Source organism: Rhinolophus hipposideros, assembly GCF_964194185.1.
Source record: "Rhinolophus hipposideros genome assembly, chromosome: 8".
Taxonomy (NCBI): Eukaryota; Metazoa; Chordata; class Mammalia; order Chiroptera; family Rhinolophidae; genus Rhinolophus; species Rhinolophus hipposideros.
Genome location: NC_138054.1, coordinates 67,242,979 through 67,384,821, shown reverse-complemented (window position 1 = coordinate 67,384,821; position 141,843 = coordinate 67,242,979). Strand labels below are relative to the sequence as shown.

Here is a 141,843-nt window from a genome sequence, read left to right as displayed (position 1 = left end):
CTTTCGCCAAAAAAGTGCTTTTGGGAGGGGGCAGTGTAGTTGCTGACATAGGAGTCAAACCTGGGAAAGAATTCTGTCTCTGTAGTGCATTTATCCTCTGCAAGCTGGGGGTCAGATTCTTAACCCCAGCTTTAGTTTCTTCCTGTCTAAAAGTGGTAATAATACCTGTCTTATACAATCATTATGAAAAATGAATACAATAGCACATAGTAGGTGCCTGGTATGAAGTGGACCTTTCTTTTTAGAACAGCATAAAATCTGTCCGCTTAGCCAGTTAGTTTCCCGATGAGGAGGCCTTCTGTAATTATCTGCTCTGTTGGGGACAGTAAGATTTCTACACAGGGGGAGCCACCACTTGACATGACAGAAATAAGCTAATTTAGTTGTGCTGTTGCGGTTAGGAGTTTGTTTAGGATGAGGTTGTCTCCTGATCACCTCTGTGAAGCCCCAGGTTGAGTAGTAATGATTCTGATGTGATGAAGACTTTTTCCTGTTTGCCAAATAGCAGTGATTATTGAAATCAGAACAACCAGTTTTATCCTTCTGTCCAGAAATAAATTTGCATTATAGTCATTTAAAGATGTTTCTAATTGTAGAAGTTGTCAGTTGAAGTTAGGACTGTCAGTTTGGTTTATAGTCACCTGGGTAACGTTTCCTTTGAAGTAAGTGGGAAGGCAACATTGTTGGATTGGTTCAGGGAAAACAGTTTCTCTGCCTGCAGAAGTTTTTGCCAGGGAGCACTTTTGCTGCACCCTTCCCACACTTGACCATGTTGTAGTTGCTGTACCTGAGAGCAGAGAGGCCACACACGTGCTGGGCACTGGAGTTGTAGTTTCCATTTTGGTGTACATTCTTTTTTGTTTGCAGACAGATTACTTATAAATCCAGTGTTCTTTCTTTTTATACAGTGAAAGCTTTCTAATGGATAAACTTCAGGTGCAGTTTAGAGGGAGGGACTAGTCTAACCTTTGCATTTGAACATTTCCAATTGAATAGATTTAAATTAAGGGTTCAAATCTCCATGTCCAAATTATGTAATATCCTATTTAAATGAATACCCGCCATTTAAAATCAACAGTATATCGTTTAAAGCATATTTAAGAGTTTTTAAAATTCTAATTTATTATAAAATGGGTTTACAAAATGCAAGAATTATTCTAAATACATTCATGGAGTTCATGAGCTGTAAATAGTGATCTTGAGCAGTGCTTCAATAAATGCTTCTGTGACTCGGAGGAAACACATTGGAATACAGGATATTTTGTATCATGTCATTGGTTAAAAGCCATTCGACTTACTGAAGGTTTCCACAATCCCAAATTACTGTTGACCCTGCCCTCAGGAGCTGCAAATTGTCCTGTCATCTGTATGGAGTGAGATTCTTTGCCCAGTGTTCAGAAAACCTATCCCCTCACCATTGGCATGATCTGTCCATTTAAAAGAGAAAAGAAAGTACACGCTATCTGCACAGTTGAACACCTGTCATTTTTAACTATCTTAACAATCTTAACATTTCATGCTGTACCCAGTAGGTAAGTAGCTTAGAACTTGCTCATTACCAGGTGACAAAGTTGGGGCCTTTTAAAGAAGCAAAGCGTACTTGATTGGCAATAATTTGCGAGGCAGAGGATTGCTGTTTCTGGCGATATTTAATGCCATTTTCAGTAGAACTAAATTAAAAAGGTAAATGCCATAATGTGTGTAAAACTCTAACCACTTTTGGAAGGTGGTCAGAATAGAGTTGCGTAGTCGTCTTTTCACTCCACTAACATTTGTAATTTGGCTTAGAGCATTTCTGAACTTGTTTCACTGAAAATTAGTTCTTATACAGTGCTAATAAGTGTCCTCTGGAGGTGGAAAAAGGATTCTTGACAAAATAATGGCCAAAGTGAAATGCATTTATTTACTGCAGAATTAGTATTCAGAGTTTTTGCACTCATGTGCCTTATGAGCCTTCAGAAGAAGAAAGCATACATTATGCAGGGTTTCTCAAATTTACTGGCCAGGGATCCCTGTTTGTGAGAACATCTAATAAGCATTTCATGGTTTGACTAGTGTGTAGTGGAGCCCTATTGAGCAGTTTTGGTGTAGAGAGTTTATGGATTTAAAAAACAACAACAACAACAAAAACTTTTATATAGCTTGGCCATTAGTGGACTTTTCTGGGAACATTAGGATATGTCTCCAAAGTAACATAGACTCTTGGGATGAATGTGATTTCAAAGGTCAATTGCAATTGCCAATAACAATAATAATAATAATAATAACAATAATAAAAATAATAACAATAATAATACTAGCAGCTACCATTTTTTTGGAGCACTTGCTATCTATCAGGCAGTGTTGTTATTCTACGTGCATTTATTAACCACTGGTCTTAATGACTTTTTATCTTAATATTTCCCATTCAAAGATATTCCCACTTTGCAATATCTGCACTACTACATTTTCCAATAACTATGTTATTGCAGCGTTCTGTTTTCCCTTTCTCTGTCTAGAGTGTTGCCACCCTCCCACCCTGTCCCCTTCTCTACACTGTACCCAAAAGTGATCCTTTAAAACGGTAATTCTCATTGTGCTTAAAACTCTTCAGTGGCTCAGCTCTGTCCTCAGAATCAAGTTCTAGTGTCTTCGCCTTGTCCAGCCCTGTTTACTTTTCTAACTTTACTTCTAGCCTCTTGCCTCTGGGCTGTTGCCATACTAAACTACAGCCCTTCCAGGAATGTAATACTTCCCTGTCAGCTCCAGGCCTTTGTACATGCAGTTTGCTTATCTGTCTCAGTAGGTTTTTATTCTTTTTAGGATTTTAAATCTCCCAAGAAGCCTTCTCTGACCAGCCTGAAACTGAGGCCGGGGCTTAGGTGCTCTGCTTCTGTCCTATATTATGCATTTGCCCCTATTGTAACACCCATCACTATGATTGCCTATTTTAATTTTCCTGTTTGTTACAATAGACATTAATGTTGTTGAGTACAGAGACCATGCCTTGTTTAGGATCCCCAGATCTTAGCACAATGCCTACACATTGGAGGAATGGAAGAATCCTTAATCCTTACAACCTTGCAGGATGTTTTACAGTTTAGGAAATTGGCCTCAGTGGGGTTAAGTAGTAGCCCAAGGTTACTCAGCTAAAAAGAGGTGAGGAAGGATTAGAATCTAAATCTGTCTAGCTGCAAAAACTGCTTTTATTCCCCCTCTGCTTCTCCACATGGATGCTCTTTTTCATTTTTTCTTCACATACTTTTGTCAAGCGTTCTAACAGCCTATACTAACAACCCCACCCATAGCTTCTGATGTAGCTTGTGCCATCTTTGGATAGCTCTGAGAGCCGAAATAGGTCCCTCTAGAACAGTTTTCCATCCACTGGTCTTAATTTATGCTTTGGAGAATATAATTTATTTATTTATTTATATTTTTTATATAATTTATTTTTTAAAAGCAAATAATTCAGAATTTATAATCCACTTAAGATCTCATTTAGTTTATTTTGTTTATTCATTTATTGAGCAACCATTTATTGAGCACTAGAGCTAGGTTCCTTATTCTAATGATGTTGTCATTGTTCAAAATGTTTCTGGAACTTTTTTGAGGATTATCTTCAAACTTTTGTCAGATTTCCTTTGAAAATGTGTCAACATTTTTTTTTAAATATTGAAGGTGGATTTGATTTGGGAAATGGTTAATGGTTGTTCAGGATCAAGTCAGGTGAAAAATATGTGTCAGAAGTTATAATCTGGCAGCCCTCGATTTTCTTTGATCTGCTTATAATTTTTTAAAAATTTGAGCCAAAATTGAAAATGGAAAGATTTAACATTAAGAGAATTTGGCTTCTTTTTTTCCTTTTAAACCAGACAAAAATATACTATGTATGAACCCATTTCAGTGGTTCTGAAAGAGATAATGAGGGTAGTTGTACAAGGAATGGGTATAATGGATGTTCTTTGTGATGCTATTTACGATATTTTAAAATTGAAAATACTCAAATTATTCATTAATATAGAACTGATTAAAATTTATGTCACATCCGTTCAATGGAATATAATTGTTATACATGATGTAGATCTATGTTTGATATGGAAAATTATTCACATTTTTTAAGTGAAGAAAACATTACAAAACAGTTTATATAGTAATACTATACAATGGGAGACTAACTCAGCCTCATATCTCATTTACATAAGAAAAATTTCAGCGTATATAACCTAAAATACTAATGGTGCTTGATTCTGGGTGGTTGGATTAAAGGTTTTCTTTAAAAAGTACCCCATGCTCCTAACCTATAACAACATAAATGTAAAAAAACCTGCTATATCCATCCATCTCATCAGCTTAGTGTATTATAATGCATACAACATATTTAATATTCAGATGAATATAACTTTATGTCCCCATTTCAACATATGAAAAGTTCACTTTTCTCTAGAGGTTCTCTTGTCTCATTTTCCTGGGACCCCAGGTTTACTTACTAAATCTGAAAGGGTTAGTTAAGGACACCATCAATAAAATGTTCAGATCACTGAAGAACCCAGTTTCTTTGCTGCCATTTTTGCTTCTGCTGGGATAGAGCATAATCTCTAAGATCCGGTAATCCTGGGGTACTGAGCAAGACCCTGTCCTTGACTGGAATCGTCATGGTGGTTGAGACCAACCTCTGGTCCCTCAGTCGTTCCTTAGGCTGCCAGATCAGGAGTTGTTCGAGCATCAGATTTTTGTGTCCGGGATCTATCCGGCTTTTGCTTCTTTTATTCAATCTGAAACTCTTACTTGAGTGGACCAGCATTCCTCCATGGCCCTCGTCCATTGGAGCTGAGTAGTAGCTGCCCTTTAGACGCATGCACTCGCCAGTTTTCCTCAATTCCCCACTACTCGCCATTATTTTCTTGACATGGCTTAAGGCTGGGTTTTGATTTATTTCTCTGTACTGAGCACTAGGGATTTTTGTGGATATAAATAAGACACAGTCGTTGCCTTCAAGAAGTCCTCCTCTGTTAATAGAGACATGGTAAAAAGTAATTATATGTGGTAAGTGCTAGAGTCAAATGTATATTTAGATATTAATTGAGTACCTATCACCTACCAGGTATTAATGCTGAATGCTTTAACTTATCTCATTTAAGCCTCAACACTCATGTGAGTTGGTGCTTTTTTTCCATTTTGCACATGAAGAAGTGAGCTCAGAGACAGTTAAGTAACTTGACCAAGGTCGTACAGCTAGTAAATAGTTAGCTGATTCATAATCAATTTTCTGACTAAGAGCATCGGTTCCCACCCTGCATTCTTTGAGAGCATTAAAGCTTGAACCATGGTTTTGTCTCATAGTGATCTGGGCGTTTTTTTAGGGGAAGACGATGCACTTACCTGGTATAGAGGGCTACTGAGATCCAGGACCAGGAGAGAATGTGAGTTGGAATCTCAGCGATCTCATGAAGCGCTCAGTTGACAGTAATGACAGGCTAGAGTAGGGAAAGCTATAGTACGCGAATGGGTCAGGCTGCCAATGGAAGTCCTAGGATGATTTGAGGTCTCTCCGCACTGTTCTATTAAGGTGACTTTTGATGAAAAATAGGGGTTGAAGTGGGTTTGTTGTAGTTTTGTGTGTGTGTGTGTGCAAACTGCCAAGAATTAATAAAAACTATGTCAAAGACCTTCACAGTATGGGGAGACATGTTTGGTTTAATCTGGTACATCAAAAGCAGAGTAGAAGGGTAGGTTTTTGGAACAATAAGCAGACCTCAGCCAGGATTGGTGGTGAAAGGCATGGATTTCTGACATAAAAACTGGGGAAGATTTTTAGTAGCAGCTGGTAGTCCTCCCACATTGCCCTTTATGGCTCAGGAGTTGCTTTATGCAGGGTTGCAGAGTATGCTGCAGATAAAGGAGAGACATTCCCTCATAGTAGCTTTAGGACCTTAAGGAGATAGTTCTCTCTGAACTAAGCCTGTGAAAGGAATTTGGCTTGGATGATTATTAGCACTTTCCATTTTTTTCAGTGCTTATTCAGTACAATGTACTTTACATATGTTATTAGCTCATTCAATTCTTACAGTGGCTCTGTGACATATGGGGACAGATGGGGATATCCATATATTACAGGTGAGGAAACTGAGTCTCAGGGTTAGTCCAGCGTCATACAATTTATTAATAAGTAGAGGAGTCAGAGTTTGAAACTCGCGTTGCCCAACTCCCAAGTGCTTAGTTGTGTTGCCATCGTGACACTGATTAATAGTGATGTGAAAATGTTCTTCCTAGTCCTCTGCCTCCCACTCCTCACATGAGCTTTGCTTCCTGGCAGCTGTCTTGACCCCCAGTGTTTTGGGGTTTAAAAGAGGCTCTAGGGTGGATAAGGCACACAACGGGCCTGTTGGCCTTCTGCTGTCTCTTCTCAGAATCTGTGGTCTAAATTTTCGAGAAGAGAATTTACAATACCTGCAACTCAGTGCAGCTTCAGGAATTGCCCCACGACACACCCTGTTAGCCTAACTAAACTCTTACTTAGATGCCATAGTGAAATTGCCATGCAATCCCTTAATATTTTAATGTATACTGTTTTTAATGGTTTAGTTGTTAGTTATTTCAAGTCTTTATAAATGTGATTTGCTATTGGTTAAATGTTCCTAATAGCTGAGTAATAAAATTTGTGTCAACTTACAGGCTCTGTTTTTTTCAGATACTTATCTAGGTCTCCAATCAAAAGATCATATTCAACATTAGTCACATTTCTGATTTTTAAATTAATGAAGTTGGGTGTAATGGTTTATGCTATCTGTACTATATGTGACACCTAAGAATTTCCTTGGGTGTGCGCTGAGGTGCCCCATGTTTTGGTAAGCAGTGTGGTGCAGTGGAAAGAGTTCTACCCTATGGGACCTGAGTTTGCATCCTAGACGTACTAGTGTGGCTAGGGGCTGGTTGTTGAAGGTCTTTGAACCTCACTGGTTCTCACGTGTTAAAAGGGGATAGTGAGGATTAGAGGGGTAAAGTTCTTAGCACAGAACCTAGCACTGATTGGTGTTTAGAAATTATTTTCATTTCAATGAGGGAAATGAGTGGAGTGCGTGTAGAGAAGTTAACATGGCAAAGTGATCAGACAGACCGCCTTGCTTATATTTCAGGGCTCTGCCAAATCTCTGCATTTGCCCATGATGATCTGCCATGTGAGATGAACCAAGGTATTTCTAGAAAAGAGGTCATCTACTTGGCAGAAGAGTTATGTTTAGTCTTGGGACCCTTAGCTTTGATGGGAAGAAGCAGATCTAGGAGATTGTTAAAGGCCCCAGATAATAGTGAGACATTTCTATTTGAATATTTTGTAAAAAAGAAAAGAGAAAAAGGCATGTTGACTGATTTTCACCATATTAGTAGGCTCCTCTTAAAACCTAAACAGTTAGTAGTGGTGGTGGTGGGAACCTGAACAATTGGGCCCAAAATCTGGAAGGAGATCTTCAACCAAGACTGGAGTGTCTTCAGTAACCACAATACTACAGGTTTCCCCCACTATCCGAAAGTAGCTCATTATTGTGAAACCTTTGTAAGCCGAAATGGCATAAAGTGAAGACTCAATCACCTCAGGACACATCTTGCTAACAGACGCACAAAATAAATCGAGATAAAGCACAGAGGCTCACAGATGCAGTTCAGAGCTATGGCGGGTTGATGCTGAGATGCTGAGTGTGGTTCCTGGGAAGGAGCTTGGTGGTGTCATTCTTGCTGCTCAGGTGCTCGCTGCAAAACAAACGCTGACCGCTGTTTTTGCTTTTCACATTTTTACATAAAAAGCGAAAATCCTTTTCGGATTTCTTTTGGTTATGAAAACAGGTGCTAATGTAGTAGGTCTTTTGTAAAAGCAAAGTCATAAAGCGAACTTTCGAAAAGCAGGGGATACTTGTATTTACAATATCTCAGGTTGAGATCGGCCCTGCTGCTTATTCTTGAAAATGTGGTAGAAAAATTGATCCTCTGTCGGAAGCTAGTCAGCAACATTTTGTGGCCGCCCTAAATAAATTAGTTGATCCATCAAACTAAAATGTGCTTTAAACAGTATATTCACTGAAGCTCTATCTTTGCCATTTCCACCCTCCCCCCCCCCCATCATTATATTTTCCTCTTGGGTTCCTGGTAGACTTTTTGGGAATGCCACTCTTTCTGTCACTAACTTCATACATTACCCCAGAATTTTCCCATTTAGATCAGTTTGTATTTCAAAATAGTGATTTGCCTGGTATAAATACAGACGTGCTTTTAAAATTAGCATGGACACAATGACAGATGCCTTTTTAGAAATCCTGCAAACTTTTGTGTGGCCATTGATATCACTCTTTGGTACTGTTAAAGAAGCTGCATTTTCTTCGGAGCCATTGGATCACCCCACCCCATTTTCTTTTTTTCTTAAATGTTAACGCTCGACAGAAAACTGAAGATAGAAGTCACAACTTTCCGACCTTGTGCACATTGCTTCTCTGGTTTACTGCCATAGGATACTGTAGTAATATCTTACAGACATCTTTGATGGCCAATCGGAAGCAGTTAAATTACCTTAAATTTTTTAAATGGAACTCTGACAGCCAATAAGAAATGCTTTGGGTGGGAACTGTAACAACCCTTTCGTGTGATTTTAAAAACAATTCTGGATTTGCAGTATCCTCTGTTTTGTAAACGCATGAGGCCCTAACGCATCTGCTCTGTGCATTTGCCAGGCATTTCCAAGCCTTAAGTTCCCTGTAGTTTGAAGTCTGAATCTGACCCCTGTTCTGCTTCTCAAGGTAACTTTAAAACAGGAAGTGTACAAAGGAGGTAACTGATGACGTGAACAGCCAATCGTGACTTTGTATTCTTAGCCGATAAAGCAGCTCAGCCAATGGGAGCACTCTGGAGGCAAGGTTTGGTGTCATATAGCATGTTAGATTGAATGCCTTTGACTGTTAAAGTGGAAGGAGGCTGCAGGGCTTCATTGGAGCCTCGGAGTTTTTCACTGAGGCAGGGGTCAGCTGAAAGACAAAGAAAAATGGCGAATAGTTTGCTGGGGGGTGGGGGGACAGCTGTTCGGGTTTTCACTGGAGTGGACATTCCAGACTCAGGTTTCTGCATCTCCTGCTGCCTTTTGTTTCCTCCGTCCTTTTGGGGGGGAGGGATAGGAGTGACTTAAATTCTCCCAGTCCGAGGAGATATAAATAACTACATGTAAAATTAATGCAGTTCCCGGTAAGTTTAATTCTTTGTTTTGTGTTAAAATGGTAGAAACTGTTTAGCTTCAGAGAGTGTAGACAAGTTGCACTGTTTCAGAAAATGGCCACTTTACATTCCATGCATACCTTTTGGTGCACCTAGAATACCTTGCTCTGTAGATTTTGCATGCCCTTCAACTAGGATTTCTTTTCCTAGTTGAGTATCGGCAAGATCAGGTACATGAAGAAAGGCTAATCATTTTTCAGGGACACACAGAAGCAAAGCACTTTCTCTTTGCATTGGGTAAACTTAACTGTTTTCCAAATAATTTTCCTTTGTTCAAGTGCACTGAAGCTTTCCTACAGAATAAGCTGAGTAGTTGTAAGACTTTTCCTATTTCCATGCACTTTGTTGACATCTGTGTTTTCAGAGGTAGAAGCAACACTATCGCTGTTCTAAATTTGTGTTAAAATACAATTTGCACCGATGCAGGTTCTAATGGTGAAGGCCCACATGCCAATGTGAAATTCTCCCTTAACTTTCTTGATTACCTGTCTGCTTTTATATTCTAATAAGTACCAATTAATTAAGTAACGATCTTTGTTTGAAAATGCACGTTTTATCATAGAATGCTGTTTAGAAACACACTTCTTCGCTATATTGGCAGGGACAAGAGCACATCTTTTTCCACCAATTTCACACGTTTTGTGAGGTGTTGATTTGGTTTTTTAATGTGAGCAAAACGCTTTTCATTTTCTGTATGAAATATTTAAATCCTAATTTACCTGCAATTTGTGAATAGGAAAGTTAAGAGTATAGGCACCCTACCCTATCTTTTGCCCTTGGTATTTTTTTTTCCTGTTTAGGATATGAAGCTAATGCAGGTTGCTAATCAATAACCAGCCGTTCTTGTGAATAGTGAAATCTTCCATCCCGGGCACTAAAGATCTATGATACACTTGATTTTAAAAAGCAATTCTTTGTTTTCTTTTTATTTGCAAGTATGGAATGAAGGTCATTGGAACATTTCTGCTGCAGACTCAGTGTGGAGCCCTGAGCCAGCAGCACTCAATCTCTGGGTAGGGAACAGGAGCAGGCCCTCTTACAGGAGAAGTTTGGAGGGTGTTGATTTGCCTTCACCTCGCTTCCTCTGGAGTAAAGGATTTACCTGAGAGGATCGATAGGGGTTTAGATTTTGGACTCTTAGAATGGTGGAGCAGTCAAAGTTGCTAGATGCAGGCCTCTGTCGTTGCTCGCAAAAGTGACCTTGAAAAACTGCCGAGGAGTGGAAAGATTGAAGGACAAAGTTTGTTTATACAGATTTGGACTGAAAAGCTCTATTTAAGATGAAAAGAGACTGTACTTCTGATGTCCAAATTGAGTGGTTAGTACGACTATGTTACAGACTCAAATTGGGAGTTTTCAAGCAATAAGACAATAGGGCTGTATTCATTTTCTCCCACTCTTCTCTGTACCCTCCCCCCCAGCAAAAAATTCTAAATCCTTTTGGTATGATAGTTGAGTGAACTGCCTAACAGATTCAGAATTCCTTGCATGCTACCTTGTCTTCTGTGTAATCTAGAGGGTTCTTAGTGAAGAATGGTATTTCAGGAGTTCAAAGTAGTTACGTTTTTGAAACTTCTTTTGGGAAATTGGAATGCTTATGGTAAGAAAACAGTCATTCTGGGAAGTTATGTTACAGGAGAAAGGAGTATGTATTAAGGATTACATTTAAACAGGTAATTATTTTAATTTAACTTTATTTTTACAAGTCATTGATTTATATGTTATCAGATGCTTCAGGTTTTATGTATTATTTAAAAACACTTATAGATTCTGAATGACCCTATTGGTCCCGGAGAAGGCCTGGAGAGGGGAGGCAGAGGTAAGTGGGGCACAGTTGGAGGCCTAGATAGAACGCTTTATATTAAGAACTTTGTGGATTTAGCTTCTTGGGAAGATACCTAGCCACTGTCTCTGACCTGGGTTCCTAACCTTTTTAGGGTCATGTTCTCTGAGAATCTGACCCACTACCTGGAAAATGCATATCGGCATGCCTGTGCAGAACCCCTGGTGACTAAGATATTTTACAGTATATGTAGAATGATGTTTATGTGACCTCTTCATTTATACTTTAGCCAGGTAAATGTTTGCCAGAGAAGTGAAAACTCTAAACTCTACTTCCATAAGGAGCAAAGACCTTAGACTAGAGGTGGCTGTGTGTGGGAGGGGGATGCTTAGATGGGGTCTGAAATTTGGGCATTTATTTGCTCTGAGTACAGTATTTGAAGCAGCATGGTGCAATAGCAGAAGCAGGTTATTTAAAGTCAGGAGGCTTGTGTTCAGGTCCCACATAGCTAGCACCAGCTTTGTGAGCTTGGGCAAGTCAGCCATTTAGTGTCAGCTTCCTCACATGTAAAAATGGGGCCTAAAAATAGCACCTTCCTATTTAGTAGTGTCTCAGATGAGATCATGTATGTCAAAGTGCTTTGCAAATTGTGAAGTGCAACATAAAGGTTAGTTGTTACTAATCCAAACTGTTGGGGTTGGTTAATTGATTGTGAAGATAGATGTGGCATCAAAGGAAAACAAATGCCAGTATTTTAATACATCTATAAAGGAGTTTGTCAGTGCTTCTCTTTTAAACTGGTTCCACGTGCCTTCACCTGCATATTCCTGTTTATGTTGACATGAGTCTATGTAATGCATACATGGAGACTATTGAACTTCCCTTACCAAGATTCCTATGAAAGAATTTTAACCCCACTGTCAAAAATTAGGGTCCTCTCAGAATAAGATGATATGGGAATGCCGATTTTTTTTGAAACCCTTATTAGAGTTAGGAACCTCTCCGAATAAAAATTGGAAACCTGTTCTGATTGGATACTGAGATTTGCATTATAATACAGGTAAGTTGTAATAGTTGCAAATGTTTATCAGCAGAGGTTCCATTTTTAGTTTGTATATCAAATATTTATAAAGTAAATGAGCCATTTTTTTGTTTGCTTTGTGGTCATATGATCGCCTTTCTTCAGTTTTCAAGCTTGGGAGATAGTTATAGCTTGCACAGTAGTAGCAAGCAAGTAGATGTTGGGATGAAGACTTTAAAAATTGGTCTTTCATCAAAATATAAACACTAGCATGAGTTTCACACAATTGATACCTACTGTGAGGTATATTTCCAAGATAAATGGTGGAAAACCCATGGAGATCTCATTCTCACCCATTTTACATGCCTGCTGTCATCTATTTTTAGGTCTTCCCTCCCCCCCCCAGGGGTAGATATTTTGTGATCTATTTGATTTCCTGTCCTATTAAGTCACTTCCTCTCAGGCATGGTCAGTCAGCATTGATGTCTGCCTCCTTTCTGTGCATTGAAAGAATCAGACAGAATAAGGCCTGGCAAAATTGATACTGGCCTCCAAATAAAATTCCAGTTTCAGGGATGTGTATGTTTGAAAATAGCAGTTGTGGTTACTGTGAGCTTTTTGTTCTTAAAATAAGATGAGGCCTCCTTTAAAAGAAGCTATGTACTTTGGTTGAGGCTTTGTTTACTCAAAAAACATTCTTAAAGCGAATCATTTATAGATGGTCTTCTTGAATGAAGTTGTTAAGTAACGATCCTTATCCTTAATAATCTATGCATACAGAATTTGTATACTCTTAAGTTAGGGTGATGGAAGTCACTTAGGGATACAGTCTAGTTCCCTTCCTTGTAAAATGGGGAAGTTGAGGTGCAGAGAGAGTAGGTGCCTCAGTCTGTCAGCTCTTTAATGACTGGCCTATGCAAGTTCAGAGATTCAGCTCCCACTCAGTTCATTCCATGTTTCTTTTATTCCCCTGGGTTGTTTTTACCTTTTATTTTTCATATATCTCTTCCTTTTGGTACATCTATACAGGTTTGCTATTTGAACACAGAAGGAACAGAGAGAAACTGGGCTATGGAAGAGGCTCAGAAGTCTCCGTATGGAGTCTGTTGGTTAGAAAGTCTGCTGTGGCAGCAGACTTACCATCCCTTTTGGGATCTGAAGATCTCTTGCCTCAGCCAGTTGCTTATTCAGAAAGCTGAGAATCAGCTAGGAAGCTGATGGTGCCCAGCTGGCTGAGGTGTCCCAGAGAGCTGGGTTACTTTTGTACATTACAAGGAACTAAGCTAAGTTACACAAGTGCAACACCTGCATGCCAGTTAGTTGGGGTTTTTTTGTTTTGTTTTTGTTAACACGCCTCAAGAACAAGCTAATTCCTAAACAAGTTTGGACCTGGTTCTTTGAGTGTATAAGCCAACCCGTATTTAATAAACAAAGATCCCAGGATCATTTAAAGCATTTGACAAGTCTGAAATAGAAATCATTGTCTGTATACTCCCAAAATAATATTTTGACCATGCTGACTTTAATCTTTACTACCAGCAAAGTGGCATTATGTTTCTGCATGTGTGTGTGTGACTGTGTAGTTGTGGATTTGTTTTTTGTTCCTATTTTGTACATTCTCTGATAGACCATAATCTACTAGAAAATTTTTACTTTTTCTCTTTCGTAGTTAGATTTTTCACCACCTTCATCTATTTGAACAAAAATTACAGTGTATTTTAAAATGAGAGCTTGAATGATGTAACTTATGTAACATTTAGTCCTAAGGTATATATTGTGACTGAAAATTATAGTAGACACAACTGAATGGTATCCACCTGTCTGCATTTCCCAGAAGTTTTGTTTTCTTTTAAATCTTTCTGCTGCCTCAGTGTTGGGTCCTGCTCTTTAGAACTTGTTCAGATCCTATCTCTTCCTTCGGCATCCCAAAGTCAGACCTTACTGTTCAATAATTTACCAAAAGTTTTTCTCTATTTAGAGTGTTTACTATAAATTAAATTAGTTTTGTACCCTGCAGTGAAAAAGGGCAGTTGAAGGATAAGAAATGAAGGTAAATTCCACTGTAAAAGCAGAACTGGAAAAAAAAAATCTAGTAAATGTTTAACTCTAAAGAGGCACAACATAGCTTGTGACCTTGTGTTCTTTAGTTCAAAGGAAGAATGGAGAATAAAATAACCACAGCAAACAGCAGTGCTGATTCACCTGGTTACCTTTTTTTCTTGGAAGTACTATCATTTTGTTCTGTTTCCATAGTTTCAATTACATAGGAAACTAAAGGGAAGACCCACTTGACTGGAAATATTCAGATAAAATTATTTTTAAAAAAATATCCAAACTATGTAGTTCTTACCTTTGAGAAAGTACTCAAGTTGGATGCTTTACACTTCCTTTTGCTAATTCACCATGCATGCTTGTCTTTCATGTGAAGTTTTTATTTTTTTATAAATTTCATTGAGGAATATTGGGGAACAGCGTGTTTCTCCAGGGCCCATCAGCTCCAAGTCTTTGTCCTTCAATCTAGTTGTGCAGGGCGCAGCTCAGCTCCAAGTCCAGTCACCGTTTTCAATCTTTAGTTGCAGGGGGCGCAGCCCACCATCCCATGTGGGAATTGAACCGGCAGCCTTGTTGTTGAGAGCTTGCGCTCTAACCAACTGAGCCATCACCTATGTGGAGTTTTTACCTTTTTTTTTTTTTTTTTTTAAGTGTGTTTTTCCAGGACCTATTAGCCCCAAGTCAAGTAGTTGTTTCAGTCTAGTTGTGGAGGGCACAGCTCACAGTGGCTCATGTGGGAATTGAACCAGCAGCCTTGTTGTTAAGAGCACCGCGCTCTAACAAGCTGAGCTAACTGGCCACCCCGAAATTTTAAAAATATATACAAATAAAACTGTACTCCAGGATCTAACAATCTGGTAGTGGAGACATGTTTTATATCAAGTATATAAAACATATGGAAGGTACAAGCGCAGGACACAGAATTCAGAAGAGAGGAGACCTTTACTTCTGGTTTAGGAATGAAGGAAGGCATTTTACCTGAGTGTTGGACTCGGGTTAGGGACAAGGGCATTCGGCATGGGGAATAGGAGGAGCAAGGTCATGATTCCAACAGGGCAGTGTGGGCTGAAAAGAGCAGTAAATGGTTCACTCTGCTTAGAGCATAAGGAGATGAGTTAGGGACAGGAGGGAGGGGCAGAAGAAGTTTGGAGAAGGAAGTTGGGGCAGATGTTGGAGGGTTTTGACTGCCTGGCTGAGAAATTTGAACCGTCTCTCCTTACCATTGGTGAACTGGTGAAGATTTGGGCTAAGAGGTTGGTGTGGAAGTATCAAAGCTGTGCTTTTATAAGATCTATTAAGCATCATTATGTAGAAATGAGATTTGAGTAGAAGACACTAGAAACAGTGAGCAGTGCAATGAGTTCACATACTAGGTTCACAGCTATTATAGAATTGTTATGAGAGTTTAATGTAAAGAGCTTAGAACCCAACCTGGTGAGCAGTAAATGAGTATTAGCTGTTATCCCTTTTATGCATCATCATTTTTATCATTACATGGAGGTGATAAGGGCCTGAACAAAGTTAGTGGCAGTATGAAGAAAGGTCAGGAGATGGACACTGTTACTACAGAATTTTCGCAGTTGATTAGAATGGAAGTACAGAGTCCAGGATGATGCTGAGATTTCAAGCCTGAGTGACTAGAGGATAAGAACAGAAAAGTTAGAAGGAGCGGGTTTGGGGAAAGAGGAAGATAGGTGTGCTTTTGCATACATGGAGTTTGAGTTCTGGGTGGCTTTCCAGTTGGAGGTGTTCAGCATACAGACCTGGAGCTTTGGAGAAATATCTGAATTGGTAATGTATATTTGGAATTTAAGCTCATAGAGATTATAGCTGAACCTGGGGAATGGATGGGAGAGAATCAAGGGAGAGAATGGGCAGAAGGACCAATAAAACTTCATGTCAAAGATGGAAACACAACAAAGGTTGGACCCTGAAGTTGAGACAGCTAGACGTGAGTGTGGCAGAGCCCTCTAGGTCCGTGTTCTCTAAGCTTTTTAAATTGCTCATCCCATTACCTGAGTGTGCAGCTCACATACATGGATTAGTATTGTTTACTCTAAAAAGTCACTTGGTCATTTTTTGAATGTTAGTTAAAACCAGAGAATGTCTTTAACTTGCCTTACCCAGGCATACATTACAAAGCAAAGGTGTCACCCTTTAGTGAAGTCCACATTTTCCTCCGAATACTCAGAGCACGTGTGTGTGGTACACGGTCTTAGCACAAGTTCAACGGAGCGAGGACATTAGTATCATCATAAGTCAAATATTCGGAAAGCTAATATTAATATTTTCTCTTTGTGCCTTGATATGTAAACGATTAGAAATACTGCCCTAGAATCTGATGGACTTCCCTTGTTAGGAAACCGTACTATTTCCTTGAAATGTTATCCAGTGGTTCTTTGCAATTATACACGTACGTGTATATATGCGTGTGTATGTATCACCTTCAGCTTTCTTGTTTAAGGTTTAAGTATACATACACACACCTCCATCCGGGGCAAAGACTAGACTTGATTTTTTCCCTGAGTATTATTGGGCTTAATCTTCCTGGTGTTAGCTTTGCGAAGTGTCACAAGGTAGCATTCTGCATGAAGGCAACCATAAATACACATGGAGGAATTGGGCAACATTTGCTGAACAAGTGATTTATAGCAACACGATCATGTTAACAGTGATGAGCAGTGCACACAGTAAGTGAGCAGGAAGAGGATAGCCACATCTTAGGAGTTACCAGAAACTTTAATAAAAGGCACCTATGTTTCGTTTCTAGGCTAGGTGTGTTGTAATTACCCTCAATCCCAAGTAAAGGCAATAAAAAAACTTGTGCTAGAGAAATAGTGGTAAATTTCCAGCCACCTTACCTTGTTATTTATATCCCGAACTCCATGATTATTTCTCTCCTGGTAATTAATTGGGCAGATGCCCACGAAGCTCCCCTTGAAAGTAGTTACGCTCTGTAACAGTATGTCATGTGTATATGACACAGAACTTTATAGTTAATGCAGTGATTTTACATGTTTTACCTCACTTGGTAGGTAGGACGAGGATTACGGCCCCACCTTGTGGGCGGGAAAGGAGAGGCAGAGCACAGTGGCTTAAGCCCTGTGCTCTCTGCATTGCACTTTGTTGCTGTCTGAGAAACAAGCTGTGGCTGTATCCCCACCTGGTGGGACTACTTCCTCCTCCCACCTCCCCTTTCCTTGTGCTTGCTCTTCCCCCAAAAGGCACACATTGAAGAAAAAATGGGGAATTTTCCTAGAGTTCTCACACAACCTTACGTTATATGATTAAACAAGTTGATCATAAAAGGATCAACTATATAGTCAAATTGAATTATTTTTAAAGTTTTTGTCAAACAAGATAGATGAGGTGCTTTTCTGAACAAAGCATAGTGCAAATAGATAACTAGGAGTATTACCAGTGTATTGGGAGGTTGTCTTTCATCCATCCTAAGTTCACTGAGGCCAAATAAGTAGTTAACAGGCTTTCCAGATGGATGTGAAGTTAGAGTTGTGTTAAGTGTTCCGTGTTCTTGGCTGTGTAGATGCACACTTGGTGGGGTGTATTGGGCATCTAGATTTGGGTTCTTACCTTGAACCACAGAGACGGGTATCTTTAGATGAGTTATGGTGTTCTCAAATAATCAGTTGCTTTTTAGCTCTTAGCTGTGATTTATACTCCTTGCTTTACCCCTGGCGATGTAGGTAGAACAAAAGAATTCTGATTTCTTGGAGTGAAGGCTGATAATTAAAATAACATTGTCACCATGTTCACAAGGTACCAATAGCTATAATTCTGAAACACACACTGCAAAATTTAGCCCGATGATTCCTCCTGTATGTGTGCAGCTATGGCAACACCTCCAATAAGAGGGCTATGGCTAAGGCTTTTCCCTGAACTATAGTGAAAAGATACAGTGACTGACTTCCCATCAGCAGGCCCCCAGAGAGAGTGAACTTGGAGCTTATCTGCAGACTTTTTATCTCTGCTCTTGGTTGGTGACCAGATATTCCCCAGGTCCCAGTCCTGTGGGCAACTGCGGCTTTACCAGGCCGGAAAAACCTTAAGCTTTCCACTTTGAAATGTTTAAGAATCTGGCATCTTGGCATTTTGTAGTACTTTTTCCAGGAGAATGATAAGGAAAACTAAAGGTAAAAGGCTGGGGGGATTTATGTTCCAGGCTGAGAAGACTCATAGGTTCTGAAATTTTTGGTCCTCTACTAAGTTACCAGTTCTAAAAACGGAGAACACATGAAAGAACACAACTGAGAATCAGGGCATATGGGTTTTAGTTCCAGCTGTGGCATAGCCTTGCCCTGGGACCTATGGTAAACGTCTATCTGGATAAAGTACCTTTATCTGTCAGATGGGTATATCAGTACCTGTGCTGTGTTTGCAGTAGAAAGCAAATGAGACACTGGAAAGAAAGCTACTTTACAAAGTGTAAAGCATGTACAAATGTAAGAGATTAGCATAATCATGTCAGTTGCTTTGCACTCTTTGAAGTCGTCTTTACATTCTCAGTTCCTGACAGCTGTATACTTGGACGTGGGAGATTTAGGGTTTGGTTGGCTTGGAAGATTTGTTTTTTCTCATACTGCTGCAGCCTGCCCGCCCTCCCCCTCCTCTTTTTTTTTTTTTTTTTTTTTTCTTTCTTTCAACATTTAAATCCATGGTAAAAGACACTAAGCAGAGGGCAGAATTCAGTGTGTCTGTGAATAAGCAGAATCCATACAGACAAATCAATACAGCCAAGCTCATATTGACATTCTTTTAACACCCTCCAAGTTTTTAATTGAGAGTTTTCTGAGCAGTGATGATATGTCATCTGGCTTTTGTCTGGTGCTTGGTATTTTTCGAGACCTTCTTACACGCATTTTCCCATTTGTATGCTGCACTGCCATGTGGGGTGCTGCTGTAGGTGAGCAGAGGCTCCCAGAAATTAAGTGATTTGTCCAAGATCATAAATATACAGGTTAGTAGCCAGAGAGCAAGAACCTCCAGGTACAATACATTTTCTTGATGTGTTTACCCTGTACTTGACTGCCCCCCACTGTCTGCAGCTGAGTATTCATAGGTGCTACTGACTGACCTAGAGACGTGTAGAGGGGAAGGATAAAATAGAAAGGAAAAAAAGGGACAGAGCATGGGAAGAGAGACAACAGACTTAAGTGAGAGCTGCTTATATGATGGGAGACAGCCATTAGCATCTTCTCTTCTGTGACTGCCACAGACATGTTGGGAGCAGGGAGCAAGTGGATAAAAATAATCTTTTGGATTAACGTTTTAAGTCGGTGATCGAACTGAGACTGCTCATCTTTGAACTGTTAGAATAGACACAGACCTTAAAACCATGCGAAAAGTAAGAAGGAACAAGGTATACCACATCAAGAACAGAATTTTAGAGCTTCCGCATTTCTGACCATTTACTGTATTGTGACCTTGAACAAGTAACTTAAGATACCCAAATCTGCTTTTTTATCTGTAAAATTGGAATGATATTGATATCTTTATCACTGAACTGAGTGAAGATCAATTGAGGGTAATGTATGTGACAAGTAGTTTGTGAACTCCAAAGCTCTTAAGTTGGCATCTTTGAAACGTTCTTCAGAATCACACTTCTCACCTCTCCTGAGCATACACAGACACAGGATCCTGCCAGAAACTGGACAAGAGGTTGTTTTCAGGGTTTCTGAATCTCAAAAGGGATCCAGTAAGCAAAATGGCTCTTTGTTTTAGGATACAATTTGACTCCGGCTACAGGCACTATTTCTGTTTCCAGCTCATCAGAATTCTTTCAGGCTCAGGGCCTGAAAAACCAGTTACTCATCATTCTTTCTGCAAGAATTTATTTACTCCTGTTAGGTTGGAGGGTCAAAGAGATTAACAAATATTTCTGTGGGGCAGAGGGGTCTAGCCGCGCTTACGCTTAATGTGGCTTAACAGGTAAGGGACCCATATAACAGCTGTGTGATTTAGGGCAAGCTTCTCAACCTCTGGCACTTAGTTTCTCCATCAGTAAATGAGGGAGAACACTGCCTCTGTCATGGGAAGATTCAATGAAATAAAACACTTAACATGCTTTAGAACTGGGTTCTAAATATTATCTGACCCTTTTTTTTGTAACGGGCCTGATATATTTTCAGCTTGTGAGTCATTCGGTTTCTGTTGTAACACTTCAACTCTACTGTTGCAGAGTGAAAGCAGCCAGAGATAATATAAATGAATGAGGGTATCAGTCTCCAGTGAAACTTAATTTACAAAAAGAGGCTGCAGGCCACATTTGGCCTGTGGGCTGTACTTTGTGTACTTTGTTTTAGAATACTTCATTAAAATATTTGATCTTTTTTCTCTATCATACACAATACTGATAGTGTTTTATTGCTGTCCTATATGCAGGGATGGTTTAAGTTGAGCATTAATGAAGGAATGAGGAAGAAAGTGTATGAAGTAAGATGTTTATATACCATTTCTATTCCACAGAAACAGGTTTGAAAATGTTCCGTTTATGCCTTCCTATCAGTTTCATTGCTTACACTAGTTGCTATGCCTTCATTTTTTCCCAGTGATAACTATATTATGATCTAGCCCCGATTTAAAAGATTGTGTTGTAGTAGGCAGGAAACAGAAACATGTTTTTGTTTTTGAAGAAGTGTGTCTGCTGCCAGTTTGAAGATGTGTCCTTGTGAGCAGATCTTTAGGCAGCCTGTGGCCAGTTTCAACCCTTAGTCTTTTGGGAAACATGGTTCTTCCAGTCGTCATTCTGAAAAACAGCTTCCTACTTAGCCTCTTGGATCTAGAGACAGACACTCCCTCAAACACCGAACTTAGCATTCATCAGGAAAGGGGTCTCCAGTAAGGCTATTTGCTCTTATTTGCTCTTATAGTAGTGAGTGCCATCTGTATCCAGTTATATAAGGGTTTGGAACTTAAGTAGTAAGGTTTCTGGCACTAAGCTCAGTGCTTTCTTAAGTAGAAACCTTAGATGAGCTTAAATAAAGACTGTTGAACGCTCTTTTTGCTCTAGTCACCCTGCCTTCCCCCGTGTTCATTGATTTATTGCGTCACGTAGTGACATGCAGCCCTTCCATACAAGACCACCTCTTGGCATACGCGTTCACTGTACATTGCTCCTGGAGTGGCTTAGTAGAGTGACAAGACCACCAACTTGTGGGCAGCAGGCCAGTTCACAAACAGGTTTTTGATTTCCAGAGCAGTGTTATTTTTCCTTGTATGAAATTGTTAGTTTGAGGTTGGTTTTATTGTGGAGAGCATGTTTCCTTAAGGCTTGAAATGCTTTTTAGCCATCGTGATTGATAATGGCATATGTCCTTAGGTCCATCTATACAAACACGAGAAGCAAATTGACTGTGGTAGAATTGTTTTGTTTTGAAAATCTCAGTTCTCAAATTTAGTTTTCATTTTTCTTTCTTATTTGGAAGAATATCTAAAATAGCAAGCACAATTAGCTTAAATGCTACCTCCTTATTCATGTATTTCATATTTTTCATATTCTTTCTCTTTATCTCTCACTCACAATTTACAATATAACATCCCAACAGTTTTAGCAGATTCAAATAAAGAAACCAGGAACTAACTTCAGTAAATAACCTGAAGCAGTGCTGGAACACAAATGCATGTAATAGTGCTGCTGATTGGGCTTTAAAATAAAAATCTTGTCGTCTGTTGACAGAGGAAAACACGATCAAAATGCCAGTCAGAAGGAAGTGAAGAACACATGTGCTTTGAACATAGGCGGATCCTTGGTGTGTTTTCCGTTGGAGACACAGGAATGGTTGGGGACTCTCACAGCCGCCCCAAGGCTGCAGTTTGGATTGGGGGGCATTAAGGGGAAAGGTGGTGCCAATGTTTAGATTCGTTTTTCATTCAGAACCGGCCTAAGGAGATTTACTTGCATTTGACAACAAGGGCATTTTTTTTCAGGTGAAACGTAACTGCCTGGGATAGAGCAGCTCTAGTTCTTGAATAGAAGCAGCGTTGGTCAAGGATTGCACTTCATTTTAGGGGAGCTTCCATGGGCTTTTTTTCTTGACTAGCGATATTAGGGTTTTAAGATATTATCTTCCAAAAACATCTATTTGGTTTTAGTTCAAAGAACTGTACTTGGGTTTAGGCATTTTAGTAAGGACTTTCATAGAATGAGGTACATGCCGAGAAATAGAGAGCAAAAAGCTTAACAGTACAGAGTTTTAGAAATTGGAATATTACAATTAAACCTTACGTTTCTTTGATCATTTTATGAGGTTGATCATTTTGATACATCCTGTTCTATGTCCAGGCATATCACTAAGGGAGTATTTGGCGAGCATGGTACCTGGTGGAAAGCAAGAGCTTGAAAGATTTCCAAGAGAATCTTTAAAGAGAAGCACTCTGCTTCTGGGATGTTTGAAAACTGCTTAGGTCTCTCTTTTTTTTTTTTTTTTTTTTCTTCAAGAAGGATACAGAGTAACTGGATATTAGAGTGACAGCCATATTGGCCACCCTTGAGTGATCTGATTGAATCACCTCATTCCATGATTTTGTCTTTATCATCCTGCTAATGGATGGCCAAACCAGAGGTATTTGCCCTCTTTCTCCTCCTACTTACCAGTTGTCATTAATTTTTCAAACTCTGCCAATCTATCCCGGTCCCTTTCTGAAAAGGTTCTGACTTTCAACAAAGTTATACTGGGGAATGGTATACACCCATGTTTCTAGTCCACCTTGCAACTTTCGGGACTGTGTGTCTCTAGCCTTCCTGTCATGCGTGCCCTTTCAGCTGAAATGCACTTGAGTTGAGTCTGGCAGGTTTCTGATTGTAGTCCTTCTTATTTTAAAGGCCCAGAGAGAACCTCATTTATTCTGAGCATCCCAGAATAGTTTGTATAACCAGTTTCTTTGGTTGTTCAAGCAATCCCAGTAAGTCTATTTCAGGGCCCAGCTTTCCAAGAGGCCTCGTTTTCTCAGGAAGGCCATACCCAGTAACTCTCTTGCCCTTTCATTCAGGAGTAATTACTTATCAGACTGCGTGCTAGACACTACAAGGGATCCAGAGATGAATTATACTCCTAGCTACAAGGAGTTTGTAAACCAGAAAGGGAAATATGATAAGACATACACATAAATAATGATTACATAAGGTAATGTGGTGAGGGCAGAAAGAGGTACAGACAAATCAAGGGCTCTGAAGGGTCACAGGAAGGAGGGATCACTTCCAGATAGGGATATTTAGAGAAGACTTGTGAAGAGATGGCATTGAGTTGAATGAGGAGAAACAGCCTCTTCATTGATGGACTTTGAGTCTTCTCTTTCTAGCTTTGGAAAGCAAACTCTTTTTAAAATCAGATAAATTAATAGACATTGGGAGTTGAGATTGCTTCTAGCAACAACCATTCAATACTTCATCTGATCCTTCAGTCTTTATTAAATAGTTAATCAGGCAGTCTCATGCAAGTATTTATAAAGTAATTAATGAACATAAGTGATAAATCTAATAATAATGAATTAAGTCTGGGAAATTCTATACTGCATTTTTCATGAGAGTGATCTGCGTTTATGCGGCTTGGTCTTAAGACAGTTTGTCCTTGTCAGCTGCACATAAATAGCTTTATCCTGTGACAGAGATAGCAATTTAACATGGAATAAAAAAGGATCGTAGAATATAAATGTCTTTCTTTTAAATACATACCTTCTCTCATCATCCTAGAAGAAGAACCAAACATATTTTCCCTGGACTGTAGATGTTATAAACAGGCTACTTGTGTAGCAAAATCAATTTAGTTGCAATTCATGTATTAATTATTAAAAGAAGTGATAAGATTAAGGTTGTTTTATATTTATATTTTTAAAGATTTTATTGGGGAAGGAGAATAGGACTTTAATGGGGAACAGTGTGCACTTCCAGGACTTTTTTCCAAGTCAAGTTGTTGTCCTTTCAATCTTAGTCGTGGAGGGTGCCGTTCAGCTTCAAGTTGTTGTCCTTTCAGTCTTAGTTGTGGAGGGCGCAGCTCAGCTCCAGGTCCAGTTGCCGTTGCTAGTTGCAGGGGGCACAGCCCACCATCCCTTACGGGAGTCAAACCGGCAACCTTGTGGTTGAGAGGACGCGCTCCAACCAACTGAGCCATCCGGGAGGCAGCTCAGCTCAAGGTGCCGTGTTCAATCTTAGTTGCAGGGGGCGCTGCCCACCATCCATTGCGGGAGTCGAGGAATTGAACTGACAACCTTGTGGTTGAGAGCCCACTGGCCCATGTAGGAATCGAACCAGCAGCCTTCAGAGTTAGGAGCACGGAGCTCTAACCGCCTGAGCCACCGGCCCTGCTTTATATTTTTTAACTTGGGTGTTTGGTGAGCAGAATTTGTGTTTATGATTAGGTTTTGTTATTTTAATGTTAAGTTGTGCCTCAGTCAGAAAATACTGAAAACACCAATTTGTGTAAAATCTGTTTCTTGAGATTTGGTCTGATTTTTAAAACCCCATGTAAAGACTGGGTCTGCTTTAAGGAAAGCCTTTTGAATCAAAGTGTCACTTTTTCTAGGAATTTACAGTCACAATTTGTGTTCTTCCAAGAGGTATTAAAAGAATTAGCTACTAATCATCTCTGTGCAAAGATACTAGAAAATATGTTCCAAACCTTTGTCTGTTTTTCCTCATGAGAGGATCTTCTGTCCCTGGTGAAGACAATATCTTTGGTTATTGGTTAGAATTTATAAAAAGAGGTTTCTGAATGGAAAAATCATAAAAACTATAACTGTGAATCCAAAGCTCAAATGGAAACTTGTTTGTGAATTCAAGTTAATGTAAAGAACAGTCAGAGCTATCTAAAGATGAAAAAGAATGTCTTACTAATAAGCCAGTTTCCCAGAACTGGAGAAGGAGGAGCTCGTATTTAAGCTAAAGGACCACTCAGGATGGGATTGGGCGGAGGTTGAAGTAGAGCTGTGAGCGTCTTTTAGAGAGGTGGGCCTCTGTAGTTCTTCATGTCTTTTTTGAAATTGTAAACTTCTATGATGCAGTAAAATGTAAAGGACATTATTATTGATGTGGGTTTTTTTTTGCCATTATCCATTTGTAGTTATCTAATTCAGGTGGGCCTCTCAAGTCAAAAACTTAACCTTTAAATCTTTTTTTTTTAAATGAATTACATCTTTAATGGAAGGGAGAAGTGAAATATAGAAAAACAGTGAACTCAATTTGGAGTTCCAGAATTATTTAACTTCTGTTTTGTACTCAATCTCCATTCCAACAATGTGTGGCTGCGAGCCAGCCAGAGATTCATTCATGATCTATTGACTGCACACGTGTTTGGGAACTGATTGCGCCAACACGTCCTTAGTTGGGGCACTGCAAAATTTAAGAGCAGACTGCACACACATTTCAAAAGTACTTCTTGACTTGTTCGACTGTGTAGTGTTTGTGGGGAGAGATCGGAGGACAACCAGAAGTCGTTACCAGCATTCTAAATCTCACAGACCTTTACACTCAGACTAAACCTACACATAAGCAAGTACACAGAGATACCACTGGCAGTCGTGCGTCTTCCTCCTTTGACTGGAGCAGTTTGCAGGGCAGATTTTGCTAAGATGAGGCCTGTCCATGGATCCCTACAGTGAAGGATTAGATTCTTTAAGTTTTTTCATAAGTGTTTTCATTTCTAGAAGATTTTTCATTTGCCCCATTTTAAAAGGTTAGAGTCTCACTTTCTTCATTGTCATGAGTACCTTGGAAGAATCTATGAATACAAATGATGAAACTTCTCTAGATTACCTTGATTTCTTTGTTCTCAGTACTCGAAGAGAATAGCGTATAAAAGCTCTGCACACTGTGCTAAGGGAACATGTAATGGAAGCTAAGTTGAGGACCTCACTTGGTTTAGGACTCAGAATTTTATCTAGTCATTCCCAACTGTGATTCAACACTCTTCATTTTAATTCCCTCCGGAAACTCCAAGATCAAGTTGCTTCCCAGCACTTAGAGTTCACGTTGATGTATAGAGCTTCTTGTAGGCCTCCAGCACCGGAAATTGGCTCCAGACCGTTTCCCATTACATCATCACCCACTAATGTCATTACACCAGAGTGAAATCTGCTTTGAAGATTGTACTCTTGTTTTCTTTCCATTTCTTTCCTTTCATCACTTCCTTTATAAGGAAACAACAACAACACAAAAATCAGAGACCTCTAGGACAATCCCAGGCAAACATTTAAGAGAGAATCCAACCTCCTCACAGGGTAAACCTACATTTGCCAGCCTTCTTTCCACTGTGCTGATGGAGAGTGATCAGCCCAGCATGCAACCACGGGGAGCCTGGAAGGGAACACGTTTGGTCATGTGACACCTGTCTTGGGTGCTTTTCTTTAAGCCCTTCCGATTAGTTCTTAATGACTTACATAGCTGTCCCGCCAGCATCCTGTCACTGGCATGTGAAACTTTTTCAAATAATTTCCCAGAATAGAAATTCTTCGCACATCACTAAGTTTCTAATTCTTTGTGTTTAATTAAACTGTTTCTTGCATTTAAGTATTTGCCAGATAAGCATTTAAGCCATCTGGAGTTTTTTGCTTTCCTCCTGTAAATCTTTTAAGACGTCACAATATTACCTTCAGTGGGGATTCTTACTGATCTTCCCTCTCCATCACAAAGCAGTCGACTGAATGCAGGTTCTGACCCTCTTCTTGCCTAAATTTAATTCCCCATTTTTCAACCATCTTCAACCATCTTCAGAGCTTCCAGTTGATGGTGTGCTTTGTTTGGCCTTGTGCCTAACAAAGTAAGGTTCAGGTAAGGAGAAAACTGGGAAATGTTTCAGTTCAGAGACTTTGTGCCACCCACTCAATTATTGGCCTACGCTTTAGTGCTTTTGTGTCCTTTGAGGCAGATTAGTTTGAGATTAGAGGAATAATCATCAGTAGTCCCAAAGAAATGGGGCCACAGTGTCTAAAACAAAAGAATAAATTTGACTCATATTTTAAGACTTGGGGTTTGTATATCTGTAAAGTATGAATCACTGGGGACCCTTAGTATATCTGCTGCAGGCTGTGGCACAGAGTGTGGGAAGCCACGTAGAACTTGAGAAAACATTGGAGGGAAGGAATGACATTGAAAATGTATAGACCAGACTAGGGAAACCAAGTGCCTTTCCCCACCACGACGAGACATTAAAAGCCCTTGAATTTACATTAGGATTTCAATTTGGATTTCTAACAATTTTAGATTTGCTAGTTGGAGCTCCTGGATAATCTCTGTGGTATAAACTGGATAGAAGATAAAACTTTTCCCTCGTATGTTTTTGCTAAGATTTAAGTCTGTGTTGAAAACCTCTTCAGCACAATTATATACCTTCTCAGACTCAAAAGTTGATGAATTAGTGAAAACATCTACAAGGAAAAATATGAATAGCCTGGGCAGAAGTCTGACTATATTACTATTTCTCACTGTCCCATGTATGTGTTTGTTTCCAGTTGTCAGCATGTCTGCAGAAGGAGGATTTGGTGGCACTAGCAGCAGCGATGCTCAGCAGAGCCTGCAGTCCTTCTGGCCTCGGGTCATGGAGGAAATCCGGAATTTAACAGTGGTAAGCGACAAGGAGAAGCTTCCAAACAGTGTAAAGAGCTAGTCGATGAACGACCCAAACGTAGACTAAAACATGTTTCATCTCCAGCACATTTACAAAGGCATAATTCATTCCTGACCTTTGGGTGGGGAAATGAAAATATAATTTACCTTAGGTGAGGTAGCTACAGGGATTTTGAAAAGTATTTTAGTGGTTTTCCTTAGACATGTGAATGTGTAGTGGATGTCTTGACTTGGAGGTAGTTTAATGTGAGGCGTATATTTTAGAGAATGCAGAAAAACCGAGCTTTCCCACTTTTCGTCAGTAGCTTCAGTTCATTTCTCAGGCCTGATTTAGTGGCCCTGCCAAATTTCTAGAAGCTGATGAAAACTATTGGGCAATTTATTCAACAACAAATCTAGTGTAAGCAGTCACTTTTTCCAGGTTTTAAAAGATACACTTCGATGAGGGTTTCTCAGCCTCAGCATTGTTGACACTTCGGGTTGGATGATTCTTTATTGTGAGGGGTTGTCCTGTGCTTTGTGGGATGGTGAGCAGCAGCCCTGGCCTCTCCTCACTAGATGCCAGTGGAACTCTCCATCTCCTGCCAGCGTGACAACCCAAAATATCTCCAGACATTGGCAAATGTCTCCTGGGGCTAAAATCATCCCCTGTTGAGAACCACTTTTTTTAAAAGAATCGGATATAATCCTTGAGTTTATAATCTAGTAATTATAACTAGAGTCATTTATTCAGTAAGTATCTATTAAATACTTACCGAGTCAGGCACAGGAATGAGTCTGAAGCAGTAAAAGTCAAGTGCTGTGGGAGCACAGGGCACAGTGCTTGTTCTTCCCTGGTTGAGTTTGGGAACTTTAAGTAAAGGGGACATTTTGTTGAGTCTTAAAATGTGAATATGCTGCATTCACCAAATGAAAAGGATGGGCGAGAATATATATATTTTAATTAAATTTATTGGGGTGACGTTGGTAATAAAATTGCATAGGTTTCAAGTGTACAGTTCTATACTATTTCATGTCTATATTGCACTGTGTGGGGAGAGTATGTCTCAGGCAGAGGGAAACGCCTCATAGAGGCAGGGAGGCCTTAGGTTTAGAGGAACAGCACGAAGTTCAGAGTGGCTGGAGGTTACTGTGTGGACAGTGGCGGTGGAGGCAGGTTTAAGGAATGTAACAGTGGTAGCAAGTGAGACAGGTTAGAATTGAAATATTTGCAGAGCGTAGTGTCATGTCCTTAGGAAGAATGTTCCATTTGGTGTCATTTTAGCAAATACTGATGGAGCTCTCTGGGTTAGATGTGTCATTCCTGCCTGGAAGGTATTAGCATCCTGGCAGAGCAGACACTGGATTCCTTCCTAATGTAGAAATAATGTTGCAATTTTTTAGTTAGTGGCTTTTAACCTCTGATATACAAGGTCAGTTTATTTGCTCACTCAGCAAATACTTTTTATGCACCTACAGTGGCTATGCTAGATACTGTGGACCCAGTAAGGAACCAGGTAAGAGCATTGTACTCACAGAACATATATTCCGGTGGGGGAGACAGGCTATAAACAAGTGATGAATGAATAAAATAAACAAAAGAACTTCTCATTGTGATTAATGTCCACTGACTTCAGTGGTAAAAAACTAATTTGTATTCTGGATGTACCTGTGAGTCATGTTTTTTCTAGGGGGGATTTTTCAGCAGTTGAGCTTGGCTTGGCCTTTCTGAGAATGGGCTGTGTTCACTTGTGGATTTCCACTGAAAAGTCATTGTTTCTCTTTTGCAGTCTAAAGGTGGTAGTTATCTATACTGTCTCAGATGTAAAAGAGAAAGTAGGAAAAAATGAAATTATAAAGTCAAAAGTGAGGTCTTTTGTACATATTTTAAGGGGATAATCTCATGGTTAAGCTTATTAGGTTTAGTGCTGACGTCAGCCGGTGTAACTCGTGCCCTCCTGGGGTGTTGTGGGTCCAGGCGAGTGTATCAAGTCTGCGCTCCAGCTTGAGCACAGAAGCAGAAATCCAGCATCCAGCAAGTGGCCAAGCAAGCTCAGCACTTAGCACTTAACTCGTCTATATTTTGTTGGGCTTTGATTTTTCCTTTTTTAATTGTGGTTAAAACAAACACATAAAATTTACCATCTTAAAATTATAAAGTTCCCTAGTCTTAAATATATTCACATTGCTGTGGAATAGATTTCTAGGACTTTTTCAGCTGGCAGAACTGAAACTCTATACCCATTAATCAACAGCTACCCTCTTCCCTTCTCCCCAGCCCCTGATAACGACCATTCTACTTTCTACTTTTAAGTACCTCATATAAGTGGAATCATAACACCTATTGGTCTTTTTGTGACTGGCTTATTTCACTTAGCATATTGTTTGTCTTCAAGGCTCATTCGTGTTATAACATGTGGCTGGATTTCTTTCCTTCTTAAGGCTGAGTAATATCCCGTGTCTCTGTGTATATACCACATTTTGTTTATCCGTTCATCTGCCAGTGGGCATTTGGGTTGCTTCCACCTCTTGGCTATAGTGAATGATGCTGCAATGAGCATGGGTGTGGGCTCTGATTTTTACCCTGCTTGCTTTAATTTTGAAGCTTGATTGCCAGCAAAGCAGATTGTAGTGTTGACCTACTTTTAGTACCTGGACAGCTAGTCCTTCAGAGGTTAAAAATGGATTCTTTAAGGAATACAGTTTTAGTTCAAGTTTTGTGAAGAGAAAGAAGAGCAAGGAGGAAAGTTGTCTTGAATCATTCTTCTCTTGATGGCTGACTAAAATTTTTCTCCCACGTACCCTTGAAAAAAGATGCCTAGAATGTTACCATGTTTGGCATATAGTAGGTGCACCATAAATGCTTGAATGACCCAGACTCCTTCACTTCAGATCTAGTGTGAAGCAACATCAATGCCACGTTTGAAGAGAACACAATCCAGTCAAGTTGGAGTGATCTCTCCCTTTGTAAAACTCTTATTTTCCCCTCTCCCATGACACATGAAGGTATCTGATTCTCTGACTGCACTTCTGCCTGTGTACTGTGGCCAGGTATTTTAGCATTTAGTCTGTGCCTTTCCAGAACTCAATAACACTTATAACCAGACTTCCTCAGATATGTCAGAGCCTCTTAGATTGACATCTCAACGTGTCTAACAGATTTTTTTGAAAATCCACATGTTCAAAGTATCCAAACATGAATAAAACTTAGGAGAATATTCACAAGGTGTTGTGGTCGCTAAAGACTTGGACAAAGATTGTTCCAAAAACAAGTAATTAAAGTTTGCTAGGTGATAGATTTCATGATGTATTGGAAATACTGACCCCAGTCATTTTGGTCTGTGTTCTGGAAAAGAAATTTATCTTTCGTCTCAGCTTGGCCATCACACTCTCCTCACTCGTAAAAGCTCTGTAATTGTCCATAAATCCAGGTGGTGTTCAGCTGGAATTGAAGTTGGTTAAAAATCATACCAAAATGATTGTACAACAGGATGATTGCGTAAAATACCGTTTTCCTGCTCAGCAGAGTTCTGGGAGTGATAATTTACAGACTTTTTGGCATTGAATTTTACCCCTGTAGACCTCTTTGAAAGTGGGCAAGAAAAAGCCAAGTTTGTCTTTGGGGGGCGGGTAGGGCGGGTGGGGAGGCAACAATGCTGAATCTTGAAAAGAAAAATCTAATCCTCCCCTAACTTATTCGCTACATCCCATTCAGCCTTCAATTAGCTGTAATTTAATGCCTAGGTCACTTTCTTTTAATTGCCAGTTACATCTTTTCACTCTTCAGTGCCTCCAGATTAGATGATGGCATTTCTAACATTACAGTCAAATCAGATAACCATTTAAACAAGAAACTGGAGGTGAAGGTTGGTGGACTGACAGAGCAGGTCCTGTGTTGTTTGAGCCCTTCCTGTAGAGCAATGCTTCTCAGACTTTGTCGTCTAATGAACCACGTGAGGATCTTGTTAAAATAGAGAGTAGAGCCTGAGATTGTGCATTTGTTTTGAGTTCCCAGGCAATACCATTGCTGGTATAAGAACCTCACTTTGAGTATTAAGGCTTTGAAGCAGTGGTCCTTAACCCTCGCTGTTGATTATAGTCACCAGGGGAGTTTTCAAAAAATGTGATGCCAGGAGTTCCTGATCCAGTTAGTCTGGGATAAAGCCCAAGCACTGTTTTTCAAAAAGCTCCCCAGGTGATTCTAACATGCAGCCAAGGTTGAGAATCCCTGCTTTTGAGAGGATTAGAATCTTGACTTTGCCCGAGTGCCTGACTGGGTAGGCCTGGAAAAGATTTCTCATCATTATTTGAAACTCTGGATGTTCTGTAGTGCAGTCTGAGACCCTTTGACTTTTCTTTGGCTCCGAACTTTCAGTGAGTGAATTCAGACTTCTTGAAACTCAGCAATTTCACATGGCAGCATTTTTAATGTAGTTCTTTGGTTGTGGTCGGCAACACAGGAATGTTCTGAGAGAGAATCTGCTCTTGCACCTTGCTGATATCACTCCCAAGAGTAGAAGGAAAAAAATCAGTATGTCTCAGTTGTTCCACTTGGCTCAGCATCAGAAATTAAATGTTGCTCACATTAGTTGCATGGTTGCTGATGACAAAGGGAGCATTGAATTAAAAGCCAATTTAGTGGACCTCAAACTACTGATAGTGAAGGGGCTCCCCTCTCTAGTAAGCTTATCATACACACATGTGACTGGAAAGCTAGGGTGAGATTCTAGAAAACTGGGCTATTGTCAGCAATAAGGAACCACACACATCTGAAGATCCACTTTTCACACCCTGCCCCTTGAGATCTCAAGGTTTGGGGATCCTGAGAATGTTGCTCATAAAAGAAAAGGTTGGGGTGGGGCTTAGAGAAGAGATTTTTTGTAAATTTCTGCCTCATTTTACACCTCTCCAAGGTGGCAATGATATAATCTCTTTATCCTTTACCGTTTCTTGTTGCTTTTGATTAAAGAATAGTCTCACAGAAATTCTAAAAGTGTTATTTTACTCTTTCAAGTTGGGAAAGGAGATCTTTTTATCAGCTTTGGGCTTTGGTTAAGTAATCTTGGAACAGTCTTGTGGAAATTATACTCAGTAGCCACGCCAAGTGAGAGCACACTTGCAAGAGAGCTAAGTCTTGTGGTCATAGTCTTGTGCTGTGTGTATCATCCCAGGAGGCCTTCCAAAGGGAGCCCTGACCCCCAGCATTCTCTTTGGCATTTCTGTTTAGCATCATTGTTTTCTGTGATATACCACACAAGAAGGAAGACCACTGATTGACTTCTGTGGTTAACTTTTTGTTTTTTAAATCCCTTTAGGGTCTGGCCCCAAGCCACCCTTCCCTTTCTTGTTCCCTTCTGTCCTAAGGTCACACGTCTGAAACTTGAATGGACCATCTTTTCTGTGTCTGTGCTGCGCATGCTGTTCGCTCTGTCTGAATAACATTCTCACACTTTTCCAACGAGCACATTTGTAGCATCGCTTAGGCACAATTCAGCCCCCACTTTGCCAACTCCTCCTGCTCACTCCAACCCCCCATTGCCTGTGGTGGTTTCCTCTGTCCCTGTGGGATTTTATACCCCCATTCTAGTATAGAATAGGGGTTATTATGTTTTTATGTAGCAGTCTCCAACAATTAAACTATAAGTTGTTCAAAGGTAGGAAAGATTTGCATCTTTCACATAGCAGTACCGGTAGCTATCTTATTAGTTGAGTTGCGTGAATGAATAAATGGAAGAGGAGAAAAAAATAACAATAGAAAGAACGTATCCTGCTGTCTCCTTTTGGTGAAATTTAGTAAACTGGGCTTCTAAACCTCTGCCACTCCAGGGTTGGTTTTTGTAGAGGCTTCCTGGAAAATGTTGATAGCTGCTTTGGAAAAGGAAAAGATGAAAAATTGGTGTTGGGAGTTTGTAGAGCTGAGTGGAGACAAGCAGCTTGTTGGGTTTGCATGGGGAAATTAGATGTCTTGGGGTATATTTTATCCTAGTAGTTTCTCTTCCTTCTGTAATCATAAAATAGATTCTGGGTAGGCTCTTCTATGCTTTTCCAAAATGCCCCACTGCCTTCCTTGACATACAGTTGAGGTTTTCTGTTGGTCCTGGAAAAGAAAGTTCACTTATGTATTAATTATACCAGATCTCAAATAATAGCTGTTCTTTCCATAATGTGATGATGCAAATTCCCAGGTGAGCATATTGGGTTTGGTGAGTCACATTTCAGACCACTTATAGAATCAATCATTTGACACCTAGTCCCAGCAGGGATTTTGCTGATTTTAGCTAATCTCTGCCTTTGGACCTCTTTCTTCATTGCAGCTCTGAAACCCAGAATTGATTTTTATTTCTAGAATTGCATCCATCATCGGCCATGTGTTTAAATACCAGTGGTATCAAAATAAAACAAAAAGTTGCAAATAATCAAGTCGTGCTGGTCAAAAAGCCCTTTCCTAAATCCTGTCACTGATAAAGTGATGTGGTTTCCCCCCAGCCCAGTTTTGTTAAGGAAAAAAAGTGCCAGTGCTATTCCAAAAAGCCACCTGATAAATTCACCCTCACCCTTCTTCCATACCCTTTCTCCAAGCAAACCTCCAAGCAGAGTTTGGAGATAGGCCCTTTGCTGCTGTGATGGGAAAGAAGTCCCCCCCCCACCCCCCCACCCCCCACCCCCCCACCGATTTCTGGTGTCAGGTTAGTGCAAAGGTCAGCAGTAGAGAACTGGGGGTCACTGTGGTCAGGTGCTGCTGGCACTTGCCCTTGTAGACCCTGAATGGAAGAAAGAACTGGCAACTTAGAGGAATGTCCCTGAGGGAAAACTGTTGTTTTCATGTGCATATTGCATAGTGGTAAACTTTCCTGGGAGGAGAAAGATACTCAGAATGTATCTCTATAGTGTGCTGGCAAAGACTCTGGTATTGTTTGGAGCTCATTTTCTAGAGGGCATTGTGAGAAAGCCATCATAAATTTATCCTGAAACTGTTTGATTGTTTAAAGCTCTGCATGGGTTAAGAAGAATTTTGCAAGGAGCTTGTGTTTTCCTCATTTCATCTGTACCTCCTCTCCTGGCGTATTTTCTGAAAGGAGGGACTAAGCAAATCAGGGTTTCCTGCTGCCTGTCATGCTCTACTGACTGTCCCCACCATTTATGCACCTTGTGTGACCCATTTCAGAAAGATTTCCGAGTGCAGGAACTCCCACTGGCTCGTATTAAGAAGATTATGAAACTGGATGAAGATGTGAAGGTGAATTCACGTTCATTTTTATTGTTCATATTGAAGCTAAAGTGATGGGCGGAGTAGTGCTCATTTCTCTAGAGCTCAAAGTTTAAACAAAAATGAAAATATTGTTATTGTCTGTCACTTTTTTATTTGGTTCCTGGTAAAATTGTTAAGTGGGCTGAAATGGAGTAGTTTTAATGATTATATGGTGCTTCTCTGAAAATTAGGGGTACACTCTTTTCTAGATGTTGAAAAGATGCTGAGTGCTTTTGAATCACCATGTAATGTAAACATATATCATCAAATCAACAGGACAGTGCCATCTTCGTAGAATCTTATTACAACCTCGAGTTGATGGATTTGAGCTCTTAAGAAATGTTTGATAGTGATATTGCATCTGTGAGTTGTTTTACATGAATTATATTTGTGAGAGGGTTTACTTGGGGGTGGCTGTTTCTGTATTCCTAGGAGTCCATGTCCCACTGTAACTCTCAGGAAAAGAGCAATTCCCTCTCCTTACCACTCAAAATTAATAGTCTCTTGTATTTGTATAGAAAGTTAACAGTTCACAGCAATTTTCCCTTCTATTAGCTCCCTTCTTCCTCATAGCAACCGTGTGAGATTTGATAGGATAAGAATTATTCATTTCATTTTATAGGTGTGGAAATGGACAAAAGAAGTTAAAAGTGACTCACCCAGAGTAGGAGAACCAAGATCCCAATTCTCATCTCCTGCGTCCTTAACTCCAGAGCTCTGCCCATGGCTCTGTCCTGTACAGACTACCTCCCCAAGGGTTCAGAGCCTTATTTGACCAAGAGCTTACGTTACTTACTATGTGCCAGGCCCTATGCTGGGTGCTTTTATTGATAGTATTTCATTTGATTCCCACAACAGTATTGGAAGGTTCTCCTCTTTTTCAGTATATGAAAAATAAAGCCCACAGGATGGGAAGCCTGAGACTACCTAAATCCATTGATTCTCAAACTCATTATCTTTCCCCACATCATCTCTCCTTGAATTAGAACCTAAACCCTACCATACTGGCTTTATGGCTGTGGGCAAGTCACTTCACCTCTTCTAAACCCTCGTTTCTTGAAAGGCTATTAAGAGAGTCAGAATGCACCACGGGTGCTAGCTAGCTAAGTGAGTATTCTTTGTCCCTCTCCCCTTCTTCCACCCACTGCCTGCTTTGTCCCTACTCAAGGATTGATTTTACTCTGGGATCTCTTGAGGCTACTACCTTCTCATTTTCCGATCCTTGCCCCATAGTCCAGTGGCAGGACATAAGGTAAAGGACACACTGACTGCTTGGAATGACTTGCTGGTGATTGACAGGGAGGGCCTACGTCTGTTGCAGATGATCAGTGCAGAAGCCCCTGTGCTGTTTGCCAAGGCAGCCCAGATTTTTATCACCGAGTTGACTCTTCGAGCCTGGATCCACACAGAGGATAACAAGCGACGGACTCTGCAGGTAATACTGTAGACTTACATCGGGGAAACTGGGCGAGCTGTTGCCTTTGCGTGCTGCTCTTGCATGGCTTTGGACCTAAGATGGTTATTCCTTAGGGCTCTGTCAAGCTTGTGTGTGTAAGTGGCATCTTCCTGTACTATTGGGAGGCAGGCATACCTTACAGCCATTGATAGTATTTCCCTACTAAAAATCTTAATTTCCAACTCTCCCATGGTTTTCACAGATCAGTGACTGAACTATTCACTTGGAGAGTCCTCACTATAAACAGAGGCTAAAGTGATATTTATTTCCAGATGTAAACAACTTCTGGTTAGAAGCCTTGAGAGACCCAGGAAAGGACAGTCCCAGGAAGAATCAGTCTCACTAACCTCATTAGCCTTTTGTTCCTTCTCTGCCTTCCTGGGAATCCTTCCCCTGTTCTTTTTGTTTTCATTTTAATCCAGCAAATCAACATTCGTATTACATGAAGACCCGCTGGTCTTTGGCTTGAGAGGCCCTCCCCTCAGCAGCCAGGCCCTAGCTCTTGGGAGAAAGGTTTCCCAGACAGATACCAGACAGTGGCAGTATTTTAACAACAAAGCCAAGAAAGTCAATTATGTTTTCTCCTCTTATTTCCCTTTACCTCCAAAATTGAAAATTTATGTATTTATTCATTTATTCTACAAATATTTATTGAACACCACAATGTGCCAAGCAAGCACTGTTCTAGGCTCTCGGGATTAATACACAAAACAGACAAAAATCCCCACCCACGGGAAGCCTACATTCTAGTTTAGCTAGACATTGGGAACTTACTTTATGCTGCCTTGAAGGAAGCCTATGGATCTAGAGAGATCCAGTTAAAGCTGCCTTCAAGATCAATTCCGATCAAAAAATAAGATGGGCAAAACACTTAAATGGTCCGTTCAAAAAAGAATATATCCAAATGACCAATAAGCATAGGAAAAGGTGCATAACATCATTTGTCATCTGGGAAATACAAATTAAAATCACAATGAGATACTGGTTTATACCCACTAGAGTGGCTAAATTTAAAAAACAAAACAAAAAACTGACAATAGCAAATGTTGGTGAGGAAGAAGAGTGACTAAAATTCATATGCTGCTGGTCAGAATATAAAGTGGTACAATCACTTTGGAAGGCTGTTTTAGTAAAGTTAAACATATCCCCACTGTGACCCAGCCATTCCAATCCTAGTGATAGAACCCAAAGTGTGGGCATTCTTCTATAACAATGTTGATTGATACCAATCTTATTTATAATAGCCAAAAACTGGAAACAACTCAAGTATCCATCAAGATGGGAATATATAAAAAATGGATATTGTCATAAAATGGATTACTAAACACTAAAAAGAAACAAACGTTGATCATACAACAACATGGATGAATCTCAAAAATACTGTTAAGCAAAAGAAACCGGAAGAAAATTACATAGCACATAACATACACTGTCACCATGTATAGTGATAGAAATCAGAGCTGTGCTTGCCTCAGATTGGTGGGGGTACTTACTAGAAAAGGATAGAAGGAAACTTTTTATATTTTTATCTGCGTGATAGCTACTGGGTGTATATATTTATTAAAGTCCATCAAGCTGTGTACTTAAGATTTCTGTATTTTACTAAATATGAGTAATAATTCAGTAAAATATTAGCACTTAAAAAGGCAAAATAGAAGTGTTAAAAGACCAGTTTAAGTATACGTTTCCAAAATACTCGAGAACACTTTGGTGTGTGTTTGGAAGTGATTGTTATTTCTTTTTATCCCCTCCCCCCATTCCATCCTTAGATGAACTGTTTAGATAGTTTGACTGGGTGACATCATCAAGGATGTGACACTATATCGTACTGATCGTGAGTGAGTCCTGGCAGCCTTAAGTTGTGCCCTGCTTCGGTAGGATGGGTTTATTACCAAGCTGGTGGTTGGCAAGAATGGTGGACTGGAGTTTTGCATTTCAGTGGCTTGAGGCCATCACAGAGACAAGGGAAGGAAAAAACAGAAAATTTCCATCCCCTCCTGTTTTATCTGATGAGTCACCTTCTCTTTAAGATGTAAGAGGTTGCTAAGAATTTCTGTTAGTAGCTTGACCCCCATCCCTATATTTTATGAAAAAAATTCAAACATAAGCAAAGTTTACAGTGAACACCTGTATACCCATCACCTTTTATCTCCATATCTATCCTCCTATCCATCAAGTCATCTATTTTTAAATAAATTTAAGTTTACTTTTTCTTAAATGTTAATACTTCAACATGCATATCATTCACTAGAATTCACTCTGTTTTCCTATTTCTTTGAAATTTTTGTGCAGTGAAGTACACAAATCTCGAGTATACATAGTGTGTTTTTAATTTAAAAAAATCCTTTAATTTTATTATTTAAAGAAAGGGAATGTCACTCATAGAAAGAACCCCTTCAGAGCAGGTTTTGGTTTCAGTATCATTAGTCGGCTGACTCCTGTGTTCTCTTCTGCCTACCCCGCCTCTATTCTAGTAGCTTTAGACTTCTAATGTTTATACCATGTTTCCTTGAAAATAAGACCTAGCCAGGCAGTCAGCTCTAATGTGTCTTTTGGAATACAAATTAATGGTATTATATTATATTATATTATATTATATTATATTATATTATATTATATTATATTATATTATATTATACCCGGTCTTATAGTAAAATAAGATCAGGTATTATATTATACCCAGTTTTATAGTAAAATGAGACCGGGCTTTATATTAATTTTTGCTCCAAAAGACGCATTAGACCTGATTGTCCTGCTAGGTCTTATTTTCGGGGAAACACGGTATCACATTAAAAAAGATTTAAACCATGGATTTAGCGTTGCAATTTTGAATTCCAAAATAAAAATCATAGCTTTATAGGAACTAAGATACAGATCAGTGACTAGAAAATATTGCAAAAAATTACTGAATTAGGATTTCAGCGAGGAGATTCAAAATGGATTATAACTACTTGTGGATCAAACAGGCAAAATATTATTTCAGGCTATAAAAAGGTTAGAAGATCGAATGGTAGCCTAACCTGACTAACAACAGAAGGACTAGAAACCTGCCAGTTGAGATTCCTAGATTTGTACAAATTTAGCTGGAGGATGATAATTTAACAATTTAGCGAGGGCCTTGGGGCAGGGTCCAGCAGAGGCAGCAGTAGTTGGAAGCTGGAATACCTGGTTTGTGGAGCGTGAGCTGCACGTACTCTTTTTTGTTGGTTACATAGCAAGTCTGATCATTTGAAGTTTTATGAGTTTGGCAGTGCTTGTTTCAGCTATAGACTTGGCCATGGGTATTTAGTTTGGCTTAGAAGTCATCGTCTTATTTTACTTGTAACTTGGAGGCTATAAAGCCAGGTGAACCAGTTTCTCCTCAGGCTAATTTCTCACCTTGCCTTTCTTTGTTACAGAGGAATGATATCGCCATGGCAATTACAAAATTTGATCAGTTTGACTTTCTCATCGATATTGTTCCAAGAGACGAACTGAAACCTCCAAAGCGTCAGGTGAGCTAGGAAGGCGGTTGTTATTGCCGCTGACTGAAGAGCACTTTGCATATAGGTGTCAAATAATGCTCCTTTTCGTCTCTCATCTGCTCTTCCTTTTGCTTCTCCTTCTCTAGACCAGATCCATCCTTAACATCTCCTTCTGTTACTCATTTATGGATACTTTTAACTCAGTGCCGCTGAGGTGGTATTTCAGTGAAAATACACAAAATGAAAATTAAAGGCTTTTAGTTATAAACAGTAAAGTAAAGCTCATTTCAAGGTATCGTAGGAAGTCTGTCAGCGTTGTTAATCTGGGATGGGAGAATATTCCCAGTGAGTTACAGATTTTAGAGCTTTAAGAAACGTCCCCTCTATGTGCACAGTGATGTGTGGAGTGCGTGGGCTTGGGTCTACATTGTAGTTGTCTGTATAGTCTCTGGCTACACACGAGAATCACCTGTTAGGGTTTAAAAACTGTCAGTGCCCAGGCTCCATGCCACACCAGCTGAATCAGAATCTGTGAGGGAGAGGCTCAGGCGTCGGTACTTTTTAAAGCTCCCTAGATGCTTTCACTGTGCAACCAAATTTGAGAACCACCACTGAAACCATTTTCTAAGCAGTCACGAGAAGGGAATGTGAGTGTCTGTCCACCTTTCCCTTTTCTCTGCCTGCCCCTTTCCAAAGGTCTCGCCGATTGTTTCTTTAACACACGGGGTGCATAACGCTCTTAATTACAATTGTACTACCCCTCTGTCCTGTATAGCTCATTGTTTCAGGCTCGAAGGTTACCTGACTTACTAGGGGAGCAGAGACACCTGGGGAATAATGGCAGCGTTTGGCAGGAGCAAAGCTGCTTGCTTTGTTTTAAGAAAATTATAAGTGTTTTTTTATGAATTATTTCATAGTATATTACCCTTAGAAACAGGGTCACCAGTGACTCCCATGTTGTCTCATATTCGTAACCAGTCAGAAAGTGTAGGAGAAGCGGGCATCTTAAAGGACATACGTAATCCTGATCCTGCTGGGGGCCTTTGGATTTGTAGGCGCCCTCTGTCGCCTCCTTACTAGAGCAGGGAGCCTCACTGCGTCTCCGTTCTTTCTGGGCAGTCTTTGCTACTGTAAACATCCTTGACTGGAAGCTGTAAGGTGTTCAGAGGAGCTTTCAGTCGGATGTTTACAGCGGCAGGCTGCCACGGTCGTCCCCGGCTCCGCGTCGCCTGAGACACTGCAGGTTTGTGCCCGTGGGCTCACTGCCTCATCTCGGGGTGCTTCCCTCCTCTCTGAGAAGTCATTACAGTTAGAACTCAGACCATTTCTCTTCCTTCAAAACAATTGACATGAGACGTGTGCTCTCCTTGTTGGAATTTGTTTCAGAAGCCCCCTTTAAAAACCAGGGGGTGAGATCTGTGACAAAATCAGGCCTTGTTCGTGCTTCTTGTTCTAACTCCTGCTTGTTCTCTGAGCTGCCTGCTGAACCAGCTGGCTGGAGAGAAGGGTCCTGTCCTGTCCCTTCCTCCACAGTCCTCAGGGCTTGGCGCTCTTAGGGTGTCACACAGCTCCTTGTTCCATCCTAGCCTGCCTCAAAACGCTACGATCCATCTCTTTTTCAAGTGTGTCTAGCTGAAATAGCTCCTTGCTGCCTGGATTCAGTTTTCTGTAGGTGTTCAAGCCATTGATTGGCATCCTATTCGGGACAGCTGCTGCCTGGCCTTGGAAAGGTGGAGATTGCTGAAAGCTGGCCTGAAATTCTAAGATAGCACTTTTAATTCTCTGTAGACATGAAGTTTTCCCAAGCTGCAAATTGGCTGGCACCTCCTTAAGTCCTTAAAAAGCGCCTACTCTCCAGAATTCACCCTTTCTGAAGGAGGCAGCAGTTGAGCGTTGCTACCGAAGCGAGTGTACTTTTCACTGGTCTTGGGCTGGCTGTACAACACTGTCGTGATGGCCCTAGGAGGTGAGGCTGCTCGTTCTCTGGTGGTGGTTGTCAGTCTGCACTTCTGAACACAGTCCAAGAGCAAGCCTGTGGTTGGGGAGGTCATGCAGAGATTGTTCGAGCACTTGGGATGCTATTCCACGGCTGGGGAAAGGAACTAGCCAGAAATACGGAGTTGTGGATCTGAGGCCCTTCCTTGACTTCTCAGAGATGCTGCGGAATTTCATTCTTCGGGGAAGCAAGTAAAGACTATTTAAAAGCAGAAGGTAATTGAGGCCTGACTTCTATCCCACTAAAGCTGAGTTGAAAGTTCCTGCCCATTAAAATGTCATTTTCTCTTCACCCATCTCTTTAAATCAAGCATAATCATTCCCTTGCTAGCTTGACCTCCATTGGCAGAATGAGTCTTCATAATGCTGAGGAACCTTAGGTATGCCTCCTTCCATTCCAGTGATTTGAGAATAGTCATGCCCTGTCCTTACAACACAAACCTAGGTGCCTCTACTGGGTGGAGTGTTCTAGACACAACCTGGTTCATAAGCAGGTTAAGAGACTGTAGAGGAGGCAGCAGAGGAAAAGTTTTTTACCTGCTCTCACAGCTTTTGGCAAGGGGTATTGAAAGGGATTGCCTTTTGTCCAGCAAAAAGCATACTCACTTGCTGATCAGCTGCAGTCAGGGATAACTGCAGACAGCGTAGTCACAGGTCGGGGCTCGGGAATGCCGGTGTCTCCCTACTCATTGACTTCCTACAAGTTGGTTCTGGCTGCCGGGTGGCTGAGGTGGAAGGGGGGTCTCCGTCCTCGGTACCTTCTCATCACCCAAGAGCTTGTTCAGGTTAGGTCTGGACTTGAATGATTAATGGTTTTTAATAAAATGGGATGGGAGATTCTAATGGCAAATAAATACAGTGAACCCATTTCAAGAGCTTTGAAAAGAGCAGTTGGCCTCTGTTTCTTGGCTAAGGAGGGTATCAGTATTTTATCCCTGTCACAGCCAAGATCTAGTTGACAAGGCTAACCTTGATTTATAATGGTGAGAAGTTGGAGTCGAAGTGGAGGTGATGTTGTCAGAGTTAAGTTGTTCTGGAAACTGAGACCAAGATGAAAATAAAAGGGGACCTCCTCATACGCCTTAACATGATCACATTCAGGCTTCAAATTGTTTGGATCTGAAAACCAGAATACGTTAACTTAGCAAGTTGATTCATGTTTGAGGACTATTTTAGGGACCCTGAACATTACAAGTGTCTGCAGAGGCTGGTGAATGGCCGTCAGGGAACCTTGTCATGCTGAGACCCACATTTCTCAGCGGCTGGATATCAGCAATCCTAGCTTTAGTATCCTGGGCCCCCAGTCACCAGGCAAGCAAAAGAATACCCAGCCTTGTTCGACAGGGCACAGGAGCTTTTCCCCGCACTGTAGACCACAAAATCCTAGAAGTAGCAAAGATCGCTTAGGGACTCTTTTCTGTTAGTAACAGCTGTTGTGTTCAAGAGAATTTGTCCTACTACCAACTTGGGTTAAAAAAAGTGTAGGCATACCCTGGAAATACTGCCACTTCAGTTCCAGACCACAATAAAGCAAGCACAGGCATCCCTGGGAGATACTGTGGGTTCAGTTGCAGACCACTGGAACGAAGTGAGTATCTCAATAAAGCAAGTTGTAATCTTTTTGCGATGGAGGGTCTTGCCTTCAGTTTATAAAAACTCAATACCGGTGAAGTACAGTAAAGCGAAGTATAATAGAATGAGGTATGCCTGTGATTTCCTACCTCTGTCTGCCTGGCTCTATAAATCTATTCATCATTCAGCAAGCACTTCTTGGGTGCCTACAAGGGACTGTAGGTGGGACAGTGAAGACAAGAGAGAGCTAGGTTTTGCCCTCAGTGGGCTTCCATTCTAGCAAGGAAAGCAGTGAATGTGACAAGCAAGGACAGAAACGTGTGATGAGGAAAGGGCTGTGGAAGCGCTGATGAGGGCACCTACCTAATGGGGATGGGGTCAGTACAGCTTTATAAATGTCACCGGGGGATCTCTGAGGCAGCCCACAGGGTCTCTGTACCTTGAGGAAGAGGGTTTTTCCTCTTTGCTTGAATCTGGCAAACTTAGCACAGAACAAAGAAGTGAGTAAATGGAGCTGTTATTTTTGCTCAGCCAGCCCAAGTTGTATGTTTCTGTTGTTTTTGTTGTCCCAGGCAGGGGCACCATGTGTCACAGGGTCCTTCGGAGCAGATGCTGATCTTTATGTCGGTGGTCAGGGGCCGACCAACCCTGGACCCTCAGGCTGTCACCATGCCGTAGTGTGTGTAAACATCCTACACTCTCAGCTGTGAGCTCAAGGTGGCTGGGAGAGGGTTGTTTACTCCTTCTGCCATGGAAAACGTCAGCTGAAGAAGGAACAGTCTCTTCACCCGGCAGATCGGACAGAATGCGACTTCCCTAGTCAGCCAAGGCAGCACCCCAGACGAGAGCTGTCCCTCAGGCCACCTGGGTCGCGCTTCTGCGGCTAAGTACAACCAGAACCAGATGTGACACTGGATAGAGGTGGCCCTAGTGACCACAGAGTTCTCGACCTGCTGCGAAAAGCTGGGCACTTGCCTACTGGTGCTCTCGATCCTCACATTTGATTCTGCAATTTCAACCCAGGAGAAGCCCTATGTCCCTTTCCCCTGCTGGGTCCCTCCCGAGGTAGTAGGAGCAAAGTAAGGAGAGTGCTGCCTGTTTGGGAGACTGGGCGCTGGCCTGCGAGTGGGACATTTGGGTAGCATCTTGCGTGCTCGCAATTAGCACTGTTCTCACATCATAGGCCTTGACAGCATTTACTGACAGGCACTGCTGGTGCGTGGTTTTTAGTTACGGGAATTATTTGCCCATTTGCAACTCATCACACAATGGGTGATTACTCTGTGCTTCAGAAAATTGGCTGTATGTTTTGTAAGGCCTATGGAATCTGTTATTTTTAGTTTGATTTAGCACAACTGGTCTTTCGAATTCCACTTTCCCTTGGCTTCAAATGTGGAGAGCTCAGCATTCAGCAGGCAACTGCACAGAGCCTGTTTGGGGGAAGAATGGAAATTCACTCTGGCGGCTGCTGAGTCGGTTCTTTTCCTCTTACCTGCCTCTCCTTCTACCCCACAGGAAGAGGTGCGCCAGTCTGTGACTCCTGCGGAGCCCGTGCAGTACTATTTCACGCTGGCTCAGCAGCCCACCGCCGTCCAAGTCCAGGGGCAGCAGCAAGGCCAGCAGACCACCAGCTCCACAACCACTATCCAGCCCGGGCAGATCATCATTGCCCAGCCTCAGCAGGGCCAGGTCTGTCAGCTGTGGAGGGGGTCTGCCCAGCACGGTGCTGGGCTCGGGATGGCGAAAGCCTGACTGGGGCACAGGCTCTCGGATCATCGGAGCGCACTGGACTTGGCGTCTGGAAACCTGGGCTTCCCCCACATTGAGCCAGTGAGATGACGTTCTCTCTGGGCCCTGGTTTCCTCGGGCCAAACGAGGAAAGGACAGTGGACATGATGTTCTCAGGATCCCTATGAGCTGAATAACTTTAGAAGGAAGAAAATCTGTATGATGCCCTCAGGAAGAATAGTGGCATCTCTGTAGAGGGTATTTTAAGTGGACTCCATGCCTGCTATCTGTGTCTACACGGGAATTGGCATTTGTACCCTTAAATGGGAGGTCAGGCATTATTGCCAGCTTGCATACCTCTCCTCCCTTTCTCTCCATCATTTCTCTGTCCTATAATATTTGTGTCAAGTGACTTCTTTTTACAATAGTAATCAAGATTTTTTTTCTCTCCCCAATACAATTGTTGTGAGAGCCGTAATATCCACCTTTGTGGGGGATCATGATGAAAGACTGCAGAGAACTCTCTTTTCTGAGCTCTGAATCAAAATTCCCTGTTGGTCATTAATTTACATATTCATCAAACTTGATCATCCTCTGTAGATAAAGTCCTATGCTATGTGTTGGCGGTAACAACCATGAAAAAGACAGTCCCTATTTTTAAGAATTCACAATCTAGTTAGGGCTACAAATACTTAAAGATTATACTGCCTCGTGGGAAGTGTAAGATATTCTTAGGATTGTGTAGAGGGTATTATGAGAGCATCAAAAGGGGTACCTAACAAAGATGTGAGGGAGGTGGTAGAAGAGGATGTCAGAGAAGGTTCCCTGAAGGAAATAATATGAGCCTCAGAGGAAATAATGGAAATGAATCAGGGGAAGGAGGGTTTTCCCAGTAGAGGGCTGAGCACAAGTGAAGGCTTGGGGGTGAGAAGCAGCACAGGGATTGGTGAGAGGGTGCAGTCAGGACAGGGGAACATGGAGGCAAGTCTGGAAAGATAGAAGACACATCCTAGGCAGCCTGTGTATTCAAGTAAGGAACTGGCTTTGCCTCGAAGACAAAAAATGGGGGCGGAGGTACATCTAAATATTCATTATGATTTTAAAATTTATTCCCTGCTGATTTTTTAATCCATATAACATAAATTTATTGAGTGCTTGGTCTTTGCCACACACCATGCTAGGCAAGCGGGTTCAAAGATGATTGCAGCCCGGTACCTGCCTCAAGGAGTTCACTGTACCGGGACGCCTAAGGGACCTTCTTTGACTCATGCTTGTGCCTCTGCAGTGGTGAGAGCTTTACCTGCCAAAGTCTATCCCTGTACGGAGCAAACTTCAAGGGAGTCTGCCAAGGGCTGGCCCTGATTGGCTGTCATCCCCAGCAGCTCATGGCTGTTGTGCCCCAACAGCAGGGCACACCATACGTGATTTGACAGCTGCCATGCTAACACAAGCTCTCATTTTCCAGAAATGATTTAGAAATACTTTGGAAATCCTCTCAGGAAAATTGAGTTGATAGAGTACAATGATGAGTAGGCAGAATGCATTTTTTTTATTTTTAAGTCAGCAAGAATTTCATCTATCCGTTTCTCTGCCACCCCAGACTTGCTTAGGTTGGAGCTGATAAGGCTTGTGAGGATGGTGAAGTTGGTCCCTCCCAGCACCTTCCAGCTATTGTCTCACTGCCTTGCTGGTTCAGGGTGGCCTTGTACTGTGTGACACCTCCCTGGACCTCTGTAGTAATGGTTATTTTAAGTTGAGTCCCGATATCTTTTGCAGGACAGAATACACATTAAAGTTGGAAGGAACGTATATTTTGACAAAAAAGTGAATCCTATGTTTTCTGTCATAAAATTGAAAACTTATTCCTGGAGTTTTGGGGAATAGGCTGAGTTGAAAATCATGGTTTGAGAACAGATGTTTCCTGTTGTCCTAGCCCACTGCATGTATTTTTACAGAGGTCCCGTTGTCATTTCTTCCCCACCCTCCTCCAGTTCATAGTACTAATTTCTCTTTACGTTGGAATCCCTTGAATCTCATATGTAGTTCCCAGAACACATCCCCTTCCCTTGTAACTTTAGATGCATAATAGACTTATGCAGTCAGAATGTAAGAGCATCAGAATAGCAGTATCGATTGAAGCCCGTGATTCATTGAGACTCAGAGTACTCTTACTGAAGAGGGGAGAGATATCCAACTCAGGGGACTTGGGGGGATAGCTGTAGTTTAAAAGGCTCCACCCTCCTCTTAACCACCCACCACCGCTCTCCAGCACCACTCGCCAGTACAACCACCACCACCACCACTTAAAACCACTATTCGCTACCCCCCTCCCCCCATCCCTACCATGAGATGAGCAAGGTATGCTGTACAGGTCACATCTAGGGCTAACGTTAAGTTTTGAGATTTGAAGAAAAATGACTGACCCTTTTGACAGCTCAAGTCTTTACCATCTCTGAAAGGAGTAGTTTCATAGGACTGCAATCCACCAAGTGTGTGTCAGAGACACAGAATCAGCCAAGCCATACACATTAGACAGAAATTTCTTAAATCTGAGATACGTGTTTCTAGAAAGTTAAAATTCTTGCTGTATTAAATTCTGTTACTTAGGTGTAGCCTCAGTTAAGATCCAGGTCTTAACAGTTTCCGTTGTCCACAGAGTGTTAGCCTGTTTGCCACTCCCACGGCAGCCTTGCTGTGATCAGCTGGCTGACTGGCGCAGGCTGGAGCCGCTCGGCTGCCTGAATGGGGGTGAAAATCAGTGTGCACATCATTTTCCTTCCAATGTCTTGCAAGCCTAAGAAGGAGCACAGAATCCTGAATTTAGTCAATTCGTACTGACCCCACTTTCCATTTAGTTTGCCCTCCAAATTCATCTGCTCCAGACTTGACTTCGGCCGTTTCTCTGAACTGTCTTGGTTGCTGTTGATATCTTTGTATCGTATGTGCTTATTATCACTGAAATGACTGTGAAAAGTTGCAGCATTTCATTTGAAGTGTGGAAATGGTGAGGGCCCAGGAAAATATTCTGTACCATGAGTCTAAAAATCTGTTTGGCTTTCCTACCTTTTATTTTGGAGAGTAACAGCTTTCAGTGCTCTACCAAAGGACTCTGTAAGTTGAGAATTCCTGTTAGTGTTGAGATAAGTTTAGGCATTCGTGGAGAGGGTTTGCTCCTAGTTAGCTGCGCATTATTAACCCCTTGAGAAGCCTACTTACTAACTCTGAGCCAGTGCTCCGTCAGCTCTCATGACTCTTCTTTCCAGAGCACACCAGTGACCATGCAGGTTGGAGAAGGTCAGCAGGTGCAGATAGTCCAGGCCCAGCCACAGGGTCAGGCGCAGCAGGCCCAGAGCAGCACTGGACAGACCATGCAGGTGATGCAGCAGATCATCACGAACACGGGCGAGATCCAGCAGATCCCGGTAAGCCCTGTGCTTCCTCAGGACGTGCGTGGCACCGCGCAGCATCACAACAGGAATATGGGAGGGTTTTCATACCTGAATGTAGACACGTATGCCAGGGCTGCCAAGAAAGTGTACATACGGGACTTGTGTTCATCTTTTGTTATCAGTATATACTGAGTATTGTAATTTTAATACAGTTTTTTCCTTTCTTAAAATGTGGATACATATTTTTGTCACCTTCTGTATAAAATATTGTGTATATGTGTGTGCATATGTATATATTTTGTGTGTGTAACACAGATACATACGTATGTGTATATTTTGTGTGTATATGTATGTAATACACATACGTACATACATACTTTTTTTCAAGCTATATTGCCACTCCCTCAGACCACAACTTGCTTCACTGTGTACTCACTGCTTTCCTTTAACCCAGGTTCAGGTTCCCCACTTGGGGCAGTTCCTCTGATTTCCCCTCACTTCAGCCACACAGAGAAATCATTGTAACCACTATTCCATGCTTAGGCCCAAAGGCCCTGGGAGGCAGTCCTGTCTTTTGATTAGCAGAGAATAAGAGGGCGGTGTATAGGGAAAGCCATAAATACACTTGTTGCATATTCATGAGTCAGTTCCCAGTGGAGCCTGCAGCAAAGTGTATTTTTGGCTTTCGTTTAACTTACCCATTCCTTCACTGTGGATTGCTGCTTCCTGTGTGCCTTGAGGGATTTCTTTTCTCAGATTTGTTGGCTTTTTCACTTGTACTCGTTCTTTTGTAAAAAATATCTGTGTCTTAACACTTGCCATCTATACATTGGTCATCTTGCCACCAAAAAAATGTGGAAAGTGAGTGACATGGAGCAGTCCTATTTCCTGCGCCTTGCCCTTCCTATTGTAAATGAAATGTAGGCTGATATAGAAATTCACTTGGACTTGATTAACCACTTCCTCTCTGAAAAAAAGCTCGGAAAGTATCCTCAACAGTTTTTGGACGTGTTCTCATTATCAGAAAAATAGGCCAAGAGAAAGCTTAGGAAAGTGAAGCGCACACGTCTCGCTCTTGCACACACACTCACACTCACTCCATCAGTTCCAGGTCCCTCATCTCACTGTTTCAGCCACCAACCCTAAGCCCTCTCCTGAATAGTTTCCATTCATGTGAAGGCACCAAACCAAGTTCATTTAAGCCAGAGAAGAGTTCCCACTTTGCAGTGACTTTAGTGTTTTTAACCCTCGGGGGCAGAGAGCTCTGGCACAGAAGATTGGATGTAGGATTCAGGATCTTGTCTTCCCTGCTCTCAGGTACCATCTGCAGGAATCTGCATTTCTGAGCTCATCAGAATGCTTGTATAGTGATGGCCATCAGGAAGGAAGCCCTGCTTCTCTTAAAAGCCCAAGGGGTAGGCTTATTTGCTCTGTAATTAACGTAAAAAAAACTGGGAGGATCCCCAGAGATCTGTTCTCGTAGAGTACTGAGGGACTGTACCACCAATGTCTAAACCTAAGCCTAACGGAAGAGCTTCTTGCTTCTAAGAACTGCTTGGAACTATTTGGCTCGCAGCTTTTCAGTCACATTTGAGTTTCTGCAGAGAGCTCTTCCCAGCTGAGAAATGGAAAATCCCTATGGCCATCAGTACACCTTCCCCCATTCCTGGGACAAAGCTTTAGTCTTTCATCCCATGTGCCTTGGGTGGAGTTCTGGTGACTCGGGACCAGGTACCATCAGTCTCAGCAGATGAGATCTCCCAAGCCTCTGCCCAGCTGCCTCCATCCCCACAAGCATCTTAACGTTGCCTGGAAGCGCCTCATGTGATTGAGGTGGGGATTTGAGGCTTTGCATCACAATTTCCCAGCAGCAACTCTTGGCATATTCTCAGGAAATAAATGACTACAGGTCACAATATCATGCCGTATCTCCTTTGAACCAGCTTTTTAAACAGGTGTAGATTTTATTGCCCTTCATCGTACCTTAAGCGGACAATTCTGGAATGATCTACCAGGAACTTCAGGATTAGTTTTTCTTGGTGGTTCCAATCCTTCTTGAGGCTAGTGGTTTCAGAGAAGCAATGTGATTTAACACTGCATGCAGGTGTGCGGCTTCATCTTATCAGTATTTCTCTCGTGGAAGTAAAATTCCTCGCAATGACATTAGCTCTTCACAGCAAGAGGAACATTTGCTGCAGGACAAAGAGGCATGACTTGCCTGTTAGCCTCAAGAAGCTCACCCTTGCAACAAAGGGAGGCTGGACAGCAGGGCGGGTGGTGTCTGGACCCCCAGATAGAGACCAAATCTGCTGGATTCCTGGAATCTCTTTCACCCCCAGCTCCTGAGCATGAATGTCTGCGGTCTTCCCCTGCTGATCGAGCCACACTTCCTCTTGTGTTGTAGCCACCCTGGTCCTTTCTTCACCCCCACACTCAAAGCACTAAAACTTCCATGGTACACTGAGCGTTAAGAGTCTGAGTTAAGGCTTTTAGCACACAATTAAATGCAGCATATGGTATTATTGTATTATCTGAGACTTAATCTTAAGCATGAGGGACTCTAAGGGCATTTTTGTAGCTTTGGTTTCCCATGATGGGGTTTTCTGTAAAAGGTTTATTGATTCAGCTTCCTCTTGGGAGGCGTTTGGCCTGAAGCTAGTGCTGAACACCAGGGATCCTAAAAGTCCCACAGACCCGCATTGGTCCTGGCTCCTGGGCACAGAGAGTAAAGCAGGCCAGCCTTTTCTTCCAAGATGTGCAGCGTGGAGTTGGGCAGCACTGGGGCTGTGGTGCCTGCCGAGAGTGATGGCCGTGTGCTTTGGGCTCCTGGCAGACACTAGAGCTCACCTCAGTGTTAGATCAGCATTTCCGGGAACGGGTGGAGAAGTGTGGAGACGGAGGAGAGATATGCCCACACTGAACGGACAGCATTCAGATAATGTCAGACAGCCTTTAGGATAAGATCCGCAGATAAACTGCGCAAACAGCTAAGAGCCAGTGAATGTCTAGGGTGCAGCCACGCTGTTGTTACATATCCAACAAGATCCTTGGGGGATTTTTTCCAGAGTCCATTCAGAGAACATCCCCTTTTTTGCGTTGGGTGACTTGTGGGTGGGGATGTTATGGTTTTGCTTTTGTTTTAAAGATTGTTTTTTATTGGGGAAGGGGAACAGGACTTTATTGGGGAACAGTGTGCACTTCCAGGCCTTTTTTTCCAAGTCAAGTTGTTGTCCTTTCAATCTTAGTTGTGGAGGGTGCTGTTCAGCTTCAAGTTGTTGTTCTTTCAGTCTTAGTTGTGGAGGGCGCAGCTCTGGTTTTGCTTGTTTTGACCTCCATTGAAAAGGAACTTTTCAGGGTAGGCTTCTTTGGAGGGCTCGAGGGTCGGGGATAGTCATCCTCTCTGGTCATGAAAAGTTCGCCTGGGCCAGCCCGGTGGCTCAGGCGGTTGGAGCTCCATGCTCCTAACTCCGAAGGCTGCCGGTTCAATTCCCACATGGGCCAGTGGGCTCTCAACCACAAGGTTGCCGGTTCAACTCCTCAAGTCCCGCAAGGGATGGTGGGCTCGGCCCCCTGCAACTAAGATTGAACACGGCACCTTGAGCTGAGCTGCCCCCCGGATGGCTCAGTTGGTTGGAGCGCGGGCTCTCAACCACAAGGTTGCTGGTTCGACTCTCACAAGGGATGGTGGGCTGCGCCCCCTGCAATTAGCAACGGCAACTGAACCTGGAGCTGGGCTGCACCCTCCAGAACTAAGAGTGAAAGGACAACAACTTGACTTGGAAAGAAAGTCCTGGAAGTACACACTGTTCCCCAATAAAGTCCTGTTCCACTTCCCCAATAAAATCTTAAAAAAAAAAAAAAAAGTTCGCCTGTGTGAGGTCGCACTAAATATTCTGTGGTCTGTTTGTCTCTGCCCCCGCCCCCGCCCCAGGTGCAGCTGAACGCCGGCCAGCTGCAGTACATTCGCTTAGCCCAGCCTGTATCAGGCACCCAGGTTGTGCAGGGACAGATCCAGACGCTTGCCACCAATGCTCAACAGGTACGTACCCCAGAGATGCGGGGTGGGGTTGGCTTCTGGCTGGAAAGGAGTGCTCAGCACACAACTCTCATGCCACCTTGTCCTTCAGAAAGGGCCACCTCCACACCCTGCACATCTTTTCTGCACCCCAAGGGACAGGTGGGATTTTTGGGGAGGATTGTATTCTAAGTGTGTCTCTTACCATCTTGTTCTCGAGGGACAAAGAAATACAAGGCAGGGAAATCTCGGGGATACTTGAAGAAAGCCTGATGTGTGTGCACGTATGTCTGACCAGAGGGAGCCTTTTGATAGACTGCATTATCGTCAGGCTGAGTTCCCCATCTTTAAACCTGAGCAGCTGTTGTGTTCCGGCATCTCCTATGCCCTCTGGAAAGCTTACTTAGGTTTTATCCCCACCTCCTCGTGCATCCCTGACCGGAGATTGCCCCCCTCATCTCCTCTCATGTCCTAGGATATTGAAGGCTGTGAGCCACAGGTACTGAGGGGGCTGCCTCCCTGGGCTCGGGGGGCTTGAGCATCATTTGCAGGGGATGCTGGTCAGGGGGAGGATTGTTAATGCATTCTTTTGCCTCAGACCCAAAAAAAGCAGCGATCGTTTAAGAGCTGGGCCTGTCTGGCCCAGTTGCATTTCTGATGATGTATCTATTGACAGTGGTGGCAGAGCTGAGTTTGTAGAGCAGGTCTCCGAAGGTCTCATTTGGGAAAACGGGAGGAAGGAGCCAAAAGCAAGAGTTCCTCTAGTCTCTGGGATCGGCTTTTGTGTTTGCGTTTTTGTTTTGTTTTGTTTTACTGTTAATTCCATTTCATTTTTAATTTTTTTAATTTTTTTACTTTTTTTTACAGTTTTTTTACAGTTGACATTCAGTAGCATTTCATATTAGTTTCAGGTGTATAGCATAGTGGTTAGACATTTATGTAATTTAAGTGACCCCCTGACTAGTACCCACCTGGCACTGTACATAGTTACTACCATATTACTGACTGCATTCCATATGCTTTACTTTATATCCCCTTGAGTGTTTTGTAACTACCCATTTGTATTTCTTAATCCCTTCCCGTTTTTCACCCAGCTCTCCAAGCCCCACTTGTATCTGGCAACCATCAATTCGTCCTCTGTATCTGAGTCTGTTTCTGTTCTGTCTCTGGGATCATTGAAGGCTCACAGAAGGACTTGGGCTTTCCCCTAATTTCCTTGGGGCTCACTGACATGGAATCAGATCTCAAGACTGGTCACACCCTTAGTTACCCCTTTCTCTTTTTTAAAAATTCTAACGTAGGATCCAAAAAGTTTTTATGGCATGGGGGTGGGAGGAAATGAGAAAGTAGAGTTTTTGGCTCTCCAGACATCAGTTTTAGAACCACAAACTATAGCCAGAAAGTGGGAGAGTTGAGTGTACAGAGAGGAGGGGGAGAAGCAAGAAGAGGGCACCTGAGGGCGTCAGGGTCTACATAATAACAGATTGTAGTTGTGACAGCCGGCACTTAGGTGCTCTGTAAATGTTTGTTGAATGAATGCTGAATAAATAATATGTAAATGGAATTTAAAGGTAAATGAAATTTTCTTCTCAGCGGATGTGAAGGACAATCCTGCTGGTCTTGGCACAGTTCACCTTCTCAGCGATGAGGAATATTTTCCATTTTTCTCAGTCGTTCATTTATTCTGCAGACATTTCTTGAATACTTACTTTGCACTGGGAGCTATAGAGACAAAGCTTGACTCCTGCCCTCAAGCAGCTTAGAGACTGGTAGGAGGAGAAAGACCCCAAACAAGAAACAGTAGTAAGAAGTCTTGATGAAGCTCTTTCACACCTGTGCCCTTCTTGCTCCTCAGCCTCATGGAGAGGCCTGATGGGCTGTTTTTGGCCGTTGTAAGGACACTTGAGAGGACAGTCTTTACCTTGCAGGTTGGCTATAATGATTCCAGGAGATGGTGCACAGAGAACGTTACTAGTCAAATGTTCCATACACGTATGCACACAAGCATGCTTCAGTTTTCTTTCTAGTCTACCAAGCTGTCTCCAGCAGCTGGCATTATATAATGCAGTTCTACATGTCAGTAAATTTCTTTTAAAATCCACGTCGAAGATTTTAAGTGCATGTGATAAATGTTTTCCTTGCTTCCCCCACCCCCACCCCCTCGCCCTTGGCCCAGAGGGCTGCACGTGGCCACTATCGGAAAAAGTACTTCATAGGTGTGCCACAAGGGCTTTTAGGGCCAAGGCCACCTGCTCGCCAGGGTGTTTCATATTCCAGTCAGATAATCTGGGTGATAACGGGTTTGGTTTGGAGCCCACCTTCCAAGAATGAAAGGGACCACTCACCACTTTGCCCAGTGTTTTGTGATCCGCCTTCACTGGCTGAAAAACTTAGGGTTTCTGCCTAAACCATAAATGTTGTGCCCTCTCGTGTTGGCACCTAGGAGCTAGGTGTTTTGTTTGATTTGAGCCTCAGGTCCTGGAAAGATCTTGGGTTGGTGGGGGGAGGGGCACAGGCAGCCATTAAGAGAGGTGATTGTAGAAGTTGTGTGTTAACGGGCTCCACGGTCTTCTGTGTGGTACCAACTCTAAATTGCCTTCAGTGTTAGGGGGTGGGGAGGGACCCTTGCTTTCCTTCTACTGATCAAGCACCTGTTCTATGCCAGGCCTCCTTCCCGGCACTTTATATGCAGTATCTCATTTGATCTTCATGACCCTGTCCTGGGTGGTGGGCTGGTGGACCAGACCCTCAGCTTACCTGCCTACTCTGCCATCTTGATTCCTACAGATCACACAGACAGAGGTCCAGCAAGGACAGCAGCAGTTCAGCCAGTTCACAGATGGGCAGGTAGGATATCCAGCCCGGGCAGGGGCAGAGGGTGAGAAGTTGGCAGGGGGTGGGTAGTGGATGACATCTGTGGGTTTGGATGGCTAGGGAGCTGTCCCATCTTCTGTTAACAATGAGTGGACAGAAACTGTTAAAACAAGTATAGTCTTTAAATCAGGATGCCTATCCTTTAGATTTATAGACTTGTGGAGCCTGAACATAATCTTGGACATATAGCCAAATCCCCATTTTATAGATGAGTAAACTGAGCCCTAGAGATGGGAAGTACCTTTTCCATGCTCACTCAGCTGTTCATTGCAGAACCAGGACTAGAACAGTCTCCTGTTTCCCTCTGTAGAACTAGTTTTACTCTAAGCCCTGCTGCTTTTTCATAGCATGAGTTAGTTGAAATGCAGAGAACGTGTGATCTCTCAGCCTCTCTCAGGACCTGGAATTCAGTAATTCTAAACCCGCATGAGGAAGGACTCTTCCCTTTCCCTCCTCCTTGCCCCTTATACTGTGGTCCCAGACACCCCTGTGGACATGACAGGATGACACACCCAGGCTTGTGTTCCGAGCTGCCCAGAAGGGAGAGGAGCTGCATCACCCACCTCTGTGCTGGGCTCACATGTTGGGGCTCCTGTGGCAGGAGGTCTTGGCTTTTGGTTCCTTTTGGGGGTGCCTGAGAAGCCAGTGTCCAGTGGCCCTGAGCTCCCATAGTAGCTCTGTGAGCATCGTCACCGCTCACGCGGCGTGGCTGTAGGAAGTATGTAACCCAGGCAGCCTCCGCGGCAGGGCACGACGGCACTGCAGGCTCAGTGTAGCCCCCTCCTGAGCCCCACACTCTGAGGAGAGCAGGGGAGAGGGGAATCCCACTGCCCTGCCAGTGAGAATCACTGCGAGGGGGGAAACGCTGACTTCCAAGCTGCCGGTACAGTGCTTCGAATTGCTTGTGTTTGTCACAGAGGAACAGCGTGCAGCAAGCTCGAGGCTCTGAGCTCACTGGAGAGGCAGAGCCCAGAGAAGTGAAAGCCACAGGAAGTGCAACTCCCTGCACCTCTTCCCCGCCCACTACACCCCCCCCACACCCAGCTGGTGACTCCTGTGTCTGCTGCTCCCACCCCCAGCAGAGCGCCACGTCCCCTCCTTCCTCTGACGCCTCGCAGTGGGTGGTGGTTGAGGTGTCTGGGGCCCCCAACCAACTTGAGGCCCATAGGGAGCTGCATGCCCCTCTCCCAGGGGTGACCTCACTCTCTCCTCTCCACCCCTCGCAGCAGCTCTACCAGATCCAGCAAGTCACCATGCCTGCTGGCCAGGACCTCGCCCAGCCCATGTTCATCCAGTCAGCCAACCAGCCCTCCGACGGGCAGGCCCCCCAAGTGACCGGAGACTGAGGGCCTGAGCTGGCAAGGCCAAGGACACCCAACACAGTTTTTGCCATACAGCCCCGGGCAGTGGGCACAGCGTCCCTCCCCGAGGACCACCGACCTCAGCGCCTCCTGCAGGCTAGGACACTGGTGCACTTCCCCCCACGCCTGGGGGCCAAGATTCTCCAACAGAAAGATGCGACATTTTTTATTTCCTTGTTTTCCTTTTTTTCTCCAAGGAATCAATATTTCAGTATGTTGAGCTGTGTGTGTATCCAATGAATGCTACGAAATGAAATATTAAATAACATATTTATGGCATTTTCTTGAAGAGTGTGAAGAAATATTTCTTTTGTTTTCCTTTTTTTGGTTCTTCACCACCGCTACGTTTTAGGAACGAATCTCATACGTGTGTATTATCTCCTAACTCTTGGAACAGCTGCTGCCCCAGGGTTTGACACCTTGTTCTGCCCTCAGATTAAATTAGGTGACTGCGTTAGCTGCTTCTCCTTAGCCACTGCTTCTCGTTAGCCGTGCGCCCCTTGGCCCTGCCCTTGCTCCAGAGCTGTGTATCTGCATCCAGAGGCCATGGAAACATTCCTTGCATTTAAGAGATGAACTCATTCGCTGTGGAGAGGGGATGGTTTCATTCCCAAACCTACTCTCCCAGGGACCCAGGGAGACTAGAACTTTGTGTATTTACCCCTAGCCCCCCCATTTTTCATTTTATTTTTTAAATGCATACCAAATTGTGCTGGTCTCCTTTGCTGCATGGACTTCAAATTGCATGATATGCAATAAACCTCATTTTAGATAATTTAGAGTCTGAGTTTCTGTGCCTGGGGGCATTCATGGGGCCACTTTGCTTGGGAAAGGCTTGGAAAAGTTTGTTTGCCCTTGGGTTGGGTGTCTGAGGAGGGAGACCCTTGTGAAAAAAAGCTAAGGGAACTTAGGCATCTGATTCAAACTGAGGTCTTCAGCTGATTTTAAAAGCGAGCTTCATCAGAATCTATCTGCTGCTCAGAGGTGTCTGCCTGCCTTGCTTCCTGGACTCCCACACGTGGGCCAGGTTCAGCTGTGTCCTGTTTGGTTGAGGGTCAAGAGCACATCTGTCGTGGAGAAAGCTGTCTCTATCGTTCAAACAAAGACCCGGGTCAATCTTTCCAGTCCTGCCTTGGCACAGGCTGGCTCAGTTGCCCACTGTGGCCATGCCCAGTGGCATCTGCCGTGGAAGGCAGCCCAAGCCCCTTGTCAGCCAGCAGATCAGAAGGGTCCTATATCCTATTGATGCAGGAAGAACAGAGCATTCCACTGCATTGGCCACACAGGCCATTTGGTGAGCCATCTTCCTTACCTTCACCATGCCATCCTTCCAACTAGAATGAGGGCTGTTGTCATGGAAAGATCACAGAAAAGTAGGAATTTCTTCTCTGACAGTAATATGCCATAAAACCTTGGGCAACTCCCTTTTCTTTGGGACTGTCTCAAGGTATGGGGTGGGGATGGAAAGAGGCTTTAATATTAGATGATTTCCAGTCTGACCTCAATGCCCTTACAATTCCCTCACCAAATAGTCCCTTCTGTCAACTGTGGTACGTATTTGGACATCTGTGTCATCTATTTCATTTTCAATCATTTACCCAAATGTACTTCACCTTACTCCACAAGAAAGTTTAAGATGATTTGCATTGAAAACATGCAATGACATAAAGTATGATAACTCAGAATTAGGAATAAGATAATTGAGTAGGAAGTCAGGCTCATAGAAAATAAGTATTCTGGCTGTAAAGACCTGTATAGTTGTTCGAATTAGGTTTCACATATCATCCTGGCCTTCCTGGGCTTCCTGGCCTTCAAACAAAGAAAAAAACAGCTGGGACCAGGTAAGAGATTCACACTATAAAAGGAAGAAAAATAACATTCTTTTGCAAAAGCAAACATTTTACTAGTTTTAAGGTTTGGGACACATGGTACCCCTCCGGTGTCATCAGGGTAGGTGAAACAAACCATCACCATGAGAAGTCGGTAGATCTGCCCCCACAAGCTGGAGCAGCTCCACAGGCTTCTGACTCCCAAGTTCAGTGCCCCCCCCCATCCAGTTATCTTCATTCTAGCTCTGGAATTTTCAGAAGGAGGTTATCTGTCCTGTACCCAGACACGTTCAGTGAAACATGCAAGCGTTCACTGATAACCGTGTTTCCCCAAAAATAAGACGGGTCATACTAATTTTTGCTCCAAAAGACGCATTAGGGCTTATGTACAGGGGACGTCATCCTGAAAAATCATGCTAGGGCTTATTTTCCGGGCAGGTCTTATTCACGGGGAAACACGGTAGGGGTGTGCCCAGCCCCACGTGGAGAGAATGCAAGAAAGGAAGAGTGAACTCAAGTGCACAGAAGGGTCACTGGCCTCAGAGACGAGGCAGAAAGAAGCTCCGCTATTTCATTTCCTGGCGAACCCCCCCATGTGGAGGCCACTGCACTAGTCCCACCTTGCTGCTCTTTGATTTTCCTGAAAATCTAAGCATAATTGGAAACGGGCCAATCAATGGGTCCCCATTTTCCCATAGACTTCCATTCTTATTTGGGGATGTTTCGATCAGTTGTGATTGGCAAGCAGCTTCCTTGCTGAGCACGTTCCCTTTAAATTTCCCCGCCAGCAGGGCCCATCTGGGTGTAAACAAACACTGCGGTGCAGCCCAAGAGAGCCCCTATCTAATACCCAGCACGATCCCCTTACATCCGGAGCACTCTTTAAACATTTTTCCTAGCACTTGCGGCATTTGTCCTCCTGATGATCTTCACAGTGACCCTGCAGGAGACACAGGAAGAGGGATTGTGATCCCTGTGTTATAGATGGAGATTTAGGAGGCCCAGCGAAGAGCAGTGACTTTCCCAAGGTCACTCCGTGAATAGGGGTGGAGAAACCAAAACGTTGGTCTCCTGACCCCCTGCGCATACACAATGTGTGCATGTGTGAGAAAGAACAAGACTTTACTAAATGTGAACTCTTTGCTCTAACTTCTCAAACTCATTGGCTCAGCCTTGAATATATTTGGAATAAATAAAGCAATTGGATCTAGTCTGTGGACAGCTGGTGGTTCAGATAACTTTCCTGGAGGCTGACGCAGGATTCTAGAGGCCCCTGGGATTACCAGCAGACCACCTGGCCGGCCTCCTTGCCGCTCAATTCTGCTGAGGCCACAAGGGGGCAGCATGTAGCACCCACCCAAGTTTCTGGGAGAAGCTCTATCCCACCCTCATCCAACCTGAGAAAATTCTAGGAACTACAGGGGTATGACTATCCCCTTTCTCAGTGGGTCATAGATCTTTGGCCCCTGCCTGATAAGACCCTTAACTTTTGAAGGGAGGGGCCTCCCTAGGGCAACAGTGAGGGCTGATCTAATACCCTCTCCAGAGTAGTAGATCAGTGTAGGTGGTTCGATTTTAATAAGGACTTTCTGATAGCCCAAGTTCACTCAAGGCCCTATCTTCCCCAGCTTTGTGTCTTTCCACTCTCCTCTCCTGCACTCTATGCTCCTGCCACACTCAATTACTCACTCGTCCCTGAACTTACTTCCATGTTTTCAGAATGTACTGGCCCCAATGCCTGGAATGTCCTTTTATTTCCTTTTCCACTTACTGATCTCCTATACGTCCATCAAGGCCCAATTTAATGGCCCTCGCTGAGAAACCTCTAATTTCTGGAGCAGAGTTAGTGAAGACCTCTTTGATGCTTCCATAGCAACGTATACAGCCTCTGTTATTAGTGCTCAAATACACTGTTATTCAGCAAATATTTATTTGGCACTTTCTGTGGGTCAGACATTATTTTGGACATCGTGAAGACAGCTGAAAACTAGCCAGGCAAGGTTCATGCTCTCATGAAGCTTACGTGGGGTTGGAGGAAGGGATGGGAGAGGCGATGGGAGAGACGTGCAATAAACACAAGGTAGGCCCTGAAGGGCCCCCTATCATTCTGTTAGAATTTTCTGGTTGACCATCCTCCTTACAAATGATCCTCCTCCGGTTCAGGGTCATCTCTGCACCTCCCGAGCCCTGCACAGGGCCTGGCACCAAGAGAATATCCGTAACTGATGAGTAAGGGAATGAACATGAACCCTTCCCCGCAGACAGGACCTCCAACACCGCGCACCGTCCCACCTCTGCTCTCACTTTTGCTTTTTTTCCTGTTAACAGTTTTTTATTAAGCACTGAGAATATGCTAGGGAGGGGTATTCGATGGAGATTATTCTTTTGAAAACTTTCTGTGTAGGAAAAGAGCTCTAAAGCTTAGTGCCTAAATGGATCATCTCATTTCATCTTCACATCCTCATTACGTAGGTATTCTCCCCATTTTATAAGTGAGAAACTGAGCGTCAAAGAGGTTAAGAAATTACTCAAGGGCACCAGCTGATTGAGTACAGCCCATGCTCCACGAAGCCTTCTGTCCCCGCTGGCTCAGCCCCATTGGTCTCGTTCCCTCTGTTCATGGTATTTTGTTTCCCACAGAAAATGAGAGCTTTCAACCCCCCAACTCCTGGGTAGGTACTTAGCCTTTGTGCCACCTCTCCAGCCATCCATAGGCCTCTGTAAGGTGACATCTGACCTCCTGGGAGGAGAGGACTCTAGGGTGGAGGTTAAGGGCCTGGTCACATGAGCACCTTGGGTGTGGCCTCCTCAAAGCTCCCTGGGCTGGGCTGGCAGCGTTACCCCCTAGCTTCTGGGTTGAGCCACTCCCACAGCCTAGGAAGAGGCGACAGGAGGACAGCAAGGCTGGCACTCAGGAGGGTAGAACCTGAGCTGGGTTCCAGCTGAGCCAGGCTGGGCTGGGCTCCTCTGACTGGCTGGTGCTGAGGAGAGGTCCGAAACAGAACCCAGCCTCTCCCTGCAGCCCTGGGCCCCGTCCACTCTCCACCTCCCAGCCCTTCCCCCAAGCCTCTGTGCCTCGTTCTTTCAGTGAAGGTCTGTGTGACAGAAGCTTTCTAAGATTTTGTATATGCCAAAATGTCTTTATTTTGCCTTTTATTTAAATAGTGGCTTGGCAATGTATGAAATTCTAGATTCACAATTATTTGCCCTCAGCACTCTGAAGATACTATTCCATTGTCTTTTGGCAACTGTTGTTGCCCATGCGAAGCTTGCTGTCAATTCAATTATTGGACCTTTGTAGATAAGCTGTCTTTTCTCTCTGGTGGCTTTTAGAATTTCCATTTTATCCTTGATATCCTACTCTTTGGCTACAAGGTGTGTAGATGTATTTTTGTTTTGTTTTTAAAGATATCTTACTAGGCAGTCTTTGGGCCTTTTAAATCTAGAAATTCATGTATTATTTCTGGAAAGACCTTAGTCACTCTCTCCAGTATCTTTTCCTGGAGCTAATAATACATATTCTGGAGTTTCTCATTCAATCTTCTATGTCTTTTTTTCTTTCATAAATTTAATCTCCTTATTGTTCTGTGTTTCATTCATTCTGGAGGATTTCTTCAGGTTTAGCTTCTAATTCACTAATTCTCTCTTTCGCTGTATTTACTAACCCATCTGATTTTGTCTAATGTCAGTGATTTTTGTTTTTATTTCTAAAATTTCTAGATAATTCTTCCCATGTCTGCTACATGTTTCTCTTTGATACCCTTTTGTTCTGGTTTTATAAGTGCTATTCTTTCATCTTCTTGAAGATTTTCACGGTATTAAACTTCCCTTCAGATTTCTCTATTATCTCTAGGTCTTTAAGTATGAATTCTCCCATCAGAGAGATGTCTCTCAAGATATTGTACTTCTTATATGTTGTGAAGTTTATTCTTGAGATAGTTATTTTTAGCATGTTTTCCTGCCTGTGCTCTGGGATACGGAGGCTGCCCTAAGTGATAATTTCTCAGTTGTATCTGCCCACACCAGAAGGAAGTGCACCAGCCCCAAACTCGCTCTTATATTACTGTCTTGGCTTGGGACGTTTACATGGTGTGAATATCAAGTCCTGAGCCCACACCTTGTGTGGACTGGCTTGAGGTTTCGTACTCATATGGGTACTCTTTCTACCCAAAGCCAAGGCCAGGTAGCTAGCAAGCAGAGATATTTTAGTCTTGTTTATGGAAGACAGCACTTTCCCAGACTCAGCTCTAAGCAGGGAGTCTACTATAGCCCTTGCCACAAGTGGGATCTGTAAATATATTCCACATCCTACTGGAATGTTGAACCCCTCCCCAGAGGTACAGCTTCAAATCCTGCTCACCACTGGAATGCCCTCTCGTTTCTGGCCCTTAGAGATTTCTCATTCTTGCTTTTGAGCTTGGATATGTTGTTGAATTATCCAGCATTTATCTTGCACATCTACTATTTTGAGGAAAAGGAACTTCTATAAGTATTTGATCAAGTTTGACCTGAAAGTCCCACTTTCTGAGCCTCCCTGCCTTGTCACTGAGCCCCTAGCCTCCCCTCTGAGCCCCCATTCTCTTCCTTGAACCCCGACCTCCTTTACCAAATCTCACCCCTTTTCTGAACCTTCTTCCCTGCCACTCAATGTGCAGTTCCTCCCATTCACTACATCTCCCCACCTGAGCCCTCATCCAGGTTTCTCCCCCCAGGGGAGTGGGGAGAGAGAAGCTTTTTTCCATTGCACACTCAGCAACTCCGAAAAGTTCTTCCTCTTCCTTTTCCAAACAACGCCATGATGGCAGTGGCTCTCATTGAGAACGTAGAGCCTACCAGCAGGACCACAGTAGTGCTGCCTTCTGCAGGGTCTTCCAGAAGTTGGGATCAAGGAGGAAGAATCTCGAAGGCAGAGGAGGAACACCGCAAGAAGAGATGGCTTTGACCTTCATTTCCACATCCCCTTCTCTTTTAGTGTCTCCTCCTTGTGGGCCCCCCTCCAGCCCTAAGGATCAATGGGGGTTCACTTTCGCTGAGCTCAGCGTCACGGCTCCCTCCCCATTTCCTGTGGCTCAGAGCCGACTGGCCAGGCAGGCCTGCATGGTCTGGGCTGCGGAGAGCTCAGTGGCGTGTCCAGATATAGGGGGAAAGAAATTCCTTGGGTTCCCCTCCAGGCCCTCTCACCTTCTGGATTGCTTAATTCTCTTGTCCTCTCTGGCTTCATTGGGAAAGGGAAGCAGGCCTGATCTTTCTCTCCTACTTCGTCCTCCTGCTGTCAATGGAAGTGAATCCCTAGAGGTAAATAACGTATGTGATGCCATCACTCCATGAGTACCCTCTGCTCTAATCCCCTCCTTCCAGATGAAGAGCTGGGTGACTTAGGCACAGCATTCTTCTTCTCCACCCAAACACACACCTGAAGAGCAGTAAGATCAATCTTCACATTTGTACAGCTCCCTGCATGACCATGACTTTTCCATGCATCCTTCCGGGCAGCCGGGTAAGGTCTGGCAGAGGTGGAGTGACTTACCCAAGGTAACCAGCTAGTCCAAAGGCAGAGCCAGGAAGCCCAGCCAATACTTGAAGTTCAGTGCTCTTTCTGCCCCTGGCACTGCCCACTTTCCTGGGGGCTGGTGCTTCCCACTCTACCCAGCTGAGCTCTCTTAGGGCCCCAGCCTCTGCAGCCTGCCCAGGCTCCCTGGTTCCTATCAGGCCAAATGGGACGCTTCAGCCTAGCATTCAAGGCCTCCTGTATTCCCCTTGCCAAGCTTGCTCTTCCTCCCCCGTGCTCTGTAACATCCCATGCCCACACCCCACCTGCCCACACACATACGACAGCACAGGGGTAGAGAGCTATACTAGTTAAGTCTCCTCATTGAGCCTTGGTCCTCTTGTCTACAAAATCAGGGTGTGAACATTATTAGCTCACAGGGTTGTTGGGATGCTGAAATAGACAATGCAGAGAAAGCACCCTGCATGAGGCGTAGCATTTAGCATGGGCCTTGTTAACGGTAGCTGCAGGCAGTATTGGCTGTACTTCTCTGTACCTCTGTAAGTTCTCCTCACCTCTGTCCCCAGAAAGGTTCCCTCTGCCATTGCTTGTGGAGATGTCTCCCTTGTCTGATAGCAAACCCTAAGAGCTGTACCAGGGGGCTTCAGGGGTGAGGGGAGGAAGGAGGAGGTCTGGTGGGTGGAACCCTGATTGAATGCTTTTTACATGTTGGGGTGCTACTTTACCACTCTGTAAAAAGGATTCCTTTGCTAATAAAGTCTAAAAACCACTGACTTAAACCACCCCCTCCCACTCCAAGACAGGAAACTGAGCCCTTTGTTGACCTGAGGTCACACTGGGAGTCAATGACAGGCTTGAACCTAGCTCCTAGTCCCAGCCTTGCAGACCTCAACTCCCTCAGACCTGGGGTCCCTGTGCCTGGCAGGAGTGAGTCCTAGACAACAAGGATTGGGCCGTTGATGGCTCCCCTCAGCCCACAGCTGAGGACCCTATGCACAGTAGGTAGCTGCCAGCCAGGGGAGAGGACAGGTCGTAGACAGTTCTAGGGTCACCCCTTGGTTGTGTATCTTTAGGTGAGTCCCTGAACTTCTGAGCTTCAGCTTTCTTGCGTGCAAAGGGCTGCTGTCAGTCCCAGAAGAGGCAGGCCCTGGTACACAGTTGGTGCTCCACAAATGGGAGCTCTCTCCCTCCCTACCCTTCTTCTCAATCAATACTTCTTCCATTGATGGATGATGGTGACAGTGATGAATTACAGAAGATCCTGGAGGCTGGCCCCCTTCTTGTTGCACAGATGGGGAAAGTGAAGCCCAGAGCTGGGAAGGGACTTGCCCAGGTGGGACAGTGAGTGAGTCTGGGCAGGGCAGGGAAGTTTTGGCAGTGCTTCCAGGGAAAGAAGTGGGGACTGAAAGTGGGAAGGAAGCTACGGAGGGTGGGGTGAGAAGGGAACAGGTGGGAGAGAGGGAGGGAGGAGGGTGGGAAACCACAGCACCTCCACCCCCTCCAGCAGAGAGGCCGACTGAGAGAGCTTGAGACAGCTGTTTGCTCAGAAAAGTGTCTTAGTCACTCAAGGCTGCAGTGAGGAAAGTTCATCCTCTCAGTCATGTCCTGAGAATCCGGATGGGGGCAGGAAGAGAGCCGAGTGATCCTCAGTGGCCACCTGTCCTCTCTGAACCAGACGTTCTCCTCTGCTCCTACACACACACACACACACACACACACACACACACACACACACACTAAACTTTGCTGAGGGCCTCCTAGATCCAGCTTCCCGATCCCCCTCACTCTTTAGGAAGAATTCCATGTCTTTCCACTTTAAAAAGCAGCGGGTCTGATCCTCCATTACACATACACCTGCAGGAGAAACAGGCCTCTGTGCGCCCATGAAAGTCCTTCCTGATATTTAACTTCCATCCCTCTAGCTGCAACCACAGTCTCTTTCCTCTTCCTGCTGCCTTTGAGGGGGTAATCTGGAGCTGGGAAAGATGACGAAAGAGCCTCTCCCTGCAGTGAGGGCTACTCACAAGGAGAAGAAGGAACTTTTTCTGTCCCCCCAAATCGGAAGGGAGGTGGAGGGCGGGGCAGAGATGGTGCTAAACTGGAAGATCAGACTTGCCAGAACAGACCCAATTTCAGATATTCTGGGTGTGGACAAGGGCATCCTGGTCTCAGGTGCCATTTCTGCCCTAGGAGAAGAGCCTCAAGAAGACCCCGAGAAACACCCGCAGGCCTCTTGCAACTCCTTTCCTTCCTACCATTCAGGTCCCCAGTCCTTAGTCCCACCCCCAGGACCCTTGATTGACAAGGGTCAGAGAGGCAGTCCCATAGAGTCTGGGAGGGCAATGCCACATATCCAGGAGTGCTAGCTTCAGACCACAGGGAGAGGATGGGTTAACCTATCTCAAGCACTGCATCTATAGCTGGTCTCTGGGATCCAGAAACCCTCCCCAGTTACCAGGGAGGATGGGGCATAACTGCCTAGGGGCCCCCAGGCTCTGGCCCTGGTCGCACCTGGAGCTAGGAGCAGCGGGAGAGATTTAAGTCAGACCCCATAACGCACTCCCTGTTATGCAGAAGGAAAAGGGTTACTGTGGGAATAGGGTGTGCGCTGGGGACCCCCCAGGTCCCGGCAGCCCCCTCGCTGTCCGCCCGCAGCTTTGCCTGCCTTCCTCCCCCACCGGCTCTCAGCAGATCAATGCTGCGTTTGCTGACAGCTGAGAATCGAATTCGCCTTCCCGCCCCCTCCTCCGCCCCTCCCGCTCGGCTCCGTCCCCCGAGATCCTCCCGGAGGAACGAGAAGGGTTTGCTGCGGAAGCGCTTCACCCTGGGGCAGGGCCTGCGGAGGGAACGGCTGCTGTGGCCCAAGCTTTCAGCAGCGGAGAGGGAAGGAGGATCGTAAAAGCCAAATCACCTCTCCGTGCAGGGCGGAGAGGGCTAAAGGGAACGAAAGGGCCGCCCCCTACAGTTGGAGAGAGATGGCCAGGCACCAAGAACTTTCCAGCTGGAGAGGGAATGAGGTGGGAGAGAGTCTCCCCCTTTCTGGGCGGGATTCTGTGGGCCTCTGGGGAGGGGGTTGTCCACCCCCACGCTGGCTCAGAGCTCACCTCCCAGCACCCACGTGCCCTGCACCTAGTTCCCTGACCTGGGGTCAAGGCAAGGGAGTACTTCAGACTGAACCTTGACCAGAGGAGACGCTTATTTGGGGCTGGGTGGCCTACCCCCATCATGAAGAAGCTCAGAGGTGGGGGTGGATGAGAGGAAAAACAGACACACCTGAGATACACGGTGCTACACACTGACACAACTTGTCAGCGCTGGGCAGCAGGCCTTGCAGGCAGGGGTGCTCAGCGGCACAATTTCACACACCGCACAACGCGCAAAGGCACACCTCATCGCTTACACCACCACCATCCAGCGGGTGGACTCTGCACACCCATCTTCACACCTATCCCATCGGACCCAGGACCCACACACACCTCCACTGACTCAGTCTCATCACCTGGAAGCCCATAGCCACCCACTCTGCACACACAGCAGACAATTATGCATCCACTCCCACCCAAACTCCACAGGACGCGTGTCCCAACCGCGACCGCGGCCACAACTCCACACTCCACGCCCCACTTTCCACCACCACACACGAGGGGTCCCAGCCACAGCCACAGAGGATGCATACAGCCCCTTGCAGCCGCGCACCCCCCTTGCCGACCGCCAGCCTCCCGGCCCCGCGCGCTGCCCCTTGGGCCCGCCGCCAAGCGATCAGGTCCCGGCGGCAAGGACTGGGCGGCCCGCGCGGCCGGTGCGCCCTGGCCCGCCGCCTTCGCCGCGCGTCCCCTCCCTCCGCCCCGCTCGCTCGCTCGCTCGCTCGCTCCCTCCCGATTTGGGAAGGCGGCTGCGGGGCGGGCGGGGGCGGGCGGGGGAGGGGCGGGGCGGGGAGGGTGACATGTGAGCGGCGCGCCGGCGGCAGGTGGAAAGGCGAGCGGCATGGAGCGCGTAATAAGAGAGTTGGAGTCGGAAAGAGCCGCCCCAGTCGCCGGGGAAGCGGGCGGTCAGTGCGGGCTCCGGCGGCCCCCAGGCTCCGAGCGCCCGCCCCCGACCCCGGCGCGGCCCCAGTCCGGCCCCTAGCCCCCGCCGCCGGCGTCCGCCCCGGGCCGCCCCTCTGGCCTCGGGTCCGAGCCATGCGCCGCTGAGCGCCCCGCGCGCACCCCCGTCCCGGACCGTCCCCGGGCCCCGGGCCCCCCGCCCGGCGCCGCCCATGGCCGAGGCCCCCCCGCGCCGCCTCGGCCTGGCCCCCCCGCCCGGGGACGCCCCCCGCGCCGAGCTGGTGGCGCTCACCGCTGTGCAGAGCGAGCAGGGCGAGGCGGGCGGGGGCGGCTCCCCGCGCCGCGTCGGCCTCCTGGGCAGCCCCCTGCCGCCGGGCGCGCCCCTCGCAGGGCCGGGCTCCGGCTCCAGCTCCGCCTGCGGCCAGCGCTCCTCGGCTGCGCACAAGCGCTACCGCCGCCTGCAGAACTGGGTCTACAACGTGCTGGAACGACCCCGCGGCTGGGCCTTCGTCTACCACGTCTTCATGTGAGTTTGCGACCCCGTGTTCCCCCGCGCAGCGCCTGCCCGGGCCTGGGCTCCCGGGGGATGGCTGCTCCGCCCTGACTCCGCCTCCTGTCCCCTATCCCCATGGCCGACCCTCATGCCTCTCCCCCTAGGCCTGAACCCTATTACTGATCCCCCCAACGTGATCCTAACCCCCAATCTCCAAACCTTGACCCTGGCTTCAACTCTCTTCTGATCTCTGCCACTTCAACTCCGTATTTCTATCCTGACCTCCAACCCCTGCACCTCTGTCCCAGGTACTCCCCACAACAGCTTCTTGTCCCCAATCCTCTCTGCAATCTGGAGCCACTACAGTGGGGCGCCCTTTGCCTCTTCCTCACCTCTCGTCCTGTGTCCCAGACACAAAGGGGACCCTTTGGGCCCCATACACTTTCTGTCACCTTCTCGCCACCTCTTACTACTGTGTCCCCCCCCCCCCCCGCGGGTCTCCTCTTGGAGACGTCCCTCTCCAAGGACAGTCTCCACCCCAGCCTAGGGCAGGCCTCCAATTGTAGGTGTTTGGGGGTCGCTGTGAGCCACCCGAGCCCTGACACTCGTGTGCTTTCTGAGTTAACTGAGTCTTCAGTCTCCCCTCCACCCTCAACCTCCCAGCGGCAACAGCGGGCCGCCCTGCCTGCTCTGCTGCCTGGCTGGCTAGCCTGCCCAGCTCGCTGGCCGCTGCACCAGGCCTGGCTCTTGGCAACCGAGGGAAAAAGAAAGAGGAGAGGGGTAGGTTTGGAAACACTGACGCTGTGGTCCCCCTCCTCCCCCTCACCAGGCTCCTACAACTTTCAAAAACACTGACCCCTCTTGGATGTAAAGAGTGAATTTTGGCAGCTCAGAACTCAGTCTTGGGGGACGGCCTGGCCCAGCCTGGAACTTGAGAGGCCCCGCGGATATCAGTTGAAGGGCCAGGCCTGGGGCTGGGACGCTCCGAAGTGCCTGAGGGAGAAAGACCTCTGGTTCCTGGAAAACGGACCGCTGTTAATCCCTCCTTGCTGCCCCCAGAGAGGACCCTTTTATCTTGGGTCTCCTGAGTGGTCTTTTTGTCTGTCCGCCCGACCGTCTGGCTGTCCTTCTGCCAGTCTGGCTGTCCCTCTGCCGGAGTGAGTTTCCACCTGTATACAAGTGGGCCTGTTCATTCATCTGTGCCTGACTGTCCCGCAGCCCCTCTGCTTGTCTCTTTCCATCTCTTTGTTGACATGTCCACGTTATCTGTGTGGCTGTGTGTCCGCCTGTCGCCTGTCCCACTCTTCTACTTGTCTCTTTCCACTGTCTTTTGGTCTCTCTTTCTGCCTGTCCCTGCTTGTCTGCCTCTGCCTCATCCTAACTGGGCTCACAGAATTTCAAAGGTAAAGGGGAGAAAAATGCTGGCAAAGGGGCCCCCTGGCCATAGGGAGGGTAGATAGAGGAAGCTTACTCTCAGCTAGTAAGCTCCTGGGGTGGCAGCTTTGACTTTCTGCAGAGATCCCCGCTCGCTGGGCTAGGCCAGCGGCAGAGAGTTAAGACTGCTGAAGACGTGAGGTCAGACTTAGGGTCAGGGTCAGTGGTTAGGAGTAGCCTGACCCCCAGTGCCCATTGGGAGGCCTGGAATGAATGTTTTTGCTGCAAAGAGAGCTGTGGGAGTGATGGAGGTCCTATGTTGGGGTACAAGGGACAGTGGGGTTGGGGCTAAGGGGCAGGGGACTGCTAATAAGAGTGGTGGCATTGTGGCACCTTTGCCCACACTGCAGCCGCTGGTGCTCAAGGAGGGGGAGACACCTCACAGGGAGCAGTTGCCGCCTCCTTGGGCTTCTCTTGGGAGATGACTTTTCCAAGCCCTGTCTGGGCCTGGGAAAGCAAATAAGGCTCTGAGGTAGGGGTCCTTACTCCCTACGCCTGGCCTCTCGGCCCCCACAGGGTCACTAAAGGTGAAGGACCTGTCTTGTGTCCCCTGGCCAGCCACTGTCTTCACCTCCTCTGGAAGGGCCTCTCCTTCCTCTCTAGGAGCTAAATCCGCTGGTACCTTTGCCCCACATCCTGCCTTTCAGGATGCCAGGAATGCCCTGGCCAGGGGCATGCTTATTCTGACCACTTGGCCCCAGGAGTCCAGAGCTGAGGCATCTCTCAGGAGCCCTAGGGGAGACAATGCATTGTGATCTCAGGGAACTGGTCTCCACCTTAGAAATCAAACGAAGCTGAGGGGTCAGGAGCCCTACCTCTCGTGTGCTGTGTAATCTTGGGTTGACGACTGGGCCTCTCTGAGTTTTCGATCTCTAGGCCATCAAAGTGGATAGAAACCCCAACCTTGTGGCTTCCCTCTTGGGTGAGGTAATGGGTGGGAAAGAGCTTGGTGAGCTGCGAGGGCCTGTCAGTGTGTGAGGGATGGATGTTATTATTGGGACTGGGGGAGGGGGACACACAGGAGGCTTCTCCTACTCTCGAAGAGCTCAGATGTGGGGTTTCTCAGTCACACATGGCAAGGTCTTGGGCGAGTCACAAAAGTCCTGCTGTTGGACTTTTAGCCCTACGGGGCACTTTTGGTGAAATATTTTCCCCCCTCCCCAGTGACCCTCAGAGGCAGCCCTAGTAAGGAGAGTCCAATGTGCATAGTTAGCTGACTTCCTTCTCAGAGTCTCAGGCCCTGGTAGGAGGGGCCCCAGCAGAAAAGCCTAGAAGAGAAGGGCTCAGGAAGGAGGGAACTGGGGTGAGCTGGGTCCATTCACCCCAGAAGACACCTCCCTCACACCTGCCAGCCAAGTCCCACTGGACCCCACACAGAACCTGCACCTTTTCTGGCACCGAGGTGTGGGAGATTGCCCAGAGGACAAGCCCCGATTCCATCTCTCCTGCCAGCAGCTGCGTCCTCTGGGAAGCGGGAACCGCTGACTCCTGTCTTCTCCTTATTGAGATCTAGAATGAGGGATTGCTGGCCCCTCTCTGATCTCTCCCTGCTCTCTTTAGGCCCTTGGTCCTGTCACCAAGCCCCTGACCTCTCCCTGTGCCCTGGCCCCTAATTTAAGCCCTCAATCCTTCACAGGCCCTGCTCTCTGAATTTTGAGAAACAGCACATCACTGCCTATCATGCTTTTGGAGCTTTTGGAGGAATGCTCACCTCCCTGCACCCTGTCAAAGCCCACCCCAGCCTCCCTTTGGAAGTCAGAGGGCTGAAAGGGGCTGGGACAGAGCAAAGCTCCGTTTCCCCCCATCTTCCCTGAGCCCCTGTGAGACTCTGCTGCTCCCAGCCCCCAGCGGTCCAGCAGACTTTCTCTATGTGAAGGTTTACGCTCTGTAAACATCCTCTGTCAGCCTTGTCCCTGGGGTCAGAAGCTGTGGGAATGGGGAAGAGAGGAGGTGGTGGCCATTCCTGGAGCCCTCAGACTCCTAACCCCAGAGGCCCCCTAACCTCCCCCCTGACTATCTGAGAAGGAAAGTTGCCTGGGTTGGAAATAATCCCACCAAAGGGTACGCACAGCCCTCAGGCATCCCTGCCAGGTGGGTCCTCATATTTGACAGCCCCATTTTGCTTATGAGAAAACTGAGGTTATCACACAGTAAATCAGTGGCAGATGTGGGACCAGACCCGAAGACTCCTACCTCCCCATCTAGGAGCCTCCTGCTCCCTGCAGCCGCTTGGGTTGGCTCTTGGAGTTTGAACTGAAATTTCTGATCACGTGTGGAGTATCAGCTCTGTACCGGGCATCGTGCTAAGTTCTCTGTAAACCACTCTCATGTGTCCTTCAACAGTGAGCGAGTGAGGTGGGTGCTGTCATCCTCCTCATTTGCAGGTGAGGAAACTGAGGCTCAAGAGAGGTCGTCCAGTGAGAGTGGAGGAGCCACAACTGGGAGCTGGGTCTGACTCGGCGCTGTCTTTCTCCTGCACCTCAGCTTCAGCAGCACCCTATCTCCAAGCTCCTCAGGAACAGTCCTCCTGTGTCATTTGTCTCTCTGTTCCCAGCACCCAGCATACAGGCAGCAGGAGGTGGGCCGTGGCCGGATTTTGTGGAACTAAATGGAAACTGCCCAGCCTCACCCAATGCAGTCACGTCATTGCTGTACATGGCTTTCCACACACGCATATCCCTGCTATGCACCCGTCTGTGTGTCTCATGCACATACTCACTGCAACTTGGACACACATGCCCGTGGGTGTCACAAAGGCACAGGTGACATACATCCAACGAAAAGAAATCCAACGCGCAACTGCCCTCACTGACTTCACAGACACACACCTGGGCCTGGGGCAGGACAACAGCATGCAGTCATCCCCTTCCTTGAGTTTTTGCTCACCTGTCCATACAGCGGGGCTGCCCTTACGGGTCTGTGTGTCAGGTGTCCACCTTGGAGGACGGCCTCAGACCACGTAGGAGTGGCGTAGCAGGCTTCCGAGAACTTTGCTTGCCTTCGCTCCTCCTGAAGGGCCCTCTGAGGTCTTTCTGTCCAGCCCTGTGGTGGACTGGTGGGTACACCAAGGCACAGAAAGGGGCAGATACTCAGCTAAGGTCACCCCCGGCAGGTGAGTGGTAGAACTGCCAGGAACCCAGGCCTTCTGCCGCCAAGATCATATCTAAAAGTTTAGATAATATTTTTCCTCACCCCAGCCAATAGAGAAGACTGATGCTCCAAGAACTTGGCTTTGTGATGGGGAAAATCTTGGAGTGTGACCCAAACCCCATCCTTTTGTTTGGTCTTACATAGAAGGGGGCAAGTGGAGAGACCATCCTGCCAGCATTCTAGCCCTCTCCCTCCCCCTTATGCTCCTTTGCTCCCTCTTTCTGAGTTCTCCTTTGGGGTCATGGGAGCAGGTTAGATCTCTCATTGTCAGTTACCATACCGCAACTCCATAGTACATTTATTCCTTCCATTGAGGAAGTGCTGCCGAACGTCTGACTTCAATCCCCATTGCTGCAGAAGGCTCTATTCTCAGAATGTTGGAGCCAGAATTGTTTTAAGAGGTGATTATTCTCAGGCTGATGGCAGAACTTTGAGTGGATAATTAATTTAAGATTCTTCGAACTAGTCAAGGGAACTGAAACTGCTTGGGGAGCAGGGAAAGAGAAAGGCTCCGCAAGCCCCCAAGGCCCAGCCCCTGCCTCAGTCCCCACCCCCAGAGGGAAGCCCTGCAGGGAACATCCCTGGCTGGAGGTTTTCTCACCCCACTCCCTTCCCTGCACTGATGTGGGTCTTTGGCCCAGCAGGGAATTCTGCATGTCTGCCCGGGGCAGCCCTCATTAACCGTAGGAGCTGTGGGGCTGGGGCTGGAGGAAGAGGGAGATTTGTTATTTCTCCAGAGGCTGTCCCACTGGGGGTTAAGAACATGGGGTCCGAGTCTGACAGATTGGAGTTCATTTCTGGTTCTACCCTTAGCAGTTATGTGTCCTTGGGCAAATTATTTAATCTCTCTGAGCTTTAGTTTTCTCATAATAATAATAGCTGCCTCTAGGATTGTCAGGGCTGAATGAGTTGCAACACCTGACACCACGCTGGGCACAAACGTTCACCATCGTCATCATCACCATTGTTATCATAGTGTTGTGATTATTGTCATTCTCCTCACCGGGGAGAGGTTTGACTGGTATCCTTGGCTCAGCGCGGTGTGTCTGGGCATGCCGGGAGAAAGCAGGAGCTTCCCTGTGTTATGGGGTGAGCGGCTGTCCCGGGGACCCCAAGGATGCGTCTTTGTGGACTTCTGAGGAGCATCTAGGATGTGCCATGCCTATGCCGAGCCTCTTACTTTCAGGCTCTCATTTAACCCTCACAGCCATTATATCAGGCGGGCACCATTATTACCCTCATTTCACACTTGAGGAAAGTGAGGCCAGTGAGGGGTTGTCACTCACTTGCCCTAGGTCACACAGCCAGTGAATGGTGGCCCCAGGACTCCTGGGGCCCTAGGACCTTATTAATTCCTTCTTTCATGTGACAAATAACTTAAAGAGCGTCAACTGTGTGCTAGGCCTAGGGAGGCAGAGGGAGGTGGACCGTGCATGCGGCCTGCCCTGGAGAGGGATGGGAGGGCACAGCGAGGCTGCTGCTGAGCCTGCCAGGACCACTGGCCTTTCCTGCCTCCTCTGTCAAGGACTTGTAAAGAGGTCTGGGTGTAGGTGTGAGCATGTCTGTGTGTTTACGGAGAGGAGGGTGTATGTGCGAGTGTCACTGTATGGCCGAGGTGTGGGCCTCCTTGTCAAACTGTGTGCAGCTAGCCTGGCTCCAGGGAGATAGAAGTGGAGCCATGGTGCTCAGAGGACAGCCAAGAACCCCTGGGAGAGGAGGGCGATCGTCTACTCTCTCCTGAGCATATTATCCTGGGGAATGGGGACAGGGAATCCCAAAGGAGATTTAGAGATCTCAATCCTAACTCTTACTGAAAAAGTGCCTACCCCCACTCCACCCTAGTCCCCAGCCTCAATATCTCCCTCTGTAAAATGGGGCTAGAGAAACAGTTGGGCCACTCAGGGCTGCTTGGCACAGAAGTGCTCTGCATGAATGGGAGGAGATACTATCTCAAGGCCTTGACTTTTGTAGGGTTGGGGGGTGGGGAGTTTTTCTTCCAGCACCTTCTCTGTGGGTCCCTCAGAAGAGCGGGCAGTATTTAGAAGGGCACCCAGGGTGCTGCCTGCCCCCGTTCCCCAGCTCTGAGGAGTTGGGAGAGGGTGCTGGTCAGATCTCTGGGGCCCCCACAAAGCCCCCTAAGACTCCAGGCTTTTTGGGCAACTCTGTCCCTAGGGCAGGATCTGAGTGCCCTGGGGGTTGGCACCTGGGGGGTGAGGAAGGAGGGGCAGCTCCAGGCAGCAGACTAATTGGGCTGGTAATCCGTGGGCAGCGCCTGAGGGAGGGAGGGAGGCAAAGGGAGCCTGGAGCTCAGCGATTCCTTCCCTCTTCCCTTTCTCTTGGAGATTTAAGCAACAGTGCATGGAATGTGGTCCTTGGGCCAACCCTAATCTCTGCAGGGAAATCTGGGGATACTTTCTTCTGTGACTCCTCAGACATCTAGGCCAGGCTGGTGGGACGGGGGAAGCTTGTTGGAAATAAATGGACCATAATTAAAGCAAAAGGGATGGAGGTCAGACAGCAGGAAGGACTGCCCAATAACCAGGAGGTAGAGTGAGATTCCCTGGGGTACTCTTTCCAAACCTTGGGGACCCATGTCTAGCTGGGGTGGGTAAGATTTACTCTGATCATTGTCCCTATCAAGCAAGTGGCACCCTTCCCTCACAATATGAAGGAGGGAGAGTAGATAGAGCCTGGGAGGGAGAGTGATCAAATCAGGTGCACTTGGCTTTTGAGAGGTGGGGGTGGACACTGGCTGCCTTTCCTCCACACTTCCTTCAGTGCCGCTCCTCCCTGGGAGCCTTAGGCCTGTCCAGGTCACCGTCTTTGGGTTTATTTTTTGCTGGGCTCGGCTGTCCCCCGGGAGGGGAGGGGATAGGGAGAAAAGGAGGGGAGAAGGAACAGCTTTGTCAGCACAATCTCGGGTGCCTCTGTTCCTGCCTTCCTTGGCCTGGCTGCCACCCTCTTTCAGAGGGACCAGTCCCTGGGCACAATGGGGACCCAGACCTCTGTGGGACCTCCTCCCCTGGGGCAGCCCCAGCAGGTCCAGAATAGGCCTCTCTACCCTCACCCTTTTTGTATCTGTCTCACCACAGAGCATCAGAGCCAAAGGGCCTCAGAGCTGAAGCAGATCCATGGCTTCATTTCACAGATTGGAAAACTGAGGCCACGAAAAAGGACCTGGTTGCCCAAGGACACAGCACACAGTGGGCTTCTCCATCTCCCCTCCTCAATAGATGGGAGTGGTGTTGGAGTAGCTGAGAACCCAGGAAAGCTGCCTCCCATCCTGATCTCAAAGGGAAAAAGCAGTCCCTGATTTCATTCACTCATTCAGTTCTCTGACCTCTGGGGATTAATGGCAGTCTGCTGGGAGAGATGGAGGATGGGGGAGGACAGTGTGGCCCATGGCCCAGCAGAGGGAAGGAGGCTCAGTGTGGGGATGCCATGAAGGCCTGCAGAGTGTGTCAGCCCCTCCCCGCGTGTCCTTTAGCCTCCTTTTTTGTTAAAAAATAAATTAGCCCTATTTTACAGATAGGGGAATTAAGGACCAAGGTCAACACAGCTAATAAGTTATAGAGGTGGGATTCAAACCCAGAATATGGCTCCCTGGGATGCTGCCAAGGCGCTGCCTGTTGGGCTCCGTCTTCTCAAACATTCCCTTCCCTTGACTCCTGTCAGCCTGCCTCTTTGGTTCTTCTGTTTCGGTTGTGAGCCGCTCAGCTTCCTCTTTCTGCCACTTGAATGTTGGGACTCCTCAGGGCTGTGTCCTGGTTCTTCCTCTCTGTGCACAGTTTCCATGGGGGGCGTGTCTCAGACACTGCGGTGACATTGGGGGTCTCCTTTGTGATGACAGCCTCCCCCTCTGCAGTTTTCCCCCTGAGCTTCCTGTGTAGCGGCCACCTCTGCACTCACTTCCTCAAACTCAGCATCTCCCTCCAGACCTCCCTTCCTCCCCTTCCACAGTGACTCCCCGGCCCGGCCCCCAGTGCCCAAGTCGGGAACCCCTTTCCCTCAAGCTTATCTTTTGCTCTTCACCTAAGAAACAACTTGTGGTGTCCCCAAATGTGCTGTTTAATGCTCTGCTTGCTTTTCCTTTTGCCTCAAACTCCTGCCTCTCCCACCTACTCTGTCATCTAACAAACTCCCGTTCATCTTTCAAATCCCAGTTTGAGCATCACCTCTTCTTGGAATCACTCCCTGCCCACTCCCAGCCCAGGTTCCACTGGGGGTGGGGTTCAGAGTCCCCCAGGCTCTGGTCACCCAGCCCTGGTGTTCTTCTGCACTCTTCCTCATCAGACTGTGAGGTCTGGGTGGTGGGGGGCGAGCACAGTGCTTGGCACTTGGCTGGTAATTAGTGAATGTTTGCTGGGCCAGGAAATTAAGTGGTGCTGAGGGTGTGTTGAAAGATGAGAAGGGTTTTGCCAACTAGAGACAAATTGGAGAAAGGACCCCTAGGTCCTCTGTGTGCACGCACTGAGCTGGCAGTTCTCATGGTTTTTGTCCTGGGTGCTTTCCAGGCAGCAGCTAGAGCAAAGGCTTTCAGGTGGGACTCTTCGCCCCAGGGTCTGCAGAGTCTGGTGTGTCCAGGACCCTGAGGGCAGGTCCTTGACCCTCAGGTTCCCCTGTGGGCAATGGGGAGCCATAGGCAATTGCAGAACAGGGAGGCACCAGGCTGGGAAGCAGAGTTTGTCTGATCTTTTCCCATGAGCTTGCCCTCTGCAAACATTTAGTTCTCCCAGTATGGCAGTGGCAGGCACTATTATTGTTCTCATTTCTCAGATAGGAAACTGAGGCTCAGAGAGGGGAAATAATGTGCACCAAATGACACAGCTTGTCCATGGTGGAGTCAGGATTCGAATCCATGTCCATCTGGCTCCCAAGCCCTAGCTCCAAACAGTTCTCAGACACATCAGCAGACCCATGACGGTTTTCAGTGGCCTAAGGCAAAACCGAGGGAAATAAGGACAGAATGATGACTTTTTCATAAAGCTAAATTTATTCCATTTAAAAGACTGTCTTTTAGTCTGAGATTATGTCCTTTCTTTTCTGAAATGATGGGGCTGAGAATTTTTTCTTAAATGTCCTTACTTGGCAAAATTAAAAGTTGACAACCTTACGCCGTCCCAAAGTGTTTTTTAAAATTTTATCGGTGCGTGAAATCCCTGAGTCTGGGCGCCACCCTGCCTCCTCCCTCCTGAGCTCTCAGGCAAGAGTGGGGGGAGTCTGGGTAGGAGAAGAAGGATTAGCGGGATGGAGGAGCGGTCAGTGTCCACTGTTTACTCCTCTTGGGCCTCACGGCCTGCCCGACCTGGAATGCAGTAAGGATCAGCTCAGGACTCTTGCCAAGATTGGAGTGTGGGGCAGTAGGGTCAGCCAGAATCAGTGCTCACCCCTCTGTTAAAGGAGCATTGGACCAGGAGTTAGAAGGCTGGGGTTTGGTTCCCTCCTCTGCTTCCCAAAGGCTGTGTGACCCCAGGAAGGTGACTTGACCTCTCTGAGGCTGTAGCTTCTGTCTATGTAGAATGACCATTATCATTTATATCCACCCACCTCACCCTGCTGCCTCCCGCATCAAGTGCTTCCTAAACTACAAAGTGCTGTGAAGACCAGAGGGCTTGTTGTGCTTTTACTATTCTTATCTCCCTCTACTCTTGTATCCTGGGCCCCTCATCTCATCGTGGCCTGCACTGATTTGAGCCCTGAGGAAGGCACGTTGCAGGGTGGAGGGGTGGTATGTCGGCCCTGTAAGAGCAAATCGACCAGACTGGCAATTCTTTCCTCAGGAGCCCCAGACAGGCTGGAGGCCTGGGGAGCTCTATGACAACCATGCACTTACGGGAGCCAGGCTCTGCGTTCTAACAGAGTTCTCATATAGTAATAAGATTCATGGCCTAATCCATACCAGGTATTGTGCCAAGTGTTCTCCACATGCTACCTCATTTAATCCTTCCAAGAACCTTAGGAGGTAGGCACTATCATTATGCCATTGTATCAAAGAGGACATAGAAGCTTTTATACAGCCAGTAAGTGGTGAATGCCCAGCAGAAAGGGAATTTCAGCCTGAGTGTGCAAGGAATCCGTGGTGTGAGAAGGCCTGAGTGTGTGAGAAATCCGTGGTGTGAGAGGGCCTGAGTGTGCGAGGAATCTGGTGTGAGAGGGCGGGAGCAGATTTGCAGAGTTGCAGTGGCAGGGAGGGTGGGGGTACGCATAGTGTATGTGGGGGGTGTGGGGGGGGTAGAAGTCAAGAGATACTTTCCTGCTGGGTGGCTTCCAGCAGTTACCTCCCTCTCTGAGTCTCAGCCTCCCCCTCCTTCTGTGACTCAATAATAATAAAGATAATGATAGCAAATACTTACTAAGCCCTTACAGTGTGCTAGACACTACTCCGAGAACTTGCCATGACTTCTCTCACTTTTTCCTCATCAACCCAATGAGATACTATCATATGCCCATTTTCAGATGAGGGGGCCGAGGCACAGAGAGGTTGAGTAACTTGCCTGGGTTTAGGTAGTAGGGCTGGGATTCATAGCCCAGAAATCCAGCTCTGGGGTTGTGGCCTTACCTGACACATTAACATTACGCCTAACTCGCCCTGCTGAGATTGCCTGCTGAGAGGCTATGAGAACCAGTTGAGGCTCTAAGTTAAAGGTGCTATCCTGCACCTCAGTTTTACACTGAGGACTCACTCCTTTCTCGCTCTCATTTGGGAAGCCTTTGCTTGTAGTCCCTTGGGACCAGGCTCTATTCCAGATACTAGGGACAGAGGAGTGAATCAGACCCTCCCCTGCTCCCTGGTGGAGATGGGTCAGGAATTCGGCAGTTGTTTAGGCACCATGGAGTCCTGTGGGAGCCCAGCATAGAGGGGCCAAATCCAGCCCCAAACTGGGCATCTCCAGGAAGGCTTCCTGGAGAAAGGTTTAAGTTGAGACCTGAGAGATAAGTAGGAGTTGACAAGGCAAAAATGAGCGGTGAACAGCATTCCAGGCAGAGGGACCAGCCTGGGCTCGCCCAGAGGTGAGCCTGAACATGGCATTTGCAAAGAACTGCAAGAAGTCGGGAGAGTGGGAGCCTAGAGAGGGCAGGAGGTGTACAGAGAAGAGGCTGGGACATGAGCAAGGCCAGGCTGAGAATGCCAGGCTGAGGAGCAGCGACTCCTGGAGGAGACCAAGTTCAGCAGAAGGAACTGAAGATGGGACAGCCATAGGCAGATTGGTATTTTACAAACACCTTCTGGGTCTGGCAAGGAGGATGGTAGGGGGAGATTCTGGCAGGAAGACCTGGGGATGCCATCCACTTGGTCTTTTCTTACCTCTGCCTCCCCTTCATGCCTAGCCCCCTGAGCAGCTCCTCTGGAGCTGCCCGCTAACCCTGCCAGGGCCTGTCTGGACCTGGCCTGGAGCCCTAGGACTTTGCCTGTAGGGAAAGTACAGCTGCTTATGCAAAGCTTGGCCTGGAGGAAGGTGTGTGTGGCTGAGCTAAAGGAGGCCTTGGAAGCAGAGGAGGTAGGTGTAGGCCCCAAGGCTGCTGGCAAAGGGGCTCTAGGCATATGGGTTTGGTGTCTGTGGAGGTCCCAGAAGAGTGGCCTTAGAACCACCCCATAAGAGTGCCCAGGGATTTGGCCTAGCTAACAGTGGGGTGTCTTGGAGAAAGAGGCAGAGCCCAGGTGACTCAGCCTGCTCCAGCTCCCCTCCCCCTCCCTTTCTCACAGCTCAATAGGTTGTGGAAATCACTGTTCTCACTTTCATCTAACTGATGGGGAAACTGAGGCCCAGAACAGGGCATGGAGCCCAGGCTCTGTCCAAGAGTCTCATTTGTCCCCCACAATAAACAACAGTAAAATCCTTTCAGCAGAGCTGGTGGCTCTGGTCCCCTCTGGGTGGTTTTGGGCAGGTGTCTTCACATCTCTAAGTCTCAGCCTCTGGGTCCAAAATGCTACCTCCTACTGGGAAGGGCATCCACTTCCCATTTGATAGTCCGCAAAGCACTTTAAGGCATACCTGGCCCAGTGTGGGGTTTAATTAATGTTTGCTCAATAAATCCCACTGAATTCTCATAACCCTGGAGAAAGATATTGTGACACTATTTTACACAGAAAGGAGAAATGACTTGCCTAAGTTCATTCAGCTAAGATGTAGCTGATATGGGGCTGATATGGGGCCCAGGTATCCAGGCACCTGTCTAGGACCCTTGATGGACAAAACCTCAATTTTGAGCCTTTGCTCTCAGTGAAAATGAGCTGAAGTCCCAAGCAAGACCCATCAGTCAGCTGGGCAGTGTGTTCATGTGTGTGTGTGTGTGCATGCGTGCATGTATGTGTGCAACTTGGCCTACAGACTGGAACTGAACTTACATCAACCCCTGTCTCAGTACTCATGCCAGGCTGCAGCTGCTGCCCCATGGGGAAAAGGACCTTTCCACTTGCCCTCCTGCATCGAGGGTTTTTTTTTTTCTCTTGGCTTGGCTGGCTGGGGAGAGGAGCTGGCTGTAGTATGACCAAGGAGGGGGTCTGGTCATCTAATGCCCTGCACATGACAGGCATGGGGTGGACACCAGGCTAGGAGAGGGATTTGCACTTTCCTAATCCGGGGGCTGCAGCCTGCCTCTGTCTTGGCCAGGGCCGTGGGAGAGGTTTGTTCCTGCCCCTGTGCCCAGTGGCCCCAGCTCAGATCCCTGGCACACACCCAGCTCCTCTGCTTAGGGCCTTCCCCTGCCCTCCTCATACTCCCCACCCTCCCACGATTTGAGCAGAGCGACTTAATGGGGGTGAATACTGGGCCATTTGGAGCTGATGGGATGCAATGCTATGCAGCATTTGGGGCTGAAAGATGGGGGCAATGTCAGGGCGGTTTAGCGGCCATGTTGGGGCAGGGTTAGGGGGAAGATCTGATAGGGTGCAGAGTTGGAGTGTTTGGGGCTAATCTTGGGCCACCCCTTCCAGGAGAAATTTGGCTACAAGTCAGGGAGGCAAATGTGTGGGCCCTGCCCCTCCTCTCTGGGCAGTAAACACAGCCGTAGCCCAGGAGACAGCCCAAACATCCCGGCCCCCCACGGTTATTTATACCAGGACTCCCTCTCCTTCTCGGGCCTGGTCTGGCCTCTCAGTCCACTCCAGAGCTGGGTCCTCAACGACCTGAGTTGAGGGTCCAGTCCCCTGTCAAGGTAGGAGGCTCCAGCAGCTGGCCTGCTCCGGACTGAGCACTCACTACCTCCCAATGTTCTGTGCGTTGGAGCCACTGGTCCTGCTGATCAGAAATGTGTGCATGGAGGCCACGGCCTGGGCAGGAGCCCCAGCCTAAGCCGTGGATTTGCCGTCATGTGCTGAGTGACTGTGGTCCCTGGCACCCGGTAACCTCAGCTTCCTGTGTTCAGTAGGAGGGGAAGGGTCTAGATTAATGCTTTGCAAACTGTTTTAAGCAGAATATCTGGTTCTTTAAATGAAATGTAACACAGGAGCGCAGTATATAAAATAGATTAAAGCAGGGCCGTTCTGGGTGGAGTCCCGGGTGAGGGCCCAGAAATCTGCCTGCTCAGCCTGTATGTCCCCCTCAATACCACATACCCCAGCGCCTGCACACAGCCCTCCTTATTCAAGAACACATTCCAGGTAACCCTGGAGTTCCCTGGCCAAATTCCCATCGCTGTTTCCAGGGCTTGCACAGGCCCCTTTCCTGATTCGCCATCCCAAGAGTCTCTGTTGTATGAGCACTCAAAGGCCCAGCTGTTTACAGCCAGTGTAGATGGAGCCTGGAGACGCAGGCCGGGGCAGCCACAGGAGTGTACCTAAGGCCTCTCTTAGTGATGGATGAGCCCCGTGTGGGAAGAGAAGAGGGCATACCATGGGCTGCAGACTGGAGCGGAACAGGAGCTAGCTATCGCTCCCTACCAAATTCCAGCATGGGACTCCAAAGAATCCAGGGTTTTAAATTCAAACCTGGTCTTCCAGATCCTTACGAAGGTATATGTGTCAGGAAGAATAGAACATATTTTATTTAACAGCTTGTTAGCTTGATTTAAACTTTTAAATATTTATATTTATGATATATGGGTCTCCATTTGTACTCTTTCTCAGCCCTGCCAGTATTCGGGGTGGGCTTGCATCGGCTGTCTCTCTACACACCCAAGACGCCCTTTCTCAGAACTCTTGAAGTTCACCCAACTCACTGATGCTCAAGGCCCTGGCGGCCTGGGTCTTCCTGTTCCCTCCCAGATACCATCTGAGCATCTACCGAGCCAGGCTGGGGAGTGTGGGGGCGTCAGAACTGACCTTGCCCTTAGTGGATGGATCCTAATAAGGTGGGGGCTGGGGGTGGACCGAGATAGGAACAGCCTCACCACAAGGGGGGCCTGGATGCCCAGAGAGGCCCAGGAATCTCAGCTAGCGGCTGGGGGAGCACTTTCCCCAAAGCAGATCAGGGATTCTGGAGGAGGAGAGGGACAGTGCAAGGACAGGAGAGAGTACAAAAGTCACCAAAGTGGAAATGTACAGGGTATGGAGGGGTGCAGTGTGGCTGATGCTTAGTGTGTGTACAGCCTCATGCTCTGGGCTGAAGAGCTTGGGTTTTAGATTGTAAACAATGAGAAGCCATTGTCAGATTGTAAAGGGGATGGGGCACTCAGAATGTAAGGAAAGTGGAGCGGAGGTGGGGATGGGAGTGGAGCTGGAATCTGGTGGTCAGTGAAAAGGTGGTTGGAGGGAAGGGGAGTAGAGTGCGTCCTTTGCCAGACAGGAGTGGGACATAGGGGCTAGGAAGAAAGAGGTGATCTCAACTCTGTCTTCTGGAACCTGTTCTGTTTCCTTCTCCTTCACTCTTTCTTGGTTCTTGTTTCCTTCTCCCACCTTTCCATTGCCCTGGGTCTCCAGGCTGGGGAGAGAGGCACAGCATCCCAAAGCAGTCCACATAGGTGATGGATTGGGAGGTCACAATTGTATGAAGGGGACCTGCTCATTCATTGATTCATTCATTCACTGAACAAATATTTGTTGAAAACCTACAATGTACCAAGTGCTGCTCCAGGTGTGGGAGAGATAGTGGTGAACAAGATAAAGTTGCTGCATTCATGGAACTTACATTATGGGGGCCCGGGGCCAGGTGGTATCCACTCTTGGGCTCTCTGGTCCATGCCCCTGAATGCCTGGGAGTGGGGACTCTTCCCCATTACCCACTCACTTGTTCCAGCTGCCCTGGTATTAGCACCCATCTCTTAGGACACTGAGGAGGGGGTTCTAATGCCCAGCGCTCCAACTCCAGGGACCAACTGTCTCCATAACAAGACGCCTGGGGGTCAGCACCTGGGCTCAGGCCCTAGTTCTTTTCACTCACGTGATCTGGAGCCCCAGTACAAGGACCTTCCTGGCTTCAGTTTCTTTGTCTATCAAGTGGTGCTTTGGGGAGGTCCTGAGGAAGTGAGGGGAAAGACCAGGCAGCTCCATTATTGCCCATTGATGGACAGCTCCTTGGACTGTGGCTGAAGGTGGGGGGGTGCCAGGGACACAGTACCATCATCATCAACATGAGATAATAATAGCTGCTATCTATTGTGTTCACTGTGGGTCAATCTCATGCCTCTTCTCATTTAATTTATTCCCCACAAGCAGCTCTGTACAGTGGATTATCTTCCCTCCCCATTTTCCAGATGAGGAAATTGAGTCACACAGTAAAATGAAATGACTGGCTTGAGGTCACACGCGAACCTACCCGACTCTGGAAGCCCTTAAGGACGGTGCTATGAGGGTGCTTCCTGGCACCTGCCTCTCCTGGGCACTCAGCCTCGAGAGTAGTTGTAACCCAGCCTTAGTGCCCTCCCAACCCCCTTGGGGGCTGGCACCACCCCGAGCCTCTGCACTGGGTCCCGCGACACTGGCCAGGGCAGAACCGGCGGCCGGATCAGGCCAGGATCCGAGTTAGGGGGCTTGGCACCCCAGGGTCCTGGGGTGCTCAGTCCTCGCACCCGGCATTGGTGGGTGGGGAGCCCGGGGCAGTTAGGGTTTCTAACCCCCTTCTCCTCCCACGTCCACGGGTACGCGGCGGCACCTTCACACTTTCCGCTTGGCCCGCTGCTCGCCTTTCAGGCCGCCGCGTTTTCAATTGTTAATTTGGAAACGGAAAAAGAAGCCGGCCGGGCGGGGGAGGCCTCAGGGAGGTAACTGGAGCCGCAGCACCGCCCCGGCCCCTCCGGCGCGCGGTGCCCAGTGTCGCCTAAGACCCGCCCTCCCCAGGCTCGGAGCCCTGCCCACCACTGCGTCCTGCTGCCAGTCGTGCCCCTCCCTTCCAGTTTGCTCCTCCCCGTGCCAAGACGGCGGGGCTAGCCCGGCGGACCCCGCAGAGCCGGGCCGCAGCGCCTCTGCCGGAGAGGAAGGGGCCGCCGTAAGGAAGGGGGCAGAGGGCCTGCGGGGTCGGGAGGAGGAGTCCTCCAGGAGCCCTCCTCCCCAGGAGCCCCTCCCTCTCTGAGGAGCCCCGCCTGGTGTCAACCTCCTGTGTGTCCCCAAGTGAACCCAAGCCTTGCCCTAACCCCTCAGCGGGGCGTTCCCCCCTACCCCAGCCAGACCCCTGCTTCCAGACGGTCCTACCAGGGATCGTTGGAACCATTCCATAGATGGAGCAACTGAGTCCCAGAGAGGGACAATTCACTTGCTCAAGGTCACACAGCCAAGGCTGAATTATTGAGCCTGACAGGGGTCAGGGTCAGAACCGAATTCAAGTCCGTTTGTTCTTTTGGCTCTGAAACATGTAGGGTCTGCAGGGCATCAGGACCAGAGATGCGATGTGTCCCCTTCCCCCGACCTCCAGCACCTTTCCGTGGTTAAGGAGCTATTGGAAGTTCTGCTCTGGTCTACCCTGACTCCACCTTGCTATTGTTTATATAGTCAATTCTAGGGAAGCTTTGGAGGTAGAAGGAGGTCCCTCTACATTTTCTATACCCACGAGGACGACGCCAATGAAATGTAAAAGACCCTCCTCTAGAAGTCCCTCAGGACTGGCAGTTTCAGGAACTTCCCGGGGCCTCACTTCCCATTTGGGAAGCTGAAATCACCAGTCCCAGAGGGGTCAGAGAAAAGTAGGGCCCTCCTTACTAACCCCTTCCTCTCACTGAGGAGTAAACTGAGACTCAGAGATAGTTTCCCAGCTCAGCTGAGTGGTGGCAGAGTCAGGCTGGATACGTAGCCCGCTGGTGCAGGTTCCTAGCTTTGTCCACATTCCTTACCTCCCCTTCGGCTGCCCCCAATGCTGACACCTCTCTCAGAGTCACCGAGCAGACTGCTGCCTTTAGAGGACTGCTCTGAATCAGCTGGAACCTCAGGCTGGGCAGCCTCTCCTCTTAAAGGCTGAAGAAACTGAGAGGGTCTGCGAATATACTTCCAGCTTTCAGCTTCCAGCTAAGACCCTCCTAACCACCCTTCCTTCTACCTTGGCTGTGGAACAGGCCCAGAGAAGTTGCTCTCCTGGCCCAAGTTCACACAGTAAGCCTTTCCCAGCTGAAAGGGCTTATTGGAGTCAGTGCTGCTGGATTCAGTCTGGCTGGTCCTGGACTTGGGTTTCCCATGGGATGCAAGGTTCTCACGGCAGCTGTATCCAACTGCCCCAGGTGTGGCCTGTGAGTTTGCATGCTGCAAAGGCACTGAAACACCCCTTCCTTATCATGGCCCCTAAACTTCCCACTGAGTGGGATCCTCAATGGCTGAGTCTGCAGGACTCCCAGGCTGACCTCAGTCTTGGGGCCTATACTCCCCAGGGGGCTTGGCCTCCCACAAGCTCCTGTTCCACCGTGTCAGCTCTTGGTGCCCTCTCTGCTCTGGGAGTGCTGAGAACCAAGTAGCAGGGACTAAGCTCTTTCCCTGTTTTGGACTTTTCTCTCCCTCCTCCCTCCCTACTTTGCACAGGTTCTGCTGATTCAGAGGACAGAAGGTTCCTTAGAGGTGACCCTGACCTATGCCAGGCTCACTTAGCTGGAGGCCTGGGCATTCCTTGAACCCAGTGCCACTCTGTCACATACAGCAGGAAGGGCAAGGGCTGGCCCAGCGTGATGCCAGAATGAGGGAATTGTCGAGGTGGAGGTGAGGGCCAGGTGCCTGGGTCCTTCTACAGAAGGAAGAGAAAGCAAAAGAACATTTCACCGTAGTAACTGGGAAATCTTGGTGCTAAGGCCCTGCTCTGCCTCTGATCGCAGGTAGGTCATGCTCGTCTCTGGGACTCAGTTTCCCATCTATAAGAGCATTGATTGACTCTAAGGGATTTTTCAGTGCCAAAATATAATCAGTATCTGATTACCTCTTACCACCTCCACCTTCCCCTCTTACAAATCCCCATCATCTCTTGCTTGGATTATACCATTAGCTTCCCAGCTCACATAGAGCAAAGGCCATTTCCCCCTCCCGCAGCTCCTCTCTGCACCATGGTCTATTCTCCGCTCAATAGCCTGTATGATCTTTTGCAAGCATGCCAGATCATGTCACTCCTTGCTCAAGACTTCCCCATGTCATGGTAGTAAAAGCCCAAATTCTCGCAATAGCCAGTAGATTATCTGTGTCCCACCTCCACTGCCTCTCCGCCCTCACAGCCTCTCATTCTCCCCTAGCTCACTCGCTCTGGGAGCACTTCTTTCTTGATGGCTTTGGAACATACCAGGTACCCTCTGGCTCAGATCTCTTGCACTTGCTTTTCCCTCTTCTCCCAGATGTCTGCAGAGCTCACTCCCTCATTTTCTTCAGATCTCTGCTCAAATGTCACCTTCTCAGAGCTGCTTGTCCTCTTGCCATGACCATTCTCTATAAAATAGCCTACGTCCAACTTCCATACCAACGTTCCTTGTCCCCTTTTCCCACTTCATTTTTCTCCATCATCATCTGACATTGTTGTCAACGTAAGAAACGTCCAAACCTGTAGAGAATTTTTATGAGTTTATTTGAGGCAAACTGATGATATGCCGGGGAGCAAGAGCTCAAATGCTCCAGAGATGACGGTTTTGCAGCTTATTTTATATGAATCAAAGGAGAAGACCTAAGGAAGGTGCATGAAATCCATTGGTGGTAGATTAACGAGGCAAGAAAAAGCAAAGCCGGGAAATCTCTAGGATTGGATAAAAGGCAAAATGGAGAAACACATGCTTCTTTTACAATGGTAGGTACAGGATGGTTAATAATTTACAGTAAATAGAGATGGTAAGTGGGCAACAAGATAACCATGAGGGGTTCTGTGGTCTCGTGCTCTTGTGGTCTTGTGCTCTGGTGCTGGTGGTTGTGCCTTCGAGATAAAGAAAATGACTCTGACATTGCAAAGGTTATGTTATCCTAGATGCGTAAGAGTGACAGACAGAGCTCGTAAGGTAAATAATGACCTTTGCTAAGAAAGCTATGGGCCTGGGATGTGACTACCCGCTATGACCTACCCAGTTAGGAATTTGTGATCAGAAAATCCTGTGTGGTTACTTTTGGTCACTGAGTTTCTCACACCTGCCATGTGGCCACCCTGAGCTTGTGAGGTTTATTGCATAGCCTCTTTTTTGTTCACATTCTGAACTTTTATTTGCTTATTATCCATCTCCCCCCCATAAGATGGAAGCTCCATGAAGGGAGGGACGCTGTCTGTCTTTGTGCCCGGCCCATGGAGAGCACTCAGCAAATACTTACGGAATAAATGAATGAGTGAGTCATTGAGTGAATGCTCTGTGGCTCTGGGCTGGGTGATTCCTGGAGTTGCTACTTGACTGGGTTCCCTTGTAATCCTGCCAGCAAGGTGACATACACTGGGGAAGGTGGGTCGTGCCAGTCAGAGAGATACAGTGCAGAGATCGTCCCCTCTCTCAGGAAACTTTTACCCAGCACCCATTCTGAGTGGGGCCCAGGGTATTCAAGGTGAAAGGGACAAGGCCTCAACCAGCTCTTGGTCTGTAGGAGGAGGCAGGTAAATGCCATAATGGAGGTGAGCATAGAGATGGGAAGGGGACATGAATGAGTCCCAGGTGGAGGCTCCTACCTGTTCCAGTGGGGCTGGAGGAAGGGCAGCATGAGCAAAGGTGGGAAAGGGAGAAAAGGCCCTGCTTGCTGTTGTGGGGGAACAGCGCTATAACAATGGAGTACCGAGTGCCAGGTTGGGCACTGAGTGGGGGAGAGTAGGGTGGCAGGGTGGGTAAGGATCTTCCTTGCAACCATGCTAAGGAGCTTGGTTGGGCCAGATCCTGCAAGTTGGTGGATTTTGCCCTTTTTAAAAAAGCAACAAAGCTCTTTGTTCAAGTGAAATCTTATGCCAAGCTCAGCATGTAAAACTGAGTCACCCAAACCCACATGAGCTGCTCAGGTGGAACTGGGGGACAGTTTCCATTGGCCATCTTGTTTAAGTTTCTAAAACCCAGGCCCAGTGTATTCCATTCTTTAGATTGCTCTTATTTTGCTGCTTGGGCGGCCCATGTTCTATTTATTTGAGGAGTCAGCGCTGCCTGGCCGGCACTGAGCAGATGGATGCCCCTTGCTCCGCCTGGTTCCCACCCTTGGCTCCTGTTGATGTGTTGCTCGGCCCACTTACCTGGTGCACCATGGCTGGCATGTCAGAGGGAAGCAGTGTGAACAAGTAGGAGGTGTTAGAGCAGGTCTAGGTGGGCGAGAACCAGGCTATGACTCATTAAACACCTTGTCCAGAAGATACCACATACCATAGCCTATTGGGACCAAGACCGTTCACACTAGGTCAAGCAAAATTGTCATGTGGAGGTGAAGGACACGTACTGAAAGGAAAGGGAAGACTTTTGTAGCACCATGGCCTGCACATCTGGGCTTCATGGAATAGAGAGGGGGAGATGAGATTCTGGAGCCGCAGTCTCATCGCCACTTCTCTGCACCTCCGCCAACTTTTCTCTGTGGCTCTTAGTTCCATTCCTGAGAAAGACATTCTGACTGGCTCAGCCCAACAGAGCGGGACCTTTCTTGGGTCCGTCTCTAGCTGTACAGCAATCCGTGGCGGCCAGGAGAGGGGCATGGAGCCATGTGGTACCACATAGAGTTGGCCCTTCCAGAGCTGCAGTGGCTGTTAGGGTGATCCCAGGGCTCCCCATGTCCTTGTGAATCCTTTGCACTGCAGAGGGGCCTAGCTGAGACGATGCCGGTGGCACTGAAATCCAGCCTGTGCTCAGGGTTGGGTCAGCCCAGAGTACGAGAGGCCTGTTTCTACTGGGGCCATCTAGAGGGGTCGGCTTTTTATAATTTTTCAGGCTAACGAGAATGCCGTTTTCTAATTGGTCCTCCAAGAGGGGGCATTTTTTTCATAGTTTGTACTATGTGCTGGCCGCTATTGTCCCTCCAGGGACATCCTCAAAGAATCTGGGACTGAGCTGAGGGCCAGCCCTCTCCCTGCCACTCCACTGCAGGAGAGTGATAGGGCTGAGGCTGAAGGGACGTCAGCCCTTATTGAATTGTCCCCTACCTGCATGTTTCAGACAGGGAAATTGAGGCTCCATTGAGACCTCAGCTCTTACCCTGAGCCCCGGCACCAGCCTCTGGCCCAGAGAAGCAGCGGCTGCGCAGCAGCCCTGGTGTGGGGCCCTGGGTCACGTGCTTTTGCTCCCTTTGCCATATTTAGAATCGCTGGATCAGGGGAAACTTCTCGTCCCAGCCCCTGAGGATTCTTGGAAAGAGCCTCGCTCTGAGGGTTGGCTGACTGCCCCTCCCCTTTATCCCCCTGCAAGAGAAAGTAAGAGCCTGTTCTTCCCAGGGGATTCTGGGCACCCCCAGGCCACACTGTACTCCCCTGCCTCTTGGGTCTAGCTGAAGTCCCTTCTGCAGTATCAGCTCTGGTTTGCGGCTTAAGAAACCCTTTTCCGCTGAAAGGTGGTGAGGGTCATGGCCTCTGCCCTCCAGGAAACTTGGCTGAATGGGGACAGATTGGTCCTGGTCTGAGGGGTCACATATTCCCAAGGCCAGATATAGAAATGAGGGAGCCAGCTGGTGGCCAGGCGGGCGGCAGACACTGGCAGAACTGTCTGGAAGAAGGGACACTGGAGAGAGGGAAGGAAGAAAGGAGGCCCAGGAGGAAGGAAGGGGCAGGGCCTAGATCTGTATTTACTTTGCCCTGGTTGGGGGGGGTGTCCCCTTATCCCACACAGGCTGCTTCCTCCCTCAGGATCATCAGTGCTTAAAAACAAAACCATCAAACCCCAAACCACACCGAACAAGAAGTGCTTGTGTCGGGCACCTGTGGTGTTCCGGATCTTTTCTCCCATTTTCACTGTTGGGGATAATGGGCCTGGTCAGCATCCTCTCCAATCCTTCACTCCAGCTATTTCAAACCTCCTCCATCTCTTCACACCCCCTTCCCCCAGTCATGCTCCCCACCTCTGAGAAGTGGACCTGGCCTCTTCTTCATAGAGGAAGTCACACCGCAGTGGGAGCTCTCTGGGCTGCGCCGTCCCCCACCTTCCTCTCCCACCTAGTCTCTCCCCTTCCCACCTGTCACCATGGAAGCTGGCCAGGTCTCTTCTGTTCAGCACCAGCCCTGCCCCTGCTCTGGATCCCAGCCTCCCTGCTGCCCCTGGGTACGTCATTCATTGATCGCTCCCTCTCTCTCCGACATCTTCAACTTCTCCCTCTCACCTGACTTCTTCCACTCCCCTTCTCTCATCTTAAAAAAAAAAAAAAAAAAAATCCCCATGCTCTGTATCCTTCTCCAGCTACTGATCTCAGCCTCTACTCTTTGCGTCAAACTTCTTAAAATAGTTCTACCTGCACTCACTGTCTCTACTCCTTCACCACCTCGCTCCCTTCCTCATCCCATTGGGCCTGCTCCGCTCCTTCCCTCCCTCCAAGGCTGCCCTTGCCAAGGTACCCAGTGACCAACTTGTCACCAAATCCAACGAACATTTTTCAGGGCTTATCTCACTTGACCTCTTGGCAGCGTTTGACACTGTTGTCCACTCCCTCCTTCTAGAAACACTTTCTTCGCTTGGCCTGGCGCCTCTCTCTTCTGATTTCCCTCCCATGTCACTGGCTGCTCCTTCCCAGCCTGGGTGGAGGCTCTATCCTCCCTCTGCTCCTCTGGGGTTCCATTGAGCCCTCGTCTAAGTTTGCCACATGTTCTCTGGATGGTTTCAGCTTCTCCCATGGCCTCAGTCACCACTTCTATCCTGATGCCAAAATATGCATTTCCAGCTCAGGTCTCTCTCTTCATGCCCCGTGTTCCTCAGCCCTTTCTACCTCAACATGTCCAAAACGGAACTCATCGCCCCCCACATTTGCTCCTCCACTGGGGTCTCCTATCACAGCTTACTCATGGCAACTTCATCCATCCAGTGCCCGCACCAAAAATATGAGCCATTCTCCCACATTGTCCCCATTTCCAATTAATCATGGAGTCCTACTTCCTGAAACTTTCTCCAGGCCATCCACTTCTCTTTAGTGCCACCACTGTCACCTCTCTATACTCTGAATTATTGTGGAGTCATCTATTTGCTTTTCCTCATCAGTCTCACCTCCTCTAAGCCACACTCGAGACTGCCTGAAGCACAAATCAGACCATGTCATTCCCTCTCTTAAAACTCTACAATGGCTCCCCATTGCTTTTAGGACAACGTTCATAATGCCTGAGGGCGCCACTCCAGGCCCCTGGATCTGGCCCTCTCTGGTGTCCCCACTGCCCCTTCCCTTCCAGCCCCCACCATCCAGAGCTGCTGCCTGCCCTGGGCTGTCTGCAGGTTCTGGCGTCTTTATTGCTTGCACAACCTGCTTTCTCGGCTTGGGGCACCCCCACCCCGTCCTCGTTACCTCCTTCAACAAGTCTTCATTGATTCCCCCACTTGGGCTCTGCTAAAGCCATCTTAGGGCTGCCCCCAACCCCATGGGCACATTGTCATCACCTTGCCATCAGCTCACTGCTGTGCTATACTTGTTAATTTCTTGGGGGGGCCTGGATTATTCATTTCTGGCTTTACAATAAACCTGGCTGATTGTAGGTGGCAATTAATGTTTCTTAAGTGAATGTGGCTCAGAGAGGTTAGGTAATAACCTCTTTTCTGCTCTGTAACACACTCACCCCTCTACCGTAACCCTGTCTCTCTAGCCTCCAAGCACCTGTCTTTCCCGGAACAGCCCAGAGAATCTGGAATTGAGCTCATGGATGACCTCTCCCTTCTACCCCACTGCTTGAGAGTCATAACACTGATGTCCCCTACCTCATGTTGCAGACAGGGAAACTGAGGCCCAGAGAGGTAGTATGGCTTGGTGGTCCAGATGGACCTGGGTTCAGGTCCCAGTCTTATGACTTTGGACAACCTGGTATACCTTTCTTCCTATCTTTCTTTTCCTTTTAAATAACAGCTTTAAGAAAATATTCACATACCATAAACCACCCCCCTTTTAAAGTGTACAATTCAGTGGTTTTCAGTATATTCCCAGAGTTGTGCAGCCATCATAGTATACCTTTCTGAGTCTCCGTTTCCTCATTGGTCAACCTTGGGTGATTACGGCACTGCTCTCATGGGGTTATTGTGAGAAGTGATGAAAAATATGCATGTAGAGGGCTTGGCCCACCACCTGGCCAACAGGAATCCTTGGCCAGCAGGGGCAGTTATGGGGTTACAGAGCAAATCGGGTAAAGCCAACGTGGCCATGAGAACTGCCTCCCCGGGGGGCTTTCCTGGATCCCATTTGGTGTCTACTTCTGAGCAGTGATGTGAGCTAGGCCATCGTGGCCACGGTGATGGGGGCTGGGAAGGCAATGATTACAGTTGTTTAAAAAGCTAATAATAGCTAATAATTGAGTCAGTCATAACCCCTCTCATTAGCTAAGCCAGTGATTCTCAAAGTGTGGTCCCAGGGAAGCAGCATTAGTATCACAGGGGAACTTTGTAGAAATGCAAGTTCTCAGGCCCCACTTCACACTTACTGAATCAGACACTCTAGATGTGGGCCCAGAAATCAGTGTTTTAATAAGCCCTCCAGGTGATTCTGGTGCCGCTATAGTTTGAGGACCGCAGTTCTAAGCAAACCATTCACCTATTCCTTGCTGCCTTTCTGAATGAGTGGGATAGTCACAGAATGGTGGGGGGTGGGGAGGAAGGGTTGTGATAAATCTCACAATAAGCCCCAGCCAGGGAGAGCCCACCAGGCAGTGCCCATCTGTCTCAGCTCTGTCTTCTGGGCGGGCAAGGGCCCCAAATTGCAACCAGACATGATAGGCCAAGATGCTCCAGAAAGTGGTTGCCAGTTTGGCCTCTCTACTGGGGAAATTATAGAGGCCTAAGTCAACAAACTCCTGTGAGCCATGTATATTTATACAGAGGGAGAAACTGAGGCCACAGAGAGGGCCAGAGACAATCCTTACAGTCCTTATTCGTTGCATGAATGAAGTCACAATCTGGTTCTGGCAGATACAACCAGGCCCTAGCTCAGGTCTCCTTCTTCCTGTCTTCTCCCTCCCTGAGTTCCAGTCATCTGCTGTCCTAGTAGTGAGTATCAGTGTGAGGACCCTTCAGGAAGTGCAAGGCAGCTTGGGGGTCAACCTGAGCTGGGCTTCCAGCCCCAGCTCTGTCATCGATTCACTGTCTGATCTTGAGCAAGTGTGTCCCTCCCTAAGCCCCATTTCCTCATCTGGAAGATGGAGACAATTATTCAGGTGCCTGGAACACAAGATGTTCTCTATAAATTAAGTATATCTGTTCAGCTGTATAGAGCATCTAGGATAAGGAAACTCCCAGCCAGTGCATAAAGGCAGGAGGAGGTGAAGTTCAGGGGCTTTTTAAACAGCATATAGCAAATGGAGCGGGTGAAGGTCGGAGAGCTGCCTTCTCTTCAATTCTTAGGAAGGATGCTGGGGAAGGAAGGGTCAGGGATGGATGTGCTGAGAGCTTTGGGAGTCTCTTCAGTGGATACAAACTGGGGGCTTTGGTGACACGATGTCCTGATATTTGTTTAACGTGAATTTCTGCTATTTATTTACTCAGTCTTTCAACCGTGCTATGAAAAAAAATAAATAAATAAAGCAGGGTAAGGGGAGAGAGGGTGGGGAGGGGCCGTTATTTTGGACAGAGAGTGGTTGGGGAAAGCCTCTCCAAACAAGCGATGTTTGAACAGAGAGCTGGATGAGTAAAGGAGCAATAAATAAGCAGAGAAAACAGCAAAGTGCAAAGCCTGGGGACGGAAATACATCTGGTGTGTTCCAGGAATGGCAAGGACATCAGAATGCTGGAGCCCAGTGATGGAGGGGTGAGAGGGGAAATCATCAAGTTCAAGGGGGTGGGGCAGATCTCACAGGGCCTTGCTGGACACCCCGAGGGGTTAGACTTTTGCTCTCTAAGCATGATGGGAAGTCAATAGAGAGTTTTGAGGAAGGTGATGGTTTCTGGCTTTGCACTATATGAGGATCTCTCTGGCTGCTTTGAAGAGAATGGTTTATAGTAGAGCCAGAGTGGAGACAGGGAGACTGGTCAGGGACAAGAAAGTGGTGGCTTAGTCAGGATGGTGAGCCGTGGCCTGTTCAGAGATGTATTCTGAAGGTAGAGCCAATAGGAATGTCTAAGGGGTGGGATGTGGGAGCTGATGGAAAAAGAGAGTCAAGGGTACCCCTATCCGGCTGAGCTCCAGGGTAGAAGGTGGTGCCATTGCCAAGAAGGGGAGGCTGAAGAGGAGCAAGATTTGAGGACAAACTGAGAGTTTGGTTTGAGAAGCCATTAGCTGTCCAAGGAGAGACATTGAGTAGGCAGTTGGACATGTGAGCTGGACTCCCGGGAAAGGCTGTCACACTCTCACACCTGCTAAATGGCAAAGGCTATTGTGATAAAAGGGTGGGAGCAGCATTCAAAGTGTTTTCATCCCCTGTTTGTATTTTTAAGGAAATTCATTTTAAAATTTACATGAGTTTGTTATTCTAAAAAATACTAGAAAATGCAGAAAAGCCACAAACAAAACAAAAGCCAAATCAGTCTTAACTTTGCCACCCAGAGGTAAGTCCTGCTGACTCTTGGTATGTAGTATATAAAAAACATCTACAAAAAATTGAAATCACAATGCCATTACAATTTTATAATCTGCTTTTTTCACTTAACCTATTGCGAACTGGACATTTGTAGATGAATAATTATTGGCATGGAAAGAAAAATATGGAGATAAAATATTTTGACACACCCAGTAGACAGGCCCTAGTGTGGCCCAGTTACTTGAGGAGCTGAAGTCAGCTGGGCAATGGGACTGAAGGATCTCTGTGTAGGGTTGCCATGAAGGCCCATTAGGAATTGTCTGCAGCCCTTTCCAGAGGATGGGGCTGGATGAGATGACCTCAGGGAGGGCCCGTCTTCCCCTAAGCCCTGTGTGAGCGGCAGTCCCTGTCCCCCAGTGGATGTGGCTGCTGTGTTTTCTGTGGTTAATTACTGAACAGGAGGAGTTGGTGCTCTCCTCCACACCTTATGTCTTCGCTGACTTAGCTCTTGACTGGAACTGGCCAAGGCGGCCTCCTCCTCCTTCCTTCATTCAAAATCCTTTACTGACATCTGGCACCTAGCTCCGCTACCCAGGGGCATGTACTGGGATGCAGCCCTATACCTGCCCTCCCAGCAGGCCAGGAGCCCCTGTCTAAGGAGGTGTAAGTGGGCCAGAGTGGAGCCATGCCCTTTCCATGTCCTTCCTCCTGTCAGCCCCTGCTTTATAGATGAGACTGGCTCAGAGAAGGTAGGTGACTCTCCCAGGGCCATACATACAACAGGACTGGTATTCAAACTCAGGTCTCTCTGACTCCCAGCCCACGCCCCTGTCACTACAACACATGAACACAAAGGCATGTAGAAAGCCACCTGGGCCACATACAGAGAGGCCAGCATTGGGAGGGGATAGTAGAGTGTGGGGATGGGCATCCCAGAGGGCTCCTTTGAGCAGGAACATTGTGTGGGGGAAGGGTGAGCAGTCTCAGCAGGCTACGACTGACGACTGACACGGTGCGGTGTTTTAGGCAGAATGCAACATCAGCAGTCCCAGGGCGAGAGAGTCTGCGGACATTTGGGGAAAGCATAGGTCAGTCCACAAGGGATGTGTTTCCAGAGAAGTCCATTCCCTCGGGCATCTCTTTCAGGGCATGCCCCCATCCCAAAGAGGAGCACTTCTGGGAGTCCAGCCACGTTCCCTTTTGCTGCATCTGCAGCTGTGTCTCTCATCCTGCATCTGTCACCTATTCACACCCTCCCAAGGCCACCAGCATCTCTCCTCATACCCTTTCTCTTCTGCCCATCCACTGGGAAGTTAGGAGCCCTGGCTCTAATCTCACCTGCCCTGGACATACTGGCTGACCTTGGGCAATGCCTTTCCCCCTCTGGGCCTCAGTTTCCTCATGTGTGCAATTGGGGTTGAGGGAAGTGGTAGAGGAATTCGGTTCTAATGTTTCTTCTATGTCTAAACATCTGGTTCTGGGCTACTCAGCAGCTTCCCACTGCACTCAGGGGAGTTCCAGGCCTCCATGGCATGGGTCCATGCTGCCTGATTCTCCTCCCTACACCCTCTCCCCCTCTGCACGCTTCTCTCCCTACCTGTCCTCTCTGATCCCCTTTCCTTCCATAGCTGTCTCATTATTTAATTCCTTAAGAGCTCATGAAGGTGGGGGCAATTGTCCCAATTCTGTAGATGACGTCATGCTCCTGCCACCTTTGGGATCATAGGGAAGGGGGATCCCTCCCTCAGCTGCTGACCTTCCCTGGCCCCCTGGCTGACCTCTGGGGCACGTCTCTCAAGACAGCCTTAAAACTGAGCCAGGGGCTGAGGCTGCCACTCATGAGTGTCTGAGCCTGGAGGCGTTTCCTGACTGTGGGACCCTGGGCCAGCCTGTTCCCACTGCCGGCCCAGACCAACCTACCACTTACAGCTGAACGAACACTTCTCTGAGGTGCAGCCCTGCATCAAAGGCAGTTGAGACGGTAGTAAAGTGTCTGTGAGCTCGGTAGCCTGGAGCTCGGGGGCTTCTCCATTTGGTGTCCAGCACAGAGCCACAACTCCAAGGAACTCTGATTCTTTTATCTGCTTTCCAGATAATTCTTACCAAATAATGCTTCCTTCCTCCTCCAGCTACACAGCTTGCTGCCGAGTCTCCCCCGTTGTGTTATCCATCTAGCGGTCTAACCCTCCCCTTCATGCTGCAATTGCAGATTTTTGCTGGTGTTCAGCTGCCTGGTGCTGTCCGTGCTGTCCACTATCCAGGAGCACCAGGAACTTGCCAACGAGTGTCTCCTCATCTTGGTGAGTGCCGGGGTCCCTGCCTGAGGGAGGCTGTTGAAGTAGCATCTCTGGGTTCATAATGAGGGTGGAGAGAGACTTCTCATACCATGGCTCAGAGAGTGGCTTGCTGTGCTGTGTTCCTGAGCTAGTGGCCATCCCTCTCTGGGCTTTATCTCCTGCTTTACAGCAGGTGTTGGGGGACCTCCTGCTTCTATGCCAGGGCTTATGATGGGCCCATAGACGAGGTGAGTAGGTCCCACTCCTTCTCAGGATCCAAACTGGTAATTCCACCCCCAGTGAGATGTTTGTTTTTGGAATTTTTTCCCCCCTAAACAGAAGCATCTTGGAGGGGGACAGCCAACAGATAGCCACGCTTTATGTCACCCAGTCAGGGTTAGAAAGTCTGGGATGACTGGAAGTGGCGAGGTGGGGTGAGGAGAAAAACCCAGACAGCATAGGGGCCAGGGAGGGAGGGCAGACGTGGGCCTTCAGTCTCTTTACAAGGGGCCACCTGCCTTTGAGGATCCTCCTTAGGTTCATCCAGGTAAGAACCTCCTGGGGAGGTGGTCTGAGGAAATGCGAGTACCCAGGGACTCCAGGCTGTTTCGGGGCTGTGTGACCTGGGCCCCGGTCCTAGAGATTGGCGAGAACTCAGGCCCCTGGCCCCACAGGAATTCGTGATGATCGTGGTGTTTGGCCTGGAGTACATCATCCGTGTCTGGTCTGCTGGATGTTGCTGCCGCTACCGAGGATGGCAGGGCCGCTTCCGCTTTGCCAGAAAACCCTTCTGTGTCATCGGTAAGAAGGATTGCCCCCCCACCCCGCGCCTGACCCTTGACCCCCAGCCCCAGGATCGACACCCTGACCTCATCCCTGACCCAGAGCCTGGCCGCTGACAGACTCAACGGACCCTCCCAATCCTCACCACGACAACACCACGATCCCAGGACCTCCCGACCTTGGGTTCCTGACGTGGGGCGGGTTGGTTCCCGGGTGCTAGCCGTGACCTCGCCATCCCCGCCCCTGCAGACTTCATCGTCTTCGTGGCCTCGGTGGCCGTCATCGCCGCGGGCACGCAGGGCAACATCTTCGCCACGTCTGCGTTGCGCAGCATGCGCTTCCTGCAGATCCTGCGCATGGTACGCATGGACCGCCGCGGCGGCACCTGGAAGCTGCTGGGCTCGGTGGTCTACGCGCACAGCAAGGTGAGAGCGGGGCGTGCCGGGCCGGATGGGGTGCGGGGCGAGGCCGAAGGGGAGCCTGGCAGGGAGGCCGGCAGGGGCAGGGCTGGGGGAGGAGGGGGAGAGGGGGGGAGGGGGGAGGGGGGAGGGGGAGGGGGGGAGGGGGGAGGGGGAGGGGAGGAGGGGGGAGGGGGGCAGGGCGGGGCGGGGGGGGGAGGCGGGTTAAGGGGCGGAACACGGTGAGGGCAGAAGCTGGGCCCGGCCGAGGCCAGAGGGGTAGGGCTTGAGGATCTCACTTAGAAGCTTCTGGATTGGGGAGCCTGAATGCACAACAAAGTGGGGAGCTGGGGCGGATCTGAGGGTGGGGACGGGGTCAGGGCTACATGTGGGGCCAGATCAAAGCCTGAAAGTGGGGCTTGTGGGCGGAGGCCTGAGCTTGAAACCTGAAAGGTTAAGGCCAGGGCCGGGGGCGCAGGGAGGCGTGGGGGGGTGGGGGGTGTCCTGCGGTTTTGAGGGGTCCCAGCCGTGTGGGGAAGGCGGGGCAGGGTCTCCTTGAAGGGAGATGCTGAGAAAGAAAGGTTGGCAGAGCCGCAGCCAGGGAACTCCGAGAGGTGGGGTATTTTTATCCCCTTCCAGAACATCTCCCATAGGCCATTCGGAGAGCCTTCCACCTTCCCACCTCTCCCAGGTGGGCACAGCGTTCCCCACTTCCTCAGGCCCTTCTGCTGCAGTGCTCCCTATGGTCTCAGCCGTTTCTGCCCCCGCAGGAGCTGATCACCGCCTGGTACATCGGGTTCCTGGTGCTCATCTTTGCCTCCTTTCTGGTCTATCTGGCCGAGAAGGACGCCAACTCCGACTTCTCCTCCTACGCCGACTCGCTCTGGTGGGGAACGGTGCGTGAGGGTCTGTGCAGGACACCCCTTCTCCCTAGAACGGTCCATGACAGTTGTGACCTCCGATTCTGGGCTGAGGGCCTCTTGGCTAGGGCTGGGACCCCCTACGACCAGCCGCTATTTGCCCCAGTGGCCCGGCTTGCACCCGCATCAAGTCCCCCACGTGATACCTTCCCCCTGACCAATATCGAGGAGGGGGTAACTGTCTGTGCCCCTCACCAGTCCCCTTTACAAGTCCTTGTGACCAGCCTCTTGCGGTCAACCACCGGGGCCCCTTCCCTCATGATCAGGCTTCTATCTGCCTGTGTCCCCAACAAGCTCCTTTGGGAGGCCCCTGTGACCAGCCCTGTGGGTCACCTGTGTGTGTCCCCAGATTACACTGACGACCATTGGCTATGGTGACAAGACGCCTCACACGTGGCTGGGCAGGGTCCTGGCTGCCGGCTTCGCCTTACTAGGCGTCTCCTTCTTTGCCTTGCCTGCGGTAAGTCCCCTCCACCTACGGTCGCCCCACCTGGGGGAGAGGGACCCTGAGGGCAGAGCCTGCTAAGACCCTGTCCTTCATTAGCAGTGGGGGGCACCTCAGATGGGCAGAGATTGCCCTTGTTGTCCCCACCAGCACATTCCCCCAACCATGCTTATCCCCCTAGGGCATCCTCGGCTCTGGCTTTGCCCTGAAGGTGCAGGAGCAGCACCGGCAGAAGCATTTCGAGAAGCGGAGGATGCCAGCGGCCAACCTTATCCAGGTATGAGATGCTCAGGAAGCCCCTGAACTGAACTGGTGTGTCAACACTGTGTGCTGACCCTCGTGTACAGCTTCACAACTGTGACTCCACTTTGACGCTCAGAGAGGAGACGTGACTTTTCTGCGGTCACATGCTGGGATGCTGACGCAGATTGTCGGAAACTCCTCCATGTACCAAATGCCGAGTTTAGGGTTAGCTAGAGCAGCCGCATTTGCCCACTCCGGTCCCAGTTCTACATGGCCTGGATGAGAGGCCCTAGGCCCTGGTAGAGACACCCATTAACTGTGCAGCTATCAGTTGCTCCACTCCCAACACCTTAATTCATTCCACAAGCACTCACGCAAATGAATGTTGTGACTACAAACTGAGGTAAATGCCTTGAAAGAAAGAAATGGTTCTTTGAAGGGCATTTAACGGTACCTGGCCTTGAAGGGGGATTCGGGGAAGACTACCTTGGGAAAATGACACTTGAGCTGAGCGCTGGATGATGGGTAGGCATTAACAAGGTGAAGAGGTGAAGGGGGAAGCATTCAGGGTAAGGGAAGAGCATGTGCAAAGATCGTGGTGTGTTTGATGAACTTGAAAGAAGCTAGCAGGGCTGGAACAGAAAGCTGTAGAAGGAATGGATAGTGGGGAGGTGGGCTGGGCCCAGACCTCAAGGCCATAGGGAAGAGTTTAACTTTTTACCTAAAAGCAACATGGAACCCCTGGCGGGGGAGTGGGTGATATAATCAGATTTGTGTTTTGAAAAGTGGTGAATGGATTGGAGGGTGACCCAAGTGTGTGTGGGAGACCAGATAAGAGACTGCGTGAGGCAGAGTGCTGGGTGATGTGGGCTAGGGTGTAACAGGTGAGATGGAAAGAAATGGGCAGATTCTGCATATTGAGGAAGTGAGATTAGTGACATCAGGAGTGAGGGGGAAGGAGGCGATGGGGTGACTTTCAGGTTTCTGGCTTGCCCAGACGGATGATTGATGGCCCTGCTCGCTGGAGTGGGACCAGATTAGGGGAATGAAGCATGTGAGTTTGGCTGGAGCATGTGGAGTCTGAAGGACCTCAGAGCCCCCGAGTGGCGATGCTGAGCAGGAACTGCATGTGTACAGGTGTGTAGCTAAGAGGAGAGCAATGGGCCGGGCAGAGAAGGTACAGAGCCATTGCATGTAGACAGTAATGAAGCTCTGGGTGAGCTCACCCAGAGGGGAGAGGAAAGAGAGAGAAGAGAAGATGGCCCAGAACTGGACTTTTAGGAACCTCAAATTTTTGTGGCTGGGCAGGGAAAGTTGAGCTGGCCAAGGAGCGAGAGAAGCAGTAGTCAGACAGGTGGGTAGTGGAGTGTGTGGCCTCCATTTTCCCCACTGTGCTCAGGCATTCTGATGGGGCCTGGGCCGAGGCAAGGGCTCTGATTTGTGTGGCTCTGTGACTCAGCCTTGGCTTCTCCCTGGCCTAGGGTGTGTACGAGAGAACCCCTTTGGGACACAGTTCAGGGAATGCTGGCACAGCCCATGTCAGCCTGCTCCCCAGCAAGCCACACTCTGACAGGCCCCCCGCATCCCAAGTCTGACTGGTTCCACTTCTTATCTCTCCTCCCCAGGGTGGAACCCTGTTCCCGATCCCTGCTATCTCCAGCCACCAGGCCAGCCTTTCCTTCTCAGCATCCCCTGGGACACAATGGTCACTGTCCCCTGGGAGCTGGCCTTCTGAGGGGCATTGTAGGGGCAGGCGGCTGGCACTGTCCATGCCGAGAGACAGCTGGTATTGTGGCGCCCATAATTAATGAGACAGTCTGGCAGCTGCTCCCCAGCCCAAGCCAGGGGCCTAGGCAAGCAGGAAGTAAAAATATTTCTGTCCTGGGAGGGTGCCTGGCTGGTGAGGTCAGCAGTGGGCAGTCCCTTAAGGACAAGAGGCACCCAAAGAAGGGGGGCATCGAGGGCCCGTTCTGCTTTGTCCTGCCTGGCAGCTTCCATGCCTCCCTGCCCTCACTGGTCACACACTCACAATACTCCCTGGCTCTTCTTACCTGGAGGGAGGGAGACATTCCTTCCTCTCGTCTGACCCTCATCCCTCCTACAGCTGAGGAAACCCTGCAGGTCCACGGATGCTGAGGGGAGGGTAGGTGATTCTCTCTACTCCTCCACCCCATGGGCAGTGACAGGCAGCTGGGAAAGCTGGGGTGGCTTATTATTAGTAATGATTCACTCAGCATTCATTCCCCAAACACTTGCAGAGCACCTACCGTGTGCTAGAGCATACACTGGTGACCAAGACACAGCTTACAGTCTAGGAGGAGAAAAATGCATTAATCAAATACTCTGAATTATCTGTCAGCTGTGGTAAGGGAGATAACAGGAGGGTTTCACAGGGGAACTTGGCATGAAGTGCCAACTATGTGCCAAGCACTACGTTTGGCATTTCACATACATTCGCCCATTTAATCCTCACACTACCCAGTTCGGTGAGTAGTATTAATCTATTTTGCAGATGAGGTAACTGAGGCCCTGCAGCTTTACTTAATTTGCCCATACTTGTAAGGGGCACCGCTGGGACTGGAGACCCCTATCTGCCTGATGACAAAACCTCAGTTCTTAGCTCCTGCACTCTCAGACCCCTGGCTCTGAGGCTGATCTGCTCATCACCTTAGGGAAGTAATTTCTCTCTAGGCTGCCAATTCTTTGGCTAGTCCTTCTGCTGGCTTTGGAATTGGAATTGGAATTGGCGTCTGGCTCTGCGTACCCTTCAGCTGGCCCAATACCTGGGTTCTCTCAGGGGCAGAGGGTGGGGGACTGAGAGGCCTCTCTGATGCCTTGTCTCCCCCTTTCGCTTCCCCCATACCACCAGGCTGCATGGCGCCTGTACTCTACTGACACAAGCCGGGCCTACCTGACAGCCACCTGGTACTACTACGACAGTATCCTCCCGTCCTTCAGGTAGGCCCAGCTGCAGGGGGAGGGGGTGGGGAGGGAGGGAAGGCTGACGGTAAGGCCCCTTAAGGACAAGTGGCTGGGACTCGGCCCTGGACGGTGGGAAAGAGATGATGGCTCCCAAGGCAGCATCCGAGGCTGGTTCTGCAGATTCTACTAACTCAGAGCCTGGAATGTCCTCTGTCCCACTCTCTACATCCAGGAAAGGCAGTGACACTGGACACACGAGGCATGGGGTGGATGCTGCCCCTCTCACTGAGCCTGTGTCCTAGAGTTCTGGCAGTCCGTATGCTCACCCAGAGTTGATGCCTGGCACAGCCAGCTCATTCCCCTCAGTCTGAGTTGAGGGCAGCGTTAGCCCTTGCCAGCCCGGTGTATTGCAGCTGGGTGGAGAAAGTGTAGGATGGGCAAGAACAGGTGTACCAAAGTTGGATGGTGCAAGGGCCCACACAGCCCCCCTGTGCAGGAATATGTGCCTGTTTTCACTGTGCTAGGCAGCGGCCTTAGGACCCAGAAGTGGGTTCGCCCCTGTGGCCTAGACCAGGGTAAGCCTGCACCGGGGTGGCTCCACACAGGATTATGAATAGCCTCATCAAGGTTCACGTGGCCAGGCGCCTGGCCAGGCCCTCAGGTAGGAATGAAGACCACGGAGCACAGCTCAGTCCCGAGGGCAGGCGGGCATCAAGTGAGCGTCAAGGTGGGCCAGGCTGCTGTGCTCAGCACTTCTGCGGTGCCGTTTTTTGCCTCATTAGTTCTCCAAGAGCAGCTGTTGCGTGATCCCACTCATTCCTACACCTGGCTGCCCCCCTCCCTGCCTCAGGGGCTTCCCAGGGGAGGAGCAGGCAAGAAGGGGCGCTAGGAAAGGGGGCTCCCAGAATCACACTGGTTCCCCCATCTCTCCACCTGGCAGAGACAAGCTCCCACCTCAGAGACAAGGGAGGGTGATTGGATTAGAGAATCTACCCTTTCCAGGAGGAGCCCTAAAATGACTCAAAACCAGGCCTTGGGGTGTGGGGCAAGGGCTGCTTTGTTAGAAATATGATGGGTGTGAGAGGGAGGGAAGATTTGGCGGTGGGGTAGCCTTGAGTTTTTTGCTAAGAGGGACAGAACTTGGTTTGGAGATTCTGGGTCCACTGGGCCTCTTGCTCCTTGGACCTCAGTTTCTTCATCTGTACAATAGGAAGGCAGAAAAGGGAGATATCCTCCTTGGGTTATGTAAACAGTAAGTAGCCTGGATAATTAGGAAGAAGCTGAGCCCCCAATCTAGTTTCTAAGAACCCAGAGCTGCAGGGAAAGGAAGCTGGGCTAGCCACCCTATTAAGCCTCCCTCCTCAGCCCGAGTTTGCGCCCTATAATCCAGAGTGAGATCTGGAGGGTGAGGATTTTAGGGCTGCTGCTGGCCTCTGGATAGTCAGGCACACCTCTATATCGAGGCACTCAGCTTGATGGGCAGAGTAAGCTGGATTTGAGCTCCCATTTGCCCCCTTGCGATGGTGCCCTGGAGTTGTGCTTAGCTTGCACAACCATACTTGGCATCCCTGGGGATTTCCCAGGAACTGAGTGTAGAAAGGGAGGGAGGAAATGCTAGTCTCTCCCAGCTTGCACCCCTGCCTGCTCTGGCCTGGGGTATTTGCTGAGCACCTCTAGAGAGGCAGGGCCTGGCAGGACCTGAGCTCAGGAGCTCGGTGCCTACCAAGTGAGGGGGTGGTGCCAGGGCCCTGCCTGCTGCTGATGGAGCCCTCTCCTGCAGAGAGCTGGCCCTCTTGTTTGAGCACGTGCAACGGGCCCGCAATGGGGGCCTACGGCCCCTGGAGGTGCGACGGGCGCCGGTACCTGACGGAGCGCCTTCCCGTTACCCGCCCGTTGCCACCTGCCACCGGCCGGGCAGCGCCTTCTTCTGCCCTGGGGAAAGGTAGGGGCCCTTTGGGGCTGCCACCTCCTCTTGCTTCTCCTCCTTCTCTTCCATTTTCTGTCTCATCCTCTCTCAGACCTGCCTCCAGCCACTACATGGGTGTCTGGGCCTGTTCTGGGGACTCCCAGGCCTTGTCATGAGGCTTGGTCAGTTGTCATCAGACAGCCTGACAGGTACAGACTGAGAACCTCTCTGGAGAGGCCAGGCTGAAGTAACCTTTTTGTCACCTGGGAGAGTGGGAGATTCGTTCATACCATCCTGTCCTATCACCTCCTCCATTCATTCCGTTGTCCTCTTTCTTTCTCTGTTTCCACATCCCCCTCACTCTTCCGTCCCTGCACCCCCATTCCCTCCCGGGAAGCTGGAGAGAGGAGGAGGCCGCTGGCCACAGGTGCTTACGGCTCAGGTAATCGTGGGCACCATCCTGGGGTGTGAGGGCAGGGACCCCCTCCCCCAGCATGTTCTCTTAGAAAAAGGGGCTTGACACTGACTTGCCTCTTGGGAACGAGAAGCCAGCTGGAAAGAGAGCTCTGTGGCTAAGACCCGCTGTAGGACCTACGTAAACTCGACCAATGACTAATGCTCTTGTTTTGTGTAACCCTTGTCCACAGCTTTGCTAATCCCAGACGATCCTCCTGGGATTCTCCCACAATGCCTTTCTTCCGTACTGAGGGACATTTTGCTGCTCCCAACAGTCTTTTTCCCCTTGACCTTACTCTCCTGGAGATTTTGCATCTTGAAAAAAGAACAAAGAAAGAACAATGCTTATCCCCACATCAGTGTTCATAATGGTGGAATTTCAGGCCTCTTTGGATAAGGGATGCCCCATAACTCACAGTAGGGGAAAGTGGCTGCTGCCATAGAGATGTGTAGCTTTGAGGTGAAGGATTCAATCTCCCCTCATTTCTCCCCTGTCCCCTACCCATCTCTTTGTTTTGTCTCATCTTCACACATCATCCCTGCATCAGCCTGTCGGACATCTGGGCTTTGAGCCTCAGGTGTGATGCTGAGCCCCTGGGAGGGGAGAGGAAGTGACGCGCTTAGTGGTCAGGAGGAGGAGGTGCTGCGAAAGCTTGCCTCTGCCACCTGATGCTGTGTGTCCTTGAGAAAGTCATCAAGTCACTCCCAGCCTCTGGGTCCTAGGCAGAAAACCAGCGATGTTTAAGCTGATCAGGAGCTCTTGGTTCTCTGGGTTTCTGGGCTGAAAAGCCTGGGGAAAGGGGAGGAGGTGGTTTTGATGCAGGGATCCCGGGAAACAGCATTCCTTCCCTGTTCTCTGGCTGGGGGGCGGGGCGGGGGGGGGGAGTGACTGAACAGGAAGTTGAGAGGCAGAACCCTCCAGGGGGCTGGAGGGAAGGGAAGCAAGACTGCCCAAGCCAGGCTGGGAGCTCCCTGGAAGAGCATTCATGGTGTGACCCCACTCAGATTTTCTGTCACTGCCTGAAGGCTGTCACTGTCATCCCCATCCCCATCCAACCTAGGCCTCCAGGTAGAAACTCAAAAGTTTTGGTATTTGTGCAACCCTGTCTGGCTGAGCGAGGGTGCTCTGTAGCTTCCGGTTCACTCTGGTCCCACCTTGCCTGAATAGGAAGGCTCTGGGGATGGAGATTAGCCTGGAGCTCAGCATCTGTACCACCCTGCACGGCAGCTCAGGGTCTCTGGCCCCCCCAAGGCCTAGGAACAGATTACTGCTGAGTGCTTGGCCATTACTAACTCCCAACCTTATGTCTTGTCTGTTCTGAAGTGTCTGTATGGCTGGGGCTCGTGGTCATGGTAGTGGAGTGTTCCTTCTACTGAGGGATCCCAGGGGGCTGAGCTGTGACTTCTAGGAGATCAGGCGCCAGGCTCAGGACAAATGGCCATAGCCTTAATCTTGGCTATCTGGGCCTTATGGGGTGAGTCTCCCAGATGGGACCTGACAACCAGCTAGTTGTCACCCCCTCACTGGTGCTTGTGGATGGACCCAGGCTGAGTGCGGTCCCAGGACTACAGGATCAGGACTTCCTGGGGAATGGCATCGTCAGGTCAGCGCTGCCTGTCTTTGGGGTTTTGCCATGAGGCGCTAAAGCAGTATTTCTCTAAGCACGGTCCACTGATCTCTTGTGTCAGCATCCTGTGGGGTGTTTGTTGAAGAATGCTGATAGCTGGACTTCTCCCCAAGCCCTCAGGAGGAGAATCTCTGGAGAAGAGGCACAGAATCCTGCTTTTTTCACTTGCTCCCCAGGAGATCCTCATGCAAAGCCTGAGAACCTTTGCAATCTGGAAATGTGGCTGGAAGATGATTTGGGTGGGGGGACTTCTCTCCCACCAACAACAGGAGGCCGGCCCCATTTTGGCAGCTCCCCATGCTCTGCCCCCCTGTCTCCTTCCCACTAACCTCTGTTTGTGTCTTGTTCTCAACTTTCCAGCCAGATGTTTAGTAATAAACGGAGTTTCTTTCGGATCCACGCCAGCTGGAGACCGAGGTACCCCCTCGCCTGCTCCTCCTGTCCCCATTCCTCCTCGCCCAACCCAGTTCAGGGGCTGGAGAGGGGACAGGATGCGCCAAGGACAAGGTGCATGTGCCTGCCGCCTGCCATCTGCCTTGGGGCCCTGACAAGCCCCTTGCCTTCCTGGGGATGCCTCTGCCAAGTCTGGGGCATGGGCTTGGTGCCCAGTCTGCAAGGAGGGAACTTATAGAAGCCTTGGGATGAGTTCTGGCTCTGCTGCTGACTCCTTGTGTGATCTTGGCCAAATTGCTTCTCTTCTCTGGACCTCAGTTTCCCATCTGTGGAATGGGCAGATTGAACTAGAGGCTCTCTGAGGGTCCCTCCCACTCTGGCTTTTGCTGAGCCTTGAGTTTAGCTTCCCCACTGCCCACCTAGGGACCTAGCAGATGCCGGAAGGAACTGGGATTGGCACCTCCATCTCTAACTCCAGAGCCCAGCTGTTTTAGCTGCATCACCACTGCATTCATATTTACCTGTCCTGTGCCACGCCCAGCACTAGGGACAGTGATGAATAAAATATGGTACCTGGAGAATTGCAAAGAGTGATTGCTATTCAGTATGATGAGTGCAACAAAAAGAGGAAGCAGAGGAGCTGTGGAGACAGGGTCAGACATTTCCCTCCCCTCCTCCCCCAGGAGGCCCAGAAAGGAGTGGGCGCGAAGGAGGGCCATTCTAGGCCAAGGAAGTGGCAAGGTGAAGAGGTGAGAGAGAGCACAGCTGTGGAAAGGACCAGGCAGCGCAACGTACTCAGACCTGAGAGTGGGAGGTCAGGAGCTGAGGTCGGGAGCAGAGCTGTTTCCTGAAGAACCCAACAGCCCCGTGTGAGCTTCATCCTGCTGTCACTGCCCAGCAGCTTGGGCCCATGGAGTCCTGGGTTTCCACAAAGTACCTCTGGAGGCTTGTCCCAGGAGTAGAACATGAGTGACAGAGGTCCTGGCTGTGCTACCCAGAGGCAGTGTTTCTTAGAAGTGTGGGTTCTGGGTCCAGACCTGGCCACCACTCACTAGCTAGGGGACCAGTGCTCTGTGCCTCAGTTTCCTCAACGTAAAATGTGGATGATAATAGGATCTGCTTCCGTTCAAATTGTGCCTGACTCATACAAAGTACTACATAAATGTTAGCCTCATTTGATTTGGCATATTGAGCAGTTAAGAGCTTTCTTACTTTAAAAATGAGCTTGGAAACCTTGGCTGTAGGAAATGGGAATACACTGAAGGGTTAAGCTGAGGAGTCTCTGGGTCAGATCTGCCCCTTTACAAGATGACTTTGGCTGTGGGGGCATGGTGGGCAGGAAGGGCAAGACTAAGTCAGAAGGGCCAGCCAGGAGGCTGTTTCCACAGTCCTAAAGAGAGGGCTGCATGCAGCATCAGAAGAGGTAGGCTGCCTCTCTTCCTCCCATGAGCTGGACCTTTGGCAGGCAGATGGCGAGTCCTTAAAGAAATTCCCTGTGGAAGTGAGTACAGGGGTTGGGTCCAACAGGGTAATCGGAGGGCAGCCCATGCCCAGAGTTTGCGCTCCCCCACAGGACAGCCCCAGTCCAGCACACCTCATCCATCTCCCAGGCACCAACAGAACTTTTCGATCAGTTTCTTTACCTCAGCACCATTGACATTTTGGGTTTGAGAATTCCTTGATGTTGGGAGTTGTCACGTGCATTGTAGGATATTGAACAGCCTCCCTGGTCTCTGCCCACTAGGTGCCAGGAGCACGTCCCAGTGTGACAACAAAAATTGTCTCCAGACATTTCCAAATGTCCCCCAGTGAACAAAATCACCCCCAGTTGAGAACCACTGCCCTAGACCCTGTCCTGATTTTTGTGCTAATCTTGGCTCCTTCCACAGGAGCTCTGTGACCTTGGGCAAGTCATTTCACCTCCCTCCACATCTATAAAATAGGGATGGAAAATATGGAACCACACAGAATGGCTGAGGAACTGAGGCAGTCAGATAGGACCTTGCGTGTTTGAAGGAGCCTGGGGAGGGAAAGCGCTTTTTCGATGTTCAACCTGTGCCAGGTTTCTTTCCATTTTCTTTGAGCTTTTAGGCTCCAAAGAGGCTGACGCGAGCCATTTTCTGGGCCCTGCCCAAGTAGCTGGAATTCAGGGCCACCCCTGGGAAAACAGTGCCTTCTTGCATTAAAGAGGAGCCCAGGCCTCTGGCTGGCTGGAAAGTTACAGAACCCCTACAACCCAGACTGGAAGCTCCCTCAACCATCACAGAATCAGAGCTGGAAAGGGACCTTTCAAGGCCTCTAGTACAAGCCCCCAGACCCTTTTCTCCATAAATCCTGCTGAGTGCAAGCTCAGTCTTGCTTGCACACTTCTCGTGATAGGGAGGTCACCCCTTTCCCCCAGAATACCACTGGAGTGATGTGCTGGGTGCAGAGATCCGGAGTTTTAGGCTCTTGACTGAGTGTCAGGGCCTTCTCCACCTCCCTCTCTTCCTCTCCCCCTTGGAGGAGTGGAGGACAGAGGAGGGGTTGCACGGGCCGGGCGGGTGTGGGGGTGCTTGCTAGCATGAGGAGAGCTTGAAGGAATGGCTCTGCTAAGAAAGTTTGGGAGAGCCAACCTCAAACTTTGGTTGGAATCTTTGGGATGTGTTGAGGGGATACTGGGCCAGCAAACAGCATGCTAGATTGCAGGGGCCACCCCGTCCTTCTGATTTCAGGGCCCCAACCCTTGACCTATAACTTCTCCCCTCTGGGCAGAGGCCCCTGCCTTTGAGGATGGCCCTCCATCCTGGCTGCCTTTCCGAAGGTGCCCCTGGTTTCAAGATCTCCCTTACCTCAGTACCTTGGCACTATACCCTCCCTCTACCCCATGCCTTGGACATGGGGGACCCTGGCTACCACCCACCCCTGAAACCAGAATCTGACCTCTGCTCCACCCTTGATAGGAAAGTCCCTGAGAGAAGGTGACACATTCTTTTCCCCCAGTTCCTGCCCTACCTCAGGCTTCCTCTGAGACTGGCTCGTGCTCTGCTGAGTCAGGGCCCTAGACATTTGGGATGGAACGGGCCAGACCTGTCTTTAGGGGTCTTGTACTAGTGGCAAGCCACAGCAGGGAGGAAGTAGAGACACCCACAGGGCGTGGGATGGGGGACGTTTGCATAGGTCCTACTTCAACAGCGATAACATGGTCCTTGAACCTCTTGGACACAGAGTTACTCTACCAGGTACTGGTTAACCAGGGCCTATCCTGGGGAACCTGAGGCTTCTCCCCACCTGTCTTCCTCCGAGGTTTGGGGGATGTGGTGGGGAGCTGGGGGTGTGGGAAGGGAAATGTCAGCATGCGCAGACATGCACTTGTGTACTTACATGAGCACAGACGTGTAGGTCCTGCTCCTACATGTGTAGGTTCAGTAGGCAGACGGGGGGTATGGAGAGCTTTGGGGGAGGAATCCACGGTCACAGGGGCAGGATGTCAGCCCAGGTGGGCAGAGTACAGGAGGGGAGACCACTGCAGAACAGGTTATAGACCTTCCCTGGGAGCGCGGGCACCAGGCGTTCCCTGAGCAGACATGTGGGTCCAGCAGCTAACCCCACAGGGAGAAGGCCAGTAGGCCAGTGGACTGCACACTTCCAGGGGCACCATTTACACTGAAGTCTGTGTGATGGAGACCTTTGGAATTTTCCAGTGCGCTACCCATGCAGTCGTACCAGGTTCTAAAGCCCCAACCTGACCAGTGTGGAATTAGATAGCTCCAGCAAGGGGGAAGGAGGAAAACATAAATTGGCACATGTACACACATGCTAACATATGTACACACACCAGTACCTGTGTACTCACAGTCACATGCATGCATGCGAACACATACACACACCCTCAACTCCACAGAGCCCCTGTGTACATGGGGCTTACCTCAGTGTACTTGGCCAGGCAAAATTCTCCATCCCTCGGCAGCCTGTCTGTGCCCAGAATGATTACCACTTCCACCCCACCCATCCACCTGGGCCAACCCAGCTCCCCTGTCCTCCTGTCTGTCTTTGACTCCTTTCTTGGGTTTCTCTCACTCCTTCCACTCTGATGTCTGTCTCCTGTGCACCCCTTATCTGTCTGGGCAACGAGGGGTGGGAGGTATGGTTGGGGAGAGGACCTGCTCAGACTGACCCTGAATCAGCTTCTTGTAGGAGTTAGGGCTCCCCTCACCACACCCTTGACCCATCCCAGGAAGTTCCACTTGGTGAAGAACCAAGACCCAATAGCCACCCCCAAGTCCTAAGTCAGCTGTGTTCCCACTCCTGCCCAACCCCGCTCCAGCTAACTTGGCTCTCCCCCCCCCCACCCCACGTGCCCTTCCAGCAGCCGGATGGGCATCAAAGACCGAATCCGCATAGGCAGCGCCCAGCGGCGGACGGGCCCCTCCAAGCAGCACCTGGCACCACCGTCAGTGGCCACCTCCCCGAGCAGCGAGCAGGTGTGTGAGGCCACCAGCCCCACCAAGGTGCAGAAGAGCTGGAGCTTCAATGACCGCACCCGCTTCCGGGCGTCTCTGAGACTCAAACCCCGAGCCTCTGCCGAGGGTGAGCCCCTAGGGGTCTGGGGCTCAGGATCTACTGAGGCTGGGAGGGTGGGAATAGTCTAGGCTGGGGGTAGAAAGACTTGGCTCTAGTCCTGACTCTGCAACTGACTGATCATTTTTGGGTACCCGTCTTCTGGTCTGCAAAACAGGCATCATGATACCTGATTTGTGAGGCTCCAAACTGTTTGAGAATCAAATGAGCATGCAGAGGGTGGCATTTGATAGTGGTTAAGGGCACAGGCTTTGGAGCCAGGCTGTCTAGGTTTAAATCCTGGCTTTACCATTTGTCTTGGCACGTTTCTCTGGGTCTCATTCTCCTCATCTGTAAAATGGGGACAAGAGTAGTATCTACTTCATAAGATTATTGTGAGGATTAAAAGAGATTATCCATAGAAGATGAACAGAAGAGTTTTTGGAATATAGTAAGTGCTCAACCAAGGCTAGCTGCATTACAGATGTGCTTTGGAAGAAGCAGGAGTCAATACTCAAGACTGAGCCTCAACTGTGTACTGTCCTACACTGGATTATCGAGTTTATTTCTCCCAACCACCCTGGGAAGTAGGTTCTATTTTTATCCCCATTTCACAGATGTGGAGACTGAGATCTCTCAGCTAGTCAGTGGCAGAGCTGCTATCCTCAAGCAGATCTGTCTAACCCATAGTCCACGCTCCCTACACCCCCCTCACCCAGCCCAGCCTGCAGATATGATGCTGTGAACCTGGAGGGGGTCCCTTTTTAACCAATTAGAGAGGTCACCTTTTTGAGTTGTAGCTCTTCCTCAGACTTGTACTGTGACTTAGGCAAGATACTGCTCCTTTCTGTACCTCAGTGTCCTGTCCTGGAAAGTGAGAAGGTAAGAGGGTTGGACCAAGGCCACTGGAAAAGTTCTCCCAGCGTTGACATGCTTTAGATATGCTGGGTGGGAAAAGGAGGGGTGGGTGCACAAGGATGGAGGATTGGGACAAGAAGCCCCTTTGGTGGTGGTGGGGGGGACCCAGCTATGCTGCCTTTGTGCTGTGTCAGTCTCCAAGATGCTGCTGGCTGACAACTCGGAGAGCCCTTTCCTAGAAAGGTATAGAACCCCACAAACCAGTCTTTGGGAGGTGCTGACCCCCTAGCCGGGCCATGGCTGGGGCCTGGGGCCTGGGGCCCCTTTTTTGCCCAAGAAGATGCCTGGTCTCCCACTACCTCCTGCCCCTGTGGGCCCAGGACAGCATCACCTCTATGCAGTGCAGGGTGCCAGCCTTAGAGAAGCCATTTCTCTTATCCGGAGGGAGAATGACTTGATTTAGGGGCCTTCCCCAGTAGCAGAGCTGGGCATAGGAGCCATCTCCTTGAGCTCCCTTCCCTCTTGGCTGAAGGATAAGACTGTGGGTGTAATTATGTGCAGAGGCTGCAAGCTCCTTTTCTCTGCGACTCACTGTCCTAAGTGGTGGGACCCGTGGGGCTTCTTCCAGGGCTCTGTGCAATTTGCCCCTAGCCAGACCAGATGTGCCCTAAAGCAGCTCCCAAGCACCTGGCCAGCAGGCAGATGTTTACCCTGACTGGACATAGGGAGATGGGCATGCAACACTCTGAGGATTGCCGTCCTGGGTAGGCAGCAAGGGGGGCTGGAGCCTGGTCTGCCTTGTGTCCCCAGGAAGGTTCTGGGACCTTTCTGGGCCTCTGTCTCCCTATTGGTAGCTCTAAGCATTGTTTGGCTTGTGATGGTAGGAGGTGGGAGTAGCCCCTGGGCCCCCTGACTACCACCTGGGACCCCTGAATTTCCAGAGGGCCCCTCAGAGGAAGTGGCAGAGGAGAAGAGCTACCAGTGTGAGCTCACAGTAGAGGACGTCATGCCTGCTGTGAAGACGGTCATCCGCTCTGTCAGGTGAGCCTGAGGCCTGAGGTGCAACCAGCATCCGCCTGCCCCCATTACTGCTCCCCACCTGGGGCCTGCCCTCATGTACAGTCCTGGCCTAACTCCCAGGCACACCAGCTGCTGCCCACCTGGCACCCTTGTCGGTGCCTGGCTGGCGGGGACCCTGGAGTGTGGGTGGGGAGGGGACATGGCATATGGCTCCCAGCAGGGTTGCTCATACCAAAGGCTGGCAGGGTGGGGTGGTGGGCACAGCTGCCCATCACGGTCCCTCTCCTCAAACCCTCAGTGTCCTGTCTGCTTCTCTGCCCTGCCTCTCGCTCACTTTACGTCAGGCTCTCTTCTCTTTATTTCTGTCTCCCTAGCTGTGTAGCCGCGTCTTCCCGCCTCTCCCTGTGTCTCTATCTGATGTGCTCTTGCCCTCCATTCCTGTGTCTCAGACTTTCTCTCCCTGGGTGTCTTGACCTCAGCCTGTCTGTCTCCCCATGACCTCTAGAGCAGTGGTTTTTAAACCACAGGTCCCAACAGTTTGAAATCAACTTAGATCAATTTAGTGGGCCATGGTCAGCACTAAAAAAAAGAATCGAATAGAAAATATCAGTGTGCATCCAGTAATCAGGATAAATACTGTTTATGAAACTTACGTTTCAGTTGTGGGCATGTGTGTATGTATGTAGTGGTTTCCGATGTAAAATATATTTCTTATGGTGGGTGTTGGTCAAAAAGTTCGAAAGTCCCTGGCCTACTGGCTCTACTGGCTGTCTCCCTGCATCGACAAGTAAGGGGGGACCAGAGTCTCCTAAGCCCTTAGTCACGGCCCAGCCGTGGATCTGGCCCCCAGGATCCTTGGCATAGAGTCCTGGCCTAGTTTCCATCTCCAGCTTACAGCTCTAGTTCCAGAGACCGCTTCACCGCCAGGCCTTCCAGACTCACCTCCTCTCTTCCCTGGCCGATGCACCTGCCCACTAGCCTCTTCCCTTTGTGATCCTTTTAAAGTCAGAGTCAACTGGACACCCTCCACCCCGAGAATCTGAGGCCTCTTTTTATACATCCTGTCTCTCCCCTCCAAGTGACTAGCTTCAGGAGCACAATGCCTGACCTGCCACCAACAGGTCAACACTCCTTGGCCATCCCGCAGACCCCTCACACCCAGCATGCCCCTAATCTGTGCCTTCTCCCTGCTCCCCACTTCAGGCAGTGGCAATACCATCCACATGGGAGTCATCCTAGACTCAGACTGTGAAGCCTTTTAGTCCCTTTCAGTCCTGAAATGCTCAAAGCTGTCCCATATCTCCACCCCACTACCCCCATCCAGCTCAGGCCCATCCCCTGGAGCTGGTCTTCCTGACTAAATTTCTTTCAGGGAATATGCCCCAGGTTCTCGGCTTCATCCCTCCCTCCAGAGCTGGCAGAATGGTCATGCTAAACCAGAGTAAACCACATGGCACCTTCCCCAACTTCCCGTTGCCCAATCTCGTTCAGGGATTCAGAGCTCTTCAGAGTACCCTCCCCAGAGACTCCTTCTCAAGGGCAATCTCTTTCCCTGTCTTCTCATATGCCCTCCCCACCCCCTGTGAATTAACCCCTTTCCTTCCCATCCTGTTCAGCTCCTTTGAACTGGCTCTCATTCACACAGCTCCATGCCTGCCTATGTCGGGAAATCCTCCCTTTGTCCCCCTCCTTTTGCCCTGGGACTGGAAAGTATCACTCTCAAGACTTGTTCCCTGACCTCCCCAGCAGAGGTCTCCCTTCTCTTGGTCCCCAGCCCTCTTTCTCTGTTCTTTAACATGGCCCCTGTCAACCCAGAATTGCCTGTGTCCTCTGTCTCCCACCTCAGACCTGGGCACCTGAGGCCAAGTATTGGATCTGACGCCTTTTAGCGTGCCCAGGGTCCAGTACAGCGGTGCTAACAAACATTTGTGGAATGAATGCCAAACTCTTTCTCCAAGCTATCATCGTAACGGTTTTCACAGATGCCTGCCTTGTGTCATACCTAGCAGAGAGCAACCAGGACCTGTTCCTGCGCTCGCAGGCTAATGAAACTATAGATACAGACATATTAAAGAATAGCAAGGAAACGTACGGGGTCCGGGGGCGGGAGCGTGATGGGCAGGTAGGGATGCTGGGAGACCCAACAGAGGTTGTTTGTGGTGGCCCAAGCAGGAGGTGCCCTGCTGCTAGACAAGGGGGTAACGAAGGCACAGAGAGGGGGCTAGAAAAGAATCCCTTCCTTCTGAGACCCCCTTCCCCGACAGGATCCTGAAGTTCCTGGTGGCCAAAAGGAAATTCAAGGAGACGCTGCGACCGTACGACGTGAAGGACGTCATCGAGCAGTACTCAGCAGGGCACCTGGACATGCTGGGCCGGATCAAGAGCCTGCAGGCTCGGTGGGTGCACCCGGCCCCGACGGGGGAGCGGGGCAGGGAGGTCGTGGCCCCAGATTCCGCGCGAGATGCGCGTGCCCTAGCCCCTCCGCGGGCGCCTGAACGATGCTCCGAGCGCCCCCTAGGGGCCGCTGTGGGAGCTGGAGTTTCTCGCGGCTCAGGCCAGACCCCACACTTGTGTTGAACGTGAAGAACGGCTGGCGGATCCTATACGCCTGTACTCCTCAAGGGTCGTCTTTGGAATGTTTCCTGGTCCTAAGTTAAAGAGCCTAAAATAATCAATGACCTCTTATTTCCCGGAGGATAGGCAAATTGTCCTCAATGCTGCCCACCTCTTGTTTCTGGAATCCGGCACTTCTCTCCACCCAGCATATAGGAAGAATTCTCACACTAAGACCCCAATCATCTATCTACACCTGCCCTTCTCTTCCTGTGGCCTGAATTCTCACGGCCTGTTCATTCATTTGTTGTCTTAAGAAATAGTCGTTGGGTATTTGTTCCTTGCCAGACAGTGGGCATATGGTGGAAGTCAAAACAGAGTCCCTGCCCTCACGGAGCCTTCATTCTCGTGGAAAGGAGACTAGATGATAAGTGACTGAAACTAGAATATGGCAGATGATGATGAAGGTTAAGGAGAAAAATAAGGGCTAGAGGGTTGGGGTTTGCGATTTTAAATAGGTGGGAAGGTGACATTTGAGAAAAAAACTGAAGGTGAGGCAAGCAGCCCTGTGGCTATTTAAATAAAAAAGTCTCCAGAGGGAACAGCGAGTGCCAAGTCTTTGAGATGGGTAGGTGGCTGGGAAGTTTAAGAGACAGCAAAGAGCTCGGTGTGTCTGTTCTGGTGTGAGAGAAGTAGCAGATGAGGTTAAGAGGTTAATGACACTTAGACTGGATAAAGCCCTGTAGGCAACTGCAAAGATGTTGGCGTTCATTCAGGGAGAGATGCAAGCATTGGAGGGCTTTGAGCAATGACTGACAAGATCTGACTGATATCTTTAAAAGGATCACCCTAAGCGCTGTGTTGAGAATGGCCTGTAAGGGAGCTAGGGTGGAAGCAGGGAGACCAGTGAGGATGCTTCTTCAGAAGTCCAGGCAAGAGATGATGGGGACGTGGACCAGAGTGGCAGCAGTGGAGGCGGGGAGAAATGGTCAGATTCTAGATATATTTTGAAGATAGAGCTGACAGGGTTTTCTGATGGGGTGTAAGAGCAAAAAAGAGTCAAGGATAAAACCAAGTTTTTTTTTGGCTTGAGCAAGAGGAAAATGTTGCTGTTCATTGACACCGAGAAGGCAATGAGTGGAGCAAGTTTCAGTCAGGAAAGTTAGGACGTGTCGGGTTTGTGATGCCTATCAGACATCTAAGTAGAGTGTTGATCTGGCAGTTAGGGGAGTGTGGCATTCAGAGGAAAGGTACAGGGCTGGAGATTCCGATTTGGTGTCAACAGTGTATGGGGGAATGAACACCTGGAAGTGAAGACATCACTTAGCAAGTGAGAGTAAATAGAGAAAAGAGGCCCCAGGAGTGAGCCTTGAGTGAGCCAAGGTGTACAGGTTGTGGAGATAACGGAGGAACCAGCAAAGGAGACTGAGAACGAGAGTCAGCCAGGTAGGAGGAGAACTGGCAGAGGGTGGTGTTTGGGAATCCAAATGAAGAAAGTGCAAGAAGAAGAGATGCTCAGGTGTGCCCAGCACTGCTAATAGGTCAAGTGTAATGAGGACAGAGAGGTCATCACTGAATTTAGCAATGACATGAAGGTCATTTGGAATCTTGACAACAGTAGTTTTGGTGAAATGGTGGGAATGAAAGCCTGATTGGAGTAGGTTTTAGAGAGAATGGGAGGTGAGAAAATGACATAGATGGTAGTAGTAACACTTTCAAGAATTTTGCTTTAAATGAGAGCAGAAAAATAAGGTGGGGCCAGCTCTAGCCTTGTCCACCTTATAACTCACAATCCCGCTTGTGTCTCTCCCTCTTTTCCCAGTCCACTGTTTCCCACCTGTCCTCCAATCAGGCGGTTGTTCTACTTGCCATGCTTGTGTGTGGTGCCTTTGCTTGGCTAGTTGGAAAACCGTCAAAGCAGTAGCTGGGTCGCTGCATCCAACTTTGTCAAGGCAGAACGCCCCCTTCTCTCAGATTGTCTCCTCCCACCGGTGCCGGCTGTGTCTCTCAGCAGGCAGTCTCGAGCTCTTGTGGGAGGGAGGGATGGATGGATGGATGGTGTGTGTCAGGGCCTTGACGGTTCCCTTTCCCCACAGGGTGGACCAGATTGTGGGCCGGGGGCTCGGGGACCGGAAGGCACGGGAGAAGGGCGACAAGGGGCCCTCGGACACGGAGGCGGTGGATGAAATCAGTATGATGGGACGCGTGGTCAAGGTGGAGAAGCAGGTGAGTGTGCGAGGGCATTTCGTTGGTGTGTCGGAACTAGTCGTCGACTGAGAAGCTCTGGAAGGCCACGGGGACAAGCACAAGGGTAGGGTGAGCTTCTCAGAGCCGCAGCCCAGAGCACCCGCCGGCGGGAGGCCCAAGCATGGCCCACACGCCCACGGCCAGGCCGACCCCGGCCCCACAGACAAGCCCCGCCTCCCAGGAAGCCCGCCTTCTCCTGCTAAACTCCCGCGAAAACCCACCCTCTCCTGCCAAGCCCCGCTATAGTCTAAAATAAACCCAAGTCCCACTTACTTCATTTAACCCCGCCTCCGTTGTCTCTCAATCGCCCGGACTATCCCAACCAGTCACAACTAAATTTTGTTCGGCGAATAAGGCCCTGGTTCCCAGCTTCGTCCCGCCCTCCGGCCAAGCTCCGCCTTTCCTGTCGCACCTCCTCCTGGAGGAGCTGTCTTTCTCAGACTCGCTCCACGCCGGACAAGCCCCGCCTCCCAGCCATGCCCCGCCTCTAGCCCCGGCCAGACCCCGCCTCCTGGCCGCGCTCCTCCCAAGCCCCACCTCCAGCCTTGCCCCTGCCCAGCCCCCAAGTCCCTCCTCCAGTCCCAGCCAAGCCCCGCCTCCAGCCGCTCCCCGCCCCCAGGTGCAGTCCATCGAGCACAAGCTGGACCTGTTGTTGGGCTTCTATTCACGCTGCCTGCGCTCTGGCACCTCGGCCAGCTTGGGCACAGTGCAAGTACCGCTCTTCGACCCCGACATCACCTCGGACTACCATAGTCCTGTGGACCACGAGGACATCTCTGTCTCCGCACAGACGCTCAGCACCTCCCGCTCGGTCAGCACCAATATGGACTGAGGGTCTCTTCAGGGGCGGGGCCGCACTCGGTCAGCGCCTTGGCCTGACGCCCGGACCCGCCTCCTGAGGCCTCCGGACTTCTCTCTTACTTGAACTCACTCCCTCTCGGGGAGAGAGGCCACGCGCAGTATTGAGCTGCCTGGGTGGGCGAGATCCCCGCTGTGGGTGCCAGCGACCCGCCCCACCTCAGGAGCGTGAGATGCCAGGCTACACGGAGGGCAGCAGCAGCGGCTGCCCCTTGGCCTCTGGGCCCCCCGGTGCCCTGCCCGTTCCATCAAGGCCCGACACGACCCGTCTGGCAGGGGCACTGCCTCGGGAGTGGGAGCAGGGCGCTGGGGCCCTGGGCCCTGACCCAGCTTCCAGCTATGCAAGGTGAGGTCTCTGGCCCGCCCTTCGGACAGAGCAGGGAAGCCCTCCCGCCAAGTCCCCGCCCCCTTGGGGGTGGGCCCGGGGTGCCCACAGGTACCCACAAGCACAGGACCCTGCCATAAGGCAGGTGGGCACCATATATGCAAACTATGTTAAATATGCAACTTTGGGGACCCCCATGGGGTCCCTCTGCCCCTCTCCCATTGGGAGATGGGCCCCCAGCAGTAGCTGGTCTCAGGCTGCTTGGCCATGACCCCCTTTTCCATTCTTTGGCTTATCACCCCCTCCCCACCCAGCATGGGGCCTGTTTCTCCCTTGCCTCCCCCAAGGGCAGTGCCTGGGCCTTTCTTGCCTTTTGCAGTGTCCCCTTCCTGCGGGATGTCCACTTCCCTCTTTGGCCTTCCAGATGCCTTGGACAAAATGAAGTTTCTGTGTTCTTCCCCAAAGCTCCCACAGACAATGCTCCCATGGTTACACAAACATGTCCTTTTAGTTTCCCCAGACATGCAGAAAGTCTCTCACATCCACACTGACACACACAATCGCACGCCTATGGAGACGTGAGCCCAGAGCACTCAGCCTTTCCTGGGCCTCTGCAGCTGATGCCAGGGAACTGGCCTTGCGGGGTGATGTCCACTAGCAGGAGCCCCCGACTCCATCCAGGTAGGAGAGGGAGCTCTGAAGTGATACCAGGTCTCTCCAGGCCCCACCAGAGCTTTACCAGTTCTCCTTTCTCAAGAAGATGTACTCCACACTAGTCCACGAGCCCTCACTGCTGCCTCTGCCTGCCCCCCAGGGCCCTTCCCAACGTCCCCACAGCACAACTCAGGCCTAGGCCTCTGGGGCCTGGATAGCACTGGAAAGACCCCAGACCCTTCCCCAGGGTGGTTGTCCGGCCCGCTTCTGTCTAGGCTTGCCACCTTTCTAGTCACTGTAACTCCCAAAGAGAATAATAATGCATCTAGCAACTACCATTTTTCAGGCACCTGTGCACCTGGCATTACATGCACTGTTTCCCCCTCTTCCATACCTCACTCTTCACTTTAGTTGGCAGCCCCCGTACTGGCATAAGCCCCCATCCACTCCAGGCTCCAGCACCTGTTTCGTATCCCTGTCCCTTTGTCCCTCTTCTGCAAAGCCAATGCAGGTGATAGGAGATTGATGGGTAGTGCGGTGCCAGTGAACAAGGGGCTCAGGCCCAGCTGCCTGCATCTCATAAATGGGGACCTGCATGAACCAGCACTAGGGCTGGGGTTGGATCTTGCTCAGCCCCACCGTGCCCAGCCTCTGCCCCAACATGCCCTCTGCATGTCAACATCATGCCCTGGAGGGAGCCTATCCTGGCTCACCTCACCCGCACTGCACTGTCCCCAGAGAGCCACCCCTTGGCCCCTCAGAGACAGAGCTGTGGAGAGGGGCAGGAGAATGGGATTACCCTGTGACCAAAGGAGACTTGGGAAGAAGCCCTCCCTCCTTCCACAATCAAGGTTCCCCACCAACCTGGTTCTCGAATATGCAAGTACCTCACTTTGTTAACTTATTAACTTATTGGTTTCATTAAAGTTTTCAGTAGGAGGTGGTTGGTCTTGGCTGTTTGGCGGCTGTGGGGTGGGGTACCTGGTCTGGGGGTGAGATAAGGAGATTTGGATTAGTCAGAACTCTTTGGGTTGTAACAATAAAAACTCAACTGTGCAGCTTAAGCAAAAAGTAAAACTTACTGGCCCAGAAAACTAAAAAGTCCAGGGGCGAAGCTTGGCTCCATGCACAGCTAGGTCTGGGGGCTAAAACGTGTCAGTGATCTGTCTTCTGTCTCAGCCTTCTTCTCAGGCAGGCTGACCTCTCATGGTGACCCCCTGACACTTCCAAATTTACTTTCTTTTGGCTTAAGGCCCCAGGGAAAAATGAGTGCCACTTTCCGAATAGTTGTACCAGTCAGGAAAAGAGAAATTACACTAGATTTTTCAACAAAGAGAATTTGCTATAGGGAATGGGTTGCACTGACGTCGGGCGGGCTGAAAGAACAAAAGAGAACACTGAGATAACCCAGAGAAAAATCAATGCAGGAAGCAGCTACCATTCTTAAAGCTGAAGGAATATAGGAAAGAGGCTTTCTCTCTCTCTCTCTCTCTCTCTCTCTCTTTCTCTCTCTCTCTCTCTCTCTCCTCTCCCCCCCCCCTCTCTCTCTCCTGCCGTTCTGTGTCCCCTTTGCTCTCAGCCAGGGCGTCTGCTGGTTTTGGTTCTTTACATGGTGGAGTGACCCAAGTAATCATTCCTGAAGGGGCTGAATCCTCAATAGTCCCGCCCAGTTTTGGGTGCCATAGCTTTTCATTAATGTTTACCATGGCACATGGAAGTACTAAGAGGGACCCTAGAGAATACCCTGGGTTCTAGATATAGTCCTCCTCACCCTTATTGTGTAGCAGCACCCCAATTTCCCCTTGGTAATGAGGGTCAGTCAGGCAGCCAGTACAACAGGCAGACTCTTTCTTTGCCTGTTGGTTTAGTGGCAGGCGGAGCCCAAAATGGCCTGTTAGAAGTTTTAACTTCCAATTCAATGAAAACTGTTTTTGCTTCCCTTCCCTTGAGAATTAAGAGCTCCAAACTCGCAGAGCCCAACGTTGTGGGGACAAGAAGCAAAAGTTTTGTGAGTGGGCATAGTAGCCTGAATAATGGCCACCCAAAGATATCAGGTCCTAATCTCTGGAATTTGTAAAATGTTACCTTATAAGGAAAAACAGATCTTTGGAAATGTGATTAAGTTAATGATCTTGCCATGGGGAGATTATCCTGGATTAACCAGTGAGCCCTAAATCCATTTGCAAGTGTCCTTTTCAGAGAGAGACGGAAGGAAATCTTAGACACGTAGAAGAGAAGGAGACAATAGGAAGATGGAAACAGAAATTGGAGTCATGTGGCCACAGCAAAGGAATGCCAGCAGCCACCAGGTGGAAGAGTCAGGGAACGGATTCTCCCCTAGAGCTCTGGAGGGGAGTGTAGCCCTGCTGATACTTTGATTTAGGCCCAGGGAAGCTGATGAACTGCTGGCCTCTAGAACTGTGAGAGAATAAATTCTTTTGTTTTAAGTTACCAAGTTTATAGTAATCTGTTATGGCGCCCACAGGAAACTAACACTGTGGGTTATTTGGTATACTAGTGAGAGAGCCACTCTCTCTCCTCCCACTGATCCCCAGAGCCTTATATTCTGGCTGTGTTGATGAGGATAAATCACTGCCTTCTCCATAATGGAAATGATCCAGTAGAATCAACCTGGCATTAGGCGGCTAGATGAATCGCTTCTGAACGGTGATACGTTGAGTATTCGACATTTGTCTCTGCTCGTGGTAGGTACAATAGTGGTCCAGCCAGATCAGCCTTGGTGAGGTAAATCCATATCGTCGAACCCAAAAATAGTCTCCATTTTTGCGACCATCACCATGTTGTACAAGAGTGTGCAGAGCAAGCAATGGAGAGACTGCAGAAAGGGGCTGGCTGACATCCACGGATGTGCCATCTTAGCCATCTGATTATCAAGAACCTCCTGAGCCATGGATGCCCTTTGGTGAGATTTCACTTGGGCTAGAAGTATCTTCACACTCTGCCCATTTCTGAAAATCCATCTAAATACCTCGTCCTAAGTCTTTCTTATCACCAGTCCTCCAATTCTGTGCTTCCTAAGTCCCTGACCATCCAGCCAAACCATTAACCGCTACCCAGAAACCACTGTAGATCCCTCCTTCTTGTCACCTCTCAATCCAGGCAAAATGGACAACCAAATGTACTGAAACGTGTGTAGGATTTAGTCAGGCATGGGAACTGGCTGGTGGTGAATGTTCCAGCTAGGGGGCGTAGCATGTGTAAATGTTCAGAGGCACCAGAGAGTGTGGTTCATGAAAGGAACAGAAAGAAATCCATGTGACTGGGTCCAGATGGCAAGGAAGAAAGAGTGGTGCAAGATGGGACTTTAGAATTAGACAGGGGTCAAGGTTCTCAGGATTTCATATTTCATTCCAAAGAGATAGGATTTCACTGTGAGGGCATTGGGGAGACAATTAAATATTTTGATCAGGGATCAAACCAGGGTAGGTTTGCATTTTAGAAAGTTTTCTGCCTATGCTAGGAGATACATTTGTGGGTGCAAGTCTGGGTGCAGGGAGACGAGTTAAGAGAGCAGGAGGTGATGGTAACCTAAGACAAGCCCCATAGCATTTCACTAATTGAGTAAATGTCTGTGGACACCTGCTGTAGGCCAGCCCCTGGCTCAGCACAATACACAGGATGAGCAGACGCAGGAGATCGAGTTATGGCCCTGAGGTCAGCCAGCCACTGGGCAGAACAGATGCACAATTAACCAACCAATGCACACACATTTCTTTCTCTTCTAAATTTGTCTGGCTCAGCAAGGAGGGTTTACAGGTGGCTATGGGAGTCCCCAAGCTGTCAACAATTATGGCCTCAAGAGCAGATGTGATTTTAGCGTACCATTTATCTATTGCTGTGCAACAACGCGCCCTAAAACTTAATAGCTTAAAGTAACAACCATTTTATTTGCTCTTGATTCTGTGGGTCAGCGATTTGGGCTGGACTCAGCTGAGCAGTTCTGCTAATGTCACCTGAGATCACTAATGTGGTTGCAGTCATCTGGCATCTTGACTGGGGCTGGAGGGTCTAAGATGGCCTCCCTCACCTGTCTTGTGTTTGGCGTTGGCTGTCAGCACCCTGGTTGGTCCAGGTGTGGGATGGCTGGTCTCTGCTCCAGGTGGTTTCTCTGGCTCCCGGAAATTAGACTGGGCTTCTTCACATGACAAGAGGGCAAGAGCGGAAGCTAGATGGCCTCTGGAGGCCCAGGTTCAGAAGATGTAGGAAGCAGCCTGTGACTGCAGTAATGCAGGGGTCAGCTCATGCGGATGTGGGCTGCTTGGAATCTTGCCATTTTACACTCTTGCAGATCAAAGAAAACCATGCCGCATGCTTTTCAATTTAGACAACTTGTTTCTTGTACTTTGGACAGTTCCGATGGGTAAGACAATTTCTTTATTTTCCCTTGAGAGGCTGAGTTGCCCATCTTCCTTTTCTACCTACCTCTTGGATTGTGAAAGCTGCTACCCTGTGTATTAGTTTGCTGGGGCTATCATAATAAATGCTATCATAATAAAAGTTTCATACCGGGTGCCTTAAACCACGGAAATGTGTTTGCTCCCAGTTCTGGAGGCTGGAAGTCCAAAATCAAGGTGTCAGCAGGGTTGGTTTCATTCTTAGGCCTCTATCTTGGCTTGCAGGTTGTCGTCTTTTCCTGGCGTCTACATATTTGTTTCTCTGTGAGTACACATTCTCTCTTTCTCTCTCTCTCCCTCCCCCTCTCCTCTAATCACCTTTTCTCATAAGGACACCAGTGATATTGGATTAGGGCCCACCCTAACAACCCCATTTTGACTCTTTAAATGCCCTATCTCTAACTACTGTCACATTTTGAGGTACTGGGGGTTAGGGCTTAAACATATGAATTTTGGAGGTCACAATTCACCCCATAACACCTGGAGTGGGGGTTTTATCCACCAACATCGTCCCCATATCTGCTGTAAATACACAGGGCTGAGAATTCTTTCTGGGGCTTGTCCCATCTCAGCTGCACCAATCCAGACACATGTCTAGATGTCATGGAACCAAGTGATTGGGAAAACTTTTTTTTTTTAGTTCCAGAACTTTTGCTACACTATAACTTATTCGGAACCCCAGTATAAAAGATAAAATTATGGCAACCAAAACATGGAACCTCTCAGATATGGCCTCAATTCTCACCCTGCATCCATGTTGAATATGTGCCTAGCACTTTGTTGCAGCCAAAATAAGTCAAATCTGTCTCCACCATACAGTCTTTCATGATGGTATTAGATTGAATTATTTGTCTGAAAGCCTTCCTCATCGTTACCATGGCTACATTGGGGCGGAGTGTAATTCCCTACCTGTCTTACATTGGGTTTCCTACCCGCAGGTTTGCAGACAGAGTGGTATGAAGGCTTATCGTTCAGTGCTCTCAGGAGATTCATCTGTAAGGGTGCCAGGAAGGCAAGGCTGGACGGAGGGAGAAGTTGATCTGCAATGTGATTTACACTGAGCATATGCTGATCTTCAGGAGCTCTGGAGCTCAGACAGCCCTTCAGAGTTGTGCTACATTGAGAGAAGGAGGCAGGCTGTTGTTTCCATGCATTCGTCAGCCAGTCACGGGCCCTGGGAGGGGTCTGACTTTGGTCGAGGCAGTTCCCTACGTTCAAGGGCAATTCCCAGTGAGTGACAGTTGTGAGTCAGCCGCTGAGATTCCCAGCAGCTGGGGAGTGGGTGTGCGGACCCTGAACCGGGCATCTGAGCACCACAACATTTATTCCACCACCTCATTGATTTGGGCTTGACCCTGGGATTTACTCTGGCCAGTGGAATGTAGGGAGAAAAACAGTGTGCTTATTCTAAGGTAAGGCCATAGGGGCAGGCAAGTTCTGCCAGACCTCTTGGTGCTTCCTTCCTCCAACTTGAGAAGACTCAGATAGCTGTTGTTCCTTCATCCTGGGTCCAGAACTCAGTCATGTGAAGCAGACCAGAACCAGACTCGAAGTCAGGAGGCCAGCCTGGCCTGGCCGGCATCGCTGACCTGTAGTTGACCTAGAGACTTCGTAGTGTGAACTAATATTTGGTTCTGTAGGCCGCTGAGATTTGGGGCTTGTTTGTTTCATGGCATTACCACAGCAAGACCTGACTAATACGGCTAGTAAAGTGGATTTTACTGGAAGCAGTGAAGCCGAAGGTTTACATTGCATGGCACAACCTAGATCATTCTCTAAACTCTCCTGAAACATCTTTGTTTTTATCCCAAATGGCTTCTCTGGGCACCAGACACCTCCTCTTTCTTTCTCTTTTCCCCCACACAGCCTCTAACGTGGGTGGGAGACATGGAAGATTTCCTGGAGGTGGGGGAGATTGCCGGGAAGTAGATATCCTGGGGGGGGGGGAGGTCCTGAGGCCTGAGACCCAGGCTGCCCTGGTGGGCTCTGCACTTCCCTCTGACCCTCACTCCCACCGGACTCCCCTCAGCTCCTCTCCTGGATCTCGTGAACCCCCTCAACCCTTGTCTCCCCTTCTCCAGGTGTCTCTTCAGCTCCTAAAAGGCATTAAAAACATCTGCTTCTTGTCTGTGGTCCTCACCGTTCCCTGCCCAACGCTGGGAATATAGGGGATTAATCAATGCTGGTCAGCAGGATGAGAGGGACGCAGGGCCACCTGGGCTCAATCCTCTCCCAACTGGGAATCCTCCTGGTCCCTGTCATGTGTGCCCACAGCCACAAGGCGTCAGTAAAGACCTTGGCTTGGGGTTGCAGTGTCAGCCTGGAGCCAGGAAGGAGGCTGGACCTTTAGGGCCAGGACACCCCATCATGAAAGCCCATGAGTTAAGACCAGTATGTCTGGGGGAGATGGGGGGGGATGGCAGGAGGGGAGAGAGAGAGAGACAGAGAGAGAGAGAGAGAGAGAGAGAGAGAGAGAGAGAGAGAGAGAGAGAGAGAGAGAGAGCTGAGCGGTTCACAGATTGAGAAGTGGGCACTCTAGGACTTGCCACACAGAGCAAGGGGTCATGTCCTTTGTCCTTCATTCATTTATTCTACAATTGTTTGTTCGTTTCTACTATGTGCCAAGCACTGTTTTAGGCACCAAGGTCACAGAGTCTCTCAAACTCACAAGTCCCTGTTCACGTGGAGCAGACAGTACGTTACTGTCTAGACAGAAAACAAATAAAAAACAAGATAATTTAGGGGAGTGATAAGTGCTGTAAAGAGAATAAAATGGAAATGGGATCGTGACAGCACTGGGGAGGCAACTTTAGGGGTGAGGTTAGGGAAGCTCAAGGGGAAGTAAAAGCTTTCATAATAAAGTCAGAGCTGCCAAGACTTCCAGAGGCTGGCTGGTCCAACAGCCACATTTTGCAGATGAAGAAACTGAGGCCCAGTAAGCCAGGGCACACCCCAGAGCTGAGCCCACATCTTTTGATCCCCAGACTTGTCCTTGGGTGGCCTTCCTCCTCTCAGGTTCGTAACCTGCCTCGTGTCATCTCTGGGGGAAAGGGGTAGATGTGGGGGCACCCTCAGAATGTGAAGGTTAAATAAGGACTGGAGGAAAGGGCTACCTTGAGAAGTCCTAAGTGCTGAAAACACAACCCACACCGTAGTGGGGAAGATGTCCCACAGAGTTCTGATTTTCCCCAGGACGCAGCTTCAAAAAACACATAATAAACATCAAATTCTTTTCCAAATTTTGGTTTTGATGCCTTTGCCTGTTTGAAGGGTGTGATCCTTGGAAGGTCATTTCCCCTCTCTGTGAGCCTTGGTTCCCTCATCTGCAACAGCTGAACCCAGCTTTCCTGACTCCAAAACCACTGCTCTGTCCAGTCCTTTTGAGACCACAGGCCCCCCACTGGGCTAGTCTGGCCTGGATCCACTGCCTCCACTTCTGAGTCTGTCCCCAATGCCCACTGCTGCCTTAAATCTGCCCATAAAGCCATCAGACATGACCACTGTCATTCCGAGCCTCCCAGTGACCTGAGAGGTAGGTTTGGGCTTGCCATCATCCTCAGTTTGCCATCCAGAAATCAAGACTTGTTCAAGGTAACACAGCCATTAAGCAACAGAGCCAGAATTGGAACCCAAAGTTCTATTCAGTTTCCTCTGCCCAAGGCTCTCATTCAAGATGGTAACCCCCACTCCACCCCACCCCCGCCACACACAGAGCTTTGGTGTTCCAGGAACTAAGCTTTATTTCCCTGAAAATACGTTTATGTGCAATGTGTTGGTCCAGGTGGTGTCACTTGGTGTGGTGCTGCCACCACCTGAGCAAAGAGAGGTGTTGCACCCCTTCTCTAGCTGGTTCTGTCTGGGCCAAACCCAGAGGTAATGCCCAGAAGAAGCCCAGACACGGGTCACTCCACCCACAAAAACACGGAGGTCCTAAGGATGACTTAAACCAGCCACTTACCTTTGCTGATCTTTCTTCTTCTTTTCCCACCTCCTCTGACCCACTGCAGCTGGACTCCTGCCTCCACTACCTTGAAACTTCCCTGACAAAGATGTTGTTCACTTCCTGGTGGTCACACTGACTAGCCTCTTTTCATCCCTCATTTTACTTGACTTTACAGCATTAGACACTGCTGACCACCCCTCCTTCAGGAAACACTTCCCTCGGCTTTTTCGGCATCTTCTTTGCTGGTTCTCTGCTGCCCTCCTAGCTGCTCCTCTCTGTCTCTGTCCCTCCCTTCTCTTAAATGTCCGTGTTACCCAAGGTTCTGCCCTTGGCCACTTTCTTTTATTACTATGTGTCACCATTCCTATGGCAACCATGGACGTACTAATAGCTCCAAAACGTGGTTATTCTCCGTCCAGACCTCGCTGCTGAGCTCTCGGCCCCCTCACCTGGCCTGCCTTCACCTGGACATCAACGCCAGATGAGCCAACATATCTCTTCTGTCTTTACCATCTCTCCCATCTACCTCACCTTGCCACCGCTTGTCCTAGGGCCCTCATCCCTACCTGAATCAGTGTGAAAGCCTTTTCAGCTTTCTCCATTTCTCCAATGTGCCCCTTTCAAACCCATTCTACTCACATCAGTCAGAGTGATCTTTCCAACACACAAAGAACTCTTTTCCCATCCTGCTCATATGTTCCAAGGCTGCCCATTACCAACAGGATCAAATTCAAGCTCAAGTGTCATCCCTCTTTGATCCTTGCCTACTTCAAATATGTCCCTTGCCCCTCTGAGCATCCACCCGACACGCTACCCACATGGGACTTGTTGCGTTTTCCAATGAAGCCTTATCCATTCATGCCACTTGGCCATTTCACACACTGTCACCTCCCCTGGAATTTCTTTCTCTCATGTGCTCATGTCCAAATTCCCCCTCCATTCCACCATGTGAGTGCCTTGTATGTGTCACAAACTTTGGTAAGAGCTTTCACAGCAGCCACCCATGGGTAAATCCCGTTATAATCCCTATTTCACAGATAAGGAAACTAGGACTCAAAGAAGGGAAGTGAATTACCCAAGTTGCTCATTCGCAGTGATGGCTGACTGATACCAACTCTTCTAAGTTCCAATAGTTTTTTTATACAGGACTCAGGCCTCTGATATCTTCCCCACCCCCACCAAGTACCCTGGGGACATAGGAAACTTGCGTTCTAATGTCAACTTAGCCACTTATTATTTATTACTACCATTCACTGGTAGAGACTGCTGGTTGTCCACCAAAATCCAGCTTTCCCATCTTCAGTAGTAACTGAGTTATTGAAGAACAGATGGTTGCCAGCTACCTTACGGCTAAGCATGGTCATGTGATGAAATTCTTGTCAAGAGAATCTGAACAGAAGTGATGTGTGTATGCGGGCTAAAAGCATTGGGTGTGTTCACTTCCTTACTCTCGTCTCCCTGAGAGCTGGATGTATAGGTGTCCATGACCCAGCCTCCACTCCACAGACAAATCCCCGCCCCCAAACAAAGCCACGTTGGCCTTTGAGCAGTCACCTTGGATCATGAGGTTAATGGCAGAACAATCCAGGTCTGAATGACTGGGTGGAACTAGAAAGAAATCGTTTTTGCTCTTTAAGCCACTTTTAAAATTTTCTGGTTCCCTTTGTTACAGCGGCAGCTGAGCTAACACTTAAATATCTCTTGCTATGTGTACTTTCCTAAGTACATTAAATATTTTGACTTAATAAATTACTAGCTGTGTGGTAGTTGGCAAGTCACCTCACCTCTATGAGCCTTGGTTTCCTTGCCTCCACATAACCTGGAATAATAATATATTAGTCAGGTCACTGAGTTAGGTGAGAGATTATGAGTCAGTATTAATGACCTAAGAAGCAGACAGCTCACGTGATTAGGGCACTAGCTGCAGATTTGAAAGACTTTGAGGTGAAGAAGATGAGGAGGAGAAGGAGGAGGAGGTAAAGCATTGCTATTTCAAAATAGTCATGGGAAATTGAAGAACTTTTGGGGATTCCTTACACTAATTTTATAATTTGGTATCATTTTATTTTGACTCACATATAGGGGAATAGGTGAACTAACCAAAACTAAATTATAGTAGGCGGTTCCCCAAATTTCCTATTACTAGGAGAAGGGTGACCAGGTCCTGGAAGGCATAAATAGCTGATGTCCACTTCCACCTCTGGGTCTCCCTCTGTGAGCTGAAGAGCCCTATCCTCCCGCCATTTTTGTGGGACATGCTCTGAAGTCACCGTCCCCACTCTGGACTCCTTTTCTGGACCCTGTTAACAGCTAGCTACTGCTTACTCAGCACCGATTGAACGAATGTTGGACACAACTATCACTTATTAGGGACTTACTGCATGCTGGGCTCCGTGCTGAGCACTCATCAGCCTTTAGCTCATTTAATCTAATCAGTTGGGTGCACATATATTGGTACATATTTTAGATTATAATGAAAAACAAAAACAGGCTCAGAGGGGTAAAGTGGCTTTGACAGATGTCATATACGTAGTTTGAGGCCAGAATTTAAACCCAGGTCTGCATGACCCCAAAACCTGGGCTTGTCCCTCAGCCCCAGTGGCTAGTTGTTGACCTCCCTCTGAGGGCAGAGCCCGGGTATAAGCACAACTGTGAAGGTGCCTCTGACTAGCTGTGAGGAGAGCCAGAATGTTCTTGTCCGTAATTTAAACCCAGAAGTAAGGGAGGGAAAAAATGGACAGATTTGTTGACATAGAAATTATTAACTTCCAAAAGGCACGAGATAGCATAAACAAAGTCAAATAACCCGCAACAGATTGGGAGAGAATATTTGCAACATTTACAAAAGACAAAGGTTCACTATTCACAATGTATACTAAACACCTAAATCACTAACAAAAGGACAACCCAGTGGAAACATGGGCCAAGAAATGAACAAGAAAAAAATAAATAAATAAATAAATAAAAATTAAAAAAAAATAAAGAAATGAACAAGTAATTCTTAGGAGAAGAAATAATGTCTTTACTGACAATCAAAGAAATAGAAGTTAAATAGCTTTTTTTTTTTCATTTATACAGGTAAAAATTAAAGACATTGCTCAGGTCCAATGTAGTCAAAGGTGTGGGCTACTGGGCACTCTTGTACTGCACGTGGCAGGATGGTGAATGGATCAGACACGCAGAGATACTCAGAGAACTATTTGGCAGCAACTATCACTATTTTATTTGCTCACATCCTCTGACCCAGTAATTCCCCTTCTAGGAATCCATTCTCCTGAGATGTTCCCACAGGTATTCAAGGGTAAATAAATACACAAGGAAGCACCGTGTAGCATTATCTGGAACAGTGGAATTTAGGAAACAAGCTAAATTTCCAGCCACAGGAGATTGGTTAAGTAGATTAAGCACAATGCAGTCATTAAAAAGATTAAGGTAGAGCCATATTTACTGATGCGTGAAGATTTCCAAACTGTATTAAGTGAAATAAATCCAATTAGATAAAATAGTATAATCCCATTTATGTATAAAAGAGATCTATATTATGTATATGACATAATGTACACGTTACTTGTCTGTGTGTGGAAAAACTTGTGGGGTCTTTGACTTTTCACTTTATGCTTTCTAGTGTTTGAATTTCCTCAAGCATATATTACTTTTGACCTAAAACAATGTGTTTGTTTTAAAAAAAACACAAGGATTGGCTCATCTCTTCTGTCTGGCCAGGGTAGGCTGGGCTGCCAAGGAGAGGGTCCTGCTGCTTGAATGTGCCAGTTGCCTGGGTGTGCCAATTTTGTGGCAGAGCCCCCAGCCAGAGCTGCTCACTAGGATGAGGCAAAGGAGTAAGTCGCTCTGGAGACCACCCTCTAATGAGCTGTGTAGGACTCCTTGCCCCATGTTGGCCACACCCCATGAGGGATGTCTGGACTTCATCCTTATTGATGTCCAACCTCCCCTCATCCTACAGATAAGAACAACTTCTTCCCAAGAGCCCTGTGTGTGGTTGAATAGGTTGCCTAACCTCTCTGGGCCTCAGCTGCCTAGAATGAGGCCAGCAGAACAGAATGAGGCCCCAAACTACACCCACTTCCCAGAGTCGTTGTGAGGACTGAAGGAGAAAGCACGTGGCAAGCCTACTGTCCCTGGAATGCTGGCTCAACACGGTGCTAGGGAAGCATTGCGTTTCCCTGCCCTCCTTCCTCAGTCCAGTCTCACCGTCTCCCGGTGCCTGTGAGGTAGGAGGAGTGGAGAATGTGGTCCTCCTCTACAGAGTTTAGAGAACTCGAATAATGTGCCTAGGGTCACAAGTTCATGGCCGTGCTGGGTCAAGAGCTCAGGGCTCCCAACTCCAACTCGGACTCCAGCCCCAAACTATCTTTCAGCCTCAACTCCCAGCTCAGGCTTGGGAAGCGGCCACTCACTCCCGCACTCTCCAGGACTCTGAGCCACACATGGGGTGGGCTGGGGACAATGAGGAATCGGGTTCTGTCCTCAGAACCTTACCGTCCAGGGGGAAAGACTCCTCATCAACCCTGAAATGTGATGAAATAGGCCTTTCACAGGGGGAACAGGCCCTGCGGAGGGCATTTCAGGCCAAGGAAACAGTAGAGGCCCAGGTACAGAGGCATAGGGAGCATTGTGTAGCCGGGGTGGCTGGAGTGCAGGGTGGGAAGGTACCTGGAGACTGGCTGGGACAAGGCTCTCTCCTCATCTCTGTGGTCGTGTTTCCCACCAACAGCTTCCATCTGAGCAGCTCACAGGGGCAGGCACTTAACATCACCTGAGTTCATTCTCACACGAAGCCTGGGGCATCTCCACTTGACAGATGAGGAGAATCAGCTCCTACTGTGTTTCCCCGAAAGTAAGACCTAGCCAGACCATCAGCTCTAGTACGTCTTTTGGAGCAAAAATTATCACAAGACCCAGTCTTATATTGTATTATATAAGACCCTATCTTATATTATAGTAAAATAAGACTGGCTCTTATATTAATTTTTGCTCCAAAATACACATTAGAGCTGATTGTCTGGCTAGTTCTTATTTTCGGGGAAACATGGTAATAGCTTTCTTTATTACCTTTATCTGCCAGGGCACACTTTGGGCCTTGGGCCTTTACTTGGATGAACTCCCCAAGTTGACTCACACCCTACCCTTTCATCACCACCGGCTCTCAGGGCTTCCCAGACTCTGAGCTGCTGGGCAGCACCTGCCCCGAAGCACTGACATACATGTCTCTACATTGCACGCTCCAGGCTGGCCCAGATATCAAGTTCCAAAGTGTGTGCAGGTCTCTTCTCTCCAGATCAGCTGCTCAGGGGTAGAGGGCATGGCTGTTCACCCCTACTTAACTCACCCAGCCAAGCAGCACTGCTCTGTTTGCAATGTGCTCTCAGAAACCATGTCTCATTTATGTAAATCTTTGCACACACACCTCTGAGGTTGGGATCATTCTCCCCATTGTACAGAAGAAACTGAGGCCTAAAGAGGCTCAGGGACTTCCTCTGCATTCCTGGTCACAAAACGGCAGAACCAGGTCTGGGACTCTGCTCTTGCTCTACTCAGGCTCAGGTCCTTGGCAAATCCAGCTGGAGGAGGGGAAGGGCCCTGGACATATGTATGCCAGAATGTGTATGCTCACCCCACCACTTACCAGGGTGTGATTTGGAGGAGTAATTCACTGTCAGAACACCAGTTTCCTGATCTCTGGAATGGGGATGAAACTACCTAGCAGTGCTCATGTACAGGGTTGGGTGGCAGCTAAAGAAAAGGCTGGAAGAGAAACAGCAACTACTGGGTGCTGTTAGGTCCCATCAGGCCTACGCATAGTAGGCACTCAACAAATTCTGACTTAGTCCTATAGTTAGCAGTAATTCTCACCCAACATTTCTAATGTGGGTGGCATAAAATTAGGCAAGAATGGATTAAGGAATTCAAGAGGATGACTTGGTAATCAGCTAAATGACGTAGGCTGCCTGGGAAAAGACTACGGTCAGACTTGTCATTTAATTTATTCAACGAATGACTGTGGAACACTTGGCCGAGTTGGAATGAGGATAATGATAATCACGGCACTCTCAGTTATTAAGAACCCACCATGTAGTAGGTAATTTATTATATAGAGTCTCATTATATCAACCTTACAAGGTTGATACTCCCTAAAGTTTTTTCCTGGAATAGGGGGGATGCTAGTCAGGTTTGGTACTAGGGAGAGGCCAACGAGGCACCCAGAGCACAATTTAAGGAGGTACTTGCCTTTACGACTCTTCTGATACTCGCCTTATCCTCGTCTCCACCCTGTGCTTGTGCTGGACACCGTGATGTGCCTCGCAGACCCAAAGACCCAGCCCATGTATGAGAGTAAAATGGACAGGACTAAAGGAACAGATTGCTGTAGGAGGTAGCCCCAGGAAAGAGGTGAGAGATACCTGTTGGATCTATAGGAAGGTGGTGTAATTAAAGGCATGCCTCGTCTTATTGCACTTTGCTTTATTGTGTTTCCCAGATGTTGTGTTTTTTCTTTTTTTCTTTTAACAAATCGAAGGCAAGCAAAAATATTATGGCTCACTTTATCGTGGTGGTTTGAAACCGAACCCACAGTCTCCCGGGTATGCTTTTATCATGAGAACCAAGACTCAGAAGGTAAGGTGACTTGCTGGAAGTCAGGCAGCTAGTAAGAGCCACTTCTGGAACTGGCCCCTGAGGCTGTCAGAACACAAGTGACTACGTGCTGGTAGGAATGACACTCCATCCTCCTCTCCAGCTGGGAGGGTCAGAATCCTCCAGTGTCAGGAATTTGGGATCCAGGTAGTGGACTGCCCCAGCCTCTGTCTACCTGTTTGCTGTCTGACTTGTCAGTAGCCCTTCTGGGAGGTATGGGGGGGTGGGGTGGGGGAAATCACTCAGCAGCTGGACTCCCTCTTCTACCTCCCCCCTTAACTCTAGAAAGAGGTGGGTGTTGGGTTTTCATTGTAATCCCTTCCCTATGGAGAGCACTTCAGAGTTTATCAACTGCTTATCAACCCATCCCCGACTTTGCTGCTCACTTGTGAAATAGCAGGGCAGGGATATTAGCCCCATTTTACTGGTGGAGAAACTAAAGCCCTGAGAGAAGAGAATCAGGCCAGTGTCCAGATCAGGACCAGATCCCCCCACCCCAGTCCAGCCCCTCAGTTCCTGTCCAGCCCCTCAATTTCTGGCCTGGTGTCCTGGGCAAAGCCAGGGCAAACACTGGCCTGTCTGAGCCCAGAGCTCAGGCCAGTCCCTTTCCAGAAGGCTTTCTGCTCTTCCTCCCTGTCCTGTCCCAGAAAGCCCCATTATCTTAGGGGAGACCTTTATTTGCCAAACACCACCTGTCATCCACTCCATGCCTGTCCCAGTGATTCCAGAGCTGGCGCTGACACAGTGTGCTCTGGGTGAACTCACAGGCTGGAGGGAGAGTCATGTCAACAAACGAGCTTGGCAGGAGAGTGACGCCCAACCACTGGGGACAGAAGGTCTCAGTTCTGTGTTCCTCTCCAGTCTCTGGAATTCATTCTCTCCTTTCCAGCCCCACTGCCCCAGCCTAGCCCCATCCTTGGCATCTCTGACCCCGCCTCCTTCCTGCCTCAGTCTCTGTCTTCTAGCCTTTCTCCCACCCCTAGGGATCTTTCCAGGGAGTCAAGAGCAGAGTGGGCAGGAGCTCACACTGGTCACCAGGACTGAGGCCAAATCCTGCCAGGCCTGGGCAAGCTCCACGTCCCTCATCTGTAGAATTGGGACTGTGCCTACTTCACAATGTTGCTGTAAAGCCATTAAACCTTCTTTGTCCCTTCTAGAGACCCCATGGCTTCACCGTACATGCCCTGTACTTGTATGCCTGTCGTTGAATGGGCTCTTCACTTGCATGTCACCTTCTCCAACTCCCAAAGACGTACTGACCATTCAAGGCTCTGTTCACCACACCAAATGTCACCGCATCCCTGCAGCCTGAACTGACCCCACCCCCAGCTGAAACTGCTCCCTCTGGGTTTGCCTACTGGGCCTCCCTGTTTTCTAGTCCTCATCACATTCTTCCCTGTGCCATGAGTTGATTTCCGTCTGTCACCCTCCTACTCCCACCCGGGCTGTGAGTCCATGAGGGCATGCACTAGTTGGCAAAGGGACTGGAATAAAGCTAGCATCAATTTGCAGAATAATCATCGCTATCACTGATGGACAGCTGCCAAGGTGTCCGGCCCTGTGCTAAAGGGCTCACGTTGCATTTGCTCCTCACAACCACCTGGAACAGGGACCATCTCTCTGAGGAAATAGCCTCAGAAATCTGAATGGATGGTGTCTGGGATCAAGAGACAACCATGGTTCAAAGTCAGGGATTTCTGATTCCTCATGTACTACCCAGTTCCCTTCTGTGCTGTCTTCTTCCAGCAGCAGGTGGGGAGAGCACCCCCAAACTCCCCCAACTCCTCTCAGGAGCTGGGAAGTCCAACGTTGGTGCACTTGGGTTACCCTGCCCCCTGGCGGTGGCAGCCTCTGCCTTCCAGACGATGATATAACAATAGTTGCACAACTCACAGATAATTTTGAAAGAAACTGTCAATTTCCTGTCCTGGGCACTGCCGAGGGGTGTGGCCCCCATCCCACCCAGGGTCCCCAACAGCCTCAGGACTCTAGGAGCCAAATATAGTCAAGGGTTGGAGTGATAAGGAAATGAAAATGCAAGGCTGTAAAGTGACCCAGTTTTATTTTGGTTTTTGGAGGCCAGATGGGGCATTGCTCCACTCTGCAGGAGTCAGGGTTGTAGGGTCTTCCCCTCCCCAGGGCGGAAGGCCCAAAGACCTCAAGGCCCAGGCAGCCAGAGTGGAGGCCCCAGGGGGTGGCAGCTCCAGGGACCCAGTGACCACAGTGGGTTGCACAAGGAGAGAGGGAGAAATCAGGCAAAGGCCTGGAATGGCTCAGATTGGGGGGTTTGAGTGGGGGAAAGTGTGAGAGATGACACGGAATTCAAGAACGTGGAGTCGGGAAGGGGGTCCAGCGTCCTTCACTTTACCGCTGAGGCTCCGGGTCAAAGCGATGCCAAACTGTCATCCAGCAGAAGGCAGGGCCTGGAGTGACGCCAGGTGTCCCAGCCGTTAACTCGGTGCGTAGCCCTCTGCCTCCACCCTCACGGAGGGTGCGTGCTGGGACCCAGGCTCTGGGTGCGCAGTCCGGTGGGCGGTCAGACCCCCTTTTACACTCGGGCACACCAGGCAGGCGCCCGGCCGTGCTCAGCAGCTCACCGAGCCGGCGGGCGGCGCCGACCCCAAGTCTGAGAAGCAGTCGAACTCGCTCTGGCCCAGGAAGAGCACCGGCAGCTCGCGCACGCGGTGCAGCTCGAGCTCGACCTCCAGAGACGTCAGCGCCTCTTCGTCGATGAGTTCGGCGTCCATGCCACCCAGGGCGTGCGCAGGCGGGGCCGGGGCCGGGGCGCCGGACTCCGGTTGCAGGCCCGGGGGGCCTCCCGGGGCACCAGGGGTCGCGGTCGCACGGCCTGGGCACAGCGTCGCCACCGGCTGCAGGTGCGCGCAGCTGGCGGCCTGCGGCGGCACCGCTGCAAAGGGCTGGAAAGCCGGCTGCGGCTCGAAGGCCCCGTACGCCAGTGGCCCGGGTGGGGGCGGCGGCGGGCCCAGCGGAGCCCCCCGCGGCCGCAAACCGCTGTCCAGACCCGGGCCCGCGTACGGCTGCAGCGTCCGGAGCGCACGAGGACCATGGGCGGGCGCGGCGGGCGGCGGCCTCGGCACCAGGCGGTAACCCTCGGCGAGCATCAGGTGGTCGGCCATGACCGAGCGCCGGCTGCCTGCTGGGGCGGCGGGCGGATGGTCAGCGCGGGCGCGCCCCGGTCCCCGCCAGCTTTTCCTCTGCGACGAGGGGTCTGGGTCCCGTGCCCTCCCCGCAGCCCAGCCGGGCAAAGGGAAACTGAACCGGACCCGTGCTCCTGCCCAGCCCAGCCCAGGACCCACCGAACTGAGAGCTCCTGTGAGCCCAGTGGCTGGAACTCGTGGCGGCGAAGACAACGCACACCCACCTGATGCGACTCTGAGACCTCCGCGCCGCGGCTCGGGACTCCGAGCTTCTTATACCCAGAGGTGGGGCTGCCCCGTCCCCGAGCGCTCATTGGCCGGATGAGACGCCCCTGGGTGGGCCGCTACCGGGAGGTCTTAACCCCGCCCCCGTTGAAGCTCCGCCCCTTGGACCTCGGGCTGTGCAGCCGGCTCGCAGTGCTACTTTTCAGGAGTCTGCGTTTGACTATCCCAGGCTCAGCCTCAGTGCTGGCTGGGGCCAAGTTTGAACTGACCAGAAAGTGGGGTGGGAGTGCCAGAGTTTTAGGCCCCCAGAGATGCTGGATCACAAGCCCAATCTCTTAATTTTTCGCATGGGGATCGAGGCTCAGTATCAGAAGGGGTTTCCGTGGGAATACAAAGCAGACCCTGGAGAGAAGCGAGATTCAAACCCGGCCACTGAGCAGTGCAGGGCCCTACAGGTCAGCTGCTCGTCCCCATAACCTCAGGGGAGCCAGTTGCTCCTTCTCCGGCTCTCACTCACTCGTCTGTGGAAGCATGTACTGAGTTGTTATTAAAACAATTTATGGGCATGTCTCCTGGAAGACTCGTTCATCTTTGTGACCTCAGCACTTGGCCCAGAGCCTGGTCCAGAGCCGGCTTTTAGTAAAAGTTAGGCGAATGAACAAATGAGGGAATGAATTGCAACTCATTCTCCTGAGTTTTAGTTTCTTTGTCTGTAAAATAGTGACAATAGCAGCACCTACCCCACTGGGCTGTTGTGAGGGTTAAATGAGGCAATGTGATGTCTGTACAGTGCTCAACACAGTGCCTGACACATACCGTGTTTCCGCCAAAATAACACCTGGCCGGACCATCAGCTCTAATGCGTCTTTTGGAGCAAAAATTAATATAAGACCCAGTATCATATCATATCATATCATATCATATCATATCATATCATATCAAAGACCGGGTCTTATTTTACTATAAGATACTTATTTTACTTATTTTATACTTATTTATACTTATTTTACTAATTTACTTATAGTAAAATAAGACCGGGTCTTATATTAATTTTTACTTCAAAAGACGCATTAGAGCTGATAGTCCGGCTAGGTCTTATTTTCCGGGAAACATGATAGTAAGTGTTCAAAATTGTACCTCAAATGAATGAAAGGCTGGATGTAGTTCTGTCACTGGAGATCTGAGTGGGGGATGTTGCACCTTCCCTAGATAACAATAATAACTTGGATGTTTTGAGTGCATTACCTTCTACAAGCATCTTATTGGGGGCAGGGCATGGATTATCAGCCCCATTTTGCAGATAAAGAGACTGAGGCACACTAAGGGAAAGTGGCCTTTCTGGGGTCAAGCACAGCCAGAGCTAGCATGTGAATGCCTGTGTCCTCAGAGCAGCTGGAGTCTTTCCCTGTGGCCAGGAGACAGCCTCCCTGAACCTTGCTCTCCACAAGTTTGCCACTCAGCCCCTCCCTTCTCTGGCTCCCCTAGCTGGTAGTGGCCTTGGGACTTCCTGGTACTTGGGTTTATCCAATTGGCGCAGAGAGGAGAGCCCTAGAGTGAGAGTCCAGAGGCCCTAGTTCTAATCACATCCCCACCACCTGAAGAAGTATAGTCACTGGGTATTGGGAGACAGGTTTCACTTGGTTTCTAGGGCCTGGGCTTTCTGCTCAGTGAAAGGAGGTTGTAATCCTTGCCCTGTCACCCTGAGAGCTTGTGGGAAGGTCACAAGTGACCATGGTGTGATCACATTTTTTGCAATGTGTAAAAGCTGCACACTGGAATTCATTCTCTTGAATCGCTCTCCAATTAAGGCTTCACACAGAAATTCCTAAACCTGGCTGAACCTCAGACTCACCTGTATGTGTATGTGGGGGTTAAAGGGGAGGGGGCCTTGAAAAGTACCAAACCTCTGGCCCCACCCAAGCCTCCTGACAGACTTTT

At 48.6% G+C, this 141,843-nt stretch overlaps 3 protein-coding genes across 29 annotated transcripts in view; 2 read left to right on the top strand and 1 right to left on the bottom strand.

Annotated features, from left to right (window-relative positions):
• NFYC (nuclear transcription factor Y subunit gamma) overlaps positions 1-57,517 on the top strand; it is a 61,831-nt gene extending 4,314 nt beyond the window's left edge. Inside the window, exons 1-12 of one of the 24 annotated variants that reach the window (XM_081055217.1) lie at positions 10,817-10,901; positions 10,996-11,047; positions 27,543-27,655; positions 29,116-29,153; positions 34,802-34,873; positions 36,207-36,320; positions 39,740-39,835; positions 44,888-45,061; positions 48,364-48,522; positions 52,421-52,528; positions 55,292-55,351; positions 56,605-57,517. In XM_081055217.1, coding sequence (XP_080911343.1) covers positions 29,121-29,153; positions 34,802-34,873; positions 36,207-36,320; positions 39,740-39,835; positions 44,888-45,061; positions 48,364-48,522; positions 52,421-52,528; positions 55,292-55,351; positions 56,605-56,724 — 936 coding nt within the window. In that variant the 5' untranslated portion in view covers positions 10,817-10,901; positions 10,996-11,047; positions 27,543-27,655; positions 29,116-29,120 and the 3' untranslated portion in view covers positions 56,725-57,517. Of the gene's footprint in view, positions 1-8,903; positions 9,199-10,112; positions 10,902-10,995; positions 11,048-27,542; positions 27,656-29,115; positions 29,154-34,801; positions 34,874-36,206; positions 36,321-39,739; positions 39,836-44,887; positions 45,062-48,363; positions 48,523-52,420; positions 52,529-55,291; positions 55,352-56,295 lie in introns of those variants that run through there. The other 23 variants (XM_081055229.1, XM_081055216.1, XM_081055213.1 and 20 more) reach the window with 23 other exon arrangements.
• A 10,815-nt stretch (positions 57,518-68,332) lies between these two features.
• KCNQ4 (potassium voltage-gated channel subfamily Q member 4) lies at positions 68,333-122,448 on the top strand (the record flags this gene model as incomplete). Of its 3 annotated transcripts, XM_081056357.1 has the most annotated exons (15): positions 68,333-68,646; positions 98,296-98,386; positions 99,037-99,163; positions 99,395-99,570; positions 100,314-100,439; positions 100,813-100,923; positions 101,090-101,185; positions 104,021-104,109; positions 105,854-106,015; positions 106,377-106,421; positions 112,805-113,025; positions 114,795-114,894; positions 117,138-117,269; positions 119,523-119,652; positions 120,293-122,448. In XM_081056357.1, 15 exons carry the CDS (start codon positions 68,333-68,335, stop codon positions 120,503-120,505), a joined length of 2,133 nt encoding a protein of 710 aa, XP_080912483.1. In that variant the 3' UTR covers positions 120,506-122,448. The 3 variants fall into 3 exon arrangements, with proteins under 3 accessions (XP_080912483.1, XP_080912482.1, XP_080912481.1); XM_081056356.1 differs by lacking the exons at positions 105,854-106,015; positions 106,377-106,421 and adding an exon at positions 108,424-108,480; XM_081056355.1 differs by lacking the exon at positions 106,377-106,421.
• Positions 122,449-138,566: 16,118 nt separating this feature from the next.
• Positions 138,567-139,967, bottom strand: CITED4 (Cbp/p300 interacting transactivator with Glu/Asp rich carboxy-terminal domain 4). Of its 2 annotated transcripts, none has more exons than XM_081056104.1 (2): positions 139,905-139,967; positions 138,567-139,676 (listed from the first exon to the last, which is right to left on the bottom strand). In XM_081056104.1, the coding sequence occupies exon 2, from the start codon at positions 139,657-139,659 to the stop codon at positions 139,108-139,110; it is 552 nt and encodes a 183-aa protein (XP_080912230.1). In that variant the 5' UTR covers positions 139,660-139,676; positions 139,905-139,967; the 3' UTR covers positions 138,567-139,107. The 2 variants fall into 2 exon arrangements, with proteins under 2 accessions (XP_080912230.1, XP_080912229.1); XM_081056103.1 differs by having other exon boundaries at positions 139,840-139,947.
• Between the last annotated feature and the right edge of the window lie 1,876 nt (positions 139,968-141,843).

Bases quoted from the DNA above. Each gene is read 5' to 3' on its own strand.
- CITED4 (XM_081056104.1), bottom strand. From the start codon at position 139,659: ATGGCCGACCACCTGATGCTCGCCGAGGGTTACCGCCTGGTGCCGAGG.